The sequence below is a fragment of the Adiantum capillus-veneris genome, chromosome 16, assembly GCF_014529385.1.
Source record: "Adiantum capillus-veneris isolate H3 chromosome 16, ASM1452938v2, whole genome shotgun sequence".
NCBI lineage: Eukaryota > Viridiplantae > Streptophyta > Polypodiopsida > Polypodiales > Pteridaceae > Adiantum > Adiantum capillus-veneris.
The window spans coordinates 123,549,239-123,693,417 of NC_140946.1; the positions used below are offsets into that span (position 1 = coordinate 123,549,239).

The 144,179-nt window shown below is 39.6% G+C and overlaps 3 protein-coding genes across 3 annotated transcripts; all 3 read left to right on the plus strand.

The window, feature by feature from the left end:
• Window positions 1-42,659: 42,659 nt before the first annotated feature.
• Window positions 42,660-102,058, plus strand: LOC147439796 (uncharacterized). The gene is made up of 6 exons (XM_086484067.1): window positions 42,660-43,002; window positions 96,370-96,584; window positions 96,751-96,804; window positions 96,972-97,055; window positions 101,329-101,475; window positions 101,802-102,058. Exons 1-6 carry the CDS (start codon window positions 42,660-42,662, stop codon window positions 101,859-101,861), a joined length of 903 nt encoding a protein of 300 aa, XP_086340193.1. The 3' UTR covers window positions 101,862-102,058.
• On the plus strand, window positions 98,723-99,665 carry LOC147439797 (uncharacterized). Its single transcript, XM_086485554.1, has 2 exons — window positions 98,723-98,871; window positions 98,949-99,665. The coding sequence occupies exon 2, from the start codon at window positions 98,973-98,975 to the stop codon at window positions 99,663-99,665; it is 693 nt and encodes a 230-aa protein (XP_086341680.1). The 5' UTR covers window positions 98,723-98,871; window positions 98,949-98,972.
• LOC147439798 (uncharacterized) lies at window positions 100,280-101,323 on the plus strand (the record flags this gene model as incomplete). Its single annotated transcript, XM_086484503.1, has 1 exon — window positions 100,280-101,323. A coding segment is annotated over exon 1 (1,044 nt), but the record flags the coding sequence as incomplete, so codon positions are not given.
• Window positions 102,059-144,179: the final 42,121 nt, after the last annotated feature.

Genomic DNA, 144,179 nt, shown 5'->3' on the forward strand with positions numbered 1-144,179 from the left:
ACTCCCCTGGCCTTAAGACAGTGATTGGGGTGGCTTTTTTCTTGTGATGTGTTGTGGTGTAATTTACTCAGGCTACGTTGAACAAATACTAATCTCACTTTGATTGGTCATGACAGATTTGTAAGAAGGCATTAGTGCAACAAGCACCCCCTTCCCCCTTCTCTCTCTTTCTTACATATATATATTTATGTTTGCTTGATCATTAACGATACACTTCAAAGCAGCCCGAGCACCATCTCTCTCTCTCTCTCTCTCTCTCTCTCTCTCTCTCTCTCTCTCTCTCTCTCTCTCTGATGTTTTAGTGTGTGAGAGTGTTCCATTGGTGTTAGGGTTAGTGTAAATTCCTTGCTTGTTTGTGGGTTGCTCTAACGATTCTCCTCTTTTGCGTCCTAGTTCGCTCTTAAACTAGGTGGTGCCCCTTGTGTAGTTGGGATTGGGCTTGGGGTTTGTTGTTTTGGTTTGTGTTGTGTTGTGCCCCATCCCCATTGAGCAGCACGGGAGCCTTGAAGGGTGTCTAGAGGTTGCTCTTGTTGTTGCCCGCCCCGGACCGCTTCAAATTGGTGCCCCCACCGAGGAAAACAACTCGTGTATGTTTTTGTGTAGGATCAACTTTTAGCATAGTCAAGTAGTTTGCATGAATCACGAGAGTTTGTATGATCCTTTCATTCCCATTGCAAGGCAAAAGATACACATAATTGTTAGTACTAAGTTGCAATTTCAACGAGTAATTCGTAGGATTTTAGGTCCTCTTAGGTTAGCCGAGATAAAAACTTCGGTAAATCCTTTTATTTTGTCTCTCATTAGGTACGATATTAGGTTGGACATCTATATTTTTGTGTTATTTTAAGCATTAGGACATGCATAGGCCATGGATAATGGCCCAGGAATAGAGGTTTTTCCCTTTCATTTTACTCCACACATTAGAATAAAAGTTGCAATTAGTAGAAAGATCCATTTTCAACAACGGATGGTGTTCATGTTTGGTGCCCAAAGAGTAGGAGAAATTCTTGCATCACCAAACCCTGTCATTCTACCTCTCATCAACTACCACACTTCTTTTGATGTACATGTGTTCATTTTATTTTAAAATGAAGTACAGCCCGGCAAAATAGTGTGTATGTTTGTTTTTTCTTTGTCCAAGTTGTTACAAGAAACAAAAAAAGATCATTTGTTCTAACAGGGAATGTGTGTGCAGTGTAAGTTCAATCCTTAGAGATCTAGCTCTATTACCAATTGAGTTGCAGGAGCAAGTAGTAAGGCGTCTCCCTCATAACAAGAGGGTGGTGAAGTTAAGACGAAAGGTCCTACGCGTGGATTCCATTTTTCTCTTGTTGTTGGGCACTAAGGAAGACCGCGCATTCATCCAACTAGTGTGTGCCCTAAGATTGGTAAATAGAGTGATTTTTGGCGTTTGGCGAGTGCATTTCACCATTGAGGAAGACTCTTCAGGAAACTTGCGGCCAGAGTTCATGCTTCATAGACTCACATTTGGTGAATTTTTCCCTCATTTGCGTTTTATTAATAGTCTTCCTTTCTCTTTCAACAAAGGAGATAGAGAGCTATTTAGAGATTGTCTTAATAAAGAGAGCATAGAGAAGATTGCAAATTTGTATAAATTCTCATCCTTCTCTACTTTCTATGACACTTTGTTCATAGAGACATTGTAAATCTCTTTATGATTTTGAATGATTTAACCATAATCCTAAGGAGTTTTTGTCCAGGAATTTTGTAGCACAAGTGGAGTCTTTAAATCTTGCAAACTTGATTGGACTTGATGAGGATGTTCTTTATGAAATTGTGAGAAGGTTGCCTCACTCCGACTGTGTGGAACTCGAAGGAAAGGAGCTCCTAGTCAATTGCTACTTTCTCATGGCCTTCAACGAGCATGAATATCTAGTTTTTATACAAACCGCTTGTGCGTTGGGAATTGTAGAGCAAGCGCAATTTATCACTTCGGACGTGGTTGCTCTTTTGGATCCAGAAAATGAAGTTCTAGAGATTTCTGTTTATCGCCTTAGCTTTGAAGAATTTCAACCCTTCTTAGAGCTCATCAATAGTCTACCTTTTTGTTTTGATCAAACAAACCGAGACCTCATTGAATCTTGGATAGCTGAAGAAGAAAACCTAGAGTGGTATTTTCTTACTTCTTCATTTGCAGGCGAGTGGTTCTAAATCTCTATTGTATCCCTTATTGTAACTCATGCTGTAATCTTTCATAATAATGGAGAGCCAACGCCAAACGTCTGGATATCCTCTTCTCTTTGGAGAGCCTGGAGAGGATGCAGAATTATTTTTAGCAAATTTCAAGATGTCTTGCCGTATCAAGAGGATAGTAACCGATCAAGAACGTGTAGAAATGTTTGAGGTGGTCCTTAGGAAAGATGCTAGTACTTGGTTTGACTCTTTGCCTGACGAAGTTAAGGGGAGTTACACAGAAGTTTTGAATTGTTTTTAGAGATACTTCTTTGATCCCAAAAACACTCAAAAACTATGGCAAGACATTGTTTCTCATAAGCAAAAAGACTTAGATGATTACTACTTGTACAAGCAAGAGTTTCTACGTCTTTGGGCTCTATGGATACGAAATGTTGCTAACCCTGGTGATGGTGCAGAATTTTTAAACAAGGAGAGGTTCATAGCCGGACTCTTTCCTGACCTTAAGGTAAAAGTTGAGGTGGGTGCACCTGCTACTTTTGATGCAGCTGAAACTAGGGCTGCTGAGAAGTATAGGAAACTCAAGTGCTTAAGGGGGGAGGTTTCAATAGAAGGTCTTAGACCCAAAGGTAAGTCACAAGCATCAACATCTAGGGAGATTCCTGAGGTAACGGCTGAAGTGAATGAGAAGTTAAATGAATCTTTAAGCAGCCTGTCAATTCACCTTGCACAAGCTGTAGGTCCAAAGGGACAAGCTAAGAAGTCGGAAGAGAGAGATCCACGAACTAGGAGAGTCTTGCAATGTTGGAATTGCGGAGAGTCTGGACATGGGATGTATAATTGTCCTTGGCCCCGTGGAGAGCCAGGGAGACCTAACTTGAATTACCCAGTGATGAATGCAAGAGAAGGAGCTGGTCAACAACCAAGGCTTCTACAAAGGCCAAATGGACCAAGACCACCTCCACAAGGGGTAGAAGGAGTTCCACCTTTGCCAAATCCAAATGTGCATGTGGTAGAGGTGACAAATTCAAATGAGCTTGACATGGAAGCCAATGGCATTAAGCGTGGCCGAGGAAAAGGTAAAGAGAAAGAAGGAGTCACATCACAGAGTGACCATGGACAAGGCAAGAAGGCAAAGGAAACCAAGGAAACCAAGAGGACTCGACGTCGTATCAACCTCCAAGACTTCCCTCTTGGACATGGTATGGCTCCGTACAACTTGTTGGAAGACATGAGAGATAAGGGTCCTGATATTTCATGGCCTCAATTTCTTGCATTATGTCCACAAGTTAGGAGGGATTTAACAAGGGCAGTTAGCACTAGGAGAAAGGTAAAAGAGAGTGTGCTTGTTGTAAAAATTGCACAAGCTGAAATGAATGAGGACATTACACCGGTGCTAGACTATTACATCAAAGGAAGATTGGTTATGAAAGGTCTAGTGGATAGGGGTGCACAAATTTGCATCATGACAGAGGGACTCATGCAAAGACTAGGCATGCACATCCATGAGACACCTGAAATCAAAGTCAAGATGGCAAACAATAGCAAGGCTAGGTGTGTAGGCATTTGTAAAAATGTCTTTGTAGAGGCCTTTGGCATTAAGAAAGCGGTGGATTTTTATGTTATGTCGACCAAGGGAAGTGGTTATCCATTTATCCTAGGAAGACCATGGCTAATGAAAATGCGAGCTTTGCATGATTGAGAGAGTGGGAAATTAATTTGCAGGAATGACAATCATAAGAAGGTTGTCTTTGGCATGAAGGAGCAACGCCAAGAGGAGCTCCATGAAGAATCATCTCAAAGTGAGACGGAAGAAGGTTGGACCGATAGCACTTCAGAAGAAGAAAGTAGCGGCAGCATTACTGAAGAGGAGTCTTCCATCGAAGTCATGGGGGTAAGGTTTAAGCCAAGCAACCAAGAGACCTCTTGTCAAGGCTTGGAGAAGGTAGGTCCTCAAGAGAACGAAGGTGTTCAAGATGAAGGGATGCTGGAAGGTATGCTATCAACAACACTTACAAAGGATGAAAGAGAGGAGTTCAAATGTGTGCTAAGGAGGTTTCCTAGGATTTTTGCTAAAGACTACACCGACGTGCGTGGGGTAGATGTTGCTCAACACAAGATTGAGTTAAAGCCTGAGGCCACACCTAAAGCTCATAAGCTACGAAGGCTAGGAGTTATAAAGGAACAGGCTCTACTCAAGGAGGTAAGAAAGCTTCTAGTAGCAGGTTTCATTTATCCAGTGGAGAATTCAGAGTGGGTCTCTCCTGTTGTTGTCACTCCTAAGAAAAATGGCAAGTGGAGGGTGTGTGTGGATTACCCTCCCCTCAATGAGGCAACAAAAAGAGATCACTTTCCCCTCCCATTCCAGGATGAGATACTAAATGAGGTAGCTGGTCATGAGAAGTACATTGTGTGCGATGGTTACTCTGGTTACTTTCAAATAGGGATTGCATTGGAGGATCAATTGAAAACAACCTTTATCACTCCTTGGGGTTGTTATTCTTTTAGAGTCATGCCATTTGGTCTGACAAATGCTCCTGCAACATTCCAACGTTTCATGAATATGGTGTTTCAAGCATTCTTTGGAAAGTCAATTAGGGTGTTCATTGATGATTTCTGTATTTATAGCTCAAAATCATTGCATCTACAAAGGGTAGAAGAAGGTTTAAAGAAGCTCTACGACATGGGAGGTCAACTCAACCCCGACAAGTGCCATATAGGTGAGGATGAAGTAATCTTGCTTGGTCATAAAGTTTCTTACAAAGGCATTGAAGTGGATCCTTCAAAGGCAAAGTCTCTTATTGAGCTACCATCACCCAAGAGTCTTAAGGAGGTCATCTCATTCATTCAAAAGGTGAAGTATATGTCACGCTTCATTCACTTAGCCTCGGAGTTACTTCACCCTTTGCAAAAGTTGACACAACAAGTAGAATTTGCATGGTCTGATGAGCTTGAAGAGTACTTTTGTAACATTAAAGCCATTTTGTCAGAGCTACCAACACTCATGCCTCCTTGTTGGGAGTACACATTCTTTGTTAGCTCTAGTGCTGGGAAAGAAACAATTGGTGCAGTTTTGTTACAACAAGATCCCTATAGTACCAAGATGCGGCCCATCTACTTTGCTAGTAGGGTCATGAATGCTTTAGAGAGAGGCTACACGGAGGCAGAACTCATGATGCTTTCTCTCATGTTTCCGATAAGGAAGTTTAGATCCTACTTGCTCCCAAAAACTTTTGTAATCCTCACCGCAGAGAATTTGTTCCCTTGGGTGTCATCTCAAATGAATCTTAGTACTAGGATCTCAAAGTGTATTATGGAGTTGCAAGAGTTTCAATACTCTTTCAAGGTAGAAGATAGTGTGCGTGCACAATTGGCAGGGATTCTCACTTATAGGGTGCATGAAAAGGAGATTAAGGTGCCTGAAGTAAAGACCCTACCATTGCCACCACCAAAAAGTATTCCCAATGCTTTTACCTTGTTCTTTGATGGAGCTTTTCGTCAAGCCACAGGAAAAGCAGGGGGAGGGCTAGTGTTGCTCAACCCAAGTGGAGAGGTGGTCATGAAAGAGAAGTTCAATCTACCAAGTTCATCTAGCAACAATGAAGCAGAATATGACACACTACTTCATGGTTTAAAAATATGCATTCGCCATGGTATACAACGTCTCATGGTAAAAGGGGATGCACTTCTCATTGTGAAGCAGATTTTAGGCATTTGGGCATGCAAAAATGAAAGACTAAGGGCCAAAGTTCATACCATCCCTAGGCTATTTAATCAATTTGAGGAGGTACAATTATATCATATTCCTAGGAAACAAAATGAAGATGCTGATTTACTTGCACAACAAGCCATTGCATGTGTAAAGAAAGAAGTGCAGGTCATCATGGTGGCGGCTGCTGTGAAGCAACCGACGTACCAGGGATTGGAGTCATTGGCTCCCATCATTGGCTACATTTTGGAGGGTGAGTTTCCACCAGACTTCACAAAAGCTCAGAAGAGGAGACTCATGAAGAAGGCAAGCATGTATCTCTTCCTAGAAGGCTCCCTCTATCAAAGAGGGAAGGATAAAGTGTGCAGAAGAGTACCAACTATCGCGGAAATTCCAGCCATTCTAAAAGGTTTGCATGAAGAGGCATGTGGTGGTCATTTTTCCCAAGGATTAACTGTGAAGAAGATTTTGCTTGCGGGGTATGTTTGGCCAAGTCTGCATGTGGATGTCCAACATTGGTGTAAAAGTTGTCACAATTTTCAGGTAAATGGGAATAGAAGATTGATTTATGGTCCAAGGCAAATCGTGCTTGCAAATGGACCCTTTGAAAAGTGGGGCATTGATGCTATGGGTCCTCTGCCTAGAACAAAAAATGGTAAACTCTACATTCTAGTGGTTGTAGACTATATGACTAGGTGGGTGGAAGCTCAAAGTGTGGCAAGAGTGAATGAGAGGACAGTTAGCAAGTTTGTGTACAATCACATTTGTTGCAGATTTGGCACACCTTTGGAGATTGTTTCTGATAATGGTCCAGGGTTTAGGAAGGGCTTGCTCACAGAAGTTTGTGAAGAGCTTCACATTCTACATCGTCATAGCACACCATACTACCCACAGTCAAATGGTTTGGTGGAGAAGGCTAATGGTGTCATTGCAGGAGTCATTAGAAAGATGGTGCAAAACAAGACAAAATTATGGGATGACTTCTTGGATGGTTCCTTGTGGGCATATCGAACCACATATAGGGAAGCCATGGAGTTCACACCATTTCACTTGGTCTATGGTCAAGAGGCTTTGCAGCCTATCGAGCTCAGCATTCCAACAATGCGACTTCATGGCAAAGGAGCACAAGATGATCAAGAGGTATGGATGGATCGACTTCTTACGTTAGCTGAGCTTGAGTGGAAAAGAGAAGCAGCATACAAGTGCTATAAGAGGAAAGCCACACAGACAAAGGAGAAGCTCTACAGGATACTGAAGGACAAAGGCATCAATGAAGGAGATCTTGTGCTAAGGTATGACAATCAACTCGATAATAGTTTTAATGCCAAATTTGAAACAAGATGGCAGGGGCCATACATAGTCAAGAAGGCTTTCAATTCAAGTTACTATCAACTTATGGACTTGAATGGGAAAGAGCACTCCAGGCAGGTAAACGGCTATCGCTTGAAGCCTTACTTGAGTCGCCTTCTACCAAAGGATCTACCAGAGCAAAAGGCAACTATCCCATGTAAGTATTGTTCCATGAAGCATGAGTGTAACACAAACCAAAATTCCAAGGGGCCAAACAATGAAGATCTTGTCAAGGACTCTGAAGAACTCTCTTTGGAAAAGATTCTTTATGATGGTACATGAATATACCATCATCCTGGGGGAGGGCTAATGATAGCCGTTTTTCGGCTCTCTGTAATTGCCATAGTGAGTTATCTCACCCTATCAAATCACTCAAACAGTGTGGTTACGCTCACCCTTTCACTGTATATAGGTGCGTGTGAGTTAGGGGACTTTTCCCATATCTCCTTACTGAAATAAAAAACCCTCAATTAGCTAGTCATTGGGCTAGTTGAGCCAAAAAAAAAAAAAAAAAAAGTATTTTATGGTCCATGCGTATGTAAATATTTCTTTGTATATAGGGCCTAAATAAAAGATTTTTTCATAATTATTTTGGTATTTATTTAAATATTTCTACCTAGGGTGTGTTATTTATGCTCTGTACATTGCCTCACCATTACCACAACTTTTCTTACCATTTTTCATACTCTTTATTCCATATAGAAATATTTTCATGTAAGCTTCACCTATATTTGGTGTAACTCCACCCCAACAAAAATCCAAAAAAACTAGTTTTATTTATGTGTATATTTTTTCAGTATTGTGATTTTCCCTTCCTACATCTATTTTGTTTTTTTTCTAAAAAAATAGAACACCAAAAATATTTATCTTTTTATGGTAGCCTCATAATGAGAGAGATTTCTTTTGACCCCTTTATATTTTTTCCACTTATATTATTTATATTTGACATGTACATATTTTTTAGACCCCTGAATATTTGATTTTCTTAGTTGTACTATTCACTTATATCATGATCTCAACAATATCTTCAATTATAGACCTACCAAATAAGGTCAAGGGTAGGTGGCATGCATACATGCACTATGGAAGGCTCACTCTTGGAGGTATTCAAAAGAATCATCCAAAGAAGGACCCCACAAGGACCTTGTGCAGTGGAAACAAACGGTCGGTTTTGCTGAATTTTTAAAGTTCATTTGATCTCCGAATTTGAAAAGGTGATACAAACAAAAGTTGTAGCTCGTGGGCTGAAATTTTGCCTCAAATGTTTTTATATTTTTTTGAGCTACGAGCTGTGAGCTATGATTTTATTAGTGGACCCCAATTTTCCCATGCTATGCAGCCACACTCTCTCTTCCACTTTATCATTTTCCTCTTTCACACACACTTCTCCACTCATCATCCCCACCTCTCTCACCACTCCTCTCTGCACCCTACTCACCTTCTCCTCAACCTTGAAGAATAAGAGAAACCATGGTGAACTCATACCTCCCACACACAATTCCATTCCAAATTGACCACCTAGTCTCATTTTTTCTCCTTCAAATTACCCATATCTATCACAAAACCACAAAATTCAGCCTCTTCTCTTAAAAGACATCATCATGGTGGTTGATTACACAACTTCAATTACCTTGTCTCTCAAGGAAGGTCAAGAGTGGAGAAAAAATGTACCATCAAAGGTAGTGGACCGTCAACAAGCGTCAAAATTGGCCCTACTCAAGACACTTGGAGCATCAACCTTGTAAGAAATCCACCTTTTCTTACCTCTTAAGAGTTTTTCTTCCTTATTTGTATTTTACATGGATACTCCCATTGTAAATATCCAATTCCATTTGTAAATTAATACTAACACTAACCCACTATGAAAAGTCCTATCACCTCCATTTCTCTCCTCTCTCTTTCCCCACCAACTTCTTGATAATTCCAAGCAAAAGAAATTAGGTAAATTGCTGAAAATCTAACCCAACCATGGTTAGAGGAGTAACCCTAGTCTTCAAAATTGCTATAAAAGGAGGGTGTAGCTAGCACAAAAGGGGGGAAGAAGAAAGAGCACTATGCTATAGCTTGAGAAGCTAAGCTCAACCTCTTGAGAAGGAGCTCTTGAGTGGAATCTCATTGGCATTAGGCATATGTATGTGTTGTATTAGGGGTGATTAGCAAGGGAATTCTATGCCATTGTAAGAGAGAGTGATCATTAAATTGAGAGTAGGAAATCTATCATTTCTCCTACTAGTGTAAGCCCAACATTTGCTGAATCAAGGAGGGTGAATTTGGACTAAGCATGGATACCTTGTCTCCCTTCCAACGTGAAGTCATGGACAATAATGATGTGTAAGTGTCTTGGTATTTTATTTAAGTTCTTGATAGCTTGTCTCCGGGTATTGTTATCAATTTAGCCATAAATCCCACATGCTGTAAGAGGGCGACAGGGTGGAGAGGACTCCCCTGGCCTTAAGACAGTGATTGGGGTGGCTTTTTTCTTGTGATGTGTTGTGGTGTAATTTACTCAGGCTATGTTGAACAAATACTAATCTCACTTTGATTGGTCATGACAGATTTGTAAGAAGGCATTAGTGCAACAAGCACCCCCTTCCCCCTTCTCTCTCTTTCTTACATATATATATTTATGTTTGCTTGATCATTAACGATACACTTCAAAGCAGCCCGAGCACCATCTCTCTCTCTCTCTCTCTCTCTCTCTCTCTCTCTCTCTCTCTGATGTTTTAGTGTGTGAGAGTGTTCCATTGGTGTTAGGGTTAGTGTAAATTCCTTGCTTGTTTGTGGGTTGCTCTAACGATTCTCCTCTTTTGCGTCCTAGTTCGCTCTTAAACTAGGTGGTGCCCCTTGTGTAGTTGGGATTGGGCTGGGGGTTTTTTGTTTTGGTTTGTGTTGTGTTGTGCCCCAGCCCCATTGAGCAGCACGGGAGCCTTGAAGGGTGTCTAGAGGTTGCTCTTCTTGTTGCCCGCCCCGGACCGCCTCAACGGCTATACATCTCTCTCTCTCTCTCTCTCTCTCTCTCTCTCTCTCTCTCTCTCTCTCTCTCTCTCTCTCTCTCTCTCTCTCTCTCTCTCTCTGTCTCTCTCTCTCTCTCTCTCTTCCTCTCACACGCACACACACACACACACACATTTTCTGACAGCAACAATGCAAATATAGGAGAGCAACTAGAAGTGTAAGGTATTGTGCTACAAAGCTCTCTCTCTCTCTCTCTCTCTCTCTCTCTCTCAAGCAGTGCCAAAAAATCCCATGTCAAAAAATCTTCTGAAGTTTATGAGGTGGGTCGTCAAGCTATGGAGGTGGAGGACACACAGTAGTTGAGGAGGAGGAGGCATGGGAATCAAGGAAGTGGGAGGACCAGCCAGCCATTGAGTATATAGGCTGCTACTCGGTGTCGTTTACGATGGCCTGTCTCCCAACCGGTAGTTGCTAAGAAGCTATTGTTGAAGGGGCGGGTGAGGAGAAGCAGCAAGTTTGAGCAGCTTGCGTGGTTAGTACCTTAACCATTCCGTGTTGGCACAAGAGCATTTAGTACAGAGTCCCAATATAGCCTGCCTAGTTAGGACGAGCAAAAAAGTTCAATCGGGACACACACCTTAACCATTCTGTGTCAACGTGGAAGCATTTAGGATAGAGTCCGAAGATAGTTGCCCAAAGGTTTCTCTCAATCCATTTAATTCAATTTGATCTCAATCCGGATGGCCCTTGACTGTTGAGCATTCCGCATCTACGTCGAGGCTATTAGGATAGGGTCCCAAGCTCGATGTGCTTATCATCATACATGTGTTAATATTTTTAATACTATCTACTAGGACACCTCCCTTCAACATACCCCGTCGGCGCGAAACAACTTAAGGCATGATCCCAATTAACATGAGCTAATGCTTTCATAGTAAATCATTAATTAAATGAACAAAATGACATGAATATCTTTATTTAATCCTTTATCTACTAGATCATAAACCTTTTTTCACACTTTGACTCGTTGACCTCTCTGCAGTTTTGAAAACAAAAAGATGCAAGTTTCTCAAGCAGGCCCCCTTTACCTTGCTTAACAGTGCGCTCCAATCTTTTGCTACCCTAAAATGGGACTTTATCTTAAACTTTCTCGTGCTGATGCGGGAGCCATCAAATTAGTGTTCAAGTGGTTTTTGTTACATTTGCAAATAGCAAGAGCGATGTCCACCTGATGGGTGGACATCGCTTTGATGACATGCTTTGGAAAATTATATGCTTTGTGCATAGTTGAACAATGAGAAGCAACGACGGCTAGGGTTGAAAAACATTAAAAATGCAGCTCTTTCGAGACTATATGAAAATAAGATTGAGGTAGCTTGAGACATCGAAGAGGTTTTAATGATAAAAAGCTTGAGAAAACACAGATAAGGAGGAAAATGGAGCATAAAGGTGTAGTTCATTAACGTTATGGAGGAAAATGAAACGTCAAGAATAAGTTGAGAGAGGTGTAGTAGATTGAGGTTCCTAAAATCTGATGAATCTCTTAAAGAAGACTGCCATAGATCAAATTTTGTTACGAACTCTACACCAGTTTATAGTGTACCACAAGCAAGCAAAATCCTTCCACCGCTCCTAGTCTTTGATCGGAGAAGAAGGTGCCTCAGACAATTTGGGCAATTAAGCGCACAGAGCCTGGAGAAAAAATGACGTGTTTTGGTGTTCTTCTTGGAGAGAAAGTATGTTGTGGTAGGTCCATAAACAACAAGTTAGATAATTTGAAAAATGGTGAATATTCTTGTCCCTTGATTTTTGTGGGGGGGCAGGGGGGGGGGGGGGGGGGAATATCATGATGTGGGTGCCAAACCAAGAGGAATTGTAGAGGGGTTCATATATGTGGTTTTGGAATGAGAGTAACACTCATGCATGGAATATTGATGAGATGATTATTGGACCTCTTCGGCCAGTCCTGGGGATGTGGGTCATGGAAGAAGGAACCTATTTTCTTTCATGGGAGGTTGAGATGTTGCAAAAAAATGGATCTATGCTACAAGGTAGCAATGCAGCAATACAACACAACCTCTACCCTAGTGGGAAATACAAAACACATCCTAGTTCTTTTCATGCTAGATTCATAGATGGAAATCGTCTCAGATGGAGGTCAAAATTAACCAAAGACTTCAATGAGAGGATATCATTGGGCCAAAGCATGCAACCACTACTAGTGAGAGAGCTTATATTGGTACCTAATGTGTTGCATGTTTTTCATGGTAGCTTTCTTGGCTTGGTTCAACAGGGGGTTACTTATGCTATGAACATTGCAAACTTCTCTCAATGTACTTATGAGGATTTCCAAAAAAGAGACAGCAAGTGCCTCATGTACATGCATTGTAAACACATCTAATTTGTGTATTTTTGAGTCCTTATGTTGGATTCTATAGCTCACGAGTTTCTGCTACAGGCAGCAGTGACAAAAGTAGAGTTATTCCAGGATTGTCTGGGATGCTAGAGTTTCAACAACATTGAATTTTTGAGCTAAGGTTTATGGTCCTCTATGGATTGGTCAGTTGCTTGGATTCCCTTCAATTGCCATTGCAAGATACGTGTCTATATACTTGCATTGTTTTGATAGCTTATGTTACTTAGTCAATTAGGAATTTATATTGTTGCAATGATCACCTTCTATTGATTGGCCATTTTTTTGGACTATTTGCACTTGACATTATGGCCGGGATTAATACAAAAAAGGTTTTTATGCTACAATTCTCTTTATTTTTTCTCGGAAAAATGCCACGCTCGGTTTTTCCCGCTCGATGTATGGCTTTCCTCTCCATGTTCCAAGGGGAGGGTTGTTGGGTTTATGGCCTTTGGCCTAAACGCCGACAACTAGTGTGATAACTATCACTTGCTTGTGAAAATCCTATTTGAAGATAATTTTTTGTGTGGAAAGATATTTGTAACCCTCTTATGAAAGTCAAGCGCTCTTAGATGGATAGCCTTTGGGCCTTATAAATAAACTCTTTTCATGTACATAAGATATTATATGCTATGCAAAAGTGAATATATTACTGAGTGCTGCAAGTGTTTATTTCTCTCTCGCTCTCTCTCTCTCTCTCTACTATTTGTAGTTATGGATTCTCTCACTTTCAAGGCACCTTGAGCTCAGTTGCATCCACCTGATCCCAACAAATGACAAGTAGTCTTTTGTTTTTTATGAAACGTTAATTCTATGCTAAAGTATTACTATTATAATTTGTGATAGTGGGAGGGCAATGGATTCCTTGAGGAGATGTAGGTAGAACACTGGTTAGTATGTATGCCAAGTGCGTCAAGTTCTTGAGATCCTTCCCATTTGGGAGGCTATATCTTGCATTGACCTTTTGGAAGGCATATCCAACTTGTGCAAGCAAAAACCAAGCTCTAGGTTCTTTTATTTGGATGCAAAAAGAGGGATGTTTACATGTTGAAGCTCTAGGTTCTTTTATTTGGATGCAAAAAGAGGGATGCTTACATGTTGAAGGTATGGGAAAAGATAAGTAGTTTTTTGTTGCTAAACTATTGGAATATTCCAACAAAAACCAAAAACAACTATACAAAGAAGGTGTCGAGGAGAATATTTATCTTTGTAATGGAAACTGGTTGTAATATTTTTTCCCAAGACCCTTAACCTATGGTCATCTTGTAATAAATGAGAAGCTGAGATTATGGGCACCAAGTAGTAATTCTTTCTATTATTAAACCAAGTTTAACCTTGGTCCTTTGTACGGGAAACCCAAAGATAGGGTATAAAAGGAAGCATCGTAATGTTTTGAGGGGATTCTCATTGTGAATGAAATAAGTGGGTAATATTTTCTTATGTACATTATGTGCTTCTATCTTTATATCATGATCTTATCTCTTTGCAATGCATGGTTGTCCCATTGAAATTCCGAGGACACCACTGTGCTACTCTTCTCAAGATCGACACATGGATATCTACATTGCAAGCACTTTGCAAGATGAGAGCATCAACTTTCTAAGTGACTTATCTCACCACCCAAGTGTTGTATTGAGATTCTGTTGATTATACAAGGTTCCCAACACTTACAGAACATAGTAGGCATCTTGAATACTTGATTTGGTGACCTGCACAATTAGATTTTTGAAAAAAATTACATTTTTTTCCCATTCTCAAATTATAAGTGTGATGACCTAGATGTGTCCTTAATAATGTAAGGATGCTGCCTAATAAGTTTGGAGTTGTTTTGTTAGTGGATTTTGATGTGGATGTGTAAGGGGATAAGAGAGAAGAATCAAGATTTTTTGGAGTAGAAATGCACACTGGCCGTCATAGTGGAGTGTACTTTGTTCAAACAAGAGATTGACAACCTCTTCACATGCCTCCATACCCTAGTGGAGTCACTTTCTTCTCAGAAATGACATTTTAGTCTTGGTTTCATCTCTTTTTGAGATGTGATAGGTATTGACCAAAAGGTCCCAAGACATTGGCATTGTTGGCGTGCAACAAATACCGAAACTAGTGTGAACATAGATGTATGTGATGAAGTTTCCTTGGGTAGATTAGTAGATAGATAGAAGAAAAAGAGATTAGGGTTTCCTTGGTCTTTATGTTGTGGTGGTGAGTGTTTCATTACAAAAGTGTTAGAAAATTAAGGTAAGTGTTTCTGATAGGCTTAGAGCTTGATGCAAGGCTTTATTGGCTATCAGAGCAGCGAAGTTTGTAGTAGGCAAGAAAAATGGAAGGAAAAGAATGCAAACTGTAGAGTTTTTGTTTCAATTCTCATTACGATTGAGACTGCTAAGATCAGTGTCACATCTAGGATCATCAAACCTTACAAACCTGAAGGCTCTATTCAAGCGAACAAGGAACAACTATAGGTATATGAAGGTAAAGAGGGCATGAAGAAAAGTTTGATGGAGAACATTAATACCTTGGAAGCACACATTGTTTTGATGCGGCAAAAAATCCATGTCTTTGATGAAGAGATTAAAGAGGTTAAGGTTGAGCTTCAAGAAAGTCTACGATTGTTACGATGGCATGGGGTTTTCAAACATATCCAAAATCTCTAATGTTGGAGCTATATATGGCTCACTCTACTCAACTTGGTCTCACTTATATATTTGTATCTTGTCCTCAATATGAATCAGTCTTTGGGAGCGTATATGGTGTGTCTCTTGTCTCGTCTCTCTCTCTTTCTCTCTACATCTCAGCATGGTATCAGAGCGGTAACGATTACGCGCCGATTCAATTCATGGTGACACAACAATATGTGTATACGATTCGCATGTAAGATTCAAAATTGCTACAAATCTTATATTTTAGCGTTGATTCTTGTTAACTGTGGTTGTTTTGTGTTCAGAAGAATATGATTAATGTTTTATGTGGCGTTTATTTCTAATAAATCTAATCGTTGATTACGTTTTCTTGTTGATGACACCCTCAACTTCATCTCAATTTTTCTTGTTGTTCTGCTCAAAATTTGGAGAAACGGGAAAAGCGCATTGGAGCGTAGCGCAATGGTAGATGAAGCTATATCTTCACCACAAAAGGATCAATGGCAAGAGGCTATGGAAGCAGAGTATGATTCTCTTATATCTAAAGGTACATGGATACTAACTGAATCACCTCCTGGTCGTACAACTATTAAATGTAAGTGGGTGTATAAGACAAAAGTAAAAGCAGATGGATCTTTTGACAAGTTCAAGGCGCGTTTAGTTGAAAAAGGTTACTCTCAAGTAGCTGGTGTTGATTATGAAGAGACTTTTTTACCAGTTGTTCGCATTACAAGTGTTCGAGTTTTATTGGCATTTGCTGTTCAATTTGATTTAGAAGCTCATCAAACGGATGTGCGAACTGCTTTTCTTAATGGTGACTTGGAAGAGGAAATTTATATGGAACAACCAGAAGGGTTTGTTATTCCAGGTAAAGAAGACCTTGTTGCTCAACTCCATAAGGCACTATAGGGTCTCAAACAAGCTTCGCGAGCCTGGTATACAACATTTGATCTTTTTCTCACCTCTAAAGGATTCATTGTTGAGAGATAAAGAGAGAGCACAGAAATAGAACCCCGAAGTGTGTAGAATACACACATGAGATGATGTATATATAGAAAACATATGGTACATAGAGTATGAACATAAAAGTACAAGATGAGTGATTAGGTGATGCAAATGATATGTGTATATACTACATAAAACAACATTTATCAACGTAGTGATCAATAAATATCATCAAAGTATTAACAAAACATCATCATTGTATCAATAAAAATGAATAAATCATCATGGTATCAACGAAAAGCATCATGATATCATCGAAAATAATCATTGTATCAACGAAACAACATCATGGCATCACCGGAATAACCATGGTATCAACGAAACAACATCATGGTATCACCGAGAATAACCATGGTATCAAGGAAACAACATCATTGTATCAACAAAAATCACCATGGAATTAATGAAATATCATCATGGCATCAGCGAGAATAACCATGGTATCAACGAAACATCATCATGGCATCACCGAGAATAACCATGGTATCAATGAAATATCATCATGGTATCAACAAAAATCACCATGACCAAAGTACTAATAAAACATCATCATGGTACCATCAAAATCATTATGGTATCAACGAGAAATTATCAATAAAACGACGTAAACTATATCTCTAAAAGAATAATTATACGAGAATCAATGAACGAGTATATCATATAACAAAAGATCATGTACCAACATTAGCTCGATAGAATTTGGACGATCATCAACTGCTCGACTGAATCGGAACGATATGTAACTGGCTTCTGCAGCAAAGTTACGTCAGTAACAAATATATGATTGATGAAGAAAAAATATAATTGAGAAGTTTTCAATTATGAGAAAAATCAAAAGCAAAAAGTAAAATTTTGCTTTTCAAACATATTCACAGTCCAAGATGATAACCCAAAATCGGTGCAGAATTCAGAGAAACTTTCTTCTGCAAAGTTATAGACCACATCGATTACGATGGCTTCACCAAATAGTTTCTCATGGATTCCGATGCCTGCAGCGGCTAGTTTCTTCTACAAAGTTGTAGACCACATCGATTCCGGTCCCTTGCACGGGTAGTTTCTGCAAAATCGTTTTCAATTAGCAGAAAAATCAAAAATATAAAACGAAACTTGCTTTTCGGACACGTACGCAGTCCGCGAACGATAACTCAAACTCGGTGCAGAATTTGAAAAAACTTCCTTCTGCAAAGTTGTAGACCACATGAATTCCAGTCCCGCTAGTGGATAGTTTTTGCTAAATCGTTTTCAATCAGGAGAAAACTCAAAAACAGAAAGCGGAAAATGCTTTTCGGGTATGTACGTAGTCCGCGAACGATAACTCAAAATCGTTGCAGAATTTGAAAAAACTTTCGTCTGCAAAGTTGTAGACCACATCGATTTTGATCGCTCATGAATAGAGTTTTTGCAAAATCGTTTTCAATTAGCAGAGAAATCAAAAACAAAAAGCAAAAGTTGCTTTTCAGATATGTACGCAGTCCGCGAACAATAACTAAAAATTGATCCAGAATTTGAAAAAACTTCCTTTTGTAAAGTTGTAGACCACATCGATTCCGATTCCAATCGCGAGTAGTTTCTGCAAAATCATTTTCAATTAGCAGAGAAATCAAAAACAAAAAGCGAAAGTTGCTTTTCAGGTATGTACGCAGTCCGCGAACAGTAACTCAAAATTGGTGCAGAATTTGAAAAAACTTCCTTCTACAAAATTGTAGACCACATTCATTCGAGTCTGCAAAATCGCTTTCAATTAGCAGAAAAATCAAAAACAAAAGCGTACTGCTCTGATACCATGTTGAGAGAGAAAGAGAGAGCACAGAAATAGAACCCCAAAGTGTGTAGAATACACACATGAGATGATGTATATATAGAGGGGACCTGGGTGCCATATATAGAGAGGCCATATATTGAGTAGCTTCACATATAAGCTCAACATTGATTTCCCAAGGGTTTTTTCATCCACAGTTAGGGACCCTTATTTGAGCGGGGGTTTTGAGCTTATATGTGAAGCTACTCAATATATGGCTTCTCTATATATGGCACCCAGGTCCCCTCTATATATAGGTCCATTTTCCATCAACTTCACATCATTTTTGTGGCCTAATTGGTTGTCCCTGTTGAGGTATCCCTTCCCATGGTCCCCTCATAGGTGCTTTTTGCATGGTACTGATCATTTCATTCATCCTTTTGAGCATGTCTTCTATGGCTGTAAGAGGCGCTGCAGTAATCGTCCCACTTGTGTTGGTTTGGTGAATGCTGTTTTCTCAGTTTGATTATCCATAGGGATATCTTCTTTATTGAAAATATCACAATTGACTCCTAAGTCAATAGCATCTGACACACACTCTTCTAGGGTCATATGTTTCTTGCTATACAATATAGTGTCAAGCCCTTTGTTTAGCAAACCCTCTAGAAATGATGATACTAGTTTGTCTTCTACAAGATTTCTAGTTCTGGGTATCTTGCAATGTATTGATTCATTCTAGTTCCACAATCCCTAACAGACTCACCTTGTTTCTGTTTGAACACTTTGTGTATATGTAGGTAGAGGATCTTTTGGTGCGGACACCCATGCCAACACCCCATTGGATCAAAAGGATCTTCGTGGTCATAGCAAGTTAGATCCGAATCACATGTTCTAGAAAGCTCGTCACAAGATAGTGCAGGAAATACTACAAGACCATGATGTCAACATAATGGAAGGAAAAGGGGCTGAGCATGCTGTAGACTCAAGCTTGGGAGAAGATCAACTGAAAGCTGAAGTGCATGAAATACTACAAGACCTTGATGAGGGCAGAATGGAAGGGAAAGGAGCTGAGCCTACTATAGATTCAAGCTTGAGAGAAGATCAACTGAAAGCTAAAGTGCAAGATATACTACAAGATCTTGATGCTAGCATAGTGGAAGGTAAAGGGGATGAGGGTATTGTGGATTCACGCTTGGGAGAGGATCAACTGAAAGCCAAAGTGCAAGAGAGGGTTAAATAGGGTAAACAGGGAAGGGGATAGTACGATAATCAACACAAGGGAAGTGATTTGATTGTAGCTAAAATGGATATTGACCAAGGTGAGAAGATCAAAAAAGAAATTCCAGCTAAAGAGATGGTATTTGAAGTTGTCTCAATGGCAGAGTTCTTGGATGAGACATCAAAATTTGCATAGGAGAAGGTGGGTAGAAAGAGAAGGAATATAGAAAAGTGGACGGAGGGTTGAGGTTCCAAGGAGCCCAAAGGCATTGGAGGAGGCTAAAGGCATGGAGGAGGACAAAGGGGCTAAAGATGCGGAGGAGGTCAAAGGGGATAAAGGTGTAGAGGTAGCTAAAGGCGTGGAGGATGCCAAAGGTTTGGGGGAGGAGAAAGGTGTATAGGAGACACCTAATGCAACGCTCTTAGAAATAGGTGATAGCATTGACTCAGCCACCCTCTTCCAACTTTTTCTTATGAAATCTAGAAAGCGCCTTGTTGGTTGTGGCCTCAAGCCGAAAACTTGCAAGAATTATCTGTTGAGACATCATTTTGTACTTGCTTCTAGCTTAATATGAAATACTAGCCCATTTTTCTTTTGTCAATGTGTTTGGTTCATGTCACTCTACTCTTCAAATATGTCAATGTATTTTTGAACTATCATGTCCTAATGTCAAAAATTGGTAGACCTTTAAGGGTTCTCATGTCCAGCTTTGCTATTGCAAAAAGGTTCTGTTCTTCTATTCATATAGTTTAGTGGTACTATAGCTAGGAAAAGTTGGTGGCTCAATGAAGAACGATTGGATACATCAATGTTGGAAGATGTAATGGTGAGCGATAGGTGCCTTGTTATTGTGAATGTCAATGGAGTGAAATTGAAGGATTGTGATGAAGGACCCAAAGGTTTATGCAATATCCCATTCCCAGTGGGTTGTAGGCATTATATTGTTTTTGGGCCAGACCCTAAGCTTTTTGCTCAACTGTTTGGCAATAAACTACCAATTTTTGAGCAAAATTGTCAAATTTTTGTCAAGGTTTATAATATTGCTAGAAACAAAATTAGCTTCTCAAACATTATTTAAGTCAAAATGATTAATACTTTGTGGCATGATTTTCATTTAGAAGAGGTAATTTTCTAAATTTTAACATGATTTTGATATTTTACAATAAATTTTCTAGATAAAAAATTACAAATATGAAAGACCTATTTTAGGTATTTATCCCTTAACTAGGATATGTGCTCTTGAATTTTTTGTAGCGCTCCACCCTTAAACAAAAAATGATCCATGTTAGAGCTCAAAATATTAGAAAGAAAGAGTAAAGTACCAAAGAAATTTACAATACTAAATTTGGTACTCTAAACCCAACTCATTCTAGAATATCAAATTTGGAAATGTATTGCCAGAAACCAGACTACAGTACCAAATTGGGTGCAAAAGATCACCAAATTTGGTTCTGTGTAGCCTATTAAGTCCCATTAAAGAGGAAACTCTATTTTTAGAGCTATACTACCTACAATGAATGGTGTCCAAAAGAATTAGGTTGCATAGAATCTTTGGTACTATACTACTTAAAAGCCCCAAACTTGGTACTATGGATCCCCTAAGGTACTATGCGAGCACATTAACAACACCGTTTATAGTGCCTGGGAAAGCAAATGATCACACTCCCCATTCAACTCCTTTTCACGGAAATGCTTCAATGTCCGCAACAGCAAATCCTAGCTCAACTAAAGTTAGTAAAGCATCATCCAATGGCCAAACGCTACATGAAGCGATAGATAAGCAACGTTTTCTTGAGTTGCACTTGAAATAGATGCAAGATTTTGTGGCGTGTGGTATACCATTCAATGCTATGCGCAACCCCATATTTCAAGATGCTTTAATGAGCACAACCCAGAAGATGTTAGAGATACAGAATGTAAAATTGACGGAGTCTTCAGAGACAACAAAGAATGAAGACCAAGAATGGTCACCCGCGAATGACAGCACAAAGCCCTCAAGCACAATTTAAATGAAAAATCTTATTGAAGATGATTTATCTCCATCGAACAGAATTTAAAAGTAGCTTAAAGCAAATCAGGCAATAAGAAGTGAAGATCAAACAGAACAAAGAGCAACCATGATAGCTATTAAGCACAGAATGCCACCAAAGCTAGAAGTAAATAAGAAGGGGGTTGCAAACAATCAAGAAGAAATAGGAAGTCTAGAGATCCACACATTGCCAGTTACATCAGCTGATGAAAATCAAATTAGAAAATAGAGTCTCAAGCCACCCTCCATAGAGACACAGTTAGATCAAGATGAGACCATGGCAAATGCAGGACAAAGATCTTCAATAGAACCAACAATGAGAATATCTATAGTCCTCAGGAGTACAAAAGGAGCAAGTGTAAGATGCAATGCTCTACTGGATAACGAAGCAAAGTGCAATATGGTTCTAGACAACATCCAGAGCATTCTAGAGATTACTAAGGGAAAGCCAGATAACAGGGAAATCACGGATAAGGCTACAAGTAAAAAAGAAATGGTTGCTATCCTTAACATCCATAATCATGAAGAGCATGTAATGTTTCAAGTGAAACATTCAAAGAAATTGCTTGCAGATGTAATCCTTGGACATCAGTGGCTAGACCAACACAAGGCCTACAAAGAAGATAAAATTCTAATACTCTCTTTTCCAAGAGGTAGCCAACAACATTTACAGGTACCGTTAATGCTAGATTCAGAGTTGCAAAAGTTATAAGAATCAAAGATAAATCTTGCGGACAAAGGTAAAGCTAAAGTGAAACCTCCACCAATTAGCACAAAAGTGACAGCATATGCCTCTACATCAAACAACCCTCGTGGATCGGATGCTTCAAGCAAGTCAGGCTTTCAAAACTTCAAGTCAATGGCTGACCCAACTAAAACCTCTAAGGTGACACCCAAAAAAGCAAAAATAATTCAGCCAAAGTACTCAAGAAATTAAAATAAACTAAAGCAAGTGTTTGTTCAGATAAATTTAGTCCAAGTCAATGATCCGGTTTGGGCTAAAGACAGGAAATCAACACAGAAAGACAAACACATGGGATGGATAGCATCACAATGGAGCTTAGAGGAACAGGAGTACTATAGAGGTAACAGAAAGATATGGGTACCAAAACCACAGGTTTGGGCATATGAAGTAACATCAAGACCCTCCTAAGAAATAAGGCCCACCAGGTATCAAACTCGACAATATCCTAGGATACCTAAGAAGAAGGTATACAATAGAACAACATCTAAAGATGCTAAAGTCTACCACAACTTTCAAGAGGATACATAAAAAACATGGATATCAAAGAATCTTCCCCTTAGACAAGGATTCTACATAGGTTATATAAAGATTTGGCTACCAATCAATCACAAGCCAACTACAACCACACTAGAACTGTATGAAGATCTCAGGAACTCAACAAGACGTAGAGGGAAGCAAAGTCAACAAAGGAGCTATAAATATCCTCAAGAGATCTAGATTCCGAAGTCTTCCAATGCTCCTAGTTAAAAGGCAAATGTCAACGATCAACAGAGGCCTACAACAACATCAAAGACTTCTTACAACAGGCCTAATTGGTGAATCAAACAGATAATGGATTCTTCAAAGCCAAAGAAGGACAACGCAACCAACGTGAATGCAGATTCAAAGATGATAATACAGGTATGGGAAAGTAATAAGCACAAGAATGTAAAAGTCGTCGCCATGGTGCAAAAAACACTCTTTGGCACAGTTAGAGTCGGGTTGCTGAGCCATAAAATGAGCAAAGTATTAGTTCCAAATCTTCAAGTCATATTAAACTATGTGCTAAGAGTCGTAGTTATAGGCTTACGCTCAAGCTGGAAGAGTTGAGCATATGTAAGTTAGGTCACTCATGTTGGATGAGATGAGCATGAGAATCGAAGTCTATTAACTTACGCTTGGTGGAGTGTCGTAGAGTCCAACACTCACGCACAGTCCACAGTAAGATGAGAGCACATATCCTCGTCAACAAAAACCATTTTGAAAGGGGTGCCAGCTTGGAAAGCCATGTCAAACGCTTTTATATCTACACCATCTTTCTGAAGAATCCCTCAAAATCTTTCTTGCACAGCATATTGTTTTTCATGCACTTCTGTGTATGCATAAATAGAATGTCCCACCATTGGACATATGCATTAGACACTCTTTTCTGCTTCCACCTATGCACTTTGAGTGGACTACAACAGGCAAACCAATGTTCCATCATGATACCCTCTCATATTTGATACCTTTTTAATTCCATATCTTTCAACAAATAATCCCTTGAGTACTTTATTAATATTTCCAATGCTAATAAGTACCCCAATAATGCGCATATCCCAAAGGCACTTTTTTTCCACTGAGTTTTTTCCCTTTGGTCATACAGGTATTAGAACCTAGTTTAGAACCTCATCATTCCACTTCCCTTGTACATACTTTCCATAAATAAACAGAAGCCTCATCATTATGCTATTACATCGGAAAAATGTAACATCATCTCTCACATCAGACATATTCGAACCAATGAAGGTGCTGCAAAAAATTGAACCTCATCATCAAATCCAATGACAAATGAAAACAATCATCCCATCAACAACCAATCAAAACCTTCCACAGTCTCCACGGACGCTTTTCGACAGTGCCCAAGGACAGGCACTAAATTCGGAAGGGGGGAATGTTAACTGAGTCAACGTTAGTCAATAGAAACTGCTAAAGATCGAAGATGTATAAATGCACGTCGAAGATCAAAGGGAAGAAGTAGTACAGACTGGAGTTACACATTTTTTATGTGGATAAAAAAAACCCTTGGGGGCTCAAGGGGGAAACCCACAGCCCTATATATACCCACCGTTATATTAATATATTGTTAATTCTCCAAAATTATTTATAAGGAGCTACAACACTCCTATTCCATACAACAATAGCCTCAAAGGCTCAATGAAATGATTTAATTAACTCTTCAAATACTTCAAAGAATGATTTGGGTCATTTTCACCTTCCATAAATATTTACTATCTTTGAGATACTTCACTTTGTCTTTGAATTGTGTATAATTTGTCAATATAAAAAAATCAAAGTGCACAAGATAGAAATTGTACCAATGTGAGACGAATACACGGACATATTGTCTTTGGAGACAATTTATAATACTTTAACATGCAAAATGTTTTAAATCCAGATTTAAATGGTTGGTGCATGCTGTCATGGCACCATTTCATGATGAAAAAGCACCATGGAAGCGCTCTTTAAATCATAACAAATATACATCATGAAATGGTACCATGACATCATGCACCAAGAATTTAAATCATTGTGAGTCAATGTGGAATAGTATCAGATATGGAATGATCATAGTAATCATTTATAATAAGTCATCATGGATTAGCACCATGGCATCATAGCATATCACCATGATACAAGAATAATTTAAATTATAAGAAATCATTCCTACTTCAATTATAATGAATCATCATAGAACAATATCATCGTATTAAAACAATGCTATCTAACAAAAAACCCTCTCAACCAGTAGAAAAAAAACCATCTCAATAAAAAACGATCAGTACAAACGATTTGTAATCATCATGGAAATGCATCATTATATTGTGGAAGAACTTCATGGAGTAATAACCATCTCACTAACCAACAATCTATAGGAAATACTTATGATCATCATATGAAACACATCATGTTTCCATGAAATAATAACTATCTCAATAACAAATGATCATGAAAACACATCATGACATCATAGGAAAACTCTGGAAATGAATAGCCATCTTAGTAATTATTGATCAGTAGTACGAATGACTTTAATCATAAAAAAGAATGCATTGTGACATCATGAAATAAGTCCATGAAAGAAAAATAATCTCAAAGATAAATGATCGATACGAATAATTTGTAATCACCATGAAAATGCATCATGACATCATGAAATAACTATCTCAGTTATGAGTGAATCACTTCTAATCATGAAAACTTATCATAAAATCATGCAACAACTCTATAAAAGATTAATCATCTTATTGAGGAATGATCATTACGAATAAGTTCTAATCATTATGATATCATGGAACAACTCCATGGAGTAATAATCAGCCCAATGAAAAACAATCAATACGAGCGATTTTTAATGATAATGAAAAAGTATGATGATATCATTAAATAACTCTATAAAGCAATAATCATAATGATAGATTTAGTGTGCACACACACACTTGGATCGCTAGTAAATTTTCCCCCCTCCTCTAATAAAGCTCCTAATCAAGTTTGGGCAAGTCGTTGGAAGGACCAATTGGCCAGTACCCTTCTTGGTAACATGATTTGGATTAGTATGAGTAAGTAGGGCATTATTTCTCTCTTATAAAGGCTTCTTTTTGTTTAGCAATTGATTCGCATTGGGAATCCCATCTTAATTCTTCAAATATGCCATTTGATAGTCATTTGCAAATGCTTCTTGATGCATCATCAAGCTCATATTCTAGGCAATATTAATTTTTGATAAGTGCTTTGCTATTCTTAGGTGTGTACATTACTGCTAAATAGAGTTTACAACATTACGTTCTATGGATTTTCACATGGAAAGGCCCGTGGCTAAGTGGTATAAGGCACCAAAAATAGTGTGCTCTAATTGTGGGTCATATGTTCAATGTGTGCATAGTCCATTTTTTGGTTGTGTGGCAAGCCTCATAGACATCAAGTAGTCCCTCTATTGAACTTCATAATTAGGTTGGGTATGGACGGACCATCAGATCATTTGTTAAGGCTCCAATCACATGCCGCTAGTTGCCACTCACCAGTCCCAAGCCGATTGCCAACTATCGAGCACTTGTGGGATCACTTACCGACCAGTCTCGTTTGGCAAGCCAACGGCTCCTCCTAAGAAGCACTTCTTGCGTGTAATTGCTCTTTTGCTTGGGCTCAAACATTTAAGGGGTTTTTCCCACTGCTTGCAGAACCCAATCCTCATGAATTAGACCATTCTACAATTGAACAAATCCCTAAAGCCTTGGAGATTCCATTGAAGCAAAGGCAATTAAACCTCGACAACCATCAGCACTCCAAGTATTTCAAGCAAAGCTCAAAATTTTCTCCATTTTGAAAGCCTTCTTCCCACGAAGACCTCCAAGGCTCCAGCCAAGGTGAAGGGGTGCTTCTCGAAAGGGAAGAGTGACTTCACTCTTGGCCAAGCCTTCATAAATTTGATGTGTATGTGACTATTGAAGAGATTGTAAAGAGAGTAGACACTACCAAGGGAGTCCCTTGGCAAGACGCTCTCTCACACACTCACTTGTACTATGGGGAAGACAACTTAAGTAAGTTCAATGGCACTGGGTTCCACACTTGGAAAGTGAAACTCAAGGGCTACCTTATGACAAAAGGCCAAGTATGGCATCTAGTGAAACCAATGAGTGACGGGGAAACCATGTACATTGGGGCTAGCACTTCACAATTCCCAAGGAAGGATGAGCAAGCACTCGGCATCATCCTCACGGCATTTTACGACAAGAACTCGGCGTATGTTGGGGTAAGCCTAGATTATCCCAGCTTATGGAGCCTTTCCCTAGCTCTCCATGACCATGTATACATCCCAAACGATGCCCATGCATGTGTATATGACCCATGGACCTTTGTAGCATCTTTCTTAATGTATATGAAGCCAAAAAGGAGGTCAAAACAGCCCCTTAGAACGTGCATACGGGTTCTCTACTTGTTTATTCTCTTTTGGGCTGATTATTGAAGCCTCGTACACATCATATATGATGTAAGCAAGAAGCTCTAGTCTATGCCTATATAAGAGGCTCTCATATACTCATTTATATGATGATTGGAAGCATAACTATGTCCTATTTCACTCACGAATGTCTCAATATGTTATCCTCCTCAACATTTCAAGTCAGTGGTGGTGCAACCAATGGTTCCTATGGTGATGGTTGATAGAGTGGAGTGAGTGGTTCAAGGTCCAGATCTGGTTACAGCCAGGGATTTTAATGATCTTGATAGTCAAATGAAAGAGTTGAGGATAAACATAATGAATAGAAATCAAAGAGAAGCATGGCCAACTAGAAGAGGCACCAGACGAAAGCTGTATGGAAGATGCTACAATTGTGGTGAAGAGGGTCAGTATAACCCTGATTGTCTTGAACTACCAAAAGAGCGAGGAGGGATGTATTCCTTATATGGATCCGACCGAGGAAGAGGGGAAGAAAATCATCAAGAGTGGGCACTAGAAGCACCACCATAGTAGCAACCCCCTCAATTGTTGCCTACAAATGGAGAAGGTAGGTATATCAACATCATTACCCTGGAGCAATAGGATGTGTATGTCTTGGCCAATAAGAGATCCATGCATGATAGGAGAGACAAAAGAAGAATAGGAAATGGAGAGATAAAGTTGAAGATCAACTAGATAGTAGCAAGAGGTAGTGACAAAGTAAAATAGGTTTAAAGGACTATCCTCTTGGCCAAGATGTTGAAGACTATAATATTTTTGATGATATAAAAAATCAAAAGGCTAATACATCTTTTGGTCAATTTGGTGTCATCATTGAGGGTAAATCACTCTACAAATATGGTGCCAATAGTTGAGTCTATGCTGAGAAAGAAGATGGAAATGCAAGCATATGTGGATGGTGGTATATGGTGGTGCCCAAGTGTGTGCCATGATCAAGGCTATCATGTTGGAGGTAGGCATCAAACTGTCAGTGAATGGTTTAATCCGTATGAGGATGGCCAACCACAAAAAATCAAGGTTCCTTCGATAGCTGAAGCTATGAAGATAAAAGTCTCTGGGATTGATCTCTTGGATGATTGCTAGGTGATGCAAGCAGGTGAGAATGCTTACCAGATCATTCTAGGGAGGTTCTGACCTATAAGCCTTGGTTCTAAACAAGTTGGAGCACGGGTTTGATCACCATCCATGACAAAGATAAAGGAAGGACCCTAGTCTACAACATGAAGGTGCATGAGATCCATATATAGCCTTTAGTGGAGGTGCAAGATGCGGATTCAACAAAAACTACCTCATATGATGGTGATGTTTAGTCTATGCCATCAGAAGAGAGTGTAGAATTGTAAATATTTAGAAAGAAGATTCTTTTCTGGAAGAACCATGAACCCAACTTATCTGCTAAAGGAATCATTAATTACTATCTACTTTGGTTTTCTTCTTGTCTTGATGGTCTCCTTCCTAGTACCAACTAAACAAGTTTTTCACCTTGGCAAGAAGATTTCTTTGGGGTGAATTAGAGGAGGTCAAAATTCCCAAAGTATCTTGGCAGACCTATTATTGTTGTCCCAAAGAGCAAGGAGGATTGGGTATTCTCAATCTACAACACCTTTCTAATAAGTTAGCCACCAAATGGATTATAAGGGCATCTTTCTCCTTTGACTTCTAGGCTATGTTGATCAAAGGCAAAACTAAATAGTTGTTGTGGAGGTCAAGGAGGAGAAAGAGGATCCAAAAGCAATCATAGAGCGTACCAAAGTGAACGTAAGATGCAGGTTAGAAGAATACTTGATGGAGAAAGAGAAAGAAGAGTATGAAGACATGTTTGTGGAGTTTCCAAAGCTATTTTCCATTGAATATAAAGAATTGCAAGGATAAAAAGGGATAGATCATAGAATTGACCTAAAAGAAGGTGCCTAGCCAAAGGATCAAAAGCTTAGGAGACTGGGGTTCATTCATGAGAGAGCTATTTGTGAAGAGGTGACAAAGATCTCGGAAGCATATTTCTTATTTCAAGTGCAGGAGTCTGAATGTATCTCTCAAGTGGCTATTGTGCCCAAGAAGAATGAAATATTTAGGATATGTGTCAATTTCCAACCTTTGAACACTGCCACAAAAAGGACCACTACCCTTTCAAGAATAAATCCTTGATCAAGTTGTAGGTCATGAATGCTACTCAATCGTGGATGGATTTTCTAGCTACTTTAAAATCTTGATAGAAATTGTAGATCGACTGAAGGCTACCTTCATTACTCCTTGGGGATGTTTTGCCTACAAAAAAATGCCAATTTTCTATGTATTTATTAATATGTAATCAGTATCATTTTGGTCCGACCCTCTTGCAAAAGCAGGGTAGAAACTTCAAGCCAATCTATTTTGAGAGAAAGATGCATGAAGAATGTAAGTGAGTTCTCTTACACATAAATGGAATAGTGGATATTTCCATTGGTTCTTGCTTGTCATTGGTTCAAGACATTTTTACTATTACATAAAATTTATGTGATCACCACATTAAACCATTTCTAGGATGTAGTACAACATTTGAAGCCTAGAAAGTGCATATTAAAGTGGACTATGGAGCTCCAAGAGCATGACTTTGAGTTCAAAGTTGATCAATTTGTTAAAGCTCCCCTGATGGACATAGTGGTACACAAGGGAGGGGAGCCTCCATCGTACCTAAGAATCGACAAAAATGAATACGAAGAGGAGATGGATATTACAAATGCGTATATGATGATGGTTGATGGTGCATATACAAGAAGATTCTTCAAAAAGAAAGCAGTGGAGTAATCATTAAGAACCCAAGCGGTGACGTAATTTTTTCTAGGGCTTACGATCTTGATGAAGCTAAAAGCAACAATGAGGTTGAGTACCTCACTCTTTTCCTTGAATTGATGTAGTGTGTTGAGTTTGGATTTAGGAGAGTCATTGTGAAAGGAAATGCATTACAAGCCATGAATCAGTTGCTTGGTTTGTGGAAAGTTAAAAAGGACAACTTAAAGAAATGGTTTTATGGCATCAAGAAGCTTTTGCATGAGTTTGACCAGATACAATTTAAGCATGTTCCTCATGAGTAGAATAAAAAATCTGATGAGTTGGCTAGGCACAATTTGGATGCTTTGGTAGCTCCTTTAAAGGTCCAAGAAGCCTTGTATGCAGGAAGGGAATCATGGATGTAGAAGCATTTCTTGGTAGAGGCCAATATCCGAAGGGCATGTCCAAGATTTGATGTAAGAGAATCGTTGCAAAAGCAAGAAATTAAACATTGGTAGGTGAGGATATCATGTTTTATGGTAGAGATAGCATTTCAAGGAAAGTGAAGATATAGGTTTATTAATCTTGAAGTGTTGCCCTAAAGAAACAAATCATCAAGGTAGGGACCAAGTTGTGTTTTGTATTTTGAGAGCGGGTTACTGTTGGTCCTCCATGATGAGAGATTCTTATTTTTGGCTCAAGTCATGCCATCAATGCCAAGTGTTTACAAATCAAAAGCTTTTGGCTAAGCCTCAAAAAGCTATTATGTCTTTTGATGCATTTGCAAAGTGGGGAGTGGATGTTGTAGGTATGATGCCAAGGACCAATAATGGAACAAATTATATCCTTGTGGTGGCTGGGACTATTTGACAAAGTGGGTGGAAGAAAAATCTATGAAAGATGTAACAACAAGAAGATTGTCCTTTTTTTGCATGAACAGGTGTGTTGTAGGTTTGGAACTCCTATAGTATCATTTTTTATCGTGGACCAAGGTTGAAGGGAAAAGTTGTCAGTGTTGTTATGGAGAAATTGAAAATTAAACATTATCATTATTCTTCTTACTATCCACAATGTAATGGATTGGTTGAAAATTTCAATGGTCAAATCATAAAGATGCTGTCAAAGTATGGTGAGAGCATCCAAAAGAGTGGCACCTAGACTCGGGAAAATGTTTGTGGGCTTTAAGAATTATGTATAGAGTGTCTAGACAATTTACGTCGTATGTGCTTATTTATGGAAAGGAAGCTCTCATGCCTATACAAGCGCAATTGGATGCATTAAAGTTGTTGCATGGAATCCAAGGTGAGCATAAGAACAAGCAGCAAGAAAGAATTCTTGCTCTAGAGTTGTTGCAAATTAATACAGAGAAAGACAATGATTATTATTTTCAGCAAGCAGAGACAATGATGGAGGAAATGTATAAGGAGCTGCCAGAGAAATAGATTAAAAATGGAGACCTTGTAATGAAATATAAATCTTGATTAGATTTCATTTCGAGAAGAAGTTGAGGGACAAATGGTTGGGGCCATACAGAGAATATGAAGCATGTTTTTCCAAATGGCACATATGAGTTGGAAAATATTTCTGGCAAACATTTTTGCTACAAAATCTATGGTTATGTATTGAAGAAATATTTGGCAAGAGACCTGGTTCCAAATGCAAATAGTCTCTTGGTGGAGCATGAATGCTCGACCTAGAGGGGGGAAATGATGATAGACAACTTTTGGTGTGTATAAAGTAGTGAATAGATGCATGGGAATCTGTATATATAAATGTAAATACATGCATTTGGAACCTTCATAATGTGGTTTTGCATCCCAAAGATGATGGGACGTGTAAACGTTGTAAATAGTCATGATTGCATGTCGTCAGTCGTGCATATATACACGCCTAAACAACATGTTGAAGCGTTAGATGTGGTTCCAAGTGGCTTCTTTTAATTTGTCTCTAGAGTTTTTTTTTGAGTTTTCTAGAATGTAAATAATGCAAGTTGGAAGTGTGGGCACTCTTATCTAGTCCTAGAGGTTTGACACATGCGATAACTGTCTATTTGCGGTGCTTGATATACAACGATGCACAAACCACCTTCGAAGTGGTCAAAAGTGGAATGTGGGTATGTGGAAATAAACTCTTGGTATGTGTAATAGGGCTAGTTTTTCAAGTTCTTAAAGTCGAAAAGAATGTAGTAGGCCATATCTTTCGTTTAGCACGATTTGAAAGATTGTTGAATAGTCTATTAGATAGAGCTTATCTGAATGAGTTTACGATATTAGAAGAGAAAATATATCCTCTTCTTTTTAAATAATACACTAAAGATTAATGAATAACAGATAGTCTGTCTATGAACAGTATAATAAAAACGTAGTTAAAACTGGAATTTTTTTTAATACCAATGATTTATATTTATGTGTTTTAACTTAAAATGCATGGGTAGGGTTAAAATAAGTTTAAAAATTAGTGGAGATCCAAAAATAGAGGTTTTATGAGTCATGACATAAAAGTAGCATTTTCAGCTAAATAAAGACGTTTCTTGCAATTCTGTCCACTTTGACTTGTAGACCAGATCTGTTCCCGTCGTTTTGAGTACCTAGAAGCTTGTATTCTGAGTAAGTATGACAAAGTTATGATAGAAACAAATTGTCAGCAGCAGCAGGGCAGCCTACAAGCAGCAACAACAGGTTAGCTTACAAACAAATATACACAGGTAATATCTCTTTTATTTCATCCAATCAAGAAGTAATTATATTCTTTTACGATGGTACAAAATGATGTTTTGAATTTGATTATCATGTTGATTTGGTTGCACGAGTATGTTCTTTTGGCTATTTTGTAGACGATACAAAAATCAATGTGTGAAACAAAATATGTGCAAGGTGTCGTAATATATTGGGATTGTGATCATGTTGGGATTCTAATTATGATGGTTATTGTCATCATGAGATTGAGATTGAGATTGAGAGTCTGATTGTGATTGAGATTGAGAGTGAGAGTGAGAGTGAGAGTGAGAGTGTGATTGAGATTGAGATTGTGCACAAGATTGAGATTGAGATTGAGATTGAGAGTGAGAGTGAGAGTGTGATTGAGATAGCTCGGGGGTGGTCGAGAGGTTATGAAACGAGCTATGCTCTTCTTGTAATGATTACTTTGTATCCATACAAACTCTTTATTTCCATCTCTTTACTCTGCGTACTCTATATATTCTTTGTTCATTATCAATGTATTTTGCTCTCCCGTGTCGCGTCACAAGTGGTATCAGAGCAGTTTCGATTCTGCAACATCGATGAAAGACTAGGAGAACCGAGTGAAGAAACAAGAAGATGAAAGTGGAGTCAAATGATCAAAGAAAAAGAAGCAAAAAAAGAATCGATGATGATGTTGAGGATGTCGATGCAGGAGAAGCAACAACCAAACAACTCTTCAAGAAGGCTAAGCTCAATGTATTTGATGACATAAGAAAGATATGCAAAGATTTAAAAGCGTGAATTAGATAAGTCGAAGATCTGGATATACTTTAAACATGGTGAACAAGACTACTAGACGTTCAAATGCTCGAGCAAAGTGATCGATAAGGAAATACATACCAAGATGGCTCAATTGGAGACAGGTAAGTCATCTAGCCCTTCTTTGTGATGCTTTCTGTCTTTGGTATGTCATTTGAAAGCTTTTGAGATCAATTTTATACGTAAAAATAAAAACCTGATACTGAATTTCTTAATTTATTCTGGTAGTACACATTATTTCTTGTCCTTTAAATTGACTGAGAAATTGAATTTATAAATCAACAGACTTGTGGACTTAACTAGTGGTAATAAACATTTCATGAAAGAAGTAGTTGAAATTTTATTTTTTGCTCTCTGAACAATCGGAAGCATAAAGATAATTTTTATTTCATAAACATAGGTATGCATAATGTGATTATTGGTATTAATTAGATGACTGAAAATCATGTTTTTATTGATTGTGAAGAAAGAAAAATCTCTCTAAAATCATTGGACGAGGATAGTCACACTCTTCTTGGGGAAGAAAGAAAGTCTAAATCTAGTTCTGGCCATTAAATTGATAAGGTGACTTAGACAAGAGTGTGAAACTTTTATAACTTTTGACAAATGAGCTAAAAGATAAACCTAAGGATATGTAGAAAAGATTTTAGATGGACTCACGGATGTTTTCTTTGATGACCTTCCATATATGTCTTCTCGTAGATCATTAGACCGTGGGATAGGTCTATATCTAGAATCCGAATCGAACTCTTGATCTTGTTATATATTCAACATAGATAAAATTTAGAAACTATAACTCAAACTTGATAACTTCTTGAAGAAAGGGTTAATCAGGCCTAGCATATCTCCTTGGGACAGCCCTGTTCTTTTTTAGAGGAAGAAGGATGGGACTTTTAAACTAGTATGTATTGACTACATGGATCTTAATAAACGAACCTTTGAAAACAAATATCTCCTTCCGCACATCGATGAGCTGATGAGACTTATCGATGCACAAGTATTTTTCAAAGTTTGACCTTCGATCTGGATACGCCCATATCATAATTAAGGAAGGAGATAGTTTTAAAACTGCATTTGAAACATTGAAAGCAAGGGTGACTAAAAATTTTAAAACTTGGAAAACCTTTTGTGGTAACATGTCATGCAAACAAATGGGATGTGTCTTATGTCAAGAGGCGAGAGTTGTGGCATGTGAATTTAGAAAGTTGACAAGACATGAAGTAAATAATGAGTTTCTCCTCTAGCATTATATCTCTTAGCTTATCTAAATTCTCATGTGGGAGGGATGTTTGAGAGGAAATTTTGTTCACATAAGGGTAACTTGTATTATCATGATTGCTTATGTGTGTCTGTAAATTCGTCTTTGGAATATTAAATTTTGTGAGAATACCACAAAATATTTTTTTTAGATAATCTTGTTCTAAAGAAAAGATATGAAAGAAAAACTAGAAACCAATTTGATTGTAGAGTTAAACAGCTTAGAAGTAGCATTCTTCTTGAAATTTTCGTTAAGTGAAATGTATCATGTAAAATATGACTCTTACATTGAATTAGATGTTTTATATGTTGAAAACCACTCTTTCCAACTCCGAGGACAGAGTTAATTTTGATAAGGGGAGAATGTAAAAGGACTAATTTTTGACGTTCTTAAAGTCGAAAAGAATGTAGTAGGCCATATCTTTCGTTTAGCACGATTTGAAAGATTGTTGAATAGTCTATTAGATAGAGCTTATCTGAATGAGTTTAAGATATTAAAAGAGAAAATATATCCTCTTCTTTTTAAACAATACACTAAAGATCAATGAATAACAGATAGTTTGTCTATGAACAATATAATAAAAACGTAGTTAAAATTGGAATTTTTATTAATACCAAATATTTATATTTATGTGTTTAACTTAAAATGCATGGGTAGAGTTAAAAAAAGTTGATAAAGTAGTGGAGATCCAAAAATAGAGGTTTTATGAGTGGCGACCTAAAAAATGTATTTTCAGCTAAATAAAGGCGTTTTTTTCGCAATTCTGTCCACGAGTCCTTGTAGACCAGACCTTTTCCCGTTGTTTTGAGTACCTGGAAGCTTATATTTTGATTTAGTATCACAAAGTTATGATAGAAACAAATTGTCAGCAACAGCATGGCAGCCTAGAAGCAACAACAACACGTTAGCTTACAAACAAATATACACAGGTAATATCTCTTTTGTTTCATCCAATCAAGAAGTAATTCTAATCTTTTACGATGGTACAAAATGATGTTTTAAATTTGATTATCATGTTGATTTGGTTGCATGAGTATGTTCTTTTGGCTATTTTGTAGACGATGCAGAAATCAATGTGTGAAACAAAATATGTGCAAGGTGTCATGATATTGGGATTGTGATCGTATTGGGATTCTGATTATGATGGTTATTGTCATCATGGGATTGAGATTGACATTGAGAGTGTGATTGTGATTGAGATTGAGAGTGAGAGTGAGAGTATGATTGAGATAGCTCGGGGGTGGTTGAGAGGTTATGAAACGAGCTATGCTCTTCTTGTACTGATTACTTTGTATCCATACAAACTCTTTATTTCCATCTGTTTACTCTGCGTACTCTATATATTCTTTGTTCATTATCAATGTATTTCGCTCTCCCGTGTCGCGTCACAAGTGGTATCAGAGCAGTTTCGATTCTGCAACATCGATGAAAGAATAGGAGAACCGAGTGAAGAAAGAAGAAGATGAAAGTGGAGTCAAATGATCAAAGAAAAAGAAGCAAAAAAAGAATCGATGATGATGGTGAGGACGTCGATGCAGGAGAAGCAACAACCAAAAAACTCTTCAAGAAGTCTAAGCTCAATGTATTTGATGACATAAGAAAGATATGCAAAGATTTAAAAGCGTGAATTAGATAAGTCGAAGATCTGTATATACTTTAAACATGGTGAACAAGACTACTAGACATTCAAATGCTCGAGCAGAGTGATAGATAAGGAAATATGTACCAAGATGGCTCAATTGGAGACAAGTAAGTCATCTAGCCCTTCTTTGTGATGCTTTCTATCTTTGGTATGTCATTTAAAAGCTTTTGCGATCAATTTTATACGTAAAAACAAAAACCTGAAACTGAATTTCTTAATTTATTCTAGTAGTACACATTATTTCTTGTCCTTTAAATTGACTGAAAAATTGAATTAATAAATCAACAGACTTGTGGACTTAACTAGTGGTAATAAAATTTCACGGAAGAACTAGTTGAAATTTTATTTTTTGCTCTCTGAACAATCAGAAGCATAAAGATGATTTTTATTTCGTAGAGATAGGTATGCATAATGTAATTATTGGTATTAATTAGATGACTGAAAAGGCTTGATGCAATTGTGTCCCGACCTATTTGGGATAAGTGTCAAAAAGAAAGCATACATGCATGATGTGGGGGTCAAGGAGGAGAAAGAGGATCGAAAAGCAATCATAGAGCGTACCAAAGTGAACGTAAGAAGCAAGTTAGAAGAATACTTGATGGAGAAAGAGAAAGAAGAGTATCAAGACATGTTTGTGGAGTTTCCAAAGCTGTTTTCCATTGAATATAAAGAATTGCAAGGATAAAAAGGGATAGATCATAGAATTGACCTAAAAGAAGGTGCCTGGCCAAAGGATCAAAAGCTTAGGAGACTAGGGTTCATTCATGAGAGAGCTATTTGTGAAGAGGTGACAAAGATTTCGGAAGCATATTTCATATTTCAAGTGGAGGAGTCTGAATGTATCTCTAGAGTGGCTATTGTGCCCAAGAAGAACGAAATATCTAGGATATGTGTCAATTTCAATCCTTTGAGCACTGCCACAAAAAGGACCACTACCCTTTCAAGAGTAAATCCTTACTCAAGTTGCAGGTCATGAATGCTACTCAATCGTGCATGGATTTTCTAGCTACTTTAAAATCTTGAAAGAAAGTGAAGATCGATTGAAGGCTCCCTTAATTACTCCTTGGGGATGTTTTGCCTACAAAAAACTGCCAATTTTCTATGTATCTATTAGTATGTAATCAGTATCATTTTGGTCGGGCCCTCTTACAAAAGCAGGGTACAAACTTAAAGACAATCTATTTTGAGAGAAAGATGAATAATGTAAGTGAGTTTTGTTACACATAAATAGAATCGTGGATATTTCCATTGGTTCTTTCTTGTCATAGGTTCAACACATTTCTACTATTACAGAAAATTTATGTGCTCACTACATCAAACCATTTCTAGGATGTAGTACGTACAACATTTGAAGCCGAGAAAGTGCATATTAAAGTGCACTATGGAGCTCCAAGAGCATGACTTTGACTTCAAAGTTGATCGATTTGTTAAAGCTCACCTGATGGACATAGTGGTACACAAGGGAGGGGAGCCTCCATCGTACCTAAGAGTCGACAAAAATGATTAGGAAGAGGAAATGGATATTACAAATGCGTATATGATGATGGTTGATGGTGCATATACAAGAAGATTCTTCAAAAAGAAAGCAGTGGAGTAATCATTAAGAACCCAAGCGGTGACGTAATTTTTTCTAGGGCTTACGATCTTGATGAAGCTAAAAGCAACAATGAGGTTGAGTACCTCACTCTTTTCCTTGAATTGATGTAGTGTGTTGAGTTTGGATTTAGGAGAGTCATTGTGAAAGGAAATGCATTACAAGCCATGAATCAGTTGCTTGGTTTGTGGAAAGTTAAAAAGGACAACTTAAAGAAATGGTTTTATGGCATCAAGAAGCTTTTGCATGAGTTTGACCAGATACAATTTAAGCTTGTTCCTCATGAGTAGAATAAAAAACCTGATGAGTTGGCTAGGCACAATTTGGATGCTTTGGTAGCTCCTTTAAAGGTCCAAGAAGCCTTGTATCCAGGAAGGGAATCATGGATGTAGAAGCATTTCTTAGTAGAGGCCAATATCCGAAGGGCATGTCCAAGATTTGATGTAAGAGAATCGTTGCAAAAGCAAGAAATTAAACATTGGTAGGTGAGGATATCATGTTTTATGGTAGAGATAGCATTTCAAGGAAAGTGAAGAAATAGGTTTGATCTTGAAGTGTTGCCCTAAAGAAACAAATCATCAAGGTAGGGACCAAGTTGTGTTTTGTATTTTGAGAGCGGGTTACTGTTGGTCCTCCATGATGAGAGATTCTTATTTTTTGCTCAAGTCATGCCATCAATGCCAAAAGTTTGCAAATCAGAAGCTTTTGGGTAAGCCTCAAAAAGCTATTATGTCTTTTGATGCATTTGCAAAGTGGGGAGTGGATGTTGTAGGTATGATGCCAAGGACCAATAATGGAACAAAGTATATCCTTGTTGTGGCTAGGACTATTTGACAAAGTGGGTGGAAGCAAAATCTATGAAAGATGTAACAACAAGAAGAGTGGCCTTTTTTTGCATGAACAGGTTTGTTGTAGGTTTGGAACTCCTATAGTATCATTTTTTATCGTGGACCAAGGTTTAAGGGAAAAGTTGTTAGTGTTGTCAAGGAGAATTTGAAAATTAAACATCATCATTATTCTCCTTACTATCCACAATGTAATGGATTGGTTGAAAATTTCAATGGTCAAATCATAAAGATGTTGTCAAAGTATGCTAGAGAGCATCCGAAAGAGTGGGACCTAGACTCGAAAAAATGTTTGTGGGCTTTTAGAATTATGTATAGAGCGTCTACACAATTTACGCCGTATGTGCTTGTTTAAGGAAAGGAAGCTCTCATGCCTATACAAGTGCAATTGGATGCATTAAATTTGTTGCACGGAATCCAAGGTGAGCATAAGAACAAGCTGCAGGAAAGAATTCTTGCTCTAGAGTTGTTTCAAATTAATAGAGAGATAGACATTGATTAGTGGTTTCAGCAAGCAGAGACAATGATGGAGAAAATGGTTAAGTGGCTGCCAGAGAAATAGATTAAAAATGGAGACCTTGTAATGAAATATAAGTCTTGATTGGATTTCATTTTCCAGAAGAAGTTGAGGAACAAATGGTTGGGGCCATACAGAGTACGTGAAGCATGTTTTTCCAAATGGCACATATGAGTTGCAAAAGGTTTCTGGCAAACATTTGTGCTACAAAATCCATGGTTATGTATTGAAGAAATATTTGGCAAGGGATGTGGTTCCAAATGCAAATAGTCTCTTGGTTGAGCATAAATGCTCGACCTAGAGGGGGGCAAAGATGATAGACAACTTTTGGTGTGTATGAAGTAGTGAATAAATGCATGGGAATCTGTACATATAAATGTAAATACATGCATTTGGACGCTTCATGATGTGGTTTTGCATCCCAAAGATGATGGGACGTGTACATGTTGTAAATAGTCATGCTTGCATGTCGACAGTCGTGCATATACACGTTCCTAAACAACATGTTGAATCCTTAGATGTGGTTCGAAGTGGCTTCTTTTGTCTCTAGAGATTTTTTTTGAGATTTCTAGAATGTAAATAATGCAGGTTGGAAGTGTGGGCACTCTCATCTAGTCCTAGAGGTTCGACACATGCGATAACTGTCTATTTGCGGTGCTTGATATACAACGATGCACCAACCACCTTCAAATTGGTCAAAAGTTGAATGTGGGTATTTGGAAATAAACTCTTGGTATGAAGGACAAGCCTACAAAATTTGGTGGATTTTGGTGTCCATTTGGTATTTTTCACCCAAAAAATGCCTGTCCAGAGTAAAAGAAAACCATCATTTTTCACTTGTGTCTATGGAAGTTTTGAGTTTTCCATGGGTGTGTGTGTGCGAGGAATGGAGGGAAGAAGGTGTGGCTTTCTGGAAGACTATATGACCCTGTATCGGTGCCATTAGGGTTAAGGCTACCCCAAATAGTCTAACAAAGTGGAGTTTGGTGAAGCTTTTGCAATGGTCTGAGAGAGGCCTTTTGTGGATGGAGTTTTTGAGTTTAATGGTTTTTCTTGTATTGTTTGCTCACCATCGAGTGTAATTTCAAGCGTTGATAAACTTGACTCACCATGTAGTATCTGCAGGTAGGCAAGGGCTTGTAGGTCAAGATGTTTGGAGTTTTAGTTGAGCTTGTGGGGAGGATTGTTATTGAGCTCTAGACTGGTGGTGGGTGAGGTGAGGAATTTAAGAAATGACTTTGTGTTTTGTTAAGGTGTCAGGGTGTGTGAGTGTGCACATGATGTCTTTTTCTCCATCACCACCATGTGACTAGGTGAGTTACGTGGCTAGTCCATGGTGGCAGGTCTCCTCCTCCCCCTAAAAGAAGGATCTCCACCACCATGGACTAGCCTGAGTTAGGTGGCGGGTTGTGACCTGGTTGTGGTGATGTACCATGCGGATTGGGTTTAACCAACCACCACGTGAGATGTCCATGTCACTCGTTGAGTTACATGTATGTCATCGTGGTGTGTCACACCTGATCCATGTGGCACACCATAGCTACAAAGTCAGACCATCACGTAACTCGGCAAGTTGAGTGGCTAGTCCATTGGACAAAGGTGGATTGCCATATAACTTGAAGAGTTAAATGGAGAAATGGTTCAAAAAGTGATTGTCATGTAGCTCCTCAAGTTATGTGGTAGACAAATCCTTGCCACATAGCACGATAAATTACATGGCAAACAGGTCCTTGCAATTTAACTCGGCGAGTTATGTCCTGATCATGCATGTATCCATATGGTATACATGCATACTTGTAGTTCCCAATCGGCTCCAAATCTACCCACGCTTATCTCACATAAAATTGTTCACCTTACTGCACTCTTCGTCAACAGTTGTGTGACGCAAAAAAGTCATATCGTACTTAGACTCTCTAAAAATCAATGTAAAAGTCGGCAATTTCTACAAAAACAATGTAAACCAACATTTTCTCACTTTTTCCTTAATCCATGGAAAATCAAAACAATGGAATTTGAAAATGTTCAAGGAACCAACATTTTTTCTTGTTTTTAGGACTATGTTTCCTACATATAAAACCTTTCCAAAATCCAACCTTAACATCCTCAAAAAGGGCTACCAAAGGATGTCCTACTAAACAAAACAATCTAAACGAACCTCTAGACTCTAAAAAAAACTTTAAAGCTTTAAACAAAATTCATTGCTAAAACTTTGAAAAATATGTCCTATGTTACACATGAACTCAAACTTGAGTCGTCAAGTTTGAGAGAGAGAGAGAGAGAGAGAGAGAGAGAGAGAGAGAGAGAGAGAGAAGATGTAGAGATAGTGTGATGCAGACAAACAAGGAATAGAGAAAATTTTCATGGACATAGGTTACACACAGTCTTGTAGGTATGGGAGAGCACAAATGCCAATTTTTGCCATAGGGTCCTTAGCAAGCCTATGGAAAACATTTGGTGTTGCGTAGTCCCAAACTAGCGAGATGATAAGAAATGGCCATGAAAATCTTTAGGGCTATGTAATGCATCGGAAATCCCTGCTATCCTACCAAGTTTCATGGCCAACGCTTATAATCCCTCCGGTTTGAAACGACACAAATGCCATTTTTTTTGCATGGGACACTTAGCCAACCCTATGGCAAAAAATTAGTGATTGTGTAGTCCTATGCCAACAAGGCAATAAACGAAGGTCATGAAACTTTGTAGGGATAGATTATGCACCATATTCCTTGGCCCTACAAAGGTTTTTGACATTCATTATCATCTTGTCAGTCTGGGACTGCACAATCACCAATTTCTGACCACAAGGCTCTATGACCCCAGACCGGTGAGATAGTAACCGATGGACATTAAAATACAAGGATGGATAACATGATGCATTTGAAAAGTTGCATTTGAAAATTATGTGACATACACTGATAAGCAATAGTATCCACCCCCCAATTTAGAGAAAGAAATGCCGCAACCTATGAGGCTTAACCCCTTGCCACAGAGCACCTGGAGCCTCCCTGCTGTGCTCCTCTCACTCACAAGCAAAGCAAGCACTCTCTTAACGATTACCTTTTTTAAACGAGCTGAAGAAGAAAGGCATGCAAACTATGTTTCTATGTTTTGTTTTAGTAGAGGAGATTGTTGATGGACTCGTGCATACAAAGGATGACTCAAGTCTGAAGGTGGCTCATTTGCAAGGACAACAAAAAGGGTTGTGATCAGCTTATTGCATTGCATGGACAACAATACAAAAGCATTTTCCAGTACGTACAAAGCATTTTCAAGAGTCATGGGGTCTCTTGATCAAATATTTGAGAGCTCGACATCAGAAACTCTGCATAATAATGTAATTGGGTACTTAGTTTTATAAAAGGAGGCCATTTATGGACCCCAGCTGCAGGACGTGCTAACTGCTTTTGTGGGAGGGATGCATACTTTACATGGAGAGTGTGGAGCCGCTCTATAATTAGCTGCAACGTTCACATCAATTTCTCTAGCAATTGGATAGCAGGGTACATAAAGGGTTCTCAATCGGCTAGTTATAGAATCAGAAAGCGTGATCCAATTAATACCAGCGAGCCCTAGCGATCTGCAGCAGATACTTATTAGTTGGGGCTTAGCTATTAGCGAGCCAGTATGGCCCGTTATAATGTGCCCGCAGCTGTTGCGCTGCTGCTTGTTGCTTCGACCACGGTGATGATGATGACGCAGCTGGATATGGTGGACTGTCAAGCCTGCTCGAAGCCCTGCTGCGGAAATTTGCCACAGGGAGGCAACGGCTTCTGCAACTCCGACCAGTGCTGCAGCCAGTTTGGTTATTGCGGCTCTGGTACTGCATACTGCGGCGCTGGCTGCCAAAGCAATTACGGGCGTTGCAATAGGGCCGCCTCAAAAGCCGCCACCTTTGCCACCACTGCAGAGTCCTCCACCAACGCTACCTCCGCGACCAACGTAACCTCCTCCAACTCGTGCTTTAAAGGTACACTAAAGCATTTCCAACCACATTGTTTTCCTCCAAGACCCTCTAACTAAAATCTCATCATAACTTTGTTTACCCACGGATGTAGCATCTTGTATATCCTATTTTTTAACACAAGTCTTCCTTTGCATGTTGTATGGATAAATGCTTAGAGGTAAAACCCCCCAAGACAAAAATCTGCACTACACATTTGAAGAAAATAATTATTAGGAAAAATTTGGACTCTCAGGGGCCCTATAAGGACTTTGACTTTCTCTCTCTTGTCCAAAACGGGTGCAGGGTAAAAAATTTAGAAATGAAATCAAAATTTTTCGGACCTTTTAGATTTAGAATGTACTCATTGAGATCTATCCATTGATATATACCCCAAGACAAAAACCTGCACTACACATTTGAGGAAATTAATTATTAGGTAGGAAATTAATTATTAGGACGCTCAACATGCAAACATAAGTGATGGTATGAAACCCGTCATAACGTATTTGTCTGAAGAAACCCAATAATACTTAGTTGCCCTACCTTGTTGTGCACATCACTTGCACTCATGTTAAATAGGAAGCTCTTGCTTTAAAGGTACACAAAATATAACATACATGTTGACCAAAGCATTTCCAACCACATTGTTTTAATTTTTCACTATGCTTCTCCTTGTAAGTTATGAGGATGGCTTGTAAGTTGTATCCACTCTACCTTGTACAATATTGCCGGCATGTATTCATGGACCTACTGTTATACTTGTTCTAGGAATTTCGTTAAGTTTCGGGATGCCAGCCAAGACGTTTTGGACCTACGCTTGGTTCAATCTAGTTGGTCGGCCTATCAGTTGGTCTGTCCCACTCCGTCATTGAAAAAAATATGAAGGAACAAATACATCATGACACACACACGTATATATGGAGCTCAAAACAACCACACACAAGGACGCTCAACATGCAAACATAAGTGATGGTATGAAAACTATCATAACATATTTGTCGCAAGAAACCCAACAATACTTAGTTGCCCTACCTTGTTGTAAACATCACTTGCACTCCAAGAGATCACACGTTAAATAAGAAGCTCGTGCTTCAAAGGCACACCAAATATAACATACATGTTGACCAAAGCATTTCCAACCAAATTGTTTTCCTCCAAGACCCTCTAGCTAAAAATCTCACCATAACTTTGTTTACCGATGTAGCATCTTGTATATCCGATGTGTTCAAGATGCAAGCATTGGTGATTGCACCTAGAGGAAAACCTTTCTTTGGGGGCTTGTGGTTGGGGGGGGGGGGGGGGGGATTTTATCTCATAAAAAAAGTTTACAAAATTATGTTCACAAAAGGATTTTCATTGTAATTGGAAAAAAACCCATCTGTTTCTTTTAAAGAAAAATGAGCCTTTTTTAGTGCCTCATGAACATCATGTAAGTAAAGGGATTTTTTAACACAAGTCTTTCTATGCATGTTGTATGGATAAATGCTTAGAGGTAAAACCCCCCAAGATGAAAACCTGCACTACACATTAGAAGAAATTAATTATTAGGAAAAATTTGGACTCTCAAAGGGGCCCTGTAAGGATTTTGACTTTCTCTCTTGTCCAAAACGGGTGCATGATAAAAAAATGTAGAAATGAAATCAATTTTTTTTGGACCTTTTGGATTTAGAATGTACTCATGGGGATCTATCCATTGATATATAGCATGTTATCTTATTCCTTATATTCTAGAAGATTTCATTTTTGATGTGATAATTCTATCTTATAAATGGAATCTCTCCCCACATTTCAATTTCAGCGGGGAGGCCATAACTTCTACAAATCAACTCCAAATTTATCGAAGTTTGGGGATTTAGCACTTAGTTTCTAAGATCTTTCCAATGATATGTTGGTTGATTAGGGTTTTTGTAAAGCATTTATGCACTTCACCGGGTTGCTCACTTTGGACAAGAGAGGAAAAGTCAAACCTCCTTTTAGGGCCCATTTGAGGGTCCAAATTTTCTCTAATGCTTGTATTTCATATACCAACCTTGTAGTGCATATCACTTGCATTCCAATGGGTCACACGTGAATAGAGAAATCATGAGAACATTCTCTTGAAAGTACATCGCACCTCTTGTAAGTGTTAGCAAAAGCAATGTTATATGTGTTTGTAACCAAGGTATCTTTCTTTCGTATGTGTGACTAACAATCTGATCATAATTGTGTTTGTAATGCAAGGGTAACATCTAGTATAACATCACATGTCTTCGAGTTGCAAGTATAGATTAGTGCATCTAGTGATCTAGAAAGAAATTGTTAGGCCTGGGGCTAAAGGGGGTGCAATATGTAATCATGTTAATGTATAACGTGAGTTCGAAAGGAGGGGTTTTAAAATACAAAATTTTTAGACAATTTAACAGAGATACATTAGAATAAGGGACTTCTATATTCAAGTTTGGAAAAAAATCCTAAAATAAGGGGTCATTTTATTCATTCAGACATATTAGAAGAGGTCTCTTCTTAATACCCCACAAACGTACCTTATATAGGGATATTGAACGGTGAACCCCCCGAGGCTTGGGGTAAGACGGGCGAGGGCCAAGGTCCAGGACACACTTGTGGTATAGGGTACATATTTAGTAGGCAAGGCCCTATATTAGGCATGGTTGGGTGAAGAGTTGCATGTGCTAGTCCCCAAGTCCTCATATTGGTATTAGAGCTCAGAGGAGCATGGCAGCCATGGAGGAGGGGGAGAATTGACATGGAGAGCTAGCATGGAGATTCTCTCTCTCTCTCTCTCTCTCTCTCTCTCTCTCTCTCTCTCTCTTTGTTGAAATGTGTATTTATATTACTTTAGATGAGATCCTATTTGAGGTCATAAGAGCCTCATAAACTGGATACACTTGTCTCACATCTTGTCGTTTGAGATACTAACACAGTCTTCCCACAATTTGTTAAAAATAATTTCCCAAGGTATAGTGTCCTTACATAGGGAGACTTTTTCAAAGCAAGCATAACGCCTTAATGTACCACTCCAATTATTGCTTCTCCTTGTAAGTTATGAGGATGGCTTCTAAGTTGTATCCACTCTACCTTGTACAATATTGCCAGCATGTATTCATGGACCTACTGTTATACTTGTTCTAGGAATTTCGTTAAGTTTCGGGGTGCCAGCCAAGACGTTTTGGACCTAGTTGGTAGGACTATCAATTGGTTTGTCCCACTTCGCCACCTTGGATAGTGGTTTCCAAATTGAAAAAAATATGAAGGAACAAATACATCATGACACACACACACATGTATGGAGCTCAAAACAACCACACACAAGGACGCTCAACATGCATACATAAGTGATTCTATAAAAACCGTCATAACGTATTTGTCGAAAGAAACCCAACAATACTTAGTTTCCCTACCTTGTTGTGCACATCACTTGCACTCATGTTAAATAGGAAGCTCGTGCTTTAAAGGTACACCAAATATAACATACATGTTGACTAAAGCATTTCCAACCACATTGTTTTCCTCCAAGACCCTCTAGCTAAAAATCTCATCATAACTTTGTTTACTGCTGTAGCATCTTATATATCCGATTTTTCAACACAAGTCTTCCTTTGCATGTTGTATGGATAAATGCTTAGAGGTAAAATCCCCCAAGACAAAAACCTACACTACACATTTGAAGAAAATAATTATTAGAAAAAATTTGTACTCTCAAAGGGGCCCTATAAGGACTTTGACTTTCTCTCTCTTGTTTAAAACGGGTGTAGGGTAAAAAATTTAGAAATGAAATCAAAAAATTTCGAACCTTTTGGATTTAGAATGTACTCATCGAGATCAATCCATTGATATATACCATGTTATCTTATTCCTTATATTCTAGAATATTTCATTTTTTGATGTGACAATTCTATCTTGTAAATGGAATCTCTCCCCACATTTCAACTTCAGCGGGGAGGCCATAACTTCTACAAATCAACTCCAAATTTGTCAGAGTTTGGGGATTTAGCACCTAATTTCTAAGAGCTTTCCAATGATATGTTGGTTGATAGGGTTTTTATAAAGCGTTTATGTACTTCACCAGGTTGCCCACTTTGGACAAGAGAGGCAAAGTCAAACCTCCTTTTAGGGCCCCTTTGAGAGTCCAAATTTTCCCTAATGCTTGTATTTCATACACCAACCTTGTAGTGCATATCACTTGCATTCCAAAAGGCCACACATGGATAGAAAAATCATGAGAACATTCTCTTGAAAGTACATCGCATCTCTTGTAAGTGTCAACAAAAGCTATGCTATATGTGTTTGTAACCAAGGCATCTTTTCTCCGTATGTGTGACTAACAATCTGATCATAATTGTGATTGTAATGCAACGGTAGCTTCTAGTATAACATCACATGCCTTCAAGTTGCAACTATAGATTATTGCATCTAGAGATCTAGAAAGAGATCGTTAGGCCTGGGGCTCGGGGGGTGCAATATGTAATCATGTTAATGTATAATGTGAGTTCGAAAGGAGGGGTTTTAAAATACAAAAATTTTAGACAATTTAACAAAGGTACATTAGAACAAGGGATTTCTATATTCAATTTGGGAAAAAATCCTAAAATAAGGGGTCATTTTATTCATTCCGAAATTTTAAAAGAGGGTTCTTTTTAATAGGGGTATTGAACGGTGAACCCCTGAGCCTTGGGGTAAGACGGGCCACAGCCAAGGTCTGGGACACACTTGCGGTATAGGGTACATATTTAGTAGGCAAGGGCCTATAATAGGCATGGTTGGGTGAAGAGTTGCATGTGCTAGTCCCCAAGTCCTCATATTCGTATTAGAGCTCAGAGGAGCATGGAAGCCATGGAGGAGGGAGAGAATTGGCATGGAGCTTCTCTCTCTCTCTCTCTCTCTCTCTCTCTCTCTCTTTGTTGAAATGTGTATTTACATTACTTTCCATGAGATCCTATCTGAGGTCATAAGAGCCTCATAAACTGGATAGAGTTGTCTCGCATCTTGTCGTTTGAGATACTGACACAGTCTTCCCACATTTAAAAGAAAATAAAATCCCAAGGTATAGTGACCTTACATAGGGAGACTTTTTCAAAGCAAGCATAACTCCTGGAAATCCAAATAAAGAACATGAACCAAACTCTGAGTGACTGCATATAGAAATTCAAGGCTGCATCGGGAAATTTGCACAATCCAAAAGTTAAAGAAAAGGCAAACAACTTGACAGGAGTTCAAGGCTGTACATGTGAATTATCCAACACCACCAGTCCCTTACATTTTTGCAGTTCCAAAAAGTATGTTTGATAGTCTCCCCGGCTTTACAAGTTGGGCATCTTCCATCGAAGGTGGCCTTTTTCAGCAGTAGCTGTCCACAAGGAAGAGAGGCAGTAAGCAGTGTCCATAGGAACACCTTGTGTTTGTGTGAGCAAGGCAGACTCCAAATTGCTGCAAGTCTCTGAATCCACCTGTGTTGAGTCCTTGAAATTTTCCAATATCGATTACATCTGGTAGAGATGTCAATATTTGGTGTGAGTAGACTGTAAAAGTCCCGTGCAACACCCTTGATCCACCTCCTCAGAACAACGGAAGAACCCGGAGCACAGTAATCCAGGTTGCTAGTGCTTTCATTCGTGTCTCTAGCACTGGCCCTGCTCTTTTGCATGAAACTAACCACTACCCCACTGTCAATCGTGTTTCTTCTGCTGTAAATTTGTTGTGTTTCGAAATGCTTTCCATACGACCACAGTGCCATGTATGTATGATACTTCCAGTCACATCCAATAGCCAGCTCTTCCTCTTCTAGAGATATGGGTTCTCCGATCTGTCGAGCTACTCTCACTGTCTTGTCCAACCATGCCATTGTAGGGAATTCACGTAGAAAAGAGAGGTAGTCTGGCAAGGGTAAGCCTCTAGTCGTTTGACTTCGCCTGAAATCCTGTCGCTCCCTATTGCGTCTCTCTTTCTCTTCTTTATACCTTTCAAGCCATTTCTGCATCGGCGCTGAATTTAGTATACAGAACTTTATGATCTTTCCTCGCATGGCCAGGTTCATTTTCTTCGGCACCCCTTGCCCTTGCAGCTCCTCTCCCACCAGTCTTGCATCCTCCTCATCGCTCCACAGTTGAGGCATTTCTGGGTCAGAAATGGATAGAAATTCGGTCGTCAATACAAGAGACTCTTGCACCAGCCATCCTTCTGCCGTGCTCCCCTCTGGACGCGCTTTTTGGCGAACAAAACTCTTAAGTGTTTTCATGAACCGCTCTAGAAAGAACATCCAATGGCTGTGGACTGTACCTGCCACTACAACCTCATCTACTACATGGACGAGCAAGTGCATTTGGATAGTTAGGCAGCTCGTGGGTAGATACTTCTCAATCATACAAACTGCCTCAATGGAGTTAGCCCTTGCGACTACAATAGATTCCTCCCATATCTCCTTGGAAGAGATCCACCGCACTAGCTCTGAAATCTTGTATATGCAGGTCTGCACTTCCTCCGTTAAACACCCCTTGATCACAATTGGAAGAATGAATTGCAAGAACTTATGCCAGTCGTGTGATTTCAATCCTGACAGTTGATCGTCACGGGTGAATGCTGTCTTGAGACATCGCATATATCTTGTTGGCGTCCTGAACTCTAAAATCACCCTTTTCACTTGTCGCTCTTCGTTTTTTAGCAATACCCATGGCGCTCTTGGAAGTTTTGTTTGTCCAGCTGCATTGGTGAAAGGCCATAACTCTGGCATCTTTCCAACTGATTGCAAATCATCTCGTGAAGCTCGATTGTCTTTCATTCCCATGAATGTCTTCCAGAGGAGCTCTCCCACATTCTTGAATATATGCATTGGATCCAGCAAATGGTTAATTAGTAGATCACCCTAGTACGCCAACGTATGGAGAATGGACAAACGTTTCATTCCTGGAACAGGCTGCCCCTCATGTTGCTCCCATCAGAGACACCACTCTTGTACATGCATAGGACGACATTCGACGTGACCAAGATGACCTTCGCGCAAGTGATGGCCATCTGGAAGATAACGGTGGTGGCCTTGATAAATTGTCTTTCGAAGAGAGGCAGAATAGCGCACATCCAAAGACTGCGCGCAAACTGGACATGCATTGTATCCCAAAGTTGTTAGCCCTGCATATATTAAATCATGAATCAGGCCAAGGCAAAGGGCTTGCGAATAGGGAGAATTTTGTAAATCAATAACCATTACCAGAAGCTTCTTCGTATCCTGCCCAATCATGCATAGTCCACATAAGAAGTCCATGGATCCTTGCATGCTGTTGTCCTACTGGTTCAACCACATCTGCTATGTCGATCCCATGCCATAACTCTAGGAGCTCGTCAACTAGTGGATCTAGATAAACATTTATGTTTTTTGCCTTGAACTTACCAGGTACAATCAAGCTTAATATCAAATGACCCTTCTTGATGGCAAGCCACGGCGGGAGGTTGTAATTGATAAGGCACACAGGCCAAGTGCTCCATGACGAGCTTCTCAAGCCAAATGGATTGACTCCATCCATTGCCATGCCCAAACGCAAATTGCGTGGTTCACTCTTAAAATGTGGCTAGGTATCTTCAATGTGCCTCCAAGCCTTTGAATCAGCGGGCACCCTAAATGTTGCGTCAGTGGATCTATTCGTAGAATGCCACCGCATCAACTTTGCAATGGAACCACAACAAAACATGCTTTTTATTCTAGGAATAATAGGGAAATTCCACAACACTTTAGCTAGCACTGTCTCACCAACTGCATCTTGTTCGTAGCAGATTGCTCCGCAGTTAGGACACGATAGACAATCTGCGAATTCATTGCGAAAAAGAATGCAATCATTTAGACATGCATGAATCTTGTTGTAGTCCAAGCCAACTGAGGTCAGAAGTTTCTTTGCGTCTGGCTTGGAGGAGGGCATTTCATTGCCAGCCGGGAGAAGTTGCTCCCAGAATAACCTGTTTAAGCCACACTAAATTAAAAAGCTCTCCGAGCACATCACCGTTGCAATCAAAAAATCTCTTTTGTAAATTACGTACCTAAACAAAGCAGTGACGCTTGCATCTGACCACCCGTACACTGAATGGAGATTCAAAAACGCCAGACAAGTACGAAGCACATATATTTTGGCGCCTTCATAGATTGGTTGACGTGCCAACTTCCTCAACATGTCTTCAGGAAATAGGCACACGGCTTCTGGTGCTGCTTCGTTCGCGTTCTCCTCGCTTGTCTGGAAGAAGGCATCCAGCATCTCCTCCATGCCGTCGTCTTCTGTCTGTAAGCCCTTTTCTTCGTCCATCCGTGGCTCTATATTGGTCAGACCTTCACGCATAATCTTTTCTCTCTCTCTCTCAGATGTAGATGCTATGTCGCAAAAATCAATACCCGTTCCGTAGGAGTCGTATCGTAGATTCTGTACGGTTTCTCTAGCAAACTCTCCGTACTTGTGCACATGCTCATTACATATCCTACGCTTGCGCAGGATTTGATACTTGCAGAGCGTGCACGAGCATGCAATCTTTTCCTCCATGTTAGTTGATGACATTGCCATCTACAATGATTATAAATGTTGTTTTAATATATATATATATATATATATATATATATATATATACTCCTCACAATGTAAACTACCTCGCATTCTCTAGTCCTGCCCAATCTCCGTACATCTCAGTCCAGAGGTGTACGGAGATTAGGACCACTGGGTCAAAATCTCGGCTTTATTGGTCAAATCCTATTGAGGCAAGCTTTTCCATGCATGGGAACCCCCCATATTTTTTTTTCTCTTTTACCAAAAATATTTCCTACTATATAAGTTACTTTTGATTTTTTCTTCCCTTTTTCACAAACGTTTTAGCCTTTATTAAATAAATAAGACTTATGCTAATCAATCACGATGTAGCATAAATAAGTAAGCTTTCTTTGTTGATCTCTCTTTTGATCTTAAATATTAAATATATATATTCTAAATTACATTATATATTTTAGTATTTTCTAATATATTTTTCATGTATGTATATTATTCCACCCTACCAAATATTTTATTCACTAGTTTTCATTTTCAAACCTCAACCCCACTTTCAAATTTCAGTAATACCTCCATCTAGATGATTGCCACTCTTTTCAAAACTCTAGGTCATGTTTTCATACACATGAAGGAGCTTACACTTGAAGGCACGAGAGAAGTCCACTCAAAGGGGACCACAAAAGACCTTTGCAGCCACAAATAATACATTATTTGGCTGAATCTTTTAAGTAAAGAAGAACCCCGAATCTGAAGGAGCGTTCAACATGAAAGATGTAGCTCGTGATCTCAACTTTTAGCTCAATTGTTTTCAGAATTTTTGGAGTTATGAACACGGAGATATGATTTTTGCAGTGGACCCCAGTTTTCTCGTGTAATGGTGACACAGGCCATCCCCAATTTTCTTCCCTCTAGAATGGCTATGGTTCTACAAGTCTTCAAGCATGATTACAAGAGACAAAGCTCTTCTAATGAGGTCTTGGAAAGTCTAGAGTGATTCTATCACCATTTTTGGAGGATCCATCCTCATCAACAATTATCCACCTTTGACAATCTCTCTTGTAAATTTCTTACCTCTCTCTTCTCTCCCTAATAAGCTTAAGTCTAGCCAAAGCTAGACTATTGTAAATATCTCCTATCCTCTACATCCTACCCACATTCTCTCTTCTTCTCTCTCTATTGACTCTGGTATTTTAAATAATGAGGAGACAAGATGGGAGCCACAGTCACATGCACCCCATTTTCCTAGTCACCAAAGTGGGACACTCACCTCAAATAGAAATATTGCTAAATCCTTCCCTCCTTCCCTATATAAGGAGGCCATGAGAGCTCACTTTGGGGTGGGGGGGATAGAACACACACACACACACACACACACACATACCTATCCATACACACTCTTGTGCTACATGCTTGTAGCATGAACCCTAATCACATAATCACAACACCATCATCATCACCATCACCATGCACAAAAGATGAGCACCACACCTCCACACCACTTGTAATTAAGGGTTGAAGGCACAATTTCAAGAAGAAGAAGGGTGGATACACTCATGATATTTCTCGTTATCAACTCCCATCTCTCCATTATGCCTCCTACGATCTTGTCCCCTTCTCATTTTCCTGCCATACGCTACCTATTGTATTCATCTTTTGCAAGCAATCAACACACTCCATCTTGGTGCCATACCTTGTGTCGCTTTGGATACATCTCATTGTGAGTATGGTATATGCTTGTTCCTTGCCATTTTTTTCTGCTTATGTTAAGGTGTGCGGATTCGCCACCATACACACCCTCTCTCTCTCTCCCTCTCATATTCCTATCATCTTACTACTTCCATCTTGAGGTGTGCGGATTCGCCACCTCTTGTATGATAAGTGAGTATACTCGCAAGTTTCTCCTACCTCATTATCTTCCTTACTAACATGCACGAGTAGGAAGCCCATTCTCACTCATTCACCACTCCTCTCACCTTATTCTCCGACCACCCCATTCCACATTTGGGCGTGGATCTTGAAATTGTTTCCATGGCATGCTTCATTGTGTATATGTATGCGTCCTAGCCGCATATCTTGCTAGGTGGTGCCCCTATTGTGTATCCCCCATGATGAGGCCATTGTGCATAGTCTTGGTGTAGAGGCCACCGGGTCTATTTTTCACTTCCGCCTCTCACTATATGGGTAGACACATACGTGCACTCCCAGGTGTACATGGCAATGCATGTAGCAGGCAAAACCCCTTTGCCTCTTTTAGTTCCATAGTTTCTTCTCTATCTACTTACCCTATCTCTCGTTCTTTCTCTCTCGATCTCGCTCTCGCTATCTCTCTTTCTCTCTATTTCCTTATTTTCCTCTCTCTCTCTCTCTCTCTCTCTCTCTCTCTCTCTCTCTCTCTATATATATATATATATATATATATATATAACTCTCTTTCTCTATCTCTCTCTCTCTCTCTCTCTCTCTCTCTCTCTACTTACCTCTCCCTCTCTCTCTTGCTCTCTACTTCCCTATCTCTCTACTGATCGAACGAGCGACTGAGCTAGGGAGATCTAGACGCCCACGACTGCGGAGGACTACACAACATCGACAGAGGCTGCATCAGAGGATCTAGCTAGGTCACTTTGGCTCGACATGCACAACGCCCGGTCAAACTACTGACCATGGAGGAGATTGATGAGATCCGCCACCGACAGATGCTGGATCTCCTATGATCTACCTATCCCACCTAGCTGGTTTAGCCGTTTAGTCCACACCCAACAGTTTAGGATTCCATAATATTTTATTTTGTCATCAGATTGTAACTTTCTTGTCTCGTGTCTCATAGGTCACTTTGGCCTTTCGAAGACGTTAATATAACATTTCATTTCATTTCTCTCTTTAATTTTTTTTCTTTAATTTTAATTTCCTATGCATACATTAATTCTCTCTCTCTCTCTCTCTCTCTCTCTCTCTCTCTCTCTCTCTCTCTCTCCTACACACACACACCTCTCTCTCTCTCTCTCTCTCTTTCCTACACACCCACACACGTGATGTAGAGAGAGAGAGAGAGAGAGGGAGGGGTTGGGGGGGGCGGAGATGGACATAATACCTGCGCAGCAAGTTTCGGCCAAGATCTGAGTAGGAAAAAATGGCCCCTGCGTGCGGGTTTTACTTTTTTTCCCCAAAATTTTTTGCATCGCTATACGCGTGGATATACACGTCGATATACACGTGGCAAATAAAGCCTTTCCACGTGTATTTCGACGCACAGTGCGACGCGTATAGCGACGCTCGCTAATTACGTCGATATACACGTGGAAAGGCATGGCCATCGATATATACGCATCGATATCTTCATGTAGTGTTGTAGTGGGAATGCCTTTCTAGCTGTCATAGTCTGGAACTCGGCTGCATCCATTGGTCATTTCCCCTTATCCAAGCTCTTGATGATTCCATGAGGTTTCATAGAGAAAGACGACCCCTGATGTTCATGGTTCATGGCTAGAGCCATTTCGTGCCTGGTTCCCTGCATAGCTAGGGGTAGAAGGAGGCCTAGACACCCCTTTATTGAGAGGAGGTGATGTATCATGAGCGGGAGCATAGGTAGAGAGGTATTTTTCTAGTTCACCAAAGGGGTATTCCCACTGACAGGTCGAAGGGAACTAGGGGATTTAACAAAGATTTTCTCCCGAGGGACCATGGTCTTACTATCAGGGTAAAATGGGATTAATTCCCTTGGTGATTGAGAGATGGTTGGTCAGTTCTTGGAGAAATGCCCCAATTTGTTACAGTGAAAGCATGCCCCTGCAAGAGACCCCCATTTGAGATACAACACCTTTCTGCCAATGGACAGAATATTGATGTCAATGGTTTTAGGGAACTGGTTCTTGGTGTTCCAAAGTAGGCAACCTTTATTCCAATTGGGTGAATTAATAGTGGGGGAGTACAGAACTTGCCCTGATGTAGCAGTTATGTTGTTGATACAGGGCCATAGAAAAGAACGTAAATAAACGACTTCAACCAAAACCAAGCGGTACTGAGATAGCAATGCTTCTTTTGATCATCTTTATAGGCTTCTAGTATAAGACATGCAGGACCTGGCCAAACAGGATTACAATTGGCTTAGATAGGAAGGCGACCTGATTTGGAGGGTTTAGAAACAGGACCTCAAAAATCCCCTGCCCTAAATATAAAATTTTCTCTATAGCCCAAGAACCAAACCCCTGGTCTATAGTTTGAGCTATGTCAGATATTAGTGGAAGATGACCAGTAAAGAACAAAACAACCACCCGTGACTTAAAAACAGAAACCTCCTTCCATATTGTCTTGGTGTCGCGAGATCCCCCTTAACTTGAGGATCGATCAATGGTGATGTAGTCCTTCAAAATTTTAAACAAATCAGGGGCATCAAAATCCGCGGTGGTATCTACTCGGTCATGCACAAGACTCTGTGCTTCTTCCGTGGGGTCAACTTTGAAGGTTAATGGGAGAGCATACACCGCCATTGTAGCGCGCAGAGCCCGTGGAAACCAAACCGTTTCATCTCGTAGTTGGGGAGGGCAACGAGGCCCCGCAAAAGGCCCTTGCCAACAAGTCGGTCCTCATCAGAGCATCACCGTGAATAGGGAGATAGGGTAGGGAGGGTCACCATCACTCACACCATTTATCTATTCTTCTTCTCTCTCTCTCTCTCTCTCTCTCTCTCTCTCTCTTTCTCTCTCTCTCTCTCTCTCTCTCTCTCTCTTTTCTCTCTCTCTCTCTCTCTCTCTCTCTCTCTCTCTCTTTCAAGGCCCATTACTAACCTTATTCATTCAATAATACAAAGAGAATAAGGGGCTGTGGATAGTTGAATCCACTTAGTGCTCCACCACACCTCGTGTCCTGCTGCACTTGCACTCACTTCGCATCATGCTTTACAAGTAATTAGAGGTTCGATTTTGCACGGGTGTACTACTGTGATGATTGAGTTGACGGCTCTACAACGACAAGGGCATTGTCAATAGCAGTACAAGAGAAGTCTAGATTGCAGATCTGACCTTATGCATGTATATTAAGTTTGTATAGAGCTTAAAGCAAGCCATAGCTAAGTTTTGCATATACACAATAGGAACAAAAAGTTTTGCAGCTCGTTTTTTATGTTTGTGGTTCTCAAAGCAGTGATTTTTGCATATCTCCACCATATGAAGTCAGATAGATACGATCCAAGAGTTTATCCTAGGGTTTTGGCATGGCACATTGTGGACGCACTGTTTATATCAAAATTTTGCAATTTTGAACATTGAATTTTTTGCAGCAGCTTGCATCAATCTTGGCACATTAAACCTTGGTATTGCAGAGCATGATGCAATTTGAATCTCTAGCCATGTATGGCAGACTATGGTGCTGTTTGAGAGAGATTTTCAGCCATGTGTGTGCATAGAGAGAGAGAGAGAGAGAGAGAGAGAGAGAGAGAGAGAGAGAGAGAGAGAGAGAGAGAGAGAGAGAGAGAGAGAGAGAGAGAGAGAGAGAGAGAGAGAGAGAGAGAGAGAGAGAGACATAGATCGAGAGAGAGAGACACATTTTTTTTTTAGCACACTATTAGAAGGCGTGGATTCAGCATCGACATTGCAAGTGGCATTAAATGAGTTTTGGAGATTTGATCTGTAGATCACTTTTTGATCCAGGCATGGCATTCCACATCAAATTATAGGTGGAGTTTTATAGGTTTACTGATACGCACAGGTACAGTGGCTGCTAGATAATTTTGATAGTCACCTTGGTAGAGTCTTTGTGGATAGTTATTTGTTGACAAATGCATACTTTCTTAGCACACCGTCCCATTGATCTCTTTTGAGAGAAAATAGCCTTGTAGGGATTTGTCTATTATATGTAGTAATTTACAGGGGCCTATTTGTGCACGATTTTTCATATATATTGAGTTGCAGTTACTACATATTTTTCTTCATGTGGCATCATTTTTAAAGCTAATTTGGTAGTTTCCTCTATCAGTTGTGAGACTCGGATCGGAAGAATCCTTTATGAGATTGTGGCCAGTCTTGAGTCTGCGCAGTCTTTGGAGGGTCGTTTGCGTGAGGTTTTCTTGAGCTGGGATGTTCTTGAATGTTGAGACACTTTTATTGATACAAGTTGCTAGAGTATCCCCTTTTGGTATCCTTGTCGTAGGCCATGTGTCTAGAGGAAAACCTTTGCTTTTGGCATTGAGTTGGCGGTCACATGACAGCTTGTTACGTCACTCTTATGCCTAGTGGTTACTTTTTCACTTTATGCACTGATTTTGTAATGTCGGGTTTTTGAGAGTTTTCTCCCCATACAAAGTAGACTCTGCTAGATTTTTCCCAGAAGTCTACCATATGTGTTCTTGCCACATTTGAGTACCTATAGCAGTGACTTTGCTACTCTTTGTCTTGAGGTTCTTCAGATATTTTAGGGGAAACTCTGTCAAAAATTTCCCACCATTTTTTCCATGAATCCTTGGTAATTTTGTCTTATATTATGGCTGCTAGTAGTGCTTCAAAAGGGAAGACTACTACATAAAGAAGTTCGATGGAAAAAAATTCACAATTTGAAAGCAACATATGCTTGACGTTTTGGTCAACAAGGGCCTGGAAACTCCATTAGAAGAGCATAGAGAGAATGCTTACATTGATGATCAACGGAAAGAGTTTGATGTGTGTGATATGGCCATGATTAGATTATATCCTGGCAAGACCATATTCTTCACGATTTGGACAAGACTACAACACGAGAGCATTGGGACTCTCTATGTGTAGCTTGAGTAGGAAAGAGTGCTTCTAACAAAGTCTTTTTGATGAAGAAACTTATGTGGCTGAATATGAAGGAAGGTAGCAATGCTAGTGCACACTTGATGAGTTCAATAGCACATTTTCTCAGCTGACATCAAAAGGGTTGGATTTTGATGATGAAATAGAGGCCATTTTCTTGTTATGCTCTTTGCCTTCTTCTTGGGATACATTCAATACTGGGATTAGTAACACTGCACCAGGTGCGTATATGACAAGTGGCCATAATCGCCATAGGAAGAGAGGTGGATGTAGTTGTAGCCACGATCATTCACAGGATCGTAAGGATCGCCAGAATTGTAGCAAGAGTCGAGGTCATGACTACAAAAATGTAGAATGCTATCATTGCAGCAAGAAAGTCCATTTAAAGAAATATTGTCGTGTTTTGCAACATGAAAAGGACAAAGCTATCTGACGCTCCACAGAGTAGTTTTAGGATAGAGGAGATTAATGTGGTTGAATCTCCATTTGCAAAATTTATTCTTGACATGCAATAGTCATCAGATGTGCTTTTTTTCACCTTTGATTTGAGTGTAGATTCTTATTGGCTCTTGATGTGTGTTATGCACAAAATTAGATCATTGATTTGGGTGCCAGTTTCCATGTTACTTCCCATAGGGAGTGGTTCTCCACAAATACTGATGTGCATGGTTCAGTCAGGCTTAAAGATTCCTGTGAGCTTGATAAATGCAGTACGGGAGATGTCAAGTTATGCATGACAAATGACATTGAATCTATGCATCGTGGAGTTAAACATATTCCTAACTTGACTAAGAGTTTGGTGTCAGTTGGTCAGATTGATGCTCTAGAACTCAAATTTAGGGATTCTGGGAAAAATTTACTAAAATGGGACAATTCTTCTTGTCTCTAGCTTTTAAAGAGAGGGGAACTCGTTCCAAGATGCACACTTTTCTGTCTCCAAATCTTGAATGAAATGTAGTGTTTGGATGATGCACTCGCAAGTGTTATTTGTGGCCACCACTTTATATGCAAACATGCAACATCTGTCAGACATATATTACATTTGAAGCTCAAAGGCTCGGTTCCACTTCATGCTTCTAGAAAGATCCTTCTTTGGCAGCTTGGAGGTATCTTGGCAGTGCATTTGTCACGAGTGGCTTGGTGCAAGAGGAGCACCCTTGCTTGCCAACGTCTCTATTGGTACAGGCGTCGCCTTTTGCAGCAATCCCCTGTGGGTTGACCAATTTTGATATCTGCCATTGTTGGAACTTCTTTGACTATGACTACACATGATTTCTCGATGAATCTTCTCCCAACTTGAGGCAGCTTAAGTTAATCCACTTTGTGTCAGCAAAAGAAAAAGAAGGGACATGTTTTCATGAGGCTAGCATCGAAATAATCAAACAAATCTTCAATTTTAAGGCCATGCTTCTCCCAAAATAAACATTGTAACAAACATTTTCTTGAGGGTGAAAATCTAGGCTACAGATCCATGCAAATGCATGAGTTTCAAGTTTTTGGCTATTCTACTTGTCTCAAACATGGAGGCTAGCATGTTGGGTTGTGGGTTGATGCACCTTGCCAATGTTCAAACCTCAAACTTGAGGGTAAGGTAGAGGGCTCTAAAGTCTAGCAGAGAATCACTTGTGTCTAACATGGAGGTTAGTGTTCTCTATTGTGGGTTGAGGCTCCTTGACAATGCTCAAGCCTCAAACTTGAGGGTGATGCACAAGGCTCTAAAGTCTAGATGAGAACTACTTGTGTCAACCATGAAGGGTAGAGAGTTGGGTCGTGGTTTGAGGTTCTTTCCCAATGCTCAAGGCTCAAACTTGAGAGCGAGGCACAAGGCTCTAAAATTCAGAGGAGCACCACTTCTCTAATGTGACTCATCAAAATTTAAAACTCAAATTTTGAAATGAATAATGACAAAATTGAAATGAATAATGAAAAGCTCAAGCCATGAAGGGGAGAAGCCCGCCTCTGTGGAGAGGCTATTGCAAGCACTCAAATGAGATCATGAAGGGTGTGAGCCCTCAGGCGAAGGTGAGGTCATGCAGGCTCCGAACTTGCAGGAGGAGCGATGGGACGACATCCTGAGGATATTTTGAATAAAATCTCCCTTCTTTCTAATGCTGGCATCATACACACTAGCAATGCAATAAACTAACACCGGGAAAATCCTTGTTTGCTTGGATCTGTGGTTGATCGCGCTTCAGCTTCTTCTTCTTCTCCTCAAGGCGGTGCCCACCTCAAAGAAGGTGGCATCCTCAAAATTGATGAGGTCCAACCATATCATCAGCACGCTTCCAAAAGGTGTCGCTTCCGAATCATCTAACTGCTTCCACCTTCAGTGAGGAGGGTGCCGCCAGCTCTTCACATGATGCTGCTTCCGGATCATCAGTCTGCTTCTACCAAGATTATTTCATGCCGCAAATGCACCGCCTGAGATGAGTTGATTAGGCATCAACCATGGACTCAAGATGGATGTGTGAGGCATGGGCTACCCCATCCACACATGTGCTCTCCCACACCTTCCCCCTCGCCTCCAGGATCTGTAGCTCCACTTTATGGACCTTGATCCGAACTTGCGCTATTTGAAATCGTCCCTATCTCTTCATTACCAGCACCACCAACTTCTCGTCCCTACCTTCTCGTCCAGCTCCTTACCACCACCACCACCAACTTGTCAAATGTAACTTGCTATCACTCATCACATGTGACCATATCAAAATCGAGGCCCTTCTGTATTGTTAAACCCTTTTCTTTTGGACTTTTGAGAAAGGTCATTTAAATGGCCCTTCTTAGACGTCTTATGTAGCAACTCCTTTGAGTTGAGATAGCTTCTTCAAGTGCATAGCAAGATGAGTCATGACAACTTGGTCTAGTCTATAGCATGTCGCTTTACCCAGCACTAATTGTTGCTAGCTATGCGGCTTATGGGGATCACTATTGTCTAGTGCTTAATATCCTAGATTAACAGCACATCTTCTCTCAACACCAATCAGTTGAGTGCCATCACCAGAACAGCATTTCATACCAGCACCATAGTCTTCTAATAGCGACAATAAAACTTAGTGACACCAAGAATAGGTATTGGGTCAAGAAGGAAACATCTAGAGAAGAGCACCTCTAGATAGAAAATTTGAGAAGATCTCTACCCTTTGGTAAGATGTTTTGAGCTAGCACCACCCCATGAGGGTGGTTTTCAGGCCTTATAATATATTAACTTAAACCAATCAAGTTTGGGATTGGTACCTATTAGCAAGCATGGAGGCTCGATCTTAAGTTCGAGCCTCCCTGCTTGTTCATGCTCATTGTGTATGTAAATGAGGGGCCTATTGGATCTAAACCTATTTGACAGAATGGAGAACTTGGGATCTAAACCTATTACCAAGCATGAAGGCTCGAACTTAAGTTCGAGCCTGCATGCATGTTCATGTTCATTATGTAAGTAATGAGGGGAAAGCATGGAGATTCCATGCTTGTTCCTGCTCATTATTTATGTAACTGAGAGGGAAACATGGAGGCTTGCGGGATATGTGCCACCCAATAAACATGGAGGCTCAAACTTAAGTTCGAACCTCATGCTCATTATAGATGTAAATGAGGGGGGAGCTTGCCTCATGCCCATCACATACTTGAATGAGGGGGAGGATTTTTCTTAGGGCTTTAGATGATTCTTTAAATAATATCTTTCTATTAAGGCTCAAAATTCATACAGTTTGCAAGAAAAATGGAGCTCATTTGCAAACTTCTAAAAGTCAAGGACTTGCATTTTCCATATTTTGACCCCTAAAGTAGGAGAATGATATCCTACTTTTTATGTAGCAATGAACAATATTGGTAAAATGATTCCAAAATGTACTAGAAGTTCCTTTCTATGCATAAAAAGAGGATAATTCATTTATACTAAGTAGAGGATCCTATTACATGGTTGGCTCTTGTATATTGCCAAAATACCTCCAATTAGATGAACCATTTCAGAAAATGGGACTTGAATTTTTCCCATTATTCCTAAATAACTGGTCTTTGGTAGGCTATACTATTGTTTTTGGCAATGGTGCTTCGATGTTGCGTAAGGGAAATATGGTCTGCAGGATTTTCATTTGTATGCACCTTTCCTAGCTTTAGATGTCCCTCTTCCAAAAGAGTGGGTATGAAGTGATATCTCACCTCAATGTGCTTTGTCCTTGAATGAAAGGCCAAGTTATTCGCAAGATGGATAGCTCTTTGGCTATCACTGTACAAAAAACAGTTGTCTTGTTTGAATCCAAGCTCTTTTAAGAATCTGTGAAGCTACAGAATTTCTTTCTGTCATTGCTACATACTCTGCTTCCATGGTAGAAAGTGAGACCACTTTCTGCAGCTTTGAAGCCCAGCTTACTGATGTGCCTCTAATCGTGAAGACATAGCCAGTACTGCTCCTTCGAGTATCTTTGTCACCTACCATATGTGCATAAGCATACCCTTCTAGAAAAATATCAGTTCCTCCAAAATACAAAGCATTTGTTGTTGTCCCTTTTAGATACCTAAGTATCCACTTCACAGCTTGGTAGTGTTCTTTACCTGGGTTGTCCATGAACCTACTCACAACTCCCACTGCATGTGAAATCTCTGGCCTTGTCCAGACCATAGCATACATTAGAGAACCTACCGCTGCAGCATATGGAACTTTAGACATATAGGCTATCTCCTCTTGTGTCTTTGGACACATATCCTTTGTTAATTTAAAGTAACCAGCCAAAGGTGTAGAAACTGGTTTTGCATTTTGGCATTGCAAACCTTTCTAGTACCTTCTTGATGTAATCCTCTTGAGATAGTTTTATTGTCTTCTTCATCCTATCCCTTGATATTTTCATACCAAGTATCCTCTTTGCAGCACCTAAATCTCTCATTAAAAAAGATTTAGACAGCTCCTCTTTTAGGTCTTTGATGTCCTGCATGTTAGCACTTGCAATCAACATGTCATCAACATACAACATTAGGATGATGAATTTCCCATCTCCCAAATTCTTCGTGTGATCCAGTTGCATCTTGTGAATCCATGATCCAACATCCATCAATCAAACTTCAAGTACCATTGTCTTGATGCTTGCTTTAAACCATAAAAGCTCTTCTTTGATCTGCAAACCATTTTCTCCTTACCTTTTACTTCATACCCCTTTGGTTGAAGCATGTAGATTCCCTCCTCTAAGTCACCATGAGGGAATGCCATATTTACATCCATTTGCGGGAGATTTAAATCATGAGCAGCTACAAGGCTTAAGACAAGCCTAATTGAGTTCATTTTTATAACAGGAGAAAATATTTCATTGAAGTCAATACCTTTCTTTTGAGAAAACCCTTTTACCACAAGCCTAGACTTGTACCTTTTCTTCCCACCTTCTTCTTCCTTCAGCTTGTACACCCATTTCTTTTGAAGTGCCCGCTTACCTTTAGGCAACTCAACCAACTCCCATATTTGGTTGTGATGTAGTGAGTCCATCTCCACTTGCATGCTCTTCATCCATTGTTCTTTGGATTCATGTTGCATAGCTTCTTTGTATGATTTTGGCTCTCCAGAATCTGACATCAAGAGATGGTTGAAGGAAGGAACAAACCTTCTAGAGGTCTACATGCTCTTGTAGATCTTTGGGAAATAGGTTGAGGCTCCTCATTTGGTTGACGTCGTTGCACATTGTCACCGTTTGCAGTCCTTGAGTCTTCACTGTCCTCAAGCTCCATGTACTCATCACCTGTTTCTTTTGTTTGTTTTCTTTCCAAGTAATCTTTGTACATATTTTGTTCGTAAAAAATTACATCCCTACTCCTTACAATTTTACCATCTTCAGGATTCCATAGGCGATACCCAAAGTCACCTTCTCCATAGCCAATGAAGAAACACTTTTTGGACTTTGCATCTAGCTTTGATCTTAGTCTTCTATCTATGTGCATGAAAGCCTCACACCCAAACACTTTGAGAAATGCATAGTTCACCGATTTACCTGTCCATGCCTCTTCTGGAACTCCCCCATCCAATGTCGTTGAGGGTGACCAATTGATTAAGTACACAGACGTACTTACAGCTTCTGCCCAAAGCTCAACCGGTAGGCCTGTATGTAGCCGCATGCTTCGTGCTCACTCCATGATTGTCCTGTTTATCCTTTCCCAAATCCCATTTTGTTGAGGTGTCCTTGGGGTTTTCCTTTGCCTCTGAATGCCATTTCTAGCACAAAAGCTTGGCTGCAATATTCGCCTCCATTGTCGGATGTAAGGCATTTAACCTTGGTACCTGTTTCATTCTCCACAAAGGCTTTCCACCTTTGAAATATGGAAAATACATTGGACTTATTCTTCATGACATAAACCCATGTTTTTCTAGTCGCATCGTCTATGACTGTTACATAGTACAATGAGCCACCAAGTGATGGTGTACTTGCAGGACCCCAAACATCAGAATGAACCAACTCAAGTTTTTTATTTTTTCTTTCATAAATTTTACCCTCTTTTGTTTACCATAAACACAATCTTCACAGAACTCTAAGTACACTTCTTTCAAACCTGGTAGAAGCTTCTTTGTTTGAAGGATTTGCATTCCTTTGGCACTCATATGCCCAAGCCAGTAGAACCACAGTGCACTGTCAACTTCTGTAGTTGTTGCACAAGCTGAAGGTTGCGTGCTAACAATACACAAGGAAAGTGTACTGACCTTGTCTCCCTTGGCACCATTTATAAAAACCAACTCAGTCTACTGGTGATTTCCTACCACTAGTAGTGCTCCAGAGCGGAATCCAAAAATCAATTAGTGAGGAAATATATGATTGTATCTCGTGCCCCTGTGTGGTTTGAGCCAGGGTTGGATTATGTATTACTCACTGACTGTGATGAGCCCACTTGTTACAAAGAAACCATTCAAATGGAAGATAGTGTGAAGTGGAAGTAGGCCATCCAATCTGAGTATAACTTGATTCTAACCAATGAAACTTGGGAATTGATGGAGTTACTAGAGTATAAACATGAACTACCTTGCAAATGGGTGTACAAGAAGAAGTAAATGGTAGAAGATCCCAAGCCTAAGTGTAAGGCTAGATTGGTTGCTAAAGGATTCAAGAAAAAGAAAGCCATAGATTTTGACAAGGTTTTTTCTCTATTAGTTAAGATGACTACACTACATCTTGTGGTTGGTTTGGTATCTACCGATGAAATGGAATTGATACAAATTTATGTGAAGACGGTGTTTCTTCACAAGGGTCTTGAAGAAGATGTCTACATGAAGCAGCCATAAGGTTTTGAGATCAAACCTGAGAAGCCAACAAGGGAAAAATTGGTGTGTAGACTCAAGAAATCTTTGTGAAGTCAAAAGATGAGATTGCACTTCTCAAGGATGCTTTAAGCAAGAAGTTTTCCATGAAGGATTTGGGTGATGCACATCATTTTCTTGGTATGCATATCAAGAGAAATTGTAAGCATAGAATACTTGAACTGTCACAGGGAGAGTGTATTCACAAGGTCTTGAAAGGTTTTAACATGCAAGGGGGAAAAGCATTGAGTACCCCAATGGCTGCATATCTAGAATTTAGCAAGAATGATTGCCCTAAATTGGATGTTGAAAAAGCAAAGGTGATGGAAAAGGTAACATATTCTTTGGTAGTTGGCAGTCTCATGCTTGCCATGGTTAGCACGCAACCATATATTTCATTTTCAGTGGTAATGGTCAATAGGTATCTGGAAAATTAGGGCAAAAAGCATTGGGAAGCAGTGAAGCATATCTTGAGATACATCAAGGGTTGGCTAGCAAGTGCTTACGCTTTGGGAATAGTGATGCATCCATAGTTGGATACACTAATTTGGATTATGTGGTTGTGTGGACAGTAGGAGATCCACATCTGTCTCTGTTTTCTTATTTGTTGGAGCAACAATCTCTTGGAGATCATGTCTCCAAAATTGCACTAAGTCTTCCACCAATGAGATTGACTACGTTGCAGAGACTACATTGTGAAAGTGACAGTGTGATTACATTAGAAAAGAACCTTGTGTTTCATTCCAACTCAAAACACATCGAGGTCACGTATCATGTGATACATGATATTTTTGGTTAGCAAACTCATTGAGTTAGCCAAAGCTCCCACCGATGACATTCCTACAGATGCTCTTACGAAGAGCTTCGCCACAGAGTGGTTAACACATTGCATTGAGATGATGGGTGTAGGGTGAAGCATGATGCTTCAAATTTACACAGGTTTGTAGTAACCATGGGGTGGTCACTACATGTAGAACCTATATATCATGTGCGCTCAAAGACTATTTATAAAATCCCTTAGTTGTCAATTTTGCACCAATAAAAAAGACCCTTTTCCTATTCAATCTGCAATTTTTTCATCAAGATCATTTTTTCAACACCCTTCTTTATGAAAAAATGTAAGAAAACTTCGAATAAATTAATTTCTAAGCTTGAACCCATGTGATAGGCATTTTTTGTGTAGTGAATCCCCTAAGGTACTAGCATAGACCACTTGGGCCATTATGGCCTTCAAGTGGGAGATTGTAATGGTGCAGGCCATACTTGTTGGGTGCCGTCCATTACTAACCTTACTCATCCTATCATACAAAGAGAATAAGGGGTTGTGGAAAGTTGAATCCACTCAGATCTCCACCACACCTTGTGTCCTACTGCACTGCACTCTGCACTTGCACTCGCACGCACACACTCTACATGGCATCTCACAAGGCGGCATGAGAGTAGATGAGGCCAGCCCAAATTTTCCAAAACCAAGGAAGTTTTTTTTGTCATTGTGATAAATCCAAGTATGAAAGTACTACTCATTCGACCTCTACCTTCCTCACTGTCTATTGCAAATGATAGGGACACCATCGCTGTACAGGATCACATTTTTGTTTTTTTTGTTCTTTTACACTCAAGTTGGTGCCCTAGGTTGGGCACCCTACCAAACTAAGGGGTACAACCTGTAGCAAGGAGAAATGGAATTTCATAAATTTGATAAGCATCTACGGCGATAAGATCAACATGGTACCCTTGAAGCTTTGCAGCTTCTACATGGACAATTTCCAATGTTTTGAATTATAGCACACCAAAATTTTGACTCCTTGGGTGGTATTGTGTGGCTTATGTTTGCTGGTTGACAGCCATGGTTACAAGCAACCATTCAAGGTTAGGTAGCACTATCTCAAGTATGGATAGATCAAGGCCATGCATGGAGGGTGAAAGCCCTTAGATCCGCATGTAGTGGGCGAGATAAGGCAAATCATAGTGTCAGCAAGTTGCCAAAATCCGAAGACAAGGTGCCACAGTGCAAGCATAGCGGATGATAAATTGTTGATAAGAGGTTGGCAATGGCAACGATTACATGTAAACAAGTGTTGAGCCAGCCACATATGCTTTATTCATAAGTTTAAGGTAGATATTGATTGTTGAAATGATATGCTTCCAATATGGTGTAATACTCAGCAAGGTTGGCAATCAACAAGCTTCTCAATTTTCTTTAAACTTTGTCTTGATTGTTTTGACTATAGAATACGACCCAGTACAAGCCTACCCACAAGCAAGGCATTTGTAGACAATTAAAATGTTAATGTACTCACAAATTTTGAAGCTTTTCCCTCCACAAAGAACATGCACCGCACTTAAATTTTTATGATAATAAGGATCTCATGAGAACAAATCCATATCTACATATATGCATTGGGTACATGGTCACTACAAAGAGTAGGTAAAATAAATACATGAGACGCATTGGAAGAACATTGACATCCACAACTATGAGCTATGACTTTTGATGCCAAGGGAGGTGATTCTAGAAAATTGGTAAGTACGTTAAATTTAAGTTTCAAATTTTGAATTTATTCAATCTTGCAAAAAAAAAATTAGGATGCCAACTTGCTAAGCAAAGGTTGCCTTGTTCAAGCAGAGCTGGCAGTTCGATAAAGTTTTCTAGATAAGCTTCCTAAGCTATCTCTTTCAATATTGGACAATCTTATGATTCTTAATAAGATGCATGATTTGGCAAGGATTATTATCTATAAAAAATATTGACAAGTTCAATTTCTTTTGCTTTAACATAAGTGTGCCAACAGGAGCATCTGTTAGCTGTAAGCATTTAGAATCCATTTTGTCTCATCTTTCCCATGGACTTTTGTAAATCAAGGCTTCACTTTAGGACATATTTCATAGAAGTTTCCAAAGTTTAGAATAGTCTATACGTATATGAAATCAATTGGGGAAACTTTGCAACATAGCTGCATGATTTTTTTATGAAGGTGGTATGAACCAAGCCATGAGGGCATGCAGGGTACATCCAATAGCTCTAAGCTTCTAAACATACATGACTATGAGAAAGATTTAAGCAAAGACCATTACCCATAGAAGAGTGACTAGGTTAAATAATTTAATTTTTTTCTTGTTTTTCAATATTTTGAACATTGCTTTGTATTAGATCCCCATTGTCCAAAGCAAAGTGCTTTGACAGAGTTCACAAGAAGCAAGGCTCCTAATCAATGCCGTTGTACTATCCATTTACTTTGGATCGAGGGCACTAGCATAGAAGTTTGGAAAATTTGCAATGTCAAGATATAAGTTCACATTTTACATATGGCAACATCAAACTGTGATGTATCCCTTCCAATACACATTGTGCAAGGCATGTAGGGTATGGCTCAAATTGTTGAAAATGTCATTGAATTAAAGGGTTTATCACTCTCTTTTTTTGATATGCATGCATGGTGTGCGAGTACGGTGAGATTCATTCCAATAAATCATTATTGATGCTTCCACTGTAACAGTAATTACTTTGCTCAGAAAGAGTTGCAGTTGATATGTTTGATTGTGATCTATGTATATTTCTACAATGGCCTCAAGGGATGAATCTTTAAGAAACTATTCATATAACGTACGTCAAAGGGTATTAAAAAAACCTCTTTACTTACATGCTTAAGGTAATAAAATGATCCCTTTTTCTTCAAAAACTTACATGTTTTTCTCTAAAATCAATCACCAAACCCTTCTATGAAAACTTTAAGATTTTAGCAATAAAAAATCCCATTCATTTGAACTCACGTTGTCGAGAAATTTGCGGTCTTGCCAGGAAAGCACCGGGCTTATGGCTGTGAGAGTTTGTGAGAGAACTCAACAAAAACTATATGAAGGAGTTAAACCATAGATGCCATGAAGACTAGGGTTTGTAAAGAAGTGCAATCAAAGAAGACTCACTCTTTCTCTCTTGCATTCACACACACAAAGAAAGAACGCAAAAGAGAATGTCAAAACAATACGAAGATGAAAACATCAAGGCTATGGTCATATCGTATCATGGGTAATATGAAAGGGTTAATGGATGAGTTAATGGCATTCAATCTTGGCTGACCAAATAGGCTACGAATTGTTCTTTGGAATTATAGTTTTGTGCTTACCATAATATATATATTTTGTCTAGTGATTGGGATTAATTGTGTGTACAAATCCTCTTGGTTCATAGCAAGATAACTACGCTTACATTTAAAAAAAAATTATAGTCTATGAGAGGTAGTATGATGGGATCCGGTGATAGAAGTATTTCATTGAGCCTTTCAGGGCCAAAGAGAAACACTATACGTTGTTGAAAGTGTATTTTACGGCTAATCCATACGTTAATTCTAATAGATTGTACAGAGTGAAAGCGATAGAAATGATCATCATGTGGATTATTCATCTAGGATAGTATGTGAGAAATGTAGATACGAGAGAAGTGAAGAGATGAGAATTTTCCCTCCCAAGCCCTATTCTTGCCCGTAGACAATAAGGATACTGCGGGGAGAGATGTACCTATAGCAAAGAGAACCTAAAATTTGTAGAGAGGATGAATTACTAAGAGTGAGAGAGATAGATTTGGTTAAGGAGATAATATTAGATATATATATATATATATATATATATATATATATATATATATATATATATATATATGTTGGATTAGAGATGAAAAAGAAAACAACAAGAAATCAAGAAAACATCAATGTAGAACACATCTTACTTGACAAACCCTTTGGCACCATTATTGATGGAGAGAGAAGAAGAGTGGATAATTCCACTTTGATTGATACACCAAGTGCAAGACCTTATTTGATTAGAGTTGATCTTCCAAGGTTAGCTTGTTGCAAGAATGGCTAGTCTCCCTCTAGGAGAAAGTGTAGGCTTGGGCTTATGTTAATGGCTAAGTACAATTAGGCATTACTACTCACTTCCTCAAGAATTCCTCTCATCAATGGCTTGAATGCTTGAGGTCTTTCCAAGGAAGAAGAGGTCCCCTTTTATAGGTGAAGGGAACCCACAAGGGTTTACACAAGAAGAGAGGAGCCAGTGTGAACACGAATTGGAAAAGTTGGAAATGAGCTGTCCCTGCATGATGTGGGCAGACTGGGGTCCAGTATTTTGATCATATCTCCTCAACCATGGCTCCAAATAAAAAAGTAAAAATATGGGCAAAAACTTCAGCTCATTAGCTACGATTTTAATTTTAAAATTGTTTTCCAATTCGGATTGGAACCTTATGTAAAAAATTCATCAAAATAGGGTCCATTTATGGCAGCAAAAGTCTTCGTGTGGTCTCCTTAGCCTAGACTTTCATTTAATTCCAAAGGACACCTCATGACATATGAAAGCATGACATTGCTCCTTGATAAATTTTTGTAATCATGCTTGCAATAATGCATTAAAATAAGTGTATCTTTGAAATCATGCCACCTAGTGTCCCACTAGGATTTGGTTCCCTCCTAGTAGCTATTTAAAAAGAAATATAAGAAAAGTATAAAAAATACATAGAATATATATATATTGGAGTTTACCCTAGATATAGGATCTAGCTAGGGTGTGAGATGATAATGAAATAGTAGAAATAAAGAATCAATGCTTTTTGCCCCAAGCTAAAAAGGCGAAGCTATTGATGCTTTTCCCATAGTATTTTCTGATGGTAAAGTAAGGATAGGTTACCCTTGAGAAAAATAATAGGATGAGATAGAAGGCTTATTATTATACTTAAATATGCATATGTACACTATAGGAAATATAATTATGTATCTAAAAAAATACAAGATAGATCTTGTTGCATGCGTTCCCACTATGTACGTGTCACAGCACGACATCCACCCCCTCTAGCTAAACCTGCACATCCTCCGGTATGTGCCACATTGTCTCTTTGTAAGAATAGACCTCTTGTACATATTCCTTGTCTTCTTCTTTACTGGATGATTCCAGAGCTTCATGTTCACTTTGATCTTCACCTGTGTTTTTCTCTTCTTCCTCATCAATATCTTCTAGATCATTGTATTCTCTTCTCTTAAACATTTTAATCCTTTTTCCTGCAATGGGAATCTTTACTTCTGTACCATCTAGTTCAGACAAGCTGTAAGTAGCATTTTCATGCACATGCTTTACAACATACGGTCCAAACCATCTTTTTGAGAACTTACGCATGACTGTGTGCTGGTTATCAAGGCTACTATCATACACTAAAACCCAGTCACCTTTGTCAATTGCTTTGCTCCTAAGTCGATGTCGCTTATCAAAATAGTCCTTGTTTTTCAACCTTGCATTTTTGAGTCGTTCTTTTGCAGCTTCAATGTCTCCAGGTCTTCTCTCTAGCTGCCTTATACGCAGTGCAAGGAGATCTTCCCTACTAAGTTCCTCTTGCCAAGGTAGTACATTCCATGTGGGAATTGTATCCTCAATTGGCATCACTGGCTTTTGACCATGCATTAGCTCCGCAGGCATGTAGCCAGTTACTGAGCTATGTGTTGTACGATCAGCCCATAAAGCATATGGTAACAATTTTGGCCACTCACCAACTCTTCCTTCGCAAGCCTTGGCCAATGCTTTGATGATAGGAGGATGCCCTCTTTCACTCTTTCCATTGCCTTCAGGATTGTAAGCTGTAGTAAGAGAAATCTTGATCCCTAATCTAGAAAAGAACTCCCTTGCTTCTTCGGCATCCAGTTCACCTCGATCTGCAGTGATTTTTCCCACACAACCATAACGGCAAATCACCTCATAAAGAAGGAATTTGCACACATCTTCTGTGGTCTTAGCTCTTAATGCTCTTCCTTCAACCTGGTTAGTTAGGTCTTCTCGTGCAAGAACCAAGTATCTCATCTGCCAGAGTCCTAAAGGCATCGTGACTAGATTCACAACCACTACAAGAGGTTGTGTGCTCTTGTGACGCTGTTAGCGACGGAAATACATTGGGTTTTTATAACCCCCGGCGTCGCTAAAACCGTCGCTACGAGCGTCGCTATAGGCGTCGCTATATAGCGACGCATATAGCGACGCCTATAGCGACGTTTACACAAAAGACTATAGCGACGCTCATAGCGACGCTACAGAGCCATAAAGAGCGACGCTTATAGCGACGCCCGAGAGAATATTTTTTTGGTGGCAGGGCATTGAATGCCCTGCCACCCATCAACCATATTGTACTTGATTCACTTTTTAAAAAAAGTACAAAGGTAGATAATAGACCCAAAATAGTCACCCACAAGACGCATTGTTTGCAAAATTGACAATTGTACACATCATAGGCAAAATGAATTGATTGGCAAATGTAATAATGACAATTGTACAACATCATAGGCATAAAGAATTGATTGGCAAAAGGAACTACGGTGACAAATGTAATAATATACATGGTTCAAAAAGACGTATAAAATCCGTCTCATGATACATAAGCTATGAGAAACCCTAAACTAATGCTATCTAGCTACGGCTAAACTGACGTCGTCTAGTCAGACGTCTCATCGCGTCCAAGCGGCGTATCTGTCAGATTCTGCAAAAAAAGAGAATAAGACAGCTTTCAGTAAGTATAAACATATAACGACATTTATAAAACAATACAAAAAATAAAAAAGAGTAAACCCTAATACTAACCATGCCGCCGCGAGAACTGAGAATGTCCATCAGGGCGTTTAAGCCCTTCCTGCCTGCGTACTCGCGCTCGTACGGTGTGGGATCACGTCCTGTCATCGACCACTGTCAAAACATACAAAGATTTCATTATGTTAGAACTAAAAAACTCATAAACCCTAAACTATCAAACATGCATAAAGAGCAATGTGAAAAGACTTACAAAATCAGACTCAAATGATGTCCATCCACCGCTCCCCAAGTGGTGCGAGCTCCCTGCCTCTACTCGCGCTCTGGCTGCATCCTTTTGTTGCTTCCACTTGTCGGGATTCTCGCGCGCTGCTTTCTTCGCATTCTTCCAATCTTCTTTGGCCAGCCAATCTGGCCTGTTCCACCCATTCTTGATTGCTTTTTGCACTTCGGAACGCTTGTGTTTGCAGTATTCGCGCATTCGAATCTTCATCAGGTCTTCATTGAAGCGCTGATCCCGTGTTGGAACGGGAAACTCATCATGAAGTATGTTGATGACTCTGTTTTTTAAATCACTTGGTACTTCACTCCATTTGTTTAGTATGTAGTGTCTAAACAGCTGAGAGCAAAGACCACGCATGCGCGAGATCACCTTCTTGCCGTCATCATCCATGATGATGCCGCCGCTGATGTCGACGGAGTAAGGCAAGCCCTCTGGCCGGTGACGCGTGAACCTGGGTGTCCCGGCAGGGGTCTCTAGCGGCGTGTCGATGGGGGTACGGACGTCAGGTGTCTCCACCGGCGTCTGGGCCCCGAAGCGAGGAGTGTCGAGTGGGGTGGCTCCTGGCGGAGTAGGTAGAGGTGTGTAGCTTCTAGGAACAGTCAGCCGTGCAAAACCTGGCGTAGATGGCGATGCTGTGACTGGTGTGGGGGCGGGCAAAGAAGGGGAGGGTAAAGAGCCTCATCGAACACGAGGCGGTGTGGAGGCATCGGTGGCGGAATCCCCACAACAACCGCCACCGCCACCACTAGAGCGCCGGTGTCTAGACGAGTGTGAAGCTCGTCTCTTCGACGCCGAGGCTTCGGAGCTTGCCGAATGCTCCGAGAGAGAGGGAGATGCGGACGGTGTAGGAACGCGGGATGATGCGCCAGAGCGATGACGCTCCACGTACCACTGTCTCTGCTGCGGTGACAAAGAAGAAAGAAACTCCTCATCATCCATACCTGCATTAAACACACGAATATTTAAACTTAATATTGAATGAATAGAGTAGACAATGACGCAAAGACCATTAAATACAATGACGTAATGACGCATATAAATACAATGACGCAATGAATCGAGTGATAGAAGAGGCAAGTCGAAAACTCAGAATTTTCAATCAAAAGATGTGAGCGCGAGTAGAAAAGAGAGTTATACACCATGGAAGGTACTTAGAGAGCCAGAGCTTTTACAACACGGAGCAAAATTGTTCAAATACAATATTTGTGGCTTTAAGAGATCTCTCTCTCATCCTCGCATAACTCAGCATAACTTCCTATATCTATATAGAGCTCTCCGTTTAAACACATATCCTCTGTTTCATTTTGTAGCTCCTCTGCATGCACCCCATATAGAGTAGTAGCATCTTGATGCTCGTCTGGCACCACCGCAGCGGCTTCTGATTGAGCATCTTCTCTGATCTCCTCCATTGATGTCGTTGTGATTGGCACATGGTAGCCTTCATACGTCCTTGCACTACGAGGGGCTACCTCTATGACGTACCACCAGTTTGATGTAGACTTTGTAGGATGAAATATTACCTGCCAGAGCCACATAACTTACATGAGAGCTTTCAAGCACATAACTTGTAAAAGGGGGATGTTAACTATTTACATACTTACTTGTTCACAATGCTCGGGTAGTACGAAAGTGTCTCTTAGGTCAGTCCATTTCTTAGTAGAATCCACCTCAAGAAAACCAGACTCTCCTCTACGCACAGTAGCGTTGCGACCCTCCATGATTATCTTGAACCATTGCACGTCGAACAAGTCGACAAAAAATCCTTTGTAATCGATCCTCAAAATCTCTTGTAGCGTGCCAAAGTAAGTGAGTTCCGCCACCACAGGATCTGCATCAGAGGAACGTCGTCGACTAGACTGTTCAAATTTTGCCATGATTCCACAATCTTGAGTAAAACGCTTTTTGTCGATTCGTTCCACCCTAAAATGTCGACCTTTACACCATGCTGCTGTCTATGACTTACACTACAATGAACAAAGATTATGAGTGGCCGTTCAAACGTTATTAAATAAAGTCACTTGCTAGTCGTACATTGCAAACTTACCTTGGTCGCACAACCCCGAGAGTACTCCCACTCTTCTTCAGTCACTTCGTCACCGCATTGTTGTGCGCTTTTCAATTGGTTGTGCAACCATCTTAAGCTCATGAAGGTTGGTAGGCTCTCCAGAACCGCTGGATAGTGCATCGGTGGTCGTCTTCCGCGTCTCCACTCGATTCGTGCCCTTTGTCGCTCTTGCTTTGCATCCTCATATTGTGAAATCCACTTTTGCATCACTGGATTGTGAAGCATGCAAAAGCGGTTGATTTTAGCCTCTAGATCTTCCGTCATCTTCTTCTCAACACCGAGATTGCACATGACAATCCCAGATATGCGCTCATCATCTATGGTTCTCCATAGCGTGTCCCGGGATTTATCAAATCCGTCTAGCCACTCTCCAATGTACACTAGGGACTCTGATACCAACCAACCTTCTGCCATGCTACCCTCCGGACGTGCCTTTTGACGCACATATCCCTTAAGCGTTTTCATGAAACGCTCTAAGAAGAACATCCATCTGGAATGAACTGTGCCAGCTATTTCCACCTCATCAACTATGTGAACAAGAAGATGCACCTGAATGGTTAGCATTGTAGTAGGAAAATGTTTCTCAAACATGCACACAAGCTCCGCAGTATTTAGTTTGGCGAGTGGTATGGAGTCTACGTTGATCTCCTTTTGTGAGATCCATTGCACCAGCTTTGCAAGTTTGTAGATTGTGTTACGGATGTCGAGAGACAAACATCCCTCAATGGCAACCGGTAAAATAAACTGTAAAGTATGTGTAGCAATGATATTAAAGTCCACATTTTATGCAATGATATTAAAGACCACTATGAACGTACCTGACACATTTTATGCCAATCGTGTGACTTCAAACCGGTAAGCTTTCCTTCTTTAGTAAAACACGTTCGGAGCGAGTGCATTACGCCAGTGGGGGTCCGCAAAGATCGAATGGCCTCTTTTACTTTGCGTTCTTGGGCTCCTGTGAAAATCCATGGTGCTTTAGGGAGTTTTATCGATCCATCAGACGCTATTTGCGGCCAATATTGCTCCATACGATCCACATTTCTAAGGTCAACTCTGGCTCCCAAAGTATCTTTCTTGCCGGTCAAATGGTCCCATAGTAGATTACCCACATTCTTGAATATGTGCATTGGATCGAGCAAGTGATTCATCATGAGTCGGGGCCAGTATGGTAACTCGTACCATAGAGATAGTCTCTTCATCCCTGGAGGCAATCCGTCATCGCACATCTCCTTCTGCTCTAACCATGCTTGTGCAGACATCCTTGGTGGCTCTCTTCCCAAAAAGCCGTCGCGTAACACATGATTCTCTGGAAGATACGCTTGATGACCTTCGTAGATTTGCTTCTTCAGTGAGGGTGCCCTACGTGCATTCAGTCTAGGTCCACATGTGACACATGCTCTATATCCGCTTGTTTGAAGCCCTGCATGTATACACATGATAATAGATCAACTATGGGAAAAAACAATATTTACAGTGTCGGAGTGAGGAGTGTCAATAGATCACCTGAGCATTCTGTTAGCCCGGGATAGTCATGCATGGTCCACATTAGAATGCCTCTGATCAAAGCATTCCGTCGTCCTGTGTGTCGGCTCATATCCACCACCTCTATGCCAATCCACAATTGTTGTAGCTCTTCCAATAGTGTACGAAGATACACATCCATATTCCCCACTTTATATCGCCCTGGCACAATCAAGCTTAGCCATAGGTGCCCCTTCTTCGTAGTCAACCACGGGGGAATGTTGTAGTTGACGATGACAACGGGCCATACACTGTAAGATGTTGATCTTTGACCAAATGGATTTACGCCATCCATAGCCAGGCCTAAGCGCAAATTTCGAGCTTCCCTGGCAAAATCCGACCATGTTCCATCTATATGTTTCCAGGCTGCGCAATCTGCAGGAATTCGTAGCACACCATCCGAAGATTTATTCTCCTCATGCCATGATGCTAGGGCGGCCATGGACTTACATTCGAAGAAATGCTTGATGCGAGGAAGCAGAGGAAAATGTCGCAAAACCTTTTGTGGAATTTTTGTCCCGTGGAGATCTACTCGATATCTTTCGGAATCACATTTCGGACACTTCTCCATGTCTGTGTATTCCCCTCTTAAAAGAATGCAGTCATTAGGACAAGCGTGGATAGAATTGTAATCCATCCCCAAGTTTCGTAAAATCTTTCTTGCTTCATCTCGGGAATCTGGCATCACATTGTCAGCTGGTAGTATGTGCTCTTTCAGCAATCTACACAACATAAAAATATGATACAGTCGTGTAAAAATCTATCAGATCATTGTACATTTAGAGTTCTATTAAAGTAAACTAATTGTAATAGATCACCTGAAAAGCGTTGTGACGCTAGTGTCACTCCATCCAAACTTTGCCTGCATGTTGAGAAGAACCAGGAGTGCTTTCAATCTAGACATACGTGCTCCATTATACAATGGCGTATCGGCTTCACTTTTCATATCATCATAGATAAGCCTTTCTGAATCCATGATCGTCTCGATCATTTCATCAATCTCAGGCTCAAACATTGCCTCGTTGGGAATGTGCTCTGCATGATCATCCCCCGAGCTGTCAGAGGCTACATCTTGTGGCCTCACATATGCTGCTTGACCAAAGCGCCTGCAAACACGTCTATTGGGTTGCAAGATTGCTGCTTGTTGGCCAGCGTCAGAGTCCGACGAGTTATAATTGGCAACAACTCGATCTATAATAGATGGATCGAACTTGCCAAATTCGCGAACGTGCTGCAAAGAAACACGTCTTGTCCGTCGCACAGCATGCTTGCATTGATTACAAGGACATAAGACCCTCGTTGAGAGATAGGTGTTTCGGTTGGACGGTCCCACATCCTCGTCGCTACTCATAATGAGGATAAAAGACTTATAACCTGGACAACAAATTTAATATTCTATTGGAATTTTTCATCTTATCTCTCTCTCTCTCTCTCTCTCTCTCTCTCTCTCTCTTTACCTCACATTCTCTAGTCATGTCCAGTCCCCGCACACCTCGGTCTAGAGGTGCACGGAGATCAGAACCACCGGGTTATAATCTCGTCTTTATTGGTAAATACCTATATTTGTGGGTACAAGAAATCTACACACCCACGTCTACATGATACTGCATGTAGTGGACAAAACCCCATTGCCTCTTCTCTAGCTGTAGCACTTCACTTCATCTTAACATCTTTTCACAGTAGATCTTTTCACTGTTCGTCTAACTCTAAACCCTAAACCATAAGTAATTCTTGCGTGGACTCGATCTAACGTAAATAAGCGTAAATCTAACTAAAAATAAAGCTAAATCTAATTTAACGTAAGTCTAATGACTAGAGGTTGTCTAGATCGTCATTGTGTTGGGGATGTAGTGACTCTTGCCGCCCTGAACATCCACCTTCTTCCCTATCTTCTGAAGACATTTCACCAGTACTTTTGGATCGACGGAGCCCACCATGAGTGAAGGCAGCAATACCCTATATTCCATTGAGGGCTTTCTTCACCCGCTTCATGCAGGCATCGCAGTCTATGGAGACCTAAATCTAATCTAATATAACGTAAATCTAAATCTAGCTTAAATAAACGTAAATCTAGTTAAAAATAAACCTAAATCTAATTTAATGTAAGTCTACATATAACCTAATCTTTAACGTCTTTTAAGATAGTTTCCTACGACGTTATAACTCTCTTCTTCTTGTGTGTGTGCGCGTGTGTGGATGTGTGTGCCAATAAAAAGAGATAAATGGTATAACCTTTCTATCACCCATGCCAAGTATGATAGATTGATTATGCCATTTCCCTCTTGAATAATAGGTCTTGAGTTCAACTCCTCCTCGGCTAGATCTTTAGGTCTTTTAATTTTAATTAGTTTCCTAAGACGTTAAATTAGTTTCTCTCTCTTTCTCTCTCAATGTGTGTGCCTTTTTTTGGATCGTATGCATGTTTTCTCTCTCTTTTCCTCTCTCAATGTGTGCGTTTTTTGTTTATGCATGTTCTCTCTCTCTTTTCCTCTCTCAATGCGTGCGTTTTTTGTTTATGCATGCTCTCTCTCTCTTTTTCTCTCTCAATGTGTGTGTGCATTCTTTGTTTATGTATGTGTGTGTGCGTTTTTGTTTTTGTTTGTACTCTCTCTCTCTCTCTCTCTCTCTCTCTCTCTCTCTCTCTCTCTCTCAAAAACACTATGTGTGTGTGTGTATGTGTGTGTGTGTGTGAGAGAGAGAGAGAGGGAGAGAGAAAGAGGGGAAGGGAACATGAGAATGAGGAGAGGGAAGGAGCATACCTGGCTCTCCTTCCTCTCCTCGCGTGTGTGTGTGTGTGTGTGTGTGTGTGTGGAGAAGAAAAAGAGAGAGAGAGAGAGAGTGAGGGAGAGCGTTACCTGCTCCTTGATTGAGGGTGCCAAAAAACTCAGATCTGAGATCTGAGTTTTTGGGCGCGCTCGGTTATTTTTTTACCCCAGCCGGCGTCGCTATGAGCGTCGCAAATTTACAAAGAAATTTGCGACGCTCATAGCGACGCCGGGAATTATTTTTTTGAGCGTCGCTGTGTGAGCGTCGCTAATATGAAGAGCCTCTTGTAGTGAACCCATTTATAGTGCATGGCTAATGGATATGTAGGGTGCAATCCATCACGATGTCGAACATTTGAATACATTTGACAAGTTACACATGACTCTACAAACTGAGATACATCTTTATACATACCCTTCCACCAGTATTTTTCTTTCAACTTGGAGAAGGTTGCCCACACACCCCTGTGTCCAGCCCATAGACTCTCATGAAACTCTTACATGAGCTTTACTTGAGTCTCTTTTTTACATATAACCCGTTGTGGTGTAGCACCCTTTTGTTTAGGATGCTTCCACAAGTAACCATCCCTTAAAAAGTACCCATATGCTTTCCTGCGTATCCTCTTGAATTCTTGTTCAGACCAATCATCCTATTTTGTTAGAGTACTCAAGTACCTTCCAATAGAAAGCCAATCACCTTCATAAAGATCTTTCAAGAACAATTCAAGTGAATTAGTCATGCAGACATTGTTACCTTTGACATGAGAGATATAATAGAATTTTGTGCCTACATCATCTCCCTCACCAATCATTTGTGACTCATCTTCATACCTTGCCCTTGATAGCATATCTGCCACTGTATTGTCTTTACCTGCAATGTGCTTAAACTCGAGATTTAAGGACTTAATGTAGGCAATCCACCGCAACATAGCAATGTCTGGTGTTGAGCAGCTTGTAATCATCCCAAGAAGTGGTAGACAATCTGTTTCTACAACCACACATGCACCAATTAGGTACTCTTTCCCACTTTTCAAGGCTGTAACCATACCCCATAACTCTCTCTTTATCTGTGGATAGTTTCTTTGGCGAGCACTTAGTACCTTTGCTCCAAATCTTACCACATACCTGTGTCCTTCTTTGTCATCTTGCCCTATTGCCCATCCAATCCCTGTAGGACTGGTATCTACTATCACAATCACTGGCCTTTGACACTCATAGTCTACCTTTCTCAAAGTCGTTGCTGACTGGAGTAACTCCTTTAGCTTTTTCATGGATGTTACATGTGCTTCTGTCCATTTAAACTTTTGATTCTTTCTAAGCAGCTGATAAAGATGATCAGCTACATGTGCATAATGTGGAATCCAAATAACATAGAAGACACATGCTCCCAGAAACCTTCTAACCTCAGTGATGCTAGTGCATGTTTCTTTCATTCTTTGGATGGCATCTACCTTTGATGGACAAAGTTTCCTACCATATGGCCCGCACATGTGCCCCACAATGAGCACTTCTTTGACACCAAACATAGACTTTTTCCCTACCAATGTAAGATTCACTTCTTCCAACCTAGACAAAATTTTATCACAATCATTTATGTGATTTACCACAAACCTGCGACATCCCTTGAGATCCAAAGCTTCATCTTTGTCACTTTCTTCACATCCTTTGATAGGCAAATCATCAATGAAAGGCATTGTGATTTGAGGAATAAAGTCACGTAAGACCTTATTCATCCCATTCATCATATGTGCAACCGAGTTGGTTGCTCCCTGTGGCAAGGTACACATCCTTACCAAACCCAAAGGTGTCCTCATGGTTGTCAAGTCTCTGCTTTCGATTGCAAGCTGAAATTGATCATACCCTGAGTAGAGATCCCCCATTGAGTAGATTGCCCTCCCTGCAAACGCCTCTGCAAATTCATCCACAATTGGACCTGTTCCTACATTTCTAATTGTCACCTTGTTCACTGGTTGCATATCTTGGATGAAGCGTAGAGAACCATTCTTCTTTGGAACTGTGAACCACCTATTTGAGTATGGAGCACAAGAAGGCTCCAAGATTCCCATTTTGATTTTCTCATTCAGTAGCTCTACTAACTTTGGCAAATGAGCCTTTGGAACCGGAATAGGCCACAGATTCCAAGGCACATGAGGTATTGTGAAAATTACCATAGGAGCTCCAAAATAAGGATCAACACATCCTATCTCATGTGGCTCAAATGCAAAAGTCTTACCATGCTTTGAAAGAATTTCTTTGAAGCACTTTGTCTCCTCCTGTGTTAGAAACTCCTCGCAACCAATCTGCAACTCTTGAAAGGACTTCTTTGTGAAGGTATGCCCGATCTTTTTAGGATTCCGCAAACTTGGTTGTAAAGAAGCCTGTTCAATCTTTTCCCTGCTGTTGGGTGGTAAGGGTGAAGCTACTGGTTTCACCTTCTTTGCTACACTCTTGTATTTAGTTTCAACATGGACTTCTGGGCCAACTGTTTGGCTTTCTTTAAAGGCTTCTATTACTTGATACATTTCCATAGAGCAAACTTCCACAACTTCATTTTCAAGATGCAAATTAGACCCCATTATAGCATCAAGCTCACCCATAGTATCTACAAAAGAAACTTGTTCACACAAACCCAAAACATTTTCAGTAGGCTCTAGCAACCCATTCTTTTTCATGCCTATTTGTACATTATGCACATATTGCCTCTCATATCTCTTCAAATCTTCAAGTTTTGTAAAACATACTGATCCATTCCTTGTTACCAAGGAGCTCATCAAGAAAGTTTCACCTATTTTTGGATCAAGCGAGACCCTTTTTCTTTCTGTACCAGTGCAATCCCGCTTTACAATGGTACTTGGCCAAAACCCATCATTTCTCTATGATCATGAAACTCTTTGCTTACCTTTGGTAGAGGATGTTCTCTGAGGTTGTCACGATTTCTTTCATGGTTTACACAGACTGTGAGAAATTGGACAGCTCGTTTACCATCTTTGCTACGTATTCTAGCATATGCTGAATTATAGTCCATTACCTTTGTTTCCATTCGAACTCCCACAATGTAGGGTTGTCCAAGGATGAGATGATATGAAGATGTATCCTGTACAAAGAAGTTTTGGTCAATCTTTACATCACCTATTGTCACCTTCACACCTGGACATGCTGCATACAATTCACCGGATGAATTGTTTGCCACTTTTACCATCCAACCGTGATCTGTGTCCATTGGCCATTTGAACTTGTTGTAGAGACTCTTTGACATTATGTTTATTTCTGAACCATGGTCAATCAAGGCAACAAATGGCTCTTCAAGATCACCTACCTTGACCAAAGTTTCTGTAGTAGCCCTTGCCCAATGACTTCGTGAATAGTAACTCCTAGGAATATCTTCAACTTCTTCATCATCATTTGAGAAATGCACTTGCTTCACTCTCCCACTAGATTGGTAGCATCCTACCATAGCTCCATCATTCTCCTTATTTTGCAGTTGCATCCCTTGTGTCTTCGAGGTTTCCCCTTCAACCTATGGACGAGAAACTTCAGCAAGGGTTTGCCTCTTCCTCTTGATGATGTCAATGATCTCCTCGTGGAATTCACGCTTTGCAATGCCAAGAACTTCTCCGAGAGTGAACTCAATCTTGCTATTCAAGATCCTTTCCTCCAAGACTTTCTTTAAATCTGTAGCAACCTCAATATCAGATTGTAGTTTATAAGTTGGGCCTTTTGTCTTACCTTTCGTTGGCTCTTTCTTATTTCCTGTTGTAGACTCCTCCATGAGTACTTCAGGTGGAGAATCTCCTTGTGTTGAGGGTGTTTGAGAAGGAATTGAGTCGCTTCTTCCCCCACTTCTAGAAGCTCTTTTTGATGGTCCTTCATCAACATTCTCACGTCTGCGCTTCTCTTCTACAATTGCCTCATTTTGTTGGCATTTTGTAATGTAGGCATGCACTGACAATGAGTCCACTGAATCATTCCATCCTGTTTCTAGACGTATGCAATCACCTGCTTCATGTAGAATCTCTTTTGTAAGCTTTCCCTTTTTAGCTAATTGCATGACATTTGGCCAAATTTGACCATGATGGTCACTCACCTCTTCATCACAAAAATGTTCAATTTTTACTCCATAAGTAGCTGCCTCAACTGAAAAGGCGGATGCCATATCTTCAACTAAGGTTTGCATTTCCCCCTTCCCAAAGTTAGTTCTCAAGGGTAGACCTGTCTCTCTTAAGTGGATTTTACCATCCTTAAAAAAGACAACATCTTTTGACAAAGCATCACTAAAATCATCACAATCCCTTCTTACATGGTCTGTACTATCACACCAACTACATCTATTAACAAACCCTTCTTTGGGCTGCTGTCTTTGCCTAGGAAGTGGCCCTGATGGTTGGCCTTTTTCTTCAAGCTTTGCAAACTTCACCTTCAAGTCACGCATTCCCTTCACAAGCTCATCTAGCATGGACTTATCAAACTTAGGAGCGATAAAGGTAGGCTTTACCATTTTGTCAGAAGTTGAGGTGGAAGGACTTGTAGTGTTTACTACCATTTTGTCCCTTCTTCTTTGTCGTTTGGCAAGCAGTGAGATAGCACCTTCAACCTCATTCCAGTCGGTCTTTAGTCCTTGCTCAACATCTTTATCTTCAAGAAGAACCTCCAAATTTTCTTGAAACTCTTTACCTGCAGCTTGTAAGAAAAGATATGTCTTCTGTGCATCTAGTGTGGCCCTTTCTGTCCTAGTGAGTTGTGCATAGCGCCGCTCAAATTCCCTAAGTAGCTCTGCTATTGATAGTCCTTGCTTTGGCTTGACTACCCATTCTAAGAATGTCCTTTTGGTCACTCTCTCCGAGTCCTCCATGAAATATTCCTCCTTTAAAGCTACTTTGAGTTCTTCCCAATTTCTCCCATGCCCATCTTTAATTGCCCTAACATGCTCCCTAATTTCTGGAGCAACAACTAGCTCAAAGCTTTGAATCATCTCACCTTCTGACACGCGATGCAGCTCCATCTCCTTCACATACTCGCGTAAGTACTTTAGTACATCTTTGCCATTGAACTGATCCATTCTGTTGACGACCGCTTGTATGGCCTTCGTTGCTGAAATCTCCCTTCTTTCAGTGGCATGTTGTTGTTGCATGAACATTGCAAATGCTTGAAACATTTGCATTGTTGCTGGGTCAAAATGCATACCCTGTTGCTCAACATGATCACCCATGGTTACCCACAAACTCTCACCCTAGCAGATTCACGTCGGGCTCACCAAAAATATGTCGAGAAATTTGCGATCTTGCCCGGAAAGCACTGGGCATATGGCTATGAGAGTTTGTGAGAGAACTCAACAAAAACTATATGAAGGAGTTAAACCATAGATGCCATGAAGAGTAGGGTTTGTAAAGAAGTGCAATCAAAGAAGACTCACTCTTTCTCTCTTGCATTCACACACACAAAGAAAGAACGCAAAAGAGAATGTCAAAACAATACGAAGATGAAAACATCAAGGCTATGGTCATATCGTATCATGGGTAATATGAAAGGGTTAATGGATGAGTTAATGGCATTCAATCTTGGCTGACCAAATAGGCTACGAATTGTTCTTTGGAATTGTATTTTTGTGCTTACCATAATATATATATTTTGTCTAGTGATTGGGATTAATTGTGTGTACAAATCCTCTTGGTTCATAGCAAGATAACTACGCTTACATCAAAAGAAAAATTATAGTCTATGAGAGGTAGTATGATGGGATCCGGTGATAGAAGTATTTCATTGAGCCTTTCAGGGCCAAAGAGAAACACTATACGTTGTTGAAAGTGTATTTTACGGCTAATCCATACGCTAATTCTAATAGATTGTACAGAGTGAAAGCGATAGAAATGATCATCATGTGGATTATTCATCTAGGATAGTATGTGAGAAATGTAGATACGAGAGAAGTGAAGAGATGAGAATTTTCCCTCCCAAGCCCTATTCTTGCCCGTAGACAATAAGGATACTACGGGGAGAGATGTACCTGTAGCAAAGAGAACCTAAAATTTGTAGAGAGGATGAATTACTAAGAGTGAGAGAGATAGATTTGGTTAAGGAGATAATATTAGATATATATATATCTATATATGTTGGATTAGAGATGAAAAAGAAAACAACAAGAAATCAAGAAAACATCAATGTAGAACACATCTTACTTGACAAACCCTTTGGCACCATTATTGATGGAGAGAGAAGAAGAGTGGATAATTCCAATTTGATTGATACACCAAGTGCAAGACCTTCTTTGATTAGAGTTGATCTTCCAAGGTTAGCTTGTTGCAAAAATGGCTAGTCTTCCTCTAGAAGAAAGTGTAGGCTTGGGCTTATGTTAATGGCTAAGTACAATTAGGCATTACTACTCACTCCCTCAAGAATTCCTCTCATCAATGTCTTGAATGCTTGATTTCTTTCCAAGGAAGAAGAGGTCCCCTTTTATAGGTGAAGGGAACCCACAAGGGTTTACACAAGAAGAGAGGAGCCAGTGTGAACAGGAATTGGAAAAGTTGGAAATGAGCTATCCCTGCATGATGTGGGCAGAGTGGGGTCCAGTATTTTGATCATATCTCCTCAACCATGGCTCCAAATAAAAAAGTAAAAATATGGGCAAAAACTTCAGCTCATTAGCTACGATTTTCATTTTAAAATCGTTTTCCAATTCAGATTGGAACCTTGTGTAAAAAATTCATCAAAATAGGGTCCATTTATGGCAGCAAAAGTCTTCATGTGGTCTCCTTAGCCTAGACTTTCATTTAATTCCAAAGGACACCTCATGACATATGAAAGCATGACATTGCTCCTTGACAAAGTTTTGTAATCATGCTTGCAATAATGCATTAAAATAAGTGTATCTTTGAAATCATGCCACCTAGTGTCCCACTAGGATTTGATTCTCTCCAAGTAGCTATTTAAAAAGAAATATAAGAAAAGTATAAAAAAATACATAGAATATATATATATATTGGAGTTTACCCTAGATATAGGATCTAGCTAGGGTGTGAGATGATAATGAAATAGTAGAGGCTCTTGGTTGGATTTGCACTCCATAGCCAAGAGTGTTGGTGTAGGCTCTCAACCTCTACTTGCTTGGAGAAGGAGACGGAGCTCTTGCACTTTGCATAGTACACAATGAGAGTTCTTGTGAGTGTGTGTGGGTGAGTATACCCCCTAAGCACCCCCCTAGCTTGCTTGGGTCGACCCCCCCTTGTAGCTCATGCTTGAAGCTCATTGGACCCCTCCAGGCCTAGCCAATCACAAGCAGAATCCATTACAAGCAACAGGGATAGCCTTGGGACAAGTGTCCCCCTTTCCCCTTTGAGAGAGAGGACTTGATAAATACAAAAACAATTAGATAATTCAAGTAATTTATCATTGGGCCCCTTTGAAGCCTAGCCAATAGGCTTCAAGCAACACATGAAGGTAACATGGGTAGGGACCTGACATGTGTCCTTGCTGCCTCTTCAAGCTGGGGCTTCCCTTGTGAGTGTGAGTGTGTGTTCTCTCTCTAATCCCTAGGAAAAGGGCTCGCCCCCCCTCTTGCAGGGATGCTTTTGACTTTAGGAGCTCAAGCACCTTAGTCATCAAGCATGACAAAGCACTTGGACTAGGGGGTATTCCCACAAGCATCTCAGGCAAGCATGTCAAGGCACCTCAAGCACCTTAATCAAGCGGCAAGTCAAGCACCTCAAGCATGGAGTAATTCAAGCACCTCAAGCACCTTAATCAAGCACCTCAAGCAGGACAAACACCTCGAGCATGGGCCGGGTTCCCACCTCAAGCTCAGCCCTAGCTTACCTAAGGTCAAAGGACTTTTACACACATTATTGGAGGTCTTCAATGAAGCTAACCCTAAGGTCTTATGCTCCATTGGTTATCCTTGCTCTTGATAGACCATCTCCCATTTGGGCCCCTTTACTATTGGCCCCGTGTTGAGATAGATCTATAAGCACATATCTATATCTTAACACTTGTTCCCGTTTTTTCTCCCACATTAAGTGATCAATTTAATATGAGAAAATCATTTGGGTTGGTTAGATATTAGATTTTATGACATTACCTCTCTCTTGAAATCATAGTCGTCCTTGACTATGAGGTAGAAGAGATAAAGGCTTAGTCATTAGTCAATTGTACTTAGCGGGTAGAGGATCCCTTTTTTACCCTACGACATCTTTCCAAGATGGATGACTAATCCATTTGGTGCTTGGGAGACATAGTTGCCGCAAGCATGTCTGCTCTTTAGTCCATTTCATTCTCCCAAAGTAGAGTGACAAATTCTACTTGGTGTTTGAGAGACGTCGTCATCACAAACATGATTCTAAGCATGCATACTAGTTAAATTTGTGCACAATTAAAAATAGGAATAGTCATATAAGACAAAAACATGAGTCATTTAAAAGAAATTTGTACATTTGCTTACTCTAATGTAGCATTGTAAGCATTGACAAGGTTCATACTATCCTTAAGTTGTACTCCTTGCATCCATCTAGCATCTTCAAAAGGATAATTTTTGAGCTTAATAAGATATCATCGGATTATCTTACCATGTCGTAGTACCTTGTCTTCATGCCGAAGGACAGCTTTGGGTAATTGTAGCACCTCTTCTTGGTCTTCAATTTCGGGAGGGTCTTCAATAATTGGTTCAATTGGTGGCTCACCTTTGTAGGGCTTAAGTAGGCTTACATGAAAGGCATTGTGTATAAGCCAATGGTTGGGAAACTTGAGTTGATAAGTCTTTTCATTGATAGGCTTCAAGATTTGGAAAGGACCATAGTATCTTTTTGCTAGTTTAGCATAATACTTTTGATGGCCCGTAGGATTTTTGCCCGTCGTTTGCCTTAATCGCGCCTTAGGAAACTTGAGTAAGACCCAATCATTTTCGATGAACATTAAGGCTCTTCTGTGCTTATCAGCAACAGCTTTTTGCCTTTGTTGAGAGATGGCTATAGCCTCCCTAATCTTTTGAAAAGATTCTTGTAGGTCACGGATATTTTCATCGGCGGCGAAGATCTTCCCATGTACTTTGAGTAGCAAGGGACTTTTAGGTCTTCCCTCTATGATCTCGAAAGGTGCTTTCCCGGTAGAAGTATGGACAGCATTATTATAGGCATACTCTACTAGAGGTAAATACTTTTCCCATTGTGAGCGTTGATCTACTTAGGTAACATAAGTCTTGAGTAGATCGAGTATCATAAGATTGGCTATCTCCCTTTGGCCATCCGTTTGTGGGTGATAGGCCGAAGAGAAATTCAATCTTGTTCCTAGATTTTCAAAGAGACCTTTCCAGAAATTTTTGGTCATTCTAGGATCTCTATCTGACACGATGGATGTGGGTAATCCATGGTGCTTGAAAATCTAAGATATGAAGAGAGGTGCCATTTGATGTGCCTTAATAGTCTTTTTGACAGGAAAAAAATGTGCTTGCTTGCTAAACCTGTCGACTATTGTCCATATTCCTGTATTCCCATGGATAGACTTGGGTAATCCAAAGATGAAATCCATGGATATACTCTCCCATGGTGAATTTGGAATAGGCAATGGCTGGAGTAATCCAGGTTGCTTCCCTCTATCATACTTGGTCTTTTGGCATACTACACATTTTGAAACATACTCTTGTATGTCCACTTTCAGGGTAGGCCAATAGAAATACGTCTCTACTCCTCGGAGAGTAGGTTGAATACCTCTATGCCCTGCATATGGAGGAGCATGGGATTCATACATAACCTTCTCACGAAGGGAATGGGTAACACATAGCCTATTGCCATGGAGAAGATAACCATCCTGCAAGGTGAATGGTTCCTCTTTCTTCCCCAAAGCAAGGGCTGACATTATGTCTCTAAAGTCAAGGTCAGTAGCATACTCATCTATCATAGAGGATAGATCATTGTGAGTAGCTATAGACACCGCATTAACTTTTGGTCATCGTGAAAGTGCATCGGCAACTTGATTGTGCTTACCAGCTATGTGAGCAATATGGAAATTAAATTGCGAAAGAAAATTTGCCCACCTTATTTGTTTGTCGGAAAGCTTGGTTTGCGTCATGAAATACTTGAGACTTTGGTGGTTGGTTCGTAGGATAAATGGAGTCCCCAATAGGTAGTGTTTCCATGTGTCTAGGGCATGTAGAACAGCTAAAAGATCTTTCTCATAAATTCCCAAGACTCGTTCATCACTATTGAGCCTTCGGCTCTCATATGCTATGGCATGCCCTTCTTGAAGCAAAACCGCTCCAAGGCAATCACCACACGCATCACATTGGACCTCAAATGTCTTTGAGAGATTCGGAAGCACGAGGACTGGTTGGGAAGTAAGCTTCTCTTTGAGTTTTTCAAAAGAATTTTGCTCCTTAGCAGTCTATACAAACTTAACGTTCTTTTTTGTTAAGTCGTGTAGAGATCCTGCTACTTGAGAGAATTTTGCTATGAAGCGTCTATAGTATGCACACATACCAATAAAGCTTCTTAGCTCATGTAGATTCCTTGGGTTAGGCCATGATTTTATTACCTCTAACTTTGATGGATCCATACGAATACCATCGTGAGAGATAATATGACCTAGATATTGAATCTCTTTTGGTTGAGAAAAAGTTTGTTCTCCCTCAAGGCTTGAAAAATCACTTGGAGATGTTGCTTATGTTCCTCCAAAGACTTGGAGTAGATGATGATATCATCAAAGTGAATTTACGATATGGTCTAAAAAATTTCTCCATGAGACGATTGAAAGTAGCTGGTGCATTAATCAAGCCAAAAGGCATGACTAGATATTCATAAAGACCAAATGTTGTGCGAAACGCGGTCTTTAGGATATCTTCATCCACTATCCTTATTTGATGATAGCCACTCTTAAGGTCAAACCTACTGAAGTAGGTAGAGCCTTGTAGCTTATCAAACAGATCTTCTACCCGAGGCACGGGAAATCTGTTTTTGATAGTGATATGGTTTAGTGCTCGATAGTCCACACACATACCGTATGTACCATCTTTCTTTTGCACTAAAAGGACTGGAGAACAAAAGGGAGAGGAACTAGGCCTCACCATCCCTTTGTCTACCAATTCCTATACTTGCCTCATAATCTCCTCTTGTTGAGCTTGTGAGACTCGATAAGGAGGTTTGTTAGGTGGTGAGCTTCCTGGAAGGAGCTCAATACGATGTTCATCATCCCCTCGTTTTGGAGGTAGGTCCATAGGGATATCATCGATGAACACATCTTGGAATCCTTTTAGAAAAGTAGACAAGTCTAACTCTTCTTGATTCCTATCATTTTCATTTGATGAAACATTATTAGCTTTTAGAGACTCTTTGACATAAATCATGTACGCAAAAATTGAGCTCTTCATTGATTTATCAAAAGAAAGAGGATTTACAAGTGGAATAGTGCAACCACACTCACTAGCATCTATATACATGTTCTTTCCCCTGTAGGTGAAGTAAATTCTCCTTTTAGGGAACTTCATGTTGGCAGCCATGCGATCAAACCATGGTGCCCCTAAGATAACATCCTGATGTTGGAGAGGAGAGATGAAGAAGTCTTCTTTGTCGACATAGCTTTGGACATGAAGCCTCAACTTCCCAATCAAAGGAGTAACGGAAGCTTGTTGTCCCTTGAAAGCTGCATCGGCTGTTACTATATCTCCCATCTCAAAAGCTTGAATGCCCAACTTGGTGGCCAACTCTATTGATATGAAGTTGAGAGTAGATCCTGGGTCAAACAAGATGAAGGCATCATGCTCTCTTACCTTTCCCCACGCATAGGAGAGTGATGATCCTTTGCAATGAGAATCCTCTTTTGGAGCTTCGATGGTGGAAGCCCTAGGAGTCTCATTGCGAGTATTCTTCTTGGGGCAAGAACGATAGCCATGTCCTTGCTCTCTACACTTGAAACACTTATGGTCCTTGCGAAAAGCTTCAAGCTCTTCAGGAGAGAGTTTGTTTTTACCTTTGTAAACTCCCTTCTCCTTGGAACGATTGTTGTTGTTGTTGGAAGTGCCTTGGGAATTATTTTGAGCATTGGATTTTCCCTTTGCATCATTTTTATCTTTGTTTTCCATGGGCTTGACATTACGTCTAGCCCCTTGATGGAAATTGATGCGTGAAGCAACCATGGTGTGATGGATTACTTCGGTAATAGTATAGGGCTGTTGAGAGTTGATGTATTCGGCCATCTCTTCAGGTAATCCCGCACAGAATTGCTGTCTTTGTTCGGCAAAGTCTATCTTTTGAAAGACAGTAGCTTTGAGATGTAAATCCCAAAACTTGTCTACATACTTGTTGATAGACTCATGAGAGAGAAGCTTCAAGCCGCGCCATTCGGTAAGAACTTTATCTTTAGTATCACTCGGAAGAAATTGCTTCATGATGGAAACTCGTAGAGTTTTCCATGTCTTTGGGATTTCTCCATTGCCACGAAGGCTAGCCCACCATTGACGAGCTGATTTTTGGAAGTGCATAGCTACATGGCATAGCTTGGAGGACTCTGTGAATCCCTCGTCCCCAAGGCCGCATCAAATTGTTGGATGAAGGCCAACACTTTGTCGGTAGCACCAAAGGTGCCATCATAGGTGAGAAAAGAGATACTCTTTCCTTCCTCCTTGAACTTCTTTAGCTTTTGTGACCTTCGCCATGCAGGAAATGATTTGCGATGTCCTCCCCTCTTCTATTCTCTAGGAGAATAGCCATAACTTTCATCGGAAGAGGAGGAAGGTGAAGAAGAAGGAGAAGAGGGTGACCTCTTCCTAGCCCTTTTCTTCCTTTGTTTCCTCTCTTGCCTTTCAGAGTGATGAGGAGAAGGACTATAGGTTTCTCTTTTCCTCTTGGGAGGAGTAGGCGATCGTCTAGACCGCCATCTTCGTGGAGCCACATCTTTAGAAGAACTTAGACTGTCATTGATTTCTTTCTCTTTGGATTCCTCCTCTCGAATGGGAGAGAGTCTTCTTTTGGGGGTCTCTTCAAGAGGCTTCCTAAGCTCTCTCTCCTCTGGGAGAGGAAGGGAAATTCCATAAGCACGAAGTTGTTGAGTAACTTCGGTTTGCAAAACAGGGTTGCCCATAGCTTGTTGCAACCTAGTGACGAGATAATTCACAAACATGGGAGCATCATCATTAGCACCTTCATGTGCAAAATCAAAGCTATCAATGTTCATTCTACTCTCTTGATTATTGTCAGCCATGTTAACAAAATTTATGTTTATACTTAGTGTATGCTTTGGCAATACAAAACCTTAGTTGCCACTCCTCTTAGCCTTTGAAAATCGGCTCTTAAGTATCTACACCCACGGCTCAAAGTGGTTAATTATAGAGAGTAGAGGAGTAGGTCTAACATAGCAGAGTTGCCAAGGGTTAGCTCCTTTCGGACTTCTTATGGCTCAATAATGGTAAAGCCGTAGGCAAGTCTAGAAAGACTCCATTATTAAGTCCAAAGCTCCCGAGGTGTGCACCATCCCCCACATAGTGGGCTCAACAAAACCGATAATAGATCCCAATTCCACTTACCCTATTATAATTAACAACATCAACCATTTATAGGCTACTTAAGCACCTCTCTTCTTAAGAAAGAAAAGAGAAACCAAATGCTCTGATACCAATGTAATGGAATTTGCCTATTCAATTTGAGAGTAGCGGAATTTAATGAGAGTACTTTCAAGAAATGATTTTGTGATCATAGCGGGTTGACATAATTGAAGATAGCAACATAATCATAGCAATTAGTTAACTTGGCATAGACAATACTTTTGCAAGAGAGAGAGTTTAGAGAACATGACAACAGTTGAGGACCGGATTTATGTGGAGCCGGTCCCCCCTCCAATAGGCATTTGTAATATGATTTCTCCCATAAAGAGAGACTTGTTACAATACAGTCTTTGTGTTCCTTGTGACCTAGGTGATGCCATGAAGATGGAAGGATTCATGCATCACAAACATAACATAAACTTGAAGAAAGCTTTAACTATCCCAAGCCTCAGTCCCAATACCTCAAACACCTTCGAAGGTGGAGAGAGCTAGCAGGGAATGAGGGTAGGGAAGAGGAAGAAGAAACATTTCATAGGAGAAAGAATTAGTTCCTCACTTATCATACTCTTGTTGCTAGCATACATAATAGCATAGTAATGAAGAAGAAGGAGATGGCAAGCTTAAGCATTGAAGCATGGCTCTTGGTTGGATTTGCACTCCGTAGCCAAGAGTGTAGGTGTAGGCTCTCAACCTCTACTTGCTTGGAGAAGGAGAGGGAGCTCTTGCACTTTGCATAGTACACAATGAGAGTGCTTGTGAGTGTGTGTGGGTGAGTATACCCCCTAAGCACCCCCCTAGCTTTCTTGGGTCGACCCCCCCTTGTAGCTCATGCTTGAAGCTCATTGGACCCCTCCAGGCCTAGCCAATCACAAGCAGAATCCATTACAAGCAACAGGGATAGCCTTGGGACAAGTGTCCCCCTTTCCCCTTTGAGAGAGAGGACTTGATAAATGCAAAAACGATTAGATAATTCAAGTAATTTATCATTGGACCCCTTTGAAGCCTAGCCAATAGGCTTCAAGCAATACATGAAGGTAACATGGGTAGGGATCTGACATGTGTCCTTGCTGCCTCTTCAAGCTGGGGCTTCCCTTGTGAGTGTGAGTGTGTGTTCTCTCTCTAATCCCTAGGAAAAGGGGTCGCCCCCCCTCTTGTAGGGATGCTTTTGACTTTAGGAGCTCAAGCACCTTAGTCATCAAGCATGACAAAGCACTTGGACTAGGGGGTATTCCCACAAGCATCTCAGGCAAGCATGTCAAGGCACCTCAAGCACCTCAAGCATGGAGTAAGTCAAGCACCTCAAGCACCTTAATCAAGCACCTCAAGCAGGACAAACACCTCAAGCACGACAAGCACCTCAAGCAGGACAAACACCTCGAGCTTGGGCCGGGTTCCCACCTCAAGCTCAGCCCTAGCTTACCTAAGGTCAAAGGACTTTTACACACATTATTGGAGGTCTTCAATGAAGCTAACCCTAAGGTCTTATGCTCCATTGGTTAGCCTTGCTCTTGATAGACCATCTCCCATTTGGGCCCCTTTACTATTGGCCCCGTGTTGAGATAGATCTATAAGCACATATCTATATCTTAACACTTGTTCCCGTTTTTTCTCCCACATTAAGTGATCAATTTAATATGAGAAAATCATTTGGGTTGGTTAGATATTAGATTTTATGACATAATCATAACCTTGGGGCCAGTTATCCAATTTGTATATAATCATATTATAAATGATATTACAAATTCTAGTATTGTTTTTTCAATTATATATTCCTAGCGAACCCTAACTCGATAACTACATAGGTCTTACAATGGAATATTAACTGCAAGTTAGCTCGTTATAGTTGATCAATTTAGAAATGTCTAGGAACATATAGTTGGAAATATAATACTAGAATCTATATTATCATATCCCATATCTTATCTAAGTTGGAGGAATTAATTGGTCAATAATGTTGTAAACATCAAAATTTTGGAGTTTATGATGAAGGCTAAAATAGAGGGTCCATCATGATCGTTTCAAAATGTCAACTTACGTAATAATTATATCATCATAGCTCTCACGTATATAGCCACCATAATGGACTCTTTGTTGTCTTTTAATGTCAGATGTGTTGGCTTTCGTTGAACAACTTTCGAATGTTGCCTTATGATGCTTCAGACTGCCTTGATGCCTTCTGCTTGAATGCTGCCAATTGTTGTTCGTCCTACTTAATTGTTCCATAATCATGTTGTAAGGGAGTTTTGCATGTTTGTGATATTGATTTTTGGAAAAATTACCAAAATACCCCTCTAATTTGTGAAAATTCCCGAAATACCCCTCAAATTTCCAAAATTTCCAGAATACCCCCAATATTTTGTCCTAAATTCCCAAAATGCCCTTCAAATTTTTGAAAATTCCCAAAATACCCCTGTTGTGAAATTAGATTTCTCCAAAGATTAAAATATTTGTAGCTTTTCATAAGAAGACTCATTGTTTATCAATACAAGATGCTAAATCTAGAATTTGTGTTGATTATGTAGGCTTTGGAGATGAATTGATTCATTATCTTTAGACATAATTGCCTTTTTAAAGAGGTATTAGTGACAAATTACATGCTAAGCATGCAAAAACGGATCTCAATTGTCAAAAAAGAATAAAGAATAGAAAATTTTGAACAATCGAATCAAACACGAGGGTATTTTGGGAATTTCCACAAATTAGAAGAGTGTTTTGGTAATTTTCTATTGATTTTTCCCAAATACTGCCTTAGTGGAGAGTGGTGGACCTTTGGAATGAAATACCCCCATAGAGTGGTGGACCTTTGAAATGAAATTCCCACTGCCGATTCCTGAAAAGTGAATATCAAGTATAATAATATAAAAAAATTGTTGCACCTTTAGCTAGCTGCAACGTGCACATGCATAATTGGAGGCCCGGTTTCTGTCTCGAGCTCACGCCGTTCAGCTAGCCCGCCATGCACACCATGCCTGCCAGGGCATTTGCTCAGCTAGTTACTCCGTCTCAGGCCCTCTCTCTCTCTCTCTCTCTCTCTCTCTCTTTACACTATTTTAATTCTATCGCTTTGGCGGGAGGTTTTCAGCCTAAAAAAACGTACGCCAGACTGTATCCTCATTATTGAGCACTGCCGACTATGACTGCTTTTACGTTTTGACCAGCTGGCAGTTGCAAGGCTGCAAATCCGTTTCCATTGCAGACCAGATCCCCCGGCCTCGGCCAGCGACTTGGAAATCCATCTCTCTTAGCACGAGCACAACCAGAGCAGCCGGCCAGCCAAAGAGAATCTTGTAGGGGCGAGTGCATACGTGTCGAGTGCTCTTTTTGGCTGGCAAGTGGCTGGCTGACTGCTGTAGCCCACGCCTCACCTCCCCAGGCAACGTCTCCAGCCTCCTGCCATCCAATCAAAAGTCTGCAACCCTCTTCCATTCGCTGGCCGAGCTGCTGCCGAAGAGGTTGTGCTCAATATCGCCAGCCAACAAGGGAAGATTCCCTAGCATCAACTGTTGGCTGCCCAGCTGCCGTCCGGCTTGTTGTGCTAGAGCTCTCTCTCTCTCTCTCTCTCGGGAGCAGCTAGTAGCAAGGCGCTTCTGCAGGTGACACGGATCTATACCCTCTCTCGCTCTCTCTCTCTCTCTCTCTCTCTCTCTCTCTCATTTTCTTGTGAGGAGTCCAGGGAAATATGGCAGCTTCAGTTCTTCCCCTTCATAGACGTTGAAGTCGCTCAGGCTGGTGGTTCTTGCCCGTCCTGTGGCTACTGCAGGTTCTTAACGGGTTGTTGATCTACGTCGAATTGGTTGGGGTCCCAATTTGCTTCTACACGCAAGAGTTGACAGCTAATTATCAGGTGCACTTTAGTGTATCTATTTTGTTTTAATGTATTTCTGGATTACATTGTAAGTTGAAGTCAGTCTACAATGCTATCAACATCCAGTCTCGCCCATGAAGCAGCGGATAATGAAGATCAGGCGTAGGGGCCGTCACCACTTGCCCTCTCACTGTTCTTTGCCGTTTATCTTACCACATACCTCCGTTTCTACATTCTGTGGATCCTTCCCCATTTGGAGGGCATATAACCAGTAGCTAGAAGAACATAAACATTTGAACAGCTCTCTCTCTCTCTCTCTCTCTCTCTCTCTCTCTCTCTCTCGCGTTGCATGCTCTCCAATGGTGGCTTCTAGTGGAGTCAAATATGCCTACACGGCGTGGGCTACCAGCTAGAGGGCCCAGCGCATATGTAGCCGGTCTTGCAACCCAGCAGCCCTTCGTATGGAACTGATGGCCATCTTTGATATGGCGTTCCCATACAGGACAGATCTCGCTCAACTATCGGCACCCTTTGCATAGCGGCCAACTACTCTCTCTTCAGTCCCATTCTCTGGCGGCTTCTTCTTCTCCTACAAATCCATTTACTGCTGATTAGCGTCAACCTCTTCATAAAATACTTTAGTGCAGCAGAAATTTACAAAATGCTTCAGCAAAATTGTAAATCCGTTATGAAAGCGAATTTTTTAATAATATTCTGCTTGACTTTTTAGAATTAGCTAGTTTGTTTTTCTTGACCCAATCCACCAAACCCACTCGCTGTAGTATAATGTTTAGGGTTTTCAATCAGAGGACTTTTACTTTAGCCTTATAATTTGCAAATACCCTAATTTGCAAATCCCCCACTCGCTGCAGTCTAATTTGCAGAATTTTCAATCAACGGACTTTTTACTTCAGCCTTATAATTTGCGAATCCTTTAGGACTCCCGATTTTTAGAATAAATGGTAGTCATCGTTCATTAAAAAAGATCTCTAGATAGACTTTAAAATGCATTCTAATATATTTAAATGCACTCTCATTTCAAGTTATCATGGTCTTCTAGGTACTATGGGAGAAGCAAACCCTATGTTGGGAGGGACTTCAAGTCAAGATATGCATGAATGGGAATTGAATGATGATTGGTGGTTTCAAAGAAGTCCTTGGCTGCACTTTTAGTTCAAAAGTCAAGGGATTGGAATGGGCAGCTCCATGGTCGACGAATCCCATCTAAATGGTCGCAATTGATGGAGTTCTATAAGGAGCTAGGAATGGTACCTTTGCAAGAGTGGAAACTTTGTCTCGGGAGTGACGACCACCCTCATGCACCTCATATCATGGAGCCAAGTTTGGAGGACTCACAAGAGGACATGGACGCATTGAAGTGTTGTTGTACAAATATGCGTCTTCCAAGGATTTTTCGCCGCGACTGTGAAAGATGTTGTGCAAGGTGTCCTACATGTAACAAGCAAAGAAAAAAAGTGATGTCCTTTCACTTTATCTCATTGATTGGTCAGTTACAGCTCTTATGTAAGAGTGAGACAATGTGCTGGGACTTTCTTAGAATGTGGAGAGCTAGGGATAGGTGGCTGAACAAATCTCCTTCCACACAACCCGAGTTCATAAATGAGTTTTGGGATGGAGAGAAGACATGAATTTTTCAAGATTTTTGGAACCCATCTCACGAGTGGGAAGCACCTATTATATGTGAAAATTCAAAGTGCTTGCATGCCCACAGAGCTTTCCCAAAGAACTTCTGTGCAAGTCTTTGCAGAAGGGTTGGAACTCCGAGACAAGAGAGTACATTTTTAGATGCTCCAAGTGTGGAACAGAGCAACGTGCAGAAAAAAAAAAGACCAAGGTAAGGCTGGTTATTTTACCAATATTGCTCTTAATATCTAAAGAGTACTTGTGATTTAATTCTAATCTTAATGTTAGGGCGATCCGAGGAATTTAGGTTTAATGATGCATTGGGATGGATTTCAAGCGGCTTCTACAACTCAAAAAGATAGTACCGTTGTAGAGATTGTCATCTTGAATGGCGGAAAAAGATATATTCTTGGATCCATTCCAGTACTATTCTTACCTTTGACACATAAAGATTTGCAAAAGAAACATAGTGATGTACTGTCTTCGTTTCTTCATCCCTTGATAAGTGAGCTTGAAAGATCTTTCTTGAGTGGATTTGAGGTCAACTATGCTGTTGGCAATGATATTATTTGTGAGAATCTTCAAAGTGAATCAACAAGGATACGGTGCTTACTTATGGCCTGCACGGGAGACCATCCAGCCCAGTGCAAGCTAGGACAAGTCAAGGATGGAGGCATGTCATTTTGCAGAAGCGACAGGGCAAAGGCAGAGTTAGTACGTGACACCAATGGTTTTCAGCAGTATGTCTACAATGATAATAGGTTACAAGGCAGATATCCACCTTTGAAAAGAGATGTAGATGATATGTGGGAAGCTATCAGGATGGCTAAAAGATGTCCAACCAAAGAGAAGGCTGAAGAGACACTCAGAGATGGAGGTTTGGTAGGTGAATCTATACTTTGTAGGCTCTATCATCTCTATGCATTTGATATATCCAAAGACCTTGTATATGATGTAATGCATATACTATCACTCAACTTGTTCAGAAGTATATCAAGCGATTAATGTCATCAGCATCAAGACAAGTGAAGAGACGTATAGAAATTGCAATCAATGAAGTGGCTAGGACAATTCCAAAGCCCATTATCCATGGAGGACGATGGCTAGAAAATGCTTCTCTTCATTTTAAGATGTTCAAAGCCGAGGAGTGTCAAAAGTTTGTACAGTGGTGTCTTCCACATATCTTAAATGTTGTGGAAGGGATTTGCGAGGAGGACATTCAAATAGGAATTCTCTTGGTAGACATATCACACATGTTCTTTGACTATAGTAGGCAAAAAGGATGGACAAAGGAATATATTGAAATTTGTCGCTCCTTATTACTATCATGGAATATTTTATCTGAGGAGTATTATGGAGAAAACTCCTCCCCCTTGGAGCATGTAGCAGGTATGGCTTCTTAAGGTTGTGGTTTGTATCTAATTTGTTGTCACAAAGTATGTGAAGTGCTATGTTTTTCATGTAGGAAATGGTGAGATCTTGGATGACATTATTCGCCATGGATCTCATGATGTTACATGGTGCTTTTCTCATGAACGTAATGTTTCAGGATACCTAAGTATTCATACAAATAACAAGTCAAATGAACTTTCTTATAGAAAATTTCACAATCGCATCTTATGCACCCAAGTCTAAGCAACTACACATTGAAAAGGATGGCCTCACAAGTGCCTCAAGGGATATGCAATCTGTGCATTCATGTTTGGTTTTGCCAGAAGGTTTACGAAATGGATCGAGAGACTTATGCTCATAAGAAATGCGTATTTCACACATCGTCCGAGAAGAAGGCTAATGATGTACGGGATGCTTGTCTACGCTTGAGTCCTTGCCCATGCCAAATCATGATTGAGAGAAAAGGAGTACTTGTGGGGCCAAAGAGACCAAAGTTACTTGATCTCAGTATCATGGAGAAAAAGGGGATGATAGACTTTTGGGCAAGAAAAGATGCGCATACTTTTCTTCTTGATGAAATTCAACTAAGTGGGCAATTTTACTCTAAGGTCTTTCTTAATAATGTAAAATTTACCACTGGTGAGTTTGTTGTCTTTCAAAGGTCTTCCATAAGCGAAGAGGAGGAACTAATCTCTAGAGGCCGGTTGAAGAAAATATTCATCCATGAGCAACGAGGAGATATCAACATCTTTGCAGTTATAGAGTGTCTACTTGACATCAACTATAGTATTGATGAGATATCGGGGATGCATGCTATTCAGAAAAGTCAAAGGAGTAATTGTGGTCTCATCATTGAGCCTATCAATTGCATAAAACATAAGTTTTTTTGGCTATCTACATCTAGTGATGACAAAGATGTTCTGTATGAGACAAGTGGTTTGGAAGTTCGCAAAAGACTTCTACTTCCTGGAAAGATTGGTTGCATTCCCCCATGGTTGGAGAAAGGTGACCTTGTTCTTGCCAAGCTATCAGAAACATCAAATTGTAATGCCTTTGTAAGGGATGTGGACACAAATCACAAAAGGGCTCTTCTAGCTTGGGTGGATGAGCACCATGGAGAAGCTTGGGTGGATTGGAAACATGTATATCTAGTTGTGCAAGAAGGTGTGTCATTGTTTTTCCTTTTGCGAGGTTTACAACAATATATAGCATATTGTTGTTATAAGTATATCAATCTTAGTGTCCTAACTAGTACTTTATTGTTTTTCTCTTGCAGGTTGCTTGGACATATAGCATATCTAAGAAGATATCTTACACATTTCTAGTATGTACTATGTGGATGCAATTTTGTATTGAAAGCAAGATTCAACAGTTTAGAAGTCTTGTTGTGCCGAAGGGTTTTTTGAACACTTGGGTGGGTAAGGTATTTCAAATTTGTAACTAGTTTGAGATATTCTTGTTTGTCAAATTTAAGGCTAGTTTGCATAATCTTTTTGTCTGCAAATGTGAATAAATTTTAGGCCGGGATCATTTTCTCTAGTTGTTTTGATGTTGTGTAATAAGTTTGGTTACCATCTTTTATAGAATTAGAGAGAATTTGCATGAGGTGTTAAGTGGCTTGCTTTCTTACAAGGACAATCTTTAATGATATGCAACTTTGTTTTTGTTTTCCCATTATAACTACGATGATATGTACTATTAATTGTTATCATCATTTCCTATGTAAGGTAACGGTTTTTGTTTTGGCAGGAGTCGGAGGTGTTGAGAGTTGAATCATTGGTGCAAGTCGCATTGGGACCTTCGAAGTGATAGTGAGGATTATCTAATGAACTATTGTCTATGTAGAGAGTGTTGATGTAATTGCTCTTTGTTGACATATGTCTCTTTGGGCTATGTACTGATGTTTTTTTAATTGATGATGGCTTTAATGTTATCATTGATGTGAGCTTGTATGTTTGATAATCATCATTTTATTCAAACCAATAAAATCTTTAATGTTTAGTGCTTCTTTTTCTTTCAACATTGAGAGTACTATGGGACAAGAATTCTCCTTCATGTTATTGTAAGTTCAAGTTTTTGAGTTTGTGAAGCTTTGTCATTATTCTAGAATACTCATGTTCTAAGAACATTGTGCTTGTTTTGGGTTGCCATGATTTATTGTCTTCATAAGTTAAAGATGTGAAGGGGAGTTTACTCTTACAGTTGGGTGCAAGAAGTGGTTTAATCGTATGAGGCGCATAAATCATGCTAAGACCTGGATTTGGAAGTTGGTGGTTTTGTAAATGTGAATGCAATTGAATATGGGTTGACTGCGGGTATGCTTATCTTGAGAAGTGAAAGATCCAAAATTTGGGCATGAATGTAAATGTTGTGAACATAGATTTCGCTAAATGTATGTTTTGTGAGCATGCTTGAGAGTTAAAATTTCAATATGGCAAGCAATATTTGATTTATGGTATGCTAGATTGAATACTATAATGGAACCAATTTTATTTTGTACAAGACAACTATTGCGTTCAGAGGTAGCAAAGTAGGGAATCAATCTTATTAATATGGCTTTTAGAGCTCTCTAATATGTATGAGTATATTAAGTTATAGATAAATGAAGATGTAAGTAACGCAATTCAGTGCATTCTCCCTTTATGTCTTGAGTGTGATCACCTTTTCCCTTCCCGCTACAGTTGTTGGTAATCTTTGGCGTGACCTAACTCTCGAGAGATAATGAGAAAAGTCTCACATGTGAAAATTTTCCCACATTGGCAAAATTCATGTGAGTTTTCTCATGTTGGAATCTGGTGTAGTTGTGAATCCAAATGTGAGAATAATTCATGTGTTGATGACTACGTGAAAATCATTCTCATATGAGCTTTGTTTTTCTAATGATTGGAAAAAAGAATCTCGCCACTTTTCTCATAAAGGATACTTTCTTTCATGTGTGAAAAAATCTTGGATGAAAGTCTAAGCTAGGATTTTCAACTAAGAAAGTTGCTAAAACTTGATGTATAAGATAAACATTAAGGAATATTTGTTGCTATAGGATATATAAAATCTAAGAGATGACTACTGCCTTGGTATTCTGGCAAAGTAAACAGAGCATGGAAAATATTTTGTGGACTGCAACACACTATGCCCATTATCATTGCTTGATATAGAATGTGAAAAGCTTATTGATTAGCCCCATGTTGGATAGCATGTACTACATGTTGTTCAAATCTCTGAAGAGCAAAGGATGCACACAGAAGAGGAGCTCAAACAAATTTAGAAAATATTAAAGATTGAACACGTAGGAAAAGAAATTCCAAGAGAGCGAAGAGAAATTAAACCAAGATTTTTCATTGACCTCTGGAAAGAGGACTTGTTAGAAGATGATAAAAATTATAAGGTAAAATAGTAAAATAGTATTTTTGCAAGCACATTATTTAGGCCGATTTTATGATTTTTTTTGTATAGATTGATATTGTGCACCCTGACATGTCATAAAATCTAATATCTAACCAAACCAAATGATTTTCTCATATTAAACTAATCATTTAATGTGGAACAATAAACGGGAACAATGGCTAGAATATAGACATGTGCTTATGGATCTATCTCAACATGGGGCCAAGGTTAAAGGGGTCCAAATGAGAGAGGGTTTGTCAAAGAGCAAGGCTGCCTAATTGAGCTTAAAGACCTTAGGGTTTGCTTCATTAAAGACCTCCAAAGGTTAGTGTTAAAAGTCCTTTGACCTTAGGCATGCTAGGGCTATGCTTGAGGTGGGAACCCGGCCCAAGCTTGAGGTGCTTTTCGTGCTTGCTGACTAAGGTGCGTAAGGTGCTTAATGACTAAGGTGCTAAGGTGCTCCATGACTAAGGTTCTCAAGGGGTTCAAGGTGTTCCCAACAGTCAACATGATCCCTACTCAAGGGGGGGCGAGCCCTCATTGTAGGAGCATGAGAGAGAACACACATAACCTCACACAAGGCAAGCTTGGTCTAAAGAAGTAACAAAGACACTTGTCAACTTACTTTTCATGTTGCCCTCATGGTGTGCCTAAAGCCTATTTGTTGACCTTTCAAGGGGTCCAATGATAATTTAGCTAATTTATTTAATTCATTATGCATTTATCAAGTCCTCTCTCTCAAAGGGAAAAGGGGGACACTTGTCCCAAGGCTAGCATGGTTGCTTGATATGCACCTTCATGCGATTGGATAGGCTTGGAGGGGTCCAATTGCCACAAACGGAGAATGCAGTGGCCCTACAAAATACCAGCAGAAACACGCTACAAGCCATAAAACTGATAAAGTTGCATACCTGACAACCATCCTTGCACATATTCCACGCCATACACAACATAGAGAGACATAGAGCAAGAGAGAGTAGAAGATCAAATGCAAATGTGCCTCCTAGAGCGGAGTGCCACACCAGCACGGCAAGTGAGAAGAGGGGATGGGAGAGAAGAAACACACAAACACTAGGTACAATTTCCCCCCGTGCAAGAGTGACCATTTCCCTCTTGCACGTATTTCATTTATAGATTTCTTGAATGGTCAAATTGAATACAAATTGGCCGGCCGGTCATAAATGGCCAAAGCTCATAAAAGAGCACTTGAATAATAAAATGTACATAAAATATGATATTTTTTTGCAATAGCCTAGCTCGGTCAAGCCTTTTCCACCTGTCAGCTGCAAAGAAATAATAAAATATCAATTCCATAATATACATCTCCATTGGAAAGCAACTGTTGTCAGTTGCCAAGATTAAAGAATCAGCAAATCATATTGTCAAAAATAGTGATTAGTATTCTGTGTCAAAAATAGCACGTTGAAAAATGAAAAATTTATGAAACGAGATAACATTGCTTATGCGTGCCGTCATCCACATACTACCTATTCTAGTGTCCCATACCACTATAATAAGTAGTATATGTCATACCCTGATGAATCACGCTATCATTAGTCACACTCATCATTCAATAAGTCAATTTTTATCAATCTCAAGTTCACTTTCATAAATATTGTCACCAACAGGAAATCATCATATACCAATTCTAAATCCAATTCCAATTCCAATTCCACAAGATAAGTCCAAATCCAAATCACTTTCAGTATATACCCGAGAAGCAAAATCATACCAGTTACAGTGGTCGCCAATCACTGCAGCATGATTTTGTGATTGGTGTTGCGTAAATCGGCGACGGATCTACACCCGACATGCTGCCTAAATCGACGAATCTACACTAATGCTACCTAAATCGGAGAATCTACATTTGATATAAGTTCAAAAAGTGTGAATCTATAGTTTGTTGTTCTGCTGCCTAAATCGGAGAATCTGCACTAGATGAGCATTGACACACTGCTTAAATCGGTGAATCTGTGTACATGTGACCAATGAACCAAGCAAGACATAAAAAGAAAACATTTGCCACCTATTTCACACCAAATTAGAGTATGTTCCACTAACAAGGCACTTACAAATGGTGGCTCGATATCCGAGAGCACCCTAGCTTAAATGAGCTGCATAGCTACTGAATAATCATGTCAATAAAACTTCATATCGTGCAAGTAGTAAGCGGAGAATATAACAATGAGCCTGTTAAAGAGGGAAACTTGAATAAAAAATCCCCAGAAATTTATACTTTATGTAGTTTTCAACTATGTATATGTGTGTATAATAGTTAATAACAACAATTGATCAACGAACATTAATTTATGAAGGAGTCGTACGTAGACTTTAGAGGTTAAATGACAATAGGTTGCTAGAAATTAATACAGACCATGACCCTTATGTACCTTGTTGATTAGTTAAAATTTCAACAATGATGAATATGAACATGGAAATAAAATGCAAATACATGTGGAACAATAATGCCAAGGTCATTTAAAGTATTCTCTCAAAGGTAGTTACGTCAAATAGGTTCAACATAAATGGAAGCTGAGTATGTTAGTTGAAAAACTACTTAGAAATTGATACTAATTAATGTGAGTAGACTTGTACATATTGTAATTATACTTGACTTAGAGTAGGGTTTGAGCAAACGAAAAATAACTTTTGTCTATGGCAGCACATCCTTATGGAATCTCTTATGAATGGGATTAAGATATGAAATGAGTTCGCAAAGACAAAGTGTACATGAGAAGTTTAAAATTAGAAACTTTACTCTTGCGAAATTCAAGTAGAAGAAGAAGACCAAGTAGCTGTGCTATTAAAGTCTCTTCCTAAGAAGTATAACCAAACTATAACTATTCTTAAGGAAAAGGAATCAATACCCTCACTCAAAAATGTTATCAATTCTCTACAGGAAGAATAAATGAAAATCAAAGGCCATAAGGAGCCAACTTCAAATGGGGCATAAGTAGTAACCTCTTCAAAGAAGAAATGCACACATTGCAGTAGTACCAACCACCAGTCCAAGGATTTGTTCAAAGTCAAAGCATGACAACATTGTGGAAGGATAGAACATCCACCATTCTGCTGCTTCTATAGGAACAACAACCAAACACAAAACGATGAAAATAAAAGACCATGGAGAATAAATAGGTAGATCAACGCAAAGTAAAGGTAAACATAATTGAAGAACATGAAGAATAAGATACGTACTTTAGGGCACCCTCTCATCACCTACATAGATTTTCTCCAGTATGTAATCAAACCTGATCTCTATTTGTGAGACTACATGATGTATCCTAGTGAGCCTTGGTGATGAATCACATTGAGAACCACCATGATGAATTCTGTGAACCTTGTAGATGTATCAAAGATATTCCTAGAGGCAAATCATTTGAATAATCTAGGCTTAGGAGGGCGTATGTTGGGGTGAGCCTAGCTTATCCTAGCTTATGGAGCCTTTCCCTAGCTCTCCATAACCATGTATACATCCCAAATGATGCCCATGCATGTGTATATGACCCATGGACCTTTGTAGCATCTTTCTTAATGCATATGAAGCCAAAAAGGAGGTCAAAACAACCCCTTAAAACATGCATACGGGTTCTCCACTTGTTTATCCTCTTTTGGGCTGATTCTTGAACCCTCTTACACATCATATACGATGCAAGAAAGAACCTCTAGCCTATGCCTATATAAGAGGCTCTCATATACTCTTTTATATAATGATTGGAAGCATAACTATGTCCTATTTCACTCACAGATGTCTCAATATGTTATCCTCCTTAACCTTTCAAGTCAGTGATGGTGCAACCAATGGTTCCTAGGGCGACGGATGATAGAGTGGAGTGAGTGGTTCAAGGTCCACATCTCGTTACAGCCAGGGATTTTAATGATCTTGATAGTCAAATGAAAGAGTTGAGGATAAACATAATGAATAGAAATCAAAGAGAAACATGGCCCAACTAGAAGAGGCACGGGACAAAGGCTACATGGAAGATTCTACAATTGTGGTGAAGAGGGTCAATATAACCCTGGTTGTCCTAAACCACCAAAAGAGCAAGGAGGTATTTATTCCTTATATGGATCCGATCAAGGAAGAGGGGAAGAAAATCATCAAGAGTGGGCACTAGAAGCACCACCATAGTAGCAACCCCCTCAATTGTTGCCTACAAATGGAGAAGGTAGGTATATCAACATCATTACCCTTGAGCAATAGGATGTGTATGTCTTGGCCAATAAGAGATCCATGCATGATAGGAGAGACAAAAGAAGAATAGGAAATGGAAAGATAAAGTTGAAGATCAACTAGATAGTAGCAAGAGGTAGCGACAAAGTAAAATAGGTTTAGAAGGACTATCCTCTTGGCCAAGATGTTGAAGACTATAATATTTTTGATGATATAAAAAATCAAAATGCTAATACATCTTTTTAGTCAATTTGGTGTCATCATTGAGGGTAAATCACTCTACGAATATGGTGCCAATAGTTGAGGCTGTGCTAAGAAATAAGATGGAAATGCAAGCATATGTGGATGGTGGTATATGCTGGTTCCCAAGTGTGTGCCATGATCGAGGCTATCATGTTGGAGGTAGGCATCAAAATGTCAGTGAATGGTTTGATCCGTATGAGGATGGCCAACCACAAAAAATGAAGGTGCCTTCGATAGTTGAAGCTGTGAAGATAAAAGTCTTGGGGATTGAGCACTTGGTCGATTGCTACATGATGCAAGCGGGTGAGAATGCTTACCGGATCATTCTAGGGAGATTGTGACCTATAAGCCTTGGTCACCATCCTTGACAAAGATAAACGAAGGACCCTAGTCTACAACATGAAGGTGCATGAGATCCATATATAGCCTTTAGTGGAGGCGCAAGATGCGGATTCAAAAAAAACTACCTCATATGATGGTTATGTTTAGTGTACGCCCTCAGAAGAGAGTGTAGAAGAAGGTTTGATGCAATTGTGTCCCGACCTATTTGGGATAAGTGTCAAAAAGAAAGTATACATGCATGATGTGGAGGTCAACGAGGAGAAAGAGGATCCAAAAGCAATCATAGAGCCTACCAAAGTGAACATAAGAAGCAAGTTAGAAGAATACTTGATGGAGAAAGAGAAAGAAGAGTATGAAGACATGTTTGTGGAGTTTCCAAAGATATTTTCCATTGAATATAAAGAATTGCAGGGATAAAAAGGGATAGATCATAGAACTGACCTAAAAGAAGGTGCCTGGCCAAAGGATCAAAAGCTTAGGAGACTGGGGTTCGTTCATGAGAGGGCTCTTTGTGAAGAGGTGACAAAGATTTCGGAAGCATATTTCATATTTCAAGTGGAGGAGTTTGAATGTATCTCTCGAGTGGCTATTGTGCCCAACAAGAATGAAATATTTAGGATATGTGTCAATTTCAAACCTTTGAACACTGCCACAAAAAGGACCACTACCCTTTCAAGAATAATCCTTAATCAATTTGCAGATCATGAATGCTACTCAATCGTGGATGGATTTTCTAGCTACTTTCAAATCTTGATAGAAATTGTAGATCGATTGAAGTCTACCTTCATTACTCCTCGGGGATGTTTTGCCTACAAAAAAACGCCAATTTTCTATGTATCTATTAGTATGTAATCAGTATCATTTTGGTCCGGCCCTCTTGCAAAAGCAGGGTAGAAACTTCAAGCCAATCTATTTTGAAAGAAAATTGAAGAATGTAAGTGAGTTCTCTTACACATAGATGGAATAGTGGATATTTCCATTGGTTCTTTCTTGTCGTAGGTTCAAGACATTTCTACTATTACAAAAAATATATGTGCTCAGCACATCAAACCATTTCTAGGATGTAGTACAACATTTGAAGCCTAGAAAGTGCATATTAAAGTGGACTATGGAGCTCCAAGAGCATGACTTTGAGTTCAAAGTTGATCAATTTGTTAAAGCTCACCTGATGGACATAGTGGTACACAAGGGAGGGGAGACTGCATCGTACCTAAGAGTCGACAAAAATGATTACGAAGAGGAGATGGATATTACAAATGCGTATATGATGATGGTTGATGGTGCATATACAGGAAGGTTCTTCAAAAAGAAAGCGGTGGAGTAATCATTAAGAACCCAAGGGGTAATGTAATCTTTTCTAGGGCTTACCGTCTTGATGAAGCTGAAAGCAACAATTAGGTTGAGTACCTCACTCTTTTCCTTGAATTGAAGCAGTGTGTTGAGTTTGGATTTAGGAGAGTCATTGTGAAAGGAAATGCATTACAAGCCATGAATCAGTTGCTTAGTTTGTGGAAAGTTAAAAAGGACAACTTAAAGAAATGGTTTTATGGCATCAAGAAGGTTTTGCATGAGTTTGACCAGATACAATTTAAGCATGTTCCTCATGAGTAGAATAAAAAATCTGATGAGTTGGCTAGTCACAATTTGGATGCTTTGGTAGCTCCTTTAAAGGTCAAAGAAGCCTTGTATGTAGGAAGGGAATCATGGATGTAGAAGCATTTCTTGGTAATATCCGGAGGGCATGTCCAAGATTTGATGTAAGAGAATCGTTGCAAAAGCAAGAAATTAAACATTGCTAGGTGAGGATATCATGTTTTATGGTAGAGATAGCATTTCAAGGAAAGTCAAGAAATAGGTTTGATCTTGAAGTATTGCCCTAAAGAAACAAATCATCAAGGTAGGGACCAAGTTGTGTTTTGAATTTTGAGAGCGGGTTACTGCTGGTCCTCCATGATGAGAGATTATTATTTTTTGTCTCAAGTCATGCCATGAATGCCAAGTGTTTGCAAATCAAAAGCTTTTGGCTAAGCCTCAAAAAGCTATTATGTCTTTTGATGCATTTGCAAAGTGGGGACTGGATGATGTAGGTCTGATGCCAAGGACCAATAACGGAACAAAGTATATCCTTGTGGTGGCTGGGACTATTTGACAAAGTGGGTGGAAGCAAAATCTATGAAAGATGTAACAACAAGAAGAGTGGCCTTTTTTTGCATGAACAGGTGTGTTGTAGGTTTGGAACTCCTATAGTATCAAGTTTTTATCGTGGACCAAGGTTTAAGGGAAAATTTGTTAGTGTTGTCATGGAGAAATTGAAAATTAAACATCATCATTATTCTCCTTACTATCCACAATGTAATGGATTGGTTGAAAATTTCAATGATCAAATCATAAAGATGTTGTCAAAGTATGCTAGAGAGCATCCCAAAGAGTGCAACCTCGACTCGGAAAAATGTTTGTGGGCTTTTAGAATTATGTATAGAGTGTCTACACAATTTACGTCGTATGTGCTTGTTTATGGAAAGGAAGCTCTCATGCCTATACAAGTGAAATTGGATGCATTAAGTTGTTGCACGGAATCCAAGGTGAGCATAAGAACAAGCTACAAGAAAGAATTCTTTCTCTAGAGTTGTTGCAAATTAATAGAGAGAAAGACAATGATTATTATTTTCAGGAAGCAGAGACAATGATGGAGAAAATGGATAAGTGGCTGCCAGAGAAATAGATTAAAAATGGAGACCTTGTAATCAAATATAAGTCTTGATTGGATTTCATTTTCCAGAAGAAGTTGAGGGACAAATGGTTGGGGCCATACAGAGTACGTGAAGCATGTTTTTCCAAATGGCACATATGAGTTGGAAAAGATTTCTGGAAAACATTTGAGCTACAAAATCTATGGTTATGTATTGAAGAAATATTTGGCGAGTGATTTGGTTCCAAATGCAAATAGTCTCTTGGTTGAGCATAAATGCTCGACCTAGAGGGGGGCAATGAAGATAGACAACTTTTGGTGTGTATAAAGTAGTGAATAAATGCATGGGAATCTGTACATATAAATGTAAATACATGCATTTGGAAGCTTCATGATGTGGTTTTGCGTCCCAAAGATGATGGGACGTGTACTTGTTGAAGCCTTAGATGTGGTTCCAAGTGGCTTCTTTTGTCTCTAGAGATTTTTTTTGAGATTTTTAGAATGTAAATAATGCAAGTTGGAAGTGTGGGCACTCTCATCTAGTCCTAGAGGTTTGACACATGCAATAACTATCTATTTGCGGTGCTTGATATACAACGAAGCACCAACCACCTTCGAAGTGGTCAAAAGTGGAATGTGGGTATGAGGAAATAAACTCTTGGTATGAAGGACAAGCCTACAAATTTTGGTGGATTCTGGTGTCCATTTGGTATTTTTCAAGCAAAAAATGCCCGTCCAGAGTTAAAAAAAACCAAAATTTTTCACTTGTGTCTATGGAAGTTTTGAGTTTTCCGTGGGTGTGTGTGTGCGAGGAATGGATGGAAGAAGGTGAAGCTTTCTGGAAGACTATGTGACCCTGTATCGGTGCCATTAGGGTTGAGGCTACTACAAATAGTGTAAACAAGTGGAGTTTGGTGAAGCTTTTGCAATGGTTTGAGAAAGGCCTTTTGTCGCTGGAGTTTATGAATTTAATGGTTTTTCTTGTAATGTTTGCTCACCATCGAGTGTAATTTCATGCGTTGATAAACTCGACTCACCATGTAGTATCTGCAGGTAGGCAAGGGCTTGTAGGTCAAGATGTTTGGAGTTTTGGTTGAGCTTGTGGGGAGGATTTTTATTGAGCTCTAGACTAATGGTGGGTGAGGTGAGGAATTTAAGAAATGACTTTGTGTTTTGTTAAGGTGTCAGGGTGCGTGAGTGTGGACATGTAATAGGACTAAATTTTAAAGTTCTTAAAGTCGAAAAGAATGTAGTAAGCCATATCTTTCGTTTAGCACGATTTGAAAGATTGTTGAATAGTCTATTAGATAGAGCTTATATGAATGAGTTTAAGATATTAAGAGAGAAAATATACTCTCTTCTTTTCAAATACTACACCAAAGACATATTTCATAAAGATTAATGAACAACAGATAGTCTGTCTATGAACAGTATAATAAAAACGTAACTAAAACTAAGATTTTTATTAGTATCAATGTGTTATATTTATGTGTTTTAGCTTAAAATGCATGGTTAGGCTTAAAATAAGTTGAAAAAGTAGTGGAGACCCAAAAATAGTGTTTTTAGAAGTCGCTACCTAAGAGTTGCGTTTTCAGCCAAAGAAAGACGTTTTTCGCAATTCTGTCTACGCTACCTTGTAGACCAGACCTGTTCCCGTCGTTTTGAGTACCTGGAAGTCTATGTTCTGAGTTTGTTTGACCAAGTTATGACAAAAACAAATTGCCAACAGCAACAGGGTAACCTACAAGCAGCAACAGGTTAGCTTACAAACAGATATACACAGGTAATATCTCTTTTGTTTGATCCAATCAAGAAGTGATTATAATCTTTTATGATGGTATAAAATGATATTTTGAATTTGATTACCATGTTGATTTGATTGCAGGAGTATGTTCTTTTGGCTATTTTGTAGACGATGCAGGGTGTCATGATATTGGGATTGTGATTGTGTTGCGATTTCGATTATGATCGTTGTTGCCATCAAGAGATCAAGATTGAGATTGAGAGTGTGATTGTGATTGAGATTGAGAGTGAGAGTGTGATTGAGATTGAGATTGTGCACAAGATTGAGATTAAGATTGAGAGTGAGAGTGTGATTGAGATAGCTCGGGGGTGGTGGGGAGGTTATGAAATGAGCTATGCTCTTCTTGTAATGATTACTTTGTATCCATACAGACTCTTTATTTCCATTTGTTTACTCTGCGTACTCTGTATATTCTTTGTTTATTATCAATGTATTTCGCTCTCCCGTGTCGCGTGACAGGACACGATGTCTTTTGCTCCATCACCACCATGTAACTCGATGAGTTACGTGGCCAGTCCATGGTGGCAGGTCTCCTCCTCCCCCTAAAAGAAGGATCTCCACCACCATGGACTAGCCATGTAGCTCGCTAAGTTAGGTGGCGGGTTGTGACTTGGTTGCGGTGATGTACCATGTGGATTTGGTCTAACCAACCACCACGTGAGATGTCCATGTCACTTGTTGAGTTACATGTATGTCACCGTGGTGTGTCACACCTGATCTGTGTGGCACACAATAGCTACAAAGTCAGGCCGTCACGTAACTCGGCAAGTTACGTGGCTAGTCCATTATACAAAGGTGGATTTCCATATAACTTGAAGAGTTATATGGAAAAATGGTTAAAAAAGTGATTTTCATGTAGCTCATCAAGTTATGTGGTAGACAAATCCTTGCCACATAACACGATAAATTACATGGCAAACAAGTCCTTGCAATTTAACTCGGCGAGTTATGTCCTGATCATGGATGTATCCGTATGGGATCATGCATACTTGTAGTTCCCAATCGGCTCCAAATCTACCCACGCTTATCTCACATAAAATTGTTCACCTTACTGCACTCTTCGTCGACTGTTGTGTGACCGACAAAAGTCACATTGTACTTAGACTCTCTGAAAATCAATGTAAAAGTCGGCATTTTCTACAAAAAAATGTAAAGCAACATTTTCTCACTTTTTCCTTAATCCATGGAAAATCAAAACAATGGAATTTGAAAATGTTCAAGGAACCAACATTTTCTCTTGTTTTTAGGACTATGTTTCCTACAAATAAAACCTTTCCAAAATCCAACCTGAACACCCTAAAAAAGGGCTACCAAAGTATGTCCTGTGTCAAAATTTGAAACTAAACAAAACAATTTAAACGAACCTCTAGACTCTAACAAAACTTTAAAATGACCACATTTTGCTTCAAACAAAAGTTATTGCTAAAACTTTGAAACATATGTCCTATGTTACACATGAACTCAAACTTGAGTCGTCAAGTTTGAGAGAGAGAGAGAGAGAGAGAGAGAGAAGATATAGAGATAGTGTGACGCAGACCAGCAAGGAATAGAGAAACTTTTCATGGTCATAGGTTACACACAATCTTGTAGGTCTAGGAGAGCAGAAATGCCAATTTTTGCCATAGGGTCCTTAGCAAGCGCATGGAAAACATTTGGTGTTGCGTAGTCCCAAACTAGCGAGATGATAAGAAATGGCCATGAAAATTTTTAGGGGTATGTAATGCATCGAAACTCCCTACTATCCTACAAAGTTTCATGGCCATCGCTTATAATCCCTCCGGTTTGAAACTACACAAATGCCATTTTTTCCATGGGACACTTAGCCATCCCTATGGCAAAAAATTGGTGATTGTGTAGTCCTATGCCAACAAGACAATAAGCGAAGGCCATGAAACCTTGTTGGGATAGGTAATGCACCATATTCCTTGGCCCTACAAAGGTTTTTGATATTCATTATCATCTTGTCAGTGTGGGACTGCACAATCACCAATTTCTGACCCCAAGGCTCTATGACAAACAATTGGTGGTTGCACAACCCCAGACCGGTGAGATAGTAACCGATGTACATTAAAATACAAGGATGGATAACATGATGCATTTGAAAAGTTTCATGGCCTTCGATTACCATCTCACTAGTGTTGAACTGCACAAACATCCATTGAGGGCATGTGGTAAGAAATTGGCATTTGTGTAGCCCTCGACTACGAGACGTTAATTGATGGCCCTAAGACTTTGTAGGGGAGGGTAATGCACCCTATAACCTACCCTTGCAAAGTTATTGTCTCACAGATCAAGGGTTGTACAAATGCCAAATTTTTGCTATATAGGCCCTCAGCAAGGTCTGTGGCAAAAGACTGATGATTGTGGAGCCCCATACCAACAAGACGATAATTGATGGCCATGAAATTTGCATGGGGAGTTAATACACCCTAATGCTTACCCCTACAAAGTTTCATAACCATAGATTAGGACTACATAAATGCCAATTTCTTACATCAAGGTTGTTTTGCATAGGGCCCTAAGGGAGCCTTGCACGGTAAGAAATTAGTGATTTATGTAGCCTCATATTTATGAGATGATAATTGATGGCTGTGAAAATTTCATTGGTGGATAATTCATCCTAATCCTTGCCCTTAAAAAGTTTCATGGCCATTGCTTATCATCTTGCCAGTCTCTGGTTGTGCGAACATCAATTTTTTCCATAGGGCACGCTAACAACCCTATGGCAAACGATTGACATTTGCACAGACCGAGACCCACAAGATAGTAACCTATGGCTATGAAACTTTGTAGGGGTGCATGATGACGCTCAACATGCAAACATAAGTGATGGTATGAAAACCGTCATAACGTATTTGTCGAAAGAAACCCAACAATACTTAGTTGCCCGACCTTGTTGTGCACATCACTTGCACTCCAAGAGATCACATGTTAAATAGGAAGCTCCTACTTTAAAGTTACACCAAATATAACATACATGTTGACTAAAGCATTTCCAACCACATTGTTTTCCTCCAAGACCCTCTAACGTAAAATCTCATCATAACTTTGTTTATTGATGTAGCATCTTGTATATCCGATTTTTTAACACAAATCTTCCTTTGCATGTTGTATGGATAAATGCTTAGAGGTAAAACCCCCCAAGACAAAAACCTGCACTACACATTTGAAGAAAATAATTATTAAGAAAAATATGGACTCTCAAAGGGATCTTGTAAGGACTTTGACTTTCTCTCTCTTGTCCAAAACGGGTGCACGGTAAAAAATGTAGAAATGAAATCAATTTTTTTTGGAGCTTTTGGATTTAGAATGTACTCATTGGGATCTATCCATTGATATATAGCATGTTATCTTATTACTTATATTCTAAAACATTTTATTTTCTGATGTGACAATTCTATCTTATAAATGGAATCTCTCCCCACATTTCAAATTCATCGGGGAGGCAGAAAACTTCTACAAATCAACTCCAAATTTGTCGAAGTTTGGGGATTTAATTAGCACTTACTTTCTAAGATCTTTCCAATGATATGTTGGTTGATAGGGTTTTTATAAAGCGTTTATGTACTTCACCGGGTTGCTCACTTTGGACAAGAGAGGCAAAGTCAAACCTCCTTTTAGGGCCCCTTTGAGAGTCCAAATTTTCGCTAATGCTTGTATTTCATATACCAACCTTGTAGCGCATATCACTTGCATTCCAATGGGCCACACATGAATAGAAAAATCATGAGAACATTCTCTTGAAAGTACATCACACCTCTTGTAAGTGTCAACAAAAGCAATGTTATATGTGTTTGTAACCAAGGTATCTTTCTTTCGTATGTGTGACTAACAATCTGATCATAATTGTGTTTGTAATGCAAGGGTAACTTCTTGTATAACATCACATGCCTTCAAGTTGCAAGTATAGATTATTGCATCTAGAGATAGGCCTGGGTATAAAGTGAGTTCAAAAAAAGGGTTTTAAAATACAAAATTTTTAGACAATTTAATAGAGATACATTAGAATAAGGGACTTCTATATTCAAGTTTGGAAAAAAATCCTAAAATAAGGGGTCATTTTATTAATTCAGACATATTAAAAGAGGGCTCTTCTTAATATCCCAGAAACGCACGTTATATATGGGTATTGAACGATGAACCCCCAGAGGCCTGGGGTAAGACGGGCGAGGGCCAAGGTCCGGGACACACTTGTAGTATAGGGTACATATATTTTAGTAGGCAAGGGCCTATATTAGGCATGGTTGGGTGAAGAGTTGCATGTGCTAGTCCCCAAGTCCTCATATTGGTATTAGAGCTCAGAGCATCATGGCAGCCATGGAGGGGGAGAATTGGCATGGAGAGGTGGCATGGAGCTTCACTCTCTCTCTCTCTCTCTCTCTCTCTCTCTCTCTCTCTCTCTCTCTCTGTTGAAATGTGTATTTATATTACGTTACATGTGATCCTATCTGAGGTCATAAGAGCCTCATAAACTGGATACACTTGTCTCGTATCTTGTCGTCTGAGACACTAACACAGTCTTCCCACAATTTGTTAAAAATAATTTCCCAAGGTATAGTGACCTTACATGGGGATACTTTTTCAAAGCAACATAATTCCTGGCATTCCGAATAAAGAACACGAACCAAACTCTGAGTGACTGCATATAGAAATTCAAGGCTGCATCGAGGAGTTTGCACAATCCAAAAGTTAAAGAAAAGGCAAACAACTTGACAGGAGTCCAAGGCTGTACATGCTGATAGTATGTTTATAGTCTCCCTGGCTTTACAAGCTGGGCATCTACCATGGAAGATGCCCTTTTTCAGCAGCAGCTCTCCACAAGGAAGAGAGCCAGTAAGCAGTCTCCGTAGGAACACCTTATGTTTGTGTGAGCAAGGCAGACTCCAAATTACTACAAGTCTCTAAATCCACAAGTGTTGAGTCCTTGTAATTTTCCATTATCGACTACATCTGGTAGAGACATCAATATCTAGTGTGAGTAGACTGTAACACTATGTTGTAGTTGAAGTCCACCAACACTTCGAGGAAGTTGCCAATCTCGAAGAGGCACTTGCAATTTGAAGATCTGAGTATGCAAATCAGCCTAGGTTCTTCTGAAAGCGGTGGACAATCTGTATTGTCTCCTAGTTGTAAAAAAGGGGATAGACAATCCCTGAGAGTCCAACATTTGTTCAATACAAGTGATACCTTTCGTGAACATCCTAATGGCAGGCTTCTTGATAATCAAAGCACGTGGATGTTTGAACAGAAAACTCAAAAAAAACATTCTCTTTCTCGAGAGAGTTGCCAGTATATCCGAGCCTGCCCTACCAAATCAGATGAAAGCATGTAAATTTCCAAGAGATAATGAGCATCTGAGTCGTGTGACAGACGGTTTTAATATGAGCATGAGAAAATAGCTTGTACGAGTCATACAAGCTCCATACTCCATGAAAGTACACAACAAACATAGAGATAATATCCCACATGCATCTGGACCAAATAGTGTCTCTCTTAAACATATGTTTTACCATAGAAGCTCTTATGGCATGGGCATGTGCCTATAGATCTAAGACTCCTAAGTCTCCTTTAAGTTTAGGATAGGTGACAAATTAAAATCCCATCTCATGAAAGCACAGGTCTTTCCTTGGTTACCCCACAAGAACCTTTTCAATAAAGAGATAACTCCCCCAAGCTGTGATTTCCTCCAGTCAAGCAAGGGTAAGTAATACAACAAGTATGGAACAAGAATTTCGTGGACTATTTTAAGCATGACATGCAAAGGTCACTCATCACAATACCAAGTAGCAATTTTTGCTTTCAGTCTAGTCAGCACTCACTGTACTAACTGCTTATTAGTTGTTTGCACACCAATAGGATATCCTACATATCTTACAACTTGACCTTTAAGAGCTCTTTTCCCAGCCCACACCAGCTGATCGAATTCTTTAGCATTAACATCAATGAGCAGTGATTTCTGCAGGTTCAAGTTCATACCAGCTGCCAGGAAAATAGTGCAAGATATGACATGCATCTAGTGAGATTAAGGTTAGTTACCTACAAAAATATCAGAGTATCATCTGCAAACCCAAGAGCCACTAGCTGCTCCTTGGGAAATTGAAGACCTTTGATTCTCCCTAATGCAACTTTTTTTTCTAGAATAGAAAACAAGGGATGTGTGCTGACTGCAAAGAAAAGAGGACTTAAGGGGCACCCTTGCCTGACTCATCTTTGTATAGAAACAGGGGCTGTAAGTCCGCCATTAACAATAATCCTAGAAGCAGCATGCTCTCCTAACAGGAGAATAATGAGCTTATTTTTGCTCGAAACCCCATTTTGGCCATAATAGCATGTATAAAGTCCCAAGCAACAATGTCAAAGGCTTTACCATAGTCCAATTGCATCATAACCATATCCTGATCAGTTTTGATAGCATACTCAGTGCCCAACTGCACAACAAGAATATTGTCCAGAATGGAGCTGCCTCGGATGAACCTTGTCTGATTAATATGGATATGTTTTTTAAGTAGAGGGGAGACTATGATGGCTACTACCTGTGATGGGCATGCACACTTTGTAGAGCAGGCCCATCATAGTGATGGGCCTCCATTGAGACAGGTGAGTACAAAACTTTTGCGTAGGGATAAGCTTGATGATCCGTTCCTTTAGTCTCTCATCCATATGTTTTGATGCCCATATGACATTGAGGGCAGAAAACACAATATCCTTAAGATGATCCTTGAAACAAAGCAAAAATTCCTTAGAAAGCCAATTCTGTAACAGCATACTAAATCTAAACCTCATCAAAGCAACCTTCTAGTCTTTGAGCATCACAACTATCAATGCAAGATTCCACAGAATCAAGCATTACTTCCATAGCCTACTTTCTTTCCTTAGAAGCATCTACGGGTTTGTTAAGAATGTTGTCATAGCTATCCACACACGTTTGCATAATGTTGTGGCAGTCATCACTGACGTCATACCCATCGTCTGCTATTAGTTTAGTGATTGCTTCTCTGTTATGCTTTGCTCTCAGCTTAAGAAAGAACCCTTTTGAGGTGTCATTTACATTTGCAAGTTCCTTGACTCTACATCTGAACCTACATTTAACAACCTCCTGCTTAGCTAGGGAAAGCAAGGCGCTCCTTATATCCTCAATTTCTATACATGTTTGGACAATATTCTGGCCTGTATGCACTACATCCAACAATGGCTGAAGTTTTCGAGTCAGAACGGACAGTTTTTGCCTTTTTATTGCTGCATATTGCTTACCATTAACCATGATACATTTTTGCATTTCAGAGCAAAAAAGGATTCATGTGCAAATGGGGTCAAGCTGCATATTTTTAAGACAATGTATTCTTCTTAAAACGTCATCAAAAAGAAATTTTTAATGCAGCAACATACTGTTAACCATAAGAGGTCTAGATTTACCAACTTTAGCAGCATTGACAATAGCATTCGGAAGATCCATACACAAGGGAAAATGGTCAAACATGCTGAATTCCACCTGAACCTTCATTTTACAATGTGCAAGAATCTATACATCATTCATAAAGTACAATCTACCCAATCTGGACCAAGAGGACATGTAGGACTTAGAATGAAAGGTGAAGCCTTTATTGTTATAGCCAGCCAACGAGGCATCAAATAAGTGTCGTTTAGTTTCAACTCCTCCCAGCATATGTGTTCATAATAGTAGAGATAGAAGTAATGTCCGTGCTTCTAGGCACCATATTGAAATCTCCTCCTAGGATTTCATAGCCAGTCCCATAGGAAAAGTGTTTGAGACATGCCATTTGGAGCATAGATGTTGACCATATGAAGGGGTCCCCATAGGGAATCCAACCTAAAGACAGAGCACCTATTAGAGGGGTGATCCAACAGCCACTAAGGGTTGAGGGAGTTCCTTAAAAAGTTCAAGACCCCACAATACTCATCCTTCTTCCCTCCATAAAAGCAAGTATAGCCTTTAAAGTGAAAAGTAGTGCCAACTCTCTTATGACACTTATGTTCCTATATAAGAACTACATCTAGATCTTGGTGTGTAATCCAAGTATGAAGCATAGCCAGTCGGGTAGGGTCACTCAAACCCTTAGCATTGAACTTTGCAATCGTCATTGAAGAGTATTCATCACGACTTGGTGTTACCTAGTTCTTGATACTCCTCATCATTGCCCACCATGTTGACTTCAAGATTCATAGGAGGGGCATCCTTACTTTGCTGGTCCTTTTCCGTAGTGTTGGAGGCTTCTCCAATAGCTACAATGGTGTTGGGGGAAGGCATATCTTGCAAGATATCAAAAAAATTAGGACTCATCTATCCAAAAGATTATTCAAACGGTTGGAATGCCTTTCTAACTGTCATAGTCTGGAACTTGTCTGCATCCATTGGTCATTTTTCCTTATCCAAGATTGTGTTTATTCCATGAGGTTTCATAGAGGAAGACGACCCCAGATGTTCATGGTTCATGGCTAGAGCCATTTTGTTCCTGGTTCCTTGCATGGCTGGGGGTAGAAGGAGGCCTAGACACCCCTTTATTGAGAGGAGGTGTGATGTGCCATGAGCGGGAGCATAGGCAGAAGGGTATTTTTCTAGTTCACCAAAGGGGTATTCCCACTGACAGGTTGAAGGGAACTAGGGGATTTGCCAAAAAAATTCTCTCGAGGGACCATGGTCTTACTATCGGGGTAAGATGGGACTAATTCCCTTGATGATTGAGAGATGGTTGGTCAGTTGTTAGAGAAATGTCCCAATTTGTTACAATGAAAGCATGCCCTTGCAAGAGACCCCCATTTGAGATACAACCTCTTTTGGCCAATGGATGGAATATTGATGTCAATGGTCCTAGGGAACGGGTTCTTGGTGTTCCAAAGTATGCAGGATTTATTCCAATTGGGTGAATTAATAGTGGGGGAGTACAGATATTTCCCTAATGTAGCAGTTATGTTGTTGATACACGGCCATAGAAAAGAAGCTAAATAAATGTATTCAACCAAAACCGGGCACTGAGATAGCAATGCTTCTTTGATCATCTTTATAGGCTTCTATCCAAGACATGCAGGACCTAGCCAAATAGGATTACACTTGGCTTAGATAGGAAGGCGGCCTGATATGGAGGGTTTAGAAACAGGAGCTCAAAAATCTCCTGCCCTGCATATAAAATTTTATCTATAGCCTGAGAACCAAACCCCTGGTCTATAGCTTGACCTATGTCAGAGATTAGGGGAAGACGACCAATAAAGAAGAAAACAACCACCCGTGACTTAAAAACAAAAACCTCCTGACATATTGTCTTGGTGTCACGAGAAACCTGATGATCCCCCTTAACTTGAGGATGAATGGTGATGTAGTCCTTCAAAATTTTGAACAAATAAGGGGCATCAAAATCCGTGGTGGTATCTACTCGGTCATGCACAAGACTCCATGCTTCTTCCCTGCGGTCAACTCTGAAGGCTAATGGGAGAGCAGACAAGGCCATTGTAGCGCGCGGAGCCCGTGGAAACCAAACTGTTTGAATTGGCAAGGGTAACTTCTAGTATAAGATCACATGCCTTCCAATTGCAAGTATAGATTATTGCATCTATAGATCTAGAAAGAAATTGTTAGGCCTGGGGCTCGGGGGGTACGATATGTAATCATGTTCATGTATAACCTGAGTTCGAAAGGAGGGGTTTTAAAATACAAAAGTTTTAGACAATTTAACAGAGATACATTGAATTAGGGATTTCTATATTCAATTTTGGAAAAAAATCCTAAAATAAGGGGTGATTTTATTTATTTAGACATGTTACAAGAGGGTTTTTTTTTAATACCCCACGAACGCACGTTATATAGGGGGTATTGAATGGTGAAACCCCCGAGGCCAGGGGTAAGACAGGCCAGGGCCAAGGTCCAGGACACACTTGCAGTATAGGGCACCTATATTTAGTAGGAAAGGGCCTATATTAGGCATGGTTGGGTGAAGAGTTGCATGTGCTAGTCTCAAAGTCCTCATAATGGTATTATAGCTCAGAGGAGCATGGCAGCCATGGAGCAAGGGGAGAATTGGCATAAGAGGTGGCGTGGAGCTCTCTCTCTCTCTCTCTCTCTCTCTCTCTCTCTCTCTCTCTCTTGAAATGTGTATTTACATTACTTTACATGAGATCCTATCTAAGGTCATAAGAGCCTCGTAAACTGGATACAATTTTTTCTTATGTTGTCATTCAAGATACTAACACAGTCTTCCCACATTTAAATATAAATAAAATTCCCAAGGTATATTGACCTTGCATAGGGAGACTTTTCAAAGCAATCATAATTCGTGGCATTCCAAATAAAGAACACGAACCAAACTCTGAGTGACTACATATAAAAATCGAAGGCTGCATCGTAGAATTTGCACAATCCAAAAGTTAAAGAAAAGGCAGACAACTTGACAGGATTCCAAGGTTGTACATGTTGAATTATCCAAAACCACCAATCCCTTACATTCTTGTTGTTCCAAAATGTATGTTTGATAGTATCTCTAGCTTTACAAACTGGGCATCTACCATCGGAGATGCCCTTTTTTAGTAGGAGCTCACCAGAAGGAAGAGAGGCAGTGAGCACTCTCCACATGAACACCTTATGTTTGTGTAAGCAAGGTAGACTCCAAAATTTCTGCAAGTCTTTGAATTCACCAGTGTTGAGTGCTTGTAATTTTCCAATATTGGTTACATCTGGTAGAGACATCAATATCTGTAGTGAGTAGACTGTAAATTAAAACTATGTTGTAGCTGAAGTCCACCAACACTTCGAGGAAGTTGCCAATCTCTAAATCTGTCCCATAGGTTTTCAGTAAGAGGCACATGCAATTTAAAGGTATGAGTATGCAAATCAGCCCATGATCTTTTGAAAGTGGTGGAAAATCTATATTGTCTCCGAGCTGTAAAAAAGGGGACGGACAATCCCTGAGAGTCCAACATTTGTTTAGTACAAGTGATACCTTTCATGAACATCCTAACGGCAGGCTTCTTGATAATTAAGTAGGTGGATGTTTGAGAAGAAAGCTCAAAAAAACATTCTCTTTCTCAAGAGAGTTACTAGTATATCTTAGCCTGCCCTGCCAAATCAGATGAGTGCATGTAAATTTCCAAGAGATAATGAGCATCTAAGCCGTGTGACAGCCAGTTTTAATAGGAGCATGAAAAAATAGCTTGTCCCAGTCATACAAGTTCCTTACTCCATGAAAGTACACAAGACACATAGAGATAATATCCCACATGCATCTGGACCACATAGTGTCTCTCTTAAACATGTGTTTTACCACAGTAGCTCTTCTGGCATGGGCATCTGTCAAACACCCAAGTCTCCTTTAAGTTTAGGATAGGTGACAAAATCCCAGCTCATGAAAGCACATGTCTTTCCTTGGTTACCCCATAATAACCTTTTCAATAAAGAGATGTGATTTTCTCCACTCAAGCAAGGATAAGTAATACAGCAAGTATGGAACAAGAATTTCCTAGACTATTCTAAGCATGACATGCAAAGGCCACTCATCACAATGCCAAGTAGTAGTTTTTGTTTGCACTCTACTCAACACCCATTGTACTAGCTGCTTATTAGTTGTTTGCACACCAATAGGATATCCTACATATCTTACAACTTGACTTTTAAGAGCTCGTTTCCAATTTCACACCAACTGATCGAATTTGTTAGCATTAACATCAATGAGAAGTGATTTCTGCAGGTTCAGGTTCATACCAGCTACCAGGGAAAATAGTGCAAGATATGATATGCATCTAGTGAGATTAAGGTTATAGTTGCCTACAAAAATCTCAGAGTATCATCTACAAATGGAGTAGCCACTAGTTTCTCCTTGGGAAATTGAAGACCTTTGATTCTCCATAATTCAGCTTGTTTCTCTAAAAAAGAAAACAAGGGATGTGTGCTGACTGCAAAGAAAAGAGTTAAGGGGCACCCTTGCCTGACTCATCTTTGTATAGAAACAGGGGCTATTAGTCTGCCATTAACAATATTCCAAGAAGCAGCATGCTCTCCTAACAGAGAAATACATGAGCTTATTTTTGATCAAAACCCCATTTTGGCCATAATAGCATGTATAAAGTCCCAAGCAACAGTGTCAAAGGCTTTACCATAGTCCAATTGCAACATAACCATATTCTGATTAATTTTGATAGTATACTCAGTGCCCAAATGCACAAAAAGAATATTGTCCAGAATGGACCTACCTCCAATGAACCCTGTCTGATTAATATGGATATGTTTTTGAAGTAGAGGGGAGAATCTGATGGCTACTGCCTTTGCCAACACTTTGTAGAGCAGGCCCATCATAGGGATGGGCCTCCATCAGAGCGATGAGTACAAAGCGTTTTTTTAGGGATAAGCTTGATGATCCCTTCCTTTAGTCTCACATCCATATGTTTTGATGTTCATATGACATTGAGGGCAGACAACACAATATCCTTAATATGATCCTAGAAACAAAGAAAAAATTCCTTGGAAAGCCCTTGATCTCTAGATGATTTATCATTACCCAATTTTGTAACAGCATACTGAATCTCAACCTCATCAAAGCATCCTTCTAGTCTCTGAGCATCACAACTATCAATGCAAGAGTCCACAAAATCAAGCATTACTTCCATAGCTTAGTGTCTTTCCTTAGAAGCATCTATGGGAATGTATGTCAAATGCGGTTGAAAGGGCCAAAACATGCCTTAACACTAGAATGGTAAGCTAACAGGACATAAAAGTGTCCTTTTAGGGTTTTGGGAAAAAATTCCAAAACCATAATAGATCCACTCATTTTGAAAAATCCTTTCATGAGCTTATAGTTCAATAGCTAATACATATGGAAAAAATGAGAAACTTGTAATTTCTCGCATCCCTTGGTCACTACAAGCCTCCAAAGTTGATGGACCAGTGCATTTTGCCCAAAACAGCAATTTCTTACGGTTGATTGCATATAAATAAGAGTGGGGATTTTTGTAGGACATGAGATAAAATGCCCCGTTAACTTCAATGGATTGGTGACCAAAAATATGGTTGCTTTTACCTCACTAATTTTTTTTTGGGCAAAAAAATAGGTACCAAAAAGTTGCATTTTTGCCATTCTGCGGACCTATCATCAAAGTTTCTATAGTCACGCTCAATACAGATACTATATACATGTTTTCTTAGTTCCCTTTCGGCCTTTGGATTCAAAAGGAGCCATGGAGCATGTCAAAAGGATAATGGATCTCTTACAATTGGAACCTTGGGGGCAATGATAAAGTGCTAAATATAGCAAACATGAAAAAACTGGGTTTAGCATTATGACCTCTAGAAACCCATAGAAACTACTCAATATCTAGCCAAGTTTGTAGTCTATGATTAGATATGGTTATTAGGTAGAAAATACACACAATTGGCCTAAGAAACTAGCAATATTGAGAAAGTTATACTTGCTACTCTAAAATGTATCGTATTCTTCAGCAATCAAAAAACTCAACCATCATCATATACTATGCTATATAGCATATTAGGTCCCCCAAAACTCAATACATATTAGCTTTATGTTATACATTACACTTACACAATCAAAATTGAATCTGAATATCAAGAAAGCCACCAAAAAAATCATAAAAGTGCTAATTTTGGCCAAAAAACAGGATTATGCAATTCTTGTAAATTGGTCATATCTTTCAATTTTAACACTTAGCTCTCCCTACAAGCATCAAAACATATTGAGAACTATGAAGACCTAACCTCTAGCCATCTAAACCTCACAAACATGAAGTTTAGAGTGGTATAGTTGCCAAAAATTGAAAAAAAGAAAAAAATAGGACCTGTTTTTTCACACACTTTAGGTTCCAAAATGTTGTGCAAGAGTAAGGTTAATGGTGAGATCGATACTCCAAAAAAAATTCTAAGTTTTTTTCAGCTCGTTAGGCAACTTTGTGGATATATAGCACCTAGAAATTCATTTTCATACTCTTCAAATAATTCAAGCAAAATGGTCACTTAACAGGACACAAAAGTGTCCAAGGACATAAAAGTGTCATGTTACCATTCTAGTGTTAATGATGATAAAAAGTGTTCTGCTTGAAGTGAACACGGATGGGGTATTGTGCCCTAGAATTGCAGTGCTCGAAGTGCTCTACTGGTCTGTCTTTACAGCTTGTCGATTGGAGCTACGGTGAGGAAGTTATGGCAGTTTAAATCTCAAGTCGCTTGCAAATTTGTACCGGATTGGGAAACTGCAGCTGAGGTGACATAAATGAAATGAATGCACGGGCTTGAAGTGCTCATTTTGTGGAGCGCGTCGGTCTTTTCAAATCAGCGATCAGAGTTCCGGTTGCCAAGATATTAGCCGTTAAAGATTCTCCAGGGGCCGGCTCTGTACCAGTTCGGTCTGCTGAATTGGAGTGACATCTAGGATTTTTATAGCCTCAACGGGATTAGTATGCATTTTATGCAGCTTGAGAGGTTTACAGGGATTTATGGCTCGTCACACAGAGTCTAGCTTGATGAGATAAAAGGGCTTGAGGCCGAGGACAATTGTCGGCGCTGCTGAACTGGGTAATTGTGGCATTATTCGAGATGCTGGAATGGATAGTAAAATTCACGATGATATGGTTAGTGAAGGATTGTTGGAGGAGACGACATGCTCAGCAATGCCCTGATTGTTATGTATGCTAAATTTGGTGCCCGTTAAAAGGCTGCCCGACTTGAGAAGGTTGTCCGACTTCAAAGGCCACCCAAAAACTTGAGAAGGCCACCCAAAGGCAACCAAAAAATTGGGGCATTGGATGCCCACAATAAAGGATTGCCCGCCCAAGCCACTAAGGGCTGCCCACTTTAAGGGTTTTGATGTGAACAAAAGGGAAAAAGGAGGTCGATGGTGTAGGCTGGCAGCAAACAGAGCACAGGAGGGGAAGAATGGGGCTCGCGTTGGCCAACTCAGGCCTCAGATGCCCTCGCCGCAGTGTTGGAAGATACTCAGAACCTCCTCACACATAATTTTGGCACCAGCCGTGCGGATTTTCATGCTAGTCGAAAAACAGCCCTGCCACGTCATTAGAATGGCTACCCATTAGCGACGTCGCTAATGGGTGAGCCAAATATAAAAAAGGGGGGGGGGGGGGGCATGTAACGTACAAGAGGGGTCGTGTGGCTAATTTGAACCTCTCCTCCACATAATCTCTTAACACTAGAATGGTAACAGGACACTTTTATGTCCTGTTAAGTGACCATTTTGCTTGAATTATTTGAAGAGTATGAAAATGAATTTCTAGGTGCTATATATCCACAAAGTTGCCTTATGAGCTGAAAAAAACTTAGCACTTTGTTTTATCATCGATCTCACCATTAACCTTACTCTTGCACAACATTTTTGAACCTAAACTATGTGAAAAAACGGCTCCTATTTTTGGCTTTTTTTCAATTTTTGGCATCTATACCACTCTAAACTTCATGTTGAAGCGGTCCGGGGCGGGCAACAAGAAGAGCAACCTCTAGACACCCTTCAAGGCTCCCGTGCTGCTTAATGGGGCTGGGGCACAACACAACACAAACCAAAACAACAAACCCCCAGCCAAATCCCAACTACACAAGGGGCACCACCTAGTTTAAGAGCGAACTAGGACGCAAAAGAGGAGAATCGTTAGAGCAACCCACAAACAAGCAAGGAATTTACACTAACCCTAACACTAATGGAACACTCTCACACACTAAAACAAGAGAGAGAGAGAGAGAGAGAGAGAGAGAGATGGTGCTCGGGCTGCTGTGAAGTGTATCGTTAATGATCAAGCAAACATAAATATATATATGTAAGAAAGAGAGAGAAGGGGAAAGGGGTGCTTGTTGCACTAATGCCTTCTTACAAATCTGTCATGACCAATCAAAGTGAGATTAGTATTTGTTCAACATAGCCTGAGTAAATTACACCACAACACATCACAAGAAAAAAGCCACCCCAATCACTGTCTTAAGGCCAGGGGAGTCCTCTCCACCCTATCGCCCTCTTACAGCATGTGGGATTTATGGCTAAATTGATAACAGTACCCGGAGACAAGCTATCAAGAACTTAAATAAAACCCAAGACACTTACACATCATTATTGTCCATGACTTCACGTTGGAAGGGAGAAAGGTATCCATGCTTAGTCCAAATTCACCCTCTTTGATTCAGCAAATGTTGGGCTTACACTAGTAGGAGAAATGATAGATTTCCTACTCTCAATTTAATGATAACTCTCTCTTACAATGGCATAGAGTTCCCCTGCTAATCACCCCTAATAAAACACATACATATTCCTAATGCCAATGAGATTCCACTCAAGAGCTCCTTCTCAAGAGGTTGAGCTTGGCTTCTCAAGCTATAGCATAGTGCTCTTTCTTCTCTCCCCTTTTGTGCTAGCTACACCCTCCTTTTATAGCAATTTTGAAGGCTAGGGTTACTCCTCTAACCATGGTTGGGTTAGATTTTCAACAATTTATCTAATTTCTTTTTCTTGGAATTATCAAGAAGTTGGTGGGGAAAGAGAGAGGAGAGAAATGGAGGTGATAGGACTTTTCATAGTGGGTTAGTGTTAGTATTAATTTACAAATGGAATTGGATATTTACAATGGGAGTATCCATGTAGGATACAAATAAGGAAGAAAACCTCTTAAGAGGTAAGAAAAGGTGGATTTCTTACAAGGTTGATGCTCCAAGTGTCTTGAGTAGGGCCAATTTTGACGCTTGTTGACGGTCCACTAGCTTTGACGGTACATTTTTTCTCCACTCTTGACCTTCCTTGAGAGACAAGGTAATTGAAGCTGAGTAATCAACCACCATGATGATGTCTTTTAAGAGAAGAGGCTGAATTTTGTGGTTTTTTTTATAGATATGGGTAATTTGGAGGAGGAAAAATGAGACTAGGTAGTCAATTTTGGAATGGAATTGTGTGTGGGAGGTATGAGTTCACCATGGTTTCTCTTATTCTTCAAGGTTGAGGAGAAGGTGAGTAGGGTGCAGGGAGGAGTGGTGAGAGAGGTGGGGATGATGAGTGGAGAAGTGTGTGTGAAAGAGGAAAATGATAAAGTGGAAGAGAGATTGTGGCTGCATAGCATGGGAAAATTGGGTTCCACTAATAAAATCATAGCTCACAGCTCGTAGCTCAAAAAAATATGAAAAAATTTGAGGCAAAAGTTCAGCCCACGAGCTACAACTTTTGTTTGTATCACCTTTTCAAATTCGGAGAGCAAGTGAACTTTAAAAATTCAGCAAAACCGACCGTTTTTTTCCACTGCACAAGGTCCTTGTGGGGTCCTTCTTTGGATGATTCTTTTGAATACCTCCAAGAGTGAGTCTTCCATAGTGCATGTATGCATGCCACCTTCCCTTGACCTTATTTGGTAGGTCTATAATTGAAGATATTGTTGAGATCATGATATAAGTGAATAGTACAACTAAGAAAATCAAATATTGAGGGGTCTAAAAAATATGTACATGTCAAATATAAATAATATAAGTGGAAAAAATATAAAGGGGTCAAAAGAAATCTCTCTCATTATGAGGCTACCATAAAAAGATAAATATTTTTGGTATTCTAATTTTTTAGAAAAAAAACAAAATAGATGTAGGAAGGGAAAAATCACAATAGTGAAAAAATATACACATAAATAAAACTAGTTTTTTTGGATTTTTGTTGGGGTGGAGTTACACCAAATATAAGAGAAGCTTACATGAAAATATTTCTATATGGAATAAAGAGTATGAAAAATGGTAAGAAAATTGTGGTAATGGTGAGGCAATGTACAGAGCATAATAACACACCCTAGGTAGAAATATTTAAATAAATACCAAAATAATTATGAAAAAATCTTTTATTTAGGCCCTATATACAAAGAAATATTTACATATGCATGGGCCATAATATACTTATATTTTTTATATTTTTTATATTTTTGGCTCAACTAGCCCAATGCCTAGCTAATTGAGGGTTTTTTATTTCAGTAAGGAGATATTGAAAAGTCCCCTAACTCACACGCACCTATATACAGTGAAAGGGTGAGGGTAACCACAGTGTTTGAGTGATTGGATAGGGGGGGATAACTCACTATGGCAATCACAGAGAGCCGAAAAATGGCTATCAATGTTTGTGAGGTTTAGATGGCTAGAGGTTAGGCCTTCACAGTTCTCAACATGTTTTGATGCTTGTAGGGAGAGCTAAGTGTTAAAATTGAAAGTTATGACCAATTTACAAGAATTGCATAATCCTGTTTTTTGGCCAAAATTAGCACTTTTATGATTTTTTTGGTGGCTTTCTTGATATCCAAACTCAATTTTGATTGTGTAAGTGTAATGTATAACATAAAGCTAATCTTCCTTGAGTTTTGGGGGACCTAATATGCTATATAGCATAGTATATGATGATGGTTGAGTTTTTTGATTGCTAAAGAATACGATACATTTTAGAGTAGCAAGTATAACTTTCTCATATTGCTAGTTTCTTAGGCCAATTGTGTGTGTTTTTTAGGTAGTGACCATATCTAATCATAGACTACAAACTTGGCTAGATATTGAGTAGTTTCTATGGGTTTCTAGAGGTCATAATGCTAAACCCAGTTTTTTCATGTTTGCTGTATTTAGCACTTTATCATTGCCCCCAAGGTTCCAATTGTAAGAGATCCATTATCCTTTTGACATGCTCCATGGCTCCTTTTGAATCCAGAGACCCAAAGGGAACTCAGAAAACATGTATATAGTATCTGTATTGAGCGTGACTATAGAAACTTTTATGATAGGTCCGTAGAATGGCAAAAATGCAAATTTTTTGTACCTATTTTTTTTGCCCAAAAAAAATTAGTGAGGTTTCTTCTTGTAAGAGCAATTAAGCCTCCATAGTGATCTATTAACCATGGATTCTGTCAATTAACTAGAATTAGGCAAACTGTTTGTTTTGAATACTGTTGTCGATAATTGCGTCTGCTACACCTTTCTTCCCGCACCTCTCACAGCCAGGGGCCTGGTGCCTTCCCGGCTCACCTTTCGCACAATTATCCCCCGACAATAGGATGACACTCGGTTTAGATAGCATGGCGGCCTAATCTGGAGGGTTTAGAAATAGGACCTCAAAAATCCCCTACCCTGCATAGAATGTTTTATCTATAGTCTGAGAACCAAACCCCTAGTGTATAGCTTGGGCTATGTCAGTGGGAAGACGACCAATAAAGAACAAAACAACCACCCGTGACTTAAAAACAGAAATCTGTTGCCATATTGTCATGGTGTCGTGAGAAACCTGATAATCCCCCTTAACTTGAGGATCAATGGTGATGTAGTCCTTCAAAATTTCAAACAAAGTAGGGGCATCAAAATCTGTGGTAGTATCTACTCGGTCATGCACAAGACTCCGTGCTTTTTCCTTGGGGTTAACTCTGAAGGTTAATGGGAGAGTAGACGAAGCCATTGTAGTGAGCAGAGCCCGTGCAAACCATTGAACCGTTTGAATTGGCAGTTGGGGAGGGTGACGAGGCTCTGCAAAAGGCCCTCCCCAAGAAGTCGGCCCTCGTTAGAGCATCACCGTGAGTAGGGAGACATGGCAGGGAGGGTCACCATCACTCATGCCATTTCTCAATTCTCTCTCTCTCTCTCTCTCTCTCTCTCTCTCTTTCTCTTTCATCTCCCATTACTAACCTTATTCATTCAATAATACAAAGAGAATAAGGGGTTGTGGATAGTTCAATCCACTTAGTGCTCCACCACACCTGTGTCCTTCTACACTTACACTCACATGCACACACTTGCATCGTTCCTTACAAGTGGTATCAGAGCTTCGGTTTTGCATGGGTGTACTACGATGATTGAGTGGATGGCTCTACACTGACAAGGGCATTGTCAATAGCAGTACAAGAGAAGTCTAGATTGCAAATCTAAGCTTGGGAATGTATATTTAGTTTGTATAGATCTTAAAGTAAGCCATAGTTGAGTTTTGCATAGACACAATAGGAACAAGAATTGTTGCAACTCGTTTTTTTATGTTTGTGGCTCTCAAAATAGTGATTTTTTCATATCTCCACCATATGGTGTCGGATAGATATGATCCAATAGTCTATCCTAGGGTTTTGGTGTTAAGAGAGAGAAAGAGAGAGCACAAAAATAGAACCCCAAAGTGTGTAGAATACACACATGAGATGATGTATATATAGAGGGGATCTGGATGCCATATATTGAGTAGCTTCACATATAAGCTCAACACCCCCACTCAAATAAGGGTCCCTAACTGTGAATGAAAAAACCCTTGGGGATCAAGGGAAAAACCCACAGCTCTATATACACCCACCGTTATATTATAAAAATCATTGAATATACAAATGTTCATGAGGAGCTACATCACTCCTTTTACAATGAATGTTTTATGAGGAGTTACATTACTCCTATCCTATCAAATACAATAATGAATACAGAGGTTCAATAAAGAGGTGTAAAGGCTATCGATTAGCTCGTAATCAGAAGTGTCTCCATGAATCTGCTATGTATCACCAAACATATCTTCATGTTGTCTTCAATATGACATCACCAAACATATCTTCATAAATCTTTTATTGTCACCAAGTTTGTCTTCATAAAATCAATTCTTTGATGAATCCTACATAGATCATAGACTCAAAAAAAACATATTTATGAAAATTATTAGCATTGTTAGTGAAATAATTTACGTTCACAATGCCATAAGAGATGGTTCATGACGCCACTCTTTTGATGACATATATACGCACGAAAACATATGGTACATAGAGTATGAACGTAAAAGTACAAGATCCGTGATTACATGATGCAAATGATATGTGTATATACTACATAAAAGAACTTTTATCAACGTAGTGATCAATGAATATCATCAAAGTATTAACAAAACATCATCATTGTATCAATAAAAATGAATAAATCATCATGGTATCAACGAAAAGCATCATGATATCATAAAAAATAATCATTGTATCAACGAAACAACATCATGGCATCACTGAGAATAACCATGGTATCAACGAAACAACATCATGGTATCACCAAGAATAACCATGGTATCAACGAAACAGCATCATGGTATCAACAAAAATCACCATGAAATTAACGAAATATCATCATGGAATCACCGAGAATAACCATGGTATCAATGAAACATCATCATGGCATCATCGAGAATAACCATGGTATCAATGAAATATCATCATGGTATCAACAAAAATCACCATGACCAAAGTACTAACAAAACATCATCATGGTACCTTTAAAATCACTATGGTATCAACGAGAAATTATCAATAAAACGACGTAAACTATATCTCTAAAAAGAATAATTATACGAGAATCAATGAACGAGTATATCATATAACAAAAGATCATGTACCAACAGTAGCTCGATAGAATTTGGACGATCATCAACTGCTCCACTGAATCGGAATGATATGTAACTGGCTACTGCAACAAAGTTACGTCAGTAACAAATATATGATTGATGAAGAAAAAATATGATTGAGAAGTTTTCAATTATGAGAAAAATCAAAAGCAAAAAGTAAAATTTTGCTTTTCAAACATATTCGCAGTCTAAGACGATAACCCAAAAATTGGTGCAGAATTTAAAGAAAGTTTCTTCTGCAAAGTTATAGACCACATCGATTACGATGGCTTAAGCAAATAGTTTCTAATCGATTCGGATGCCTGCAGCGGCTAGTTTCTTCTACAAAGTTGTAGACCACATCGATTCCGGTCCCTTGCATGGGTAGTTTCTGCAAAATCGTTTTCAATTAGCAGAAAAATCAAAAACATAAAACGAAACTTGCTTTTCGGACATGTACGCAGTTCGCGAACGATAACTCAAACTCGGTGGAGAATTTGAAAAAAAACTTCCTTCTGCAAAGTCGTAGACCACATGGATTCTTGTCCCTCACGCGGGTAGTTTTTGCAAAATCATTTTCAATCAGGAGAAAACTCAAAAACAGAAAGCGGAAGTTGCTTTTCAGGTATGTATGCAGTCCGCAAACGATAACTCAAAATCTTTGCAGAATTTAAAAAAAAACTTCCTTCTGCAAAGTTATAGACCACATCGATTCCGGTCCCTCACACAGGTAGTTTCTGCAAAATCGTTTTCAATTAGTAGAGAAATCAAAAACAAAAAGCGAAAGTTGCTTTTTAGGTATGTACGTAGTCCGCGAATGATAACTCAAAATTGGTGGAGAATTTGAAAAAGCTTCCTTCTGCAAAGTTGTAGACCACATTGTTTCCAGTCCCTCTAGCGGGTAGTTTCTACAAAATCGTTTTGAATTAGCAGAGAAATCAAAAACAAAAAATCAAAAGTTGCTTTTCAGGTATGTACGCAGTCCGCGAACGATAACTCAAAATTGATGCAGAATTTGAAACAACTTACTTCTGCAAAGTTGTATACCACATCGATTCCGGTCTTTCTCGCGAGTAGTTTTTGCAAAATAGTTTTCAATTAGCAGATAAATCAAAAACAAAAACGTACTGCTCTGATACCATGTTAAGAGAGAGAAAGAGAGAGCACAGAAATAGAACCCCAAAGTGTGTAGAATACACACATGAGATGATGTATATATAGAGGGGACCTAGGTGCCATATATAGAGAAGACATATATTGAGTAGATTCACATATAAGCTCAACATTTGGCACGTTGTCAACACACTGTTTATATGAGAATTTTGAAATTTTGTGCATTGAATTTTTGTAGCAGCTTGCAGCAACCTTGACACATTAAAGCTTGGTAGTTTGATTCCTACATTGCAGAGCATGATGCAATTTGCATCTCTAGCCATGTATGGCACACTGTGGTGCTATTTGAGAGAAATTTTTAGTCATGTGTGTGCATAGAGATAGATAGATAGATAGAGAGAGAGAGAGAGAGAGAGAGAGAGAGAGAGAGAGAGAGAGAGAGAGAGATTCAACAACACACATAGAGTGTGTGCATCGTTGGCTTCTTCTTTGACATATTTGGCTTCCCTGATTTCTATGTAAACTTTGACATCGATACCATTCTCTTTGGCATCATCCTCTCTAACTTTGACATCTCGGACATCGCTTTTTAGTATCGACACCACTCTCACAAATAGAGATATGGAATGTATGGGATTGGTGGATTGTTAATGCATACACTTGTGGATTTCACTTGAGTCCACGATTCCCATCGTGACCCAGACTTTGATCGATTAGTGAGACACAGAGAGATTCTACTTTCTATGTTAGCGCTCTCTCTCGAGACACAATTTTTCGAGCACATTGTTCGAAGGCATGGATTGGGCATCAACATTGCAAGTTGCATTAGTTTCCGATCGAGATCCGATCTTTAGATCAATTTTTGATTGAGGCGTAGCATTTTGCATCAACATTATAGGTGGAGTTTTACAGGTTTATTGGCATGCACATGTATAGCGGCTTCTAGACGATTTTGATAGTCAACTTGGCAGTTGTTTCTTTGTGGATGGTTATGTGTTGACAGATGCAGACTACAAAAATGTAGAATGCTATCATTGCAGCAAGAAAGGCCGTTCAAAGAAAGATTGTCCTGTTTTGCATCATGAAAAGGACAAAGCTATCTAACGCTCCACGAGCAGTATAAGGATAGAGGAGCTTAATGTGGTTGAATCTCCACCTCCAAAATTTATTCTTGATGTGTAGCAGTCATTAGATGTGCTTGTTTTCACCTTTGATTTGAGTCCAGATGCTTATTGGCTCATGATGTGTGTTATGCACAGAATTGGATCATTGATTTGGGTGCGAGTTTCCATGTTACTCCCCATAGGGAGTGGTTCTCCACGTATAATGAGGTGCATGGTTCGGTCAGGCTTGGAGATTTCTGTCAGCGTGATATATGCAGTACGGGAGATGTCAAGTTATGCATGACGAATGACATTGAATCTATGCTTTGTGGAGCTAGACATATTCCTAAATTGACTAAGAGTTTGGTGTCAGTTGGTCAGCTTGATGCTCTAGGCTATACTACTGTTTTTGGCAATGGTGCTTGGATGGTGCGTAAGACAAATGTGGTTTTCATAAAGGGTCACAAAAATGGTTCATTGCACTCTTTATATGTATCTTCAATCAAAGAGATTACTATCTATGTAGTTGAGCATCCTTCTACTAAGTTGTGGCATAGCAGGCTAGGTCATATGAGCCAGAAGGAATGAAAATACTTCAATTTTTGGGCTACTTACCTAGTATGTTAAACTATTCTGATTTCAGTTTATGTGAGCATTGCATCTATGGAATGAAAACTAGGCAAATTTCCTCGCCACTACATCAAGAGTTGGGAAACCCCCTAGACTTGGTTCATAGCGATTTATGTAGGTCTATGCCGCAAAAATCTCTACAGGGAGCATTGTATTTCTAGACATTCATAGATGACTACTCAAAAGGTTTGGGTCTACCTCTTCAAGGGGAAAGATGAAGTGTTTGCTACATTTCAAAAATTCTTAGCCATGGTTGAGAAACAATCTGGTAGAAAGTTAAAATCTTTTCAAATGGATAATGGTGGATAGTGTCTCCATAGAGCTCAAGAATTCTGATGAAAGTTTACTACACCATACACACCCACTCACAATGGCATTGTTGAGTGTATGAATCACACAATTCAAGAAAGAGTCACAACCATGTTATCTATGGCAAGTTTACCTTCTGAATTTTGGGGAGAGGTTGTTATGATAGTGGTACATATCATAAATAGATCGCGTAGTACTTTGTTTAATTTCAAGATTCTGCAAGAGATGTGGATTAACAAGGAGACAATTTATGATAGATTACGTGTATTTGGGTGTGATGCATTCTCACATGTGTCCAAATAACTTTGCAAGAAGAAAGATACCAAGTCACATGAGTGCATCTTCATTGGTTATGGCTCAGATAGAGAGATGGGATATTGTCTCTAGAACCCAAAATCTAGAAAGGATACTCATGGCCAACAAGTGATATTCAATGATTCTAAGATGCATAGACAACCTGCTAAAGAGATAGAATATTGAAAAGTCAAATTTGACGATGTAACCTCCACAAATTTGGGAAAACCAACTCAGTCTACCAGTGATTTCCTACCACTAGTAGTGCTCCAGAGAGGAATCCAAAAATCAAGTAGTGAGGAGATCTATGTGTGTATCTTGTGCCCCTGTGTGGTTTGAGCCAATATTGGATTATGTATTAGTCACTGACTGTGATGAGCCCACTTGTTACAAAGAAGCCATTCAGATGGAAGATAGTGTGAAGTGGAAGTAGGCCATCCAATCTGAGTATAACTTGATTATAGCCAATGAAACTTGAGAATTGATAGAGTTACTAGAGGATAAACAGGCACTACCTTGCAAATGGGTGTACAAGAAGAAGTACATGGTAGAAAATCCCAAGCCTAAGTATAAGGCTAGATTGGTTTCTAAAGGATTCAAGCAAAAGAAAGGCATTGATTTTGACAAGGTTTTTTCTCCATTAGTTAAGATGACTACACTATGTTGTGTGCTTGGTTTAATATCTACTGAGGACATGGACTTGATACAAATTGATGTGAAGACGGAAAATTAGGGCAAAAATCATTGGGAAGCATATCTCGAGATACATCAACAGTTTGGCCTGCAAGTGCTTATGCTTTGGGAACAGTGATGCATACATAGTTGGATAAATTGATTTGGATTATGCGGTTGTGTGGACACTGGGAGATCCACATCTATTTATGTTTTCTTGTTTGCTGGAGCGACAATCTCTTGGACATCATGTCTCCAAAATTGCACTTTGTCTTTCACCAATGAGGCTGACTACGTTGCAAAGACTACACTGTGAAAGTCAGAGTGCGATTGCGTTAGAAAATCACCTTGTGTTTCATTCCAAGTCAAAACACATCAAGATCAGGTATCATGTGATACATGATATTTTGGTTAGCAAACGCATTGAGTTAGCCAAATCTCCCACATATGACATCCCTACAGATGCTCTTACGAAGAGGTTTGCCACAGAGCAGTTCTCATATTGCATTGAGATGATGGGTGTAGGGTGAAGCATGATGCTTCAAATTTGTATAGGTCTGTAGTAACCTTGGGGTGGTCACTACATGTAAAACCTGTATATCATGTGCGTTCAAAGACTATTTATAAAATCCCTTAGCTGTGAATTTCTCACCAACAAAAAAGACCCCTTTCCTATTCAATCTGTGAATTTCTCATCAAGATTATTTTTTGAACACCCTTCTGTATGAAGATGTTAGAAAATATGAAGTAAAATAATTTCTAAGTTTGAACCCATGTGATAGGCTTTTTTTCTTGTAGTGACCCCCCTTGAGGTACTAGCATAGACCACTTGGGCCACTATGGCCTTCAAGTGGGAGATTGTAATGGTGAAGGCCATACTGGCTGGGGGACATCTATTACTGACCATATTCATTCTATAATACAAAGAGAATAAGGGGTTGTGGATAGTTGAATCCACTCAGAGCTCCACCACACCTTGTATCCTACTGCATTTCACTTTGCACTTGCACTCTCATGCACACACTCCGCATGGCATCTCACAAGGCGACATGAGAGTAGATGAGGCCAACATTTCTAAAATTGCTGAAACCAAGGGAGTGTTTTTTGTCATTGTGATAAAACCAAGGAAGAGACCACTCCTCATTCGACCTCTACCTTCCTCACCATCTATTGAAAAGCATAGGGCCACCATCGCTGTATGGGATCACATTTTTGTTTTTTTTGTTCTTTTACACTTAGGTTGGTGCCCTAAGTTGGGAACCCTACTTAACTAAGGGCTACAACATGTAGCATGGAGAAATGGAATTTCATAAATTCGGTAAGCATCGCCAGTAAGATCAACGCAGTACCCTTGAAGCTTTGCATCTTCTACATTGACAATTTTTAATGCTTTTCATTATAGAACACCAAAATTTTGACTTGTTGGGTGGTATTGTGTGGCTTATGTTTGATCGTCAATAGCCATGGTTACAAGAAACCATTCAAGTTTAGACAACACTATCTCAAGTATGGATAAATCAAGTCCATGCACGTAGGGTGAAAGCCCTTAGAGACGCATGTGGTGGGCGAGAAAAGGCAAATCATAGCATCAACAAGTTGCCAAAAGCCAAAGACAAGGTGCCACAGTGCAAGCATACCTGACAAAAAATTGTTGATAAGAGGTTGGCAATGGCAACGGTTGCATGTAAACAAGTGTTGATCCAACCACATATGCTTTATTCATAAGTTTAAGCTAGATATTGATTGTTGAAATGATATGCTTCCAATATGGTGTAATACTTTACAAGGTTGGCAATTAGCAAGCTTCTCAATTTTCTTTAAACTTTGTCTTGATGTTGAGCATGGGCACAAAGTAGCATATGGGTTTATTAACAAAACATGGGTCATACGATTGGTGCATGGCTCCATTTGAGCAAGGTACATCAATCATGTTTTTACTATAGAGTACAACCTTGTACAAGCCTACCCACAAGCAAGGATTTTATAGACACTTAAATGTTAATGTACTCACAACTTTGAAGCTTTGGCCTCCACAAATTTCAAAGGAACAGGCACCGCACTTAAATTTTTATGTAAGAATAAGGCTTTCATGAGAAAAAATCCATATCTACATATATGCATTGGGTACATGGTCACTACAAAGAATGTATAGCTTGCCAAAGAAAGGGAAAAATCAAAACATGAGGCACATTGGAAGAACATTGACATCCACAACTATGAGCTATGACTTTTGATGCCAAGGGAGGTGATTCTAGAAAATTGGTAAGTACGTTAAATTTAAGTTTCAAATTTTGAGCTTATTCAGTCTTGCAAAAAAAATTATGATGCCAATTTGCTAAGCAAAGGTTTCCTTGTTCAAGTACAGCTGGCAGTTCGATAAAGTTTGAATATTGGACAATCTTATGACTCTTAATAAGATGCATGATTTGGATAATCTCATGATTCTTAATAAGATGCATGATTTGGCAATGCCGATTCTCTATAAAAAAGATTGACAAGTTCAATTTCTTTTGCTTTGACATAAGTGTGCTAACAGGAGCATCTATTAGCTATAAGCATTTAGAATCCATTTTGTCTCATCTTTCCCATCGACTTCTGAAAAGCAAGGCTTCACTTTAGGAGAAAATTCATAGAAGTTTCAAAAGTTTAGAATAGGCCTATAATGTATGTTCAAAGGGTATTAAAAAAACCTCTTTAGTTACATGCTTAAGGTAATAAAATGACCCCTTTTCCTTCAAAAACTCATGGGTTTTTCTCTAAAATCAATTACCAAATCCCTTTTGTGAAAACTTTAATATTTTAGCAATTAAAAAACCCATTCATTTGAGCTCGCGTGATAACTTATATGTCTAAGAGGTGAGCCTTGATAGACGATGGCATGCACTTCACATCATTGGATTTATGCACAAGGTGCAACCAATACAAATGATGATTTTTATGGATAGCAAGTGGGAATTTCCTCACAATCAAACCACTAGTTTAGGGGATGATATGAATAAATCAAGAGAGCCTCAAAATAGGAAATCTAGCATGACTACCTTCTTTGGGGTGTTGGGAATCTTTAGACTGGGTAAAATTATGTAATGGTTTCTACATAGCTGGCGTCCATGGACACCTACTATAAAAACATGTTGCCATGTTTTCTATACAAGGCTACATTGAATGTCCATCATGTTATATATATATATATATATATATATATATATATATATATATATATATATAGATATAGATATAGATATAGATATATATGTATATCTGTGTGTGTGTGTGTGTGTGTGTGTGTGTGTATGTGGATAGATCTTTAGAGCATAATCTAAAAATGAAATATCTAACAAATTTTAATAAATTTGCTAAAATAAATAACCATGCCTCCATTTTCATGCTATGCTATATGATAACACAAATAACGTTCCACCATTACATGCTTTTACCCTTTTGTTTAGTTCAATGGGGAGATATAAATGTTGAAGATCCAGTTTTGAATAGAATTCCAACTTGAGAGGATCTGTTTTTATGTTGGGAATCTTCCTCTTTTGTTCAATGGGGAGATATGATTACTTCAAGATCCAGTTGTGAATAGAATTCCAACATGAGAGGATATATTCTTTACTTTATCACACTATTTGAGCCTATAGGAGTGGTATTTCGAAGGGTATGATCCAACTAAAACCAATTCACTCCATGAGTGTTGATGACCATTGATTGGCCTCTTCATAATTATACTTTCAAGGAAATAAGACCTCAATCTACCACGAGGTAGTGGATAGGTTCAACTTTACAAGTTGATTACAAACACTTTTGGACTCGCTAGACTTTGTTGGTCACTGTTAACGGTAGTTTAAGTAGTTTCTATGTAGAATCTAGTCAAGGGGTTTGGATTGCAAAATTTCATAAAGGGGTTTTGATCTCTAGGGCAACACCCATGGTTATAAGTTAAATAATCATTGATTTTCACTAATATTTCATGTAGTGTTTAATAGGTTAAAGAAATACTAGTTCTTTCTACACTGGAGTTTTTGGTAATGTTCCTTCCTCCAAGTTGTAGCTGCAGGTTTGAATAGTGTAGTTGATTGTGTGCATTGAACAATATGTTAAACCTCCACGTATGCATATGATTTGGTGTCATTTCATTTTTGCATATGCTTTGATTGAAGGATGTATAAGCTAGAATGCTTTTACCCCCTTTTAAAGACATACAAGCTCTTTCCATACTAGATTTTGTGGTAATGTATCTTCCAGGTTGTACCTTTTAGGTTTGAACAATGCACTTGATTGTGCATCAAGCGATGTTGTGTTAAACCTCCATGTACGCATATGATTTGGTTTCATTTCATTTTTTCTTATGCTTTGATTGACTTTTCCAAGTAGGATGTATAAGCTAGAATGATTTTATCCATTTTTCTCTTCAGACACATGACAAGGTCATGTAGGAGCAAAAAAAAATTCATTTTTGGGACAATAGTGCACTAGATACAATCTGCACCCTACAGTTACATACCTACATGAAGCTGTGACAAGGGATACAACATGGCCTTCTAAGAACTCATGGAGTACGGTTTAGCCAGTGTGGAGAAAAGTTTATGAGGGTCCATCTCACTCATATCGCAGAGTGCTTTTAGTTACCTCCACACACAAGTACAACTCGTACTTTAAGTCTGTCAAATTTTTTGACATCCTTATATGAGACATGTTCCACATGAGGAGAATATGAGTCTCTCGGATTGACACTAGTTCCAGTTATTTCAATTATATGTCGAAACAAAGTCCCTGGGTGATAGTCAGATCTATTTGAGATCAATTTGGAGGTGCTCCGCACTTGAACCTTATCATTTTCTAGTGTGGTAGTCTCCACTGTGTCATCCTCTGTGATGCTTGTGTAGAGCTTATGATCTCTTTTGATGTCTACTCCACTTAATCCAGTTTTTCCCCACTTCCCCAGTAGACATTCGTCCAATCTTAAGCACACAAACATCATTCAGGATTTGACTTTATTGATGTGACCTGATGCATGGTTTTTAGGACCCCTTCTGAAAATGCCATAAAGGCACAGTCAGTTGTTGGGGAGATGAGGATACTCTAGTCCAAGGGATCTCGAAAGAGAAGAAAAATCTGCCTCACAAGCACCAAAGAGTAAAAAGTGCCATGGACAGAAGATACGTGGGAACGAGCTCTTATGCATGCCTACAACCTATATCTTACAGAATAGCCCATTCTAGGTGTGAATTTCTAGTGAAATTTACACGAGGATGTTCGTGTGGACTCACAGCACAGCATACTCCATTTTCACTTTTTTACCGACAGTAAATATTTTTTACCACAGTAAATATTTTTTACCTACAGTAAATATTTTTCACCTACATGGTAAATACAAATCACTTTTTACCTACAGTAACTTTTTTTACCCATGGTAAATATTTTTTACTACACCATAAGTATTTGGTAGGTAACAGTTCACTGTTACTAGAAGCAGTGATTGGGCATCAACAATGCAGTTACAGGAGGAGAAAAGGGGAAAATCTTATGGTAAAGGTGAGTCAACAAGGATAAAGACTTTTGAGTTGAAAAGAGACATGCTGATTTTTTCAAAGAACACATGTCAAAAGAAGCCATGGTTGAGGATTTTTTGAGAATTTGATATTTTGGAGGACCCCCGCAGGTCCCCCCCTGACATGTGCAGAACCTCTAGTTTCAACAGCCACCTTACCTGCTCTTAAATGCTGGTCAAGGCCTTATCCCCATGTGTCACAATCAGAAAAATCAGCATTTACCCTCCCCTCTCACATCACTCTAGAGAATATCTTGATGGTGACATATCAGGTGACCTCAATCTGTTGACCACCCTAAGCAAAAAGTAACCCCAATCAGCGGATTTAAGCATGTTTATCCCTAATCCTAAGCCCTCTCAGAAACCTATATAAGGAGGCCTTCTCTCACTCAAAACCAACACTTCACCCCCTTCACCAAGCAATGAAGCTATGACGACATTGCTCACAACGAGGAGCTATGGATGGAGCTCTACTCTCTCTCCCTCTCTCTCTCTCCCT

What these genes read in the sequence shown, in the direction of transcription:
- LOC147439796 (XM_086484067.1), top strand. Translation starts at nt 42,660, where the DNA reads ATGGCCCGTTATAATGTGCCCGCAGCTGTTGCGCTGCTGCTTGTTGCT. An exon ending in CTCCAACTCGTGCTTTAAAG is followed by an intron (nt 43,003 to 96,369) that starts GTACACTAAAGC and finishes CGTTTTGACCAG; the next exon opens with CTGGCAGTTGCAAGGCTGCA. An exon ending in AGTTGACAGCTAATTATCAG is followed by an intron (nt 97,056 to 101,328) that starts GTGCACTTTAGT and finishes TTTCTCTTGCAG; the next exon opens with GTTGCTTGGACATATAGCAT.
- LOC147439797 (XM_086485554.1), top strand. Translation starts at nt 98,973, where the DNA reads ATGATGCATTGGGATGGATTTCAAGCGGCTTCTACAACTCAAAAAGAT.